At 41.6% G+C, this 144,179-nt stretch overlaps 1 protein-coding gene across 2 annotated transcripts; it reads right to left on the minus strand.

The window, feature by feature from the left end:
* Window positions 1–18,361: 18,361 nt before the first annotated feature.
* LOC130916744 (uncharacterized) lies at window positions 18,362–111,659 on the minus strand. Of its 2 annotated transcripts, XM_057837685.1 has the most exons (9): window positions 111,603–111,659; window positions 104,605–104,644; window positions 102,314–102,347; window positions 94,189–94,225; window positions 93,985–94,105; window positions 70,087–70,174; window positions 69,336–69,558; window positions 39,726–39,889; window positions 18,362–18,598 (listed from the first exon to the last, which is right to left on the minus strand). In XM_057837685.1, the coding sequence occupies exons 4-9, from the start codon at window positions 94,195–94,197 to the stop codon at window positions 18,406–18,408; spliced, it is 798 nt and encodes a 265-aa protein (XP_057693668.1). In that variant the 5' UTR covers window positions 94,198–94,225; window positions 102,314–102,347; window positions 104,605–104,644; window positions 111,603–111,659; the 3' UTR covers window positions 18,362–18,405. The 2 variants fall into 2 exon arrangements, with proteins under 2 accessions (XP_057693668.1, XP_057693669.1); XM_057837686.1 differs by lacking the exon at window positions 111,603–111,659 and having other exon boundaries at window positions 104,605–104,681.
* Window positions 111,660–144,179: the final 32,520 nt, after the last annotated feature.

Genomic DNA, 144,179 nt, shown 5'->3' on the forward strand with positions numbered 1-144,179 from the left:
CATGAAACGACTTGTTGCCTTTGCTATTGATATTACGATGATGATTGTAATTACGAAGTTTAATCATTTTTACAACAACTAGCTTCTGCTACTGCTGCTAGCCGCCTGTTGCTAATCGTGTTTGAATGCACCGCATAAATCCAAGTGTTACAAGTTTTTATTCGTTTGTTTACAGCTGGGAAATGCTGTTATAAAAGAGAAGACAACTTGACTTATACTTTGATGGACATATATCGAACATATATAGTTTGCGTTCCACAATGATGATGACAGCTCGACTCCCGGGAGAGGCCGAGAGAGGCAGGAATTGTGACAGACGGTGGTTCGCCGAGATCGCCGTGATCCAACGACGAACTTGTGAACGGTAGCGTCTTAAAATATATGCTATTGGAGCTGGAATTACCGAGGACGGGGAAAAAAGCACATCTAAATGCTGCCGAGGGCCTCCGTGATGTCGCTATTTGTTCACGAGGCTCCGGAGCTCTGCGGTCTGATATCACATTCTCGTATGCTATTTTTGCAATACTTTTATAAATGTGATTTATTGACCTGTTTTGGAGTGCACCAATCGTTTTAAATAAAACAAGACATTGAATCATGTCTAAATGTTTTATTGCGATCAATGCCTGCAATAAAAAAAAAATGACATACTATTTGTGTTTACATCATATGTACATAACCTTGTAGCATTTCCTTGTAACAAAACAATCCATGTCAGCCCTTCTGCAGTCGGCAAATGTAATATACTGTAACTTGTAATTTCACCACATTTTGGTCACTAATGGCCGTAGTATCAATCCATTCCTCACGTTAACACAGGCTGACCGTTGTTAATAATTTTGTCCACGAATGATCAACGAAGTGACACGAACTGCCATCCAATCTCATCTACGTGTCATCTAGGTTGTGCTGAATCAATTTTTGAAGATTCCATGGGTTTCTCTGGCTTGATTTCGTAGTTTTATCTTCGTCAATACACTGCTAATACACTGCTACTCGACCGGACCCGAAGTGCGAAGCAGACATTTTCCAAGATGGCGGCACCCGTATTTCGCTCAGGAAACTTGTCTATGGACCCCAATCACATGACGTCACAACTCCGCCCCCTGACTGGAGCAGCCATATTGTCCGTCAGCTCGTCGTGTTTACACATTACCGCTACGTACATGCCTCCTATTACGGCGTGTTTTTCTGCTCGTTAACATTAATAATCAAAATGGCGAAGGCGTGTGTGGCGGTTGGTTGCAGTAACAGAGAAGATAGACGGAGAGACTTGAAGTTCTACCGTATTCTGAGAGACCCGAAGAGGAGAGCGAGATGGACTGCTGTAATTCGACAAGAAATCTGGGCACCGAAGGATCCACAGACTATGTAGTAGTCATTTTATATCTGGTAAGATGCATTTAATATATATTTAGAAGATTTTGGGCTGACAACCACAATTAAGATCATTGTGTGACGTTGGTGATTGGGGTCTATATAGTTGCCTCTTTTTCTTTGGGAGTGGAGTTGTTTTGTTGGTGTTGGCGGTAAGCAGAGTAAAAAGGGAGAAAAATACCACTTCCGTGGCTAATTTTTCGCCGCCAAGCAAGCGTTACAATATTAATTAAAAATGAATGAAAACTAAATACTAGTGAATATGTCATCATTATCATTTTAAAAATTTAAGTGACTGGTAAAATCAGATTATGACTGGATTTTTATGACCCTGTCAGTCAAAATGACAGACAACGAAAATGTCTAGCGCAACCTTTGAGGTCCCAACCATCCCACAACCTTGGTGTGTGGTGCATTAAAAACAGGGGGGAGTCGGGCTGGGACTGTAAAGCCCCGTCCCAACTCTCCCCGGAGAAATGTAAGTGCCAGGGTGAAAAATATTTACAGTGCCGAAGTGAGAAGTGCGTGAGTTAAGAGGCAGGCTTCCGCGGGCGTGGCCCCGTCCACCAGAACCACCGGCCCCAGGGCGGAAGAAGCGTCAGGGCCCCGATCAATCCCCGCCCCAGACCACCCACAGCGCCTCCGCGACCGCCCACCCCCCTCCCACCCACCGAGCACCCACCCCGCACCCCGAGCCGGCGCCACATCAAGCGCCGGCGACCAGGGGGCGTCCACCCCACCGGCAAGGGACAACAAGCCTCACCCTAGGCCCCGCGGGCCCCAAGAGGCCCCGCTAACGACCCCGCCGGCCGGGGGGCAGCCGCGGCCCAGGGAGGCGGACAGGGCCGGAAACAGACCAAGGGGAGAGAAGCGCACCCCCCACAACCCACCCCCGGGCCAAGAGGGGCGCGCGGTATGGCACCAAAGGGCACCTCCCCGGCACCCGGTACAGGGAGACGCGGCTCCGGCCGGGCGGACCTGGGAGGGAACCATGGCTGCCGCATACACCCCCCGGCCCCCACCCCAACCCCACCCCGGCCGGCCGGGGAAGGGCCGCGGCCCCGGACCTGCACCCGCACGGCCCCCCCACCCGCCCACGACACCAGCGCGCGCCCGACGGGACCCCCCGCACAGCCAGACGCAACCGGACAAGCCCCGGCCGAAAATCCCGGGGGCCAAGACCGGCGGCGGGACGGCCCAGGGCCGGACGCCAACAAACTCCACCTGTAAAGCTGATAGAAGAAGAGGTTTATCAAACACCATTAGATGTATGCCAAGGACCAGTGAAGTGTATTATTTACGCATAGTTCCTTAATTGTTCCAAGTCTGATAAGTAATATATAGGGTGTTCCAAAAAAAAGTTGCATATGATCCCCAGTAGCTGGAAACCAAATTGTCCATGAGTATCCTTGTAAAATAAGCCCATTGACCGACTAAACTGTGAAGGAAGAAAATTATTTATTACATGCTGTTGGGAGTGTATAAAACAGTTCGGATTTAAACATGTCCAGTTTCCAGCTGCAGAAGGATGCATACAACTTCCCTGGACACCCCGCATACATCCATTTATGTATACATTTTTATTATTTTTGTGGCATTCCTTCGCAGGTGAGAGAGAATCCTTAGTCTATGTTCATCATTCTTGCGACCGTTTCCCACTGTTGTTCGTATTTGTCCATTTTATTTGTCTGTTTGGCAGATATTTTCTCTAATGTTATATATTCAATGATTAGATTTAGCCATTGGTTAATGCTAATGTTTTGTTTGTTTTTCCAATTCAACAATATTGTTTTTTTGGCTATCGTTAGACTTGCTAGTAGTGGACGGGTTTGATGAATAGAGATATTCACTGTATTCAGATCGCCAAGCAGACAAAGAGTTGGAGACAATGGAATCCTGCAGTTCAATAGGAAAGAGAGTTTCTTCGTTACCTGTGCCCAGAAATCTTGTATTGGTTTACATTGCCAAAGAGCATGAAAGTATGTATCTGAAATATCTTCGTTGCAGCTTGTACATTTATCGGATTGGGTGAACCCCATTTTGTGCATTTTAGATTGAGTAATATGCCATCTGTGCAGTATTTTGAACTGTATAAGCTGAAGGTTCCTATTCTTTGTCATTGTAAATGCATTTTTACAGATGTTGGACCAATAGTTATTATCTAATGTTACCGACAGTTCGTTATTCCATTTTTCGATTGGTAGGCAAGTAGAGTGGTTACATGAGAGGGCTTTATATACTTTTGAAAGTATTTTTTTTTGTTGAGGATGTATATTTATTATTTTATTTACGAAAGGTGGTGGGTCTAACGTACCCGTTAGTGATGGAAATTTGCTTCTGATGGCTGCCCTGATTTTATTGTATTGAAGGAAATTGACCCCTTTGATCTGGAAATCTTGTAATATTTTTTCATATGACATGAATGTATTATCTTTAAACAAATGCTGTAACTGGTTTATTCCCGTATCATCCCATGTGCTGAAATAAATAGGAATTTTATTAACTACAAAGTCTGGGTTGTGCCAGATTGGTGAGAATTTACACGGGGCTTGTTGTGATTGCGTAATTTCCATACCTCTCCACCAGGCTTTCAAGGTACATGCTATCATTGGGTTTTTGAAGCAGGTATGGTGCTTAATACTAGAGCTAATAAAGGGGAGGTTTGCCAATTGTATTTGGTTGCAGTCTGTTTGCTCTAATTCTAGCCATGACTGTTGTTCAGTGTTAAGATATAACCACCTAATAAGATATTGTATTTGATTTGCTATACAATAGTGTTGGAAATTAGGGGCCTCTAGACCCCCCTCTGGTTTATTTCTTTGCAATTTGGCAAGGCTAATTCTGTTTTTCTTGTTTTTGAAGTAGAATTTTGTGACGGCTGAGTCTAGGTCTTGAAACCATTTTTGAGTGGGTTTAAAGGGGATCATTGAGAACAAATAGTTTATTTGTGGTAATACTTTCAATTTGACTGTTGCTATCCGGCCCAAAAGTGAGATGGGTAGATTATTCCAGTGTGTCAAATCTTCACATATTTTTGCTAGGAGGGGTGTATGGTTTAGTTTAATTAATTCTGTAAGTTTTGGTGAAATGTTGATTCCAAGATACTTTATATTCCCTATTGGAATATTGTGATTTTGATTTGCAGGATTCCATGAGTTTGTTGATAAGGGCATTATAATTGATTTTGACCAATTTATAGCGTAATCTGGTATTTGTGAAAATGTCTTTATTAGTTCAAAAGTCTCATGTAGGGAGGATTCTGGTTTTTCTAGATATAAAAGTATATCATCTGCGTATAAGTTAATTTTGTGTTCCGATGTGTGCGAGCCGATCCCTTTGATATTAGCGTTTTGTCTTATTGCAATTGCTAATGGTTCAATAAATAGAGCGAATAATAGGGGTGAGAGTGGACAGCCTTGTCGAGTTCCCCTTTGAAGACAGAAACTTTGTGAGATGACCCCGTTTGTGTTTACAGTGGCTTTTGGGGCGTTGTAGAATATTTTTATCCAGCGGATAAATGGCTCACCGAAGCCAAATTTTTCCAAAACTTTGAAGAGAAAAATCCAGTTGACTTTGTCAAATGCTTTTTCTGCGTCCAAAGAGAGGATAATTGCTTTCTGTTTATAATTCTGTGCAATATTAATAAGATTTAACACGCGTCTTATATTGTTTGTAGAGTTACGTCCTTTAATAAAGCCGGTCTGGTCTTTGTGAATTATAGTGGGAAGAGTTTGTTCTAATCTAGTAGCTAAAGCCTTTGCAATAATTTTAATATCTGTATTCATTAAGGATATTGGTCTATAGTTTGCTGGTTGGGTTAGGTCTTTCCCTTCTTTTGGCAGTAGTTTGATTACTGCGGTGTTCATATTGTCTCTAATTTGACCCTTTGCACTGATTTCTTGGACCATTCTGTAGAAAAGTGGTGCCAGCATATTCCAAAAGTGTTTAAAATATGATGTCGAGAACCCGTCGGGCCCCAGTGCGCGACCTGTTGGCATGTCCTTTACGGCATTCCATAATTCAGCGAGGGTAAGTGGGGTATCTAGCAATTGTTGGCTTTCCAAAGTTATTTGGGGGATGTCAAGATTATTAACGAATAGGTCAATGTCTTCATTATGATCAATTGTCACCGAGTATAAGTTTTTGTAGTAGCTATAGAAAGTTTCGTTAATTTTTTCTGGTGATTGTGTTATTACGCCGGCTGAATCTTGTATTGTTGTAATTAATGTTTTTTCTTTGTTACGTTCGAGTTGGTTTGCTAAATATTTCCCGGATTTGTTATTATGCTCAAAGTTGGTATATCGTAGTTGTTGTAACAGAAACTGAGTTTTTTTTAGACAGAATACTATTGAGCCGTTCTTTGGCGCTGAAAAGTTCTTTTGTGGTATTGTCTGTGGGATTATTGGCGAATTCCTCCGTCAGTTGTTTGATTTTTATTTCTAATTCGTTTTCCAACTTCTGTTCTTGTTTTTTTTTTATATGATGAATATGAGATAATCTTGCCTCGAATTACGCATTTTCCTGTTTCCCAAAGCAATGATGGTGAGATGTTTGGGGAATCGTTAAGTTCCATAAAGTCTTTCCATTCTTTCTTAACGAATGTATCAAATGCTGGGCCATCTAATAAGGAATCATTACAGCGCCAGGTTGCGTGGGGTATCGTGCGGGAGTCAATTTTAAGGGCTAAAGAAATTGGTGCATGATCACTGATGATTATTGGATGTATTCTTGGCGAAATATTATTAATAGCGGAATTATTCGCTAGAAAAAAATCAATTCTTGAACACGAACCATGGGCTAGGGATTGAAAGGTATATTCCCTTTTTGTTAAATGTTTTGCTCTCCAGACGTCACTTAAGCCGAAATCGTCCATATATTTCCTAATGGTTCTTGCGGTTTGTGACTGTTTAGTGAGTTTAAAATTGGAGCTATCTATACTTGGATCAAGAGTTGTGTGAAAGTCCCCTCCTATAATAATTGTTGAGTTCTCTGACATGTCACTCAGTTTACCAAAGATATTGTGGAAGAACTGTGTGTCCTCGTTGTTTGGGGCATATATGTTCACTAATGTGAACAGTTTATTACTTATGGTGGCTTGTACTATTATGAATCTACCTTCCGGGTCTGCAATTGCACTATTTAATGTGAACGAGATTCTTTTATTTATTAATATTGATACTCCTCTTTGTCTGCTGTTATAGCTGGCTGAATACATCAAGTTAAAATTTGAGTGTTTAAAATATTTCTCTTCGGATTTGGCTAGATGTGACTCTTGCATAAAGAAGAGGTCTGCCTTTAATTTGGTGATGTATTCCATAATTTTAGTTCTCTTTGCCTGCGATCGGAAGCCATTCACATTAAATGAAACAAAATTTATATACGTCATATGCGGATATTTATAAGTATCTTAAGGAAAGTAATGATCTCAGGATGTGTGTTATAATATTCGGTCCTGAATGTCAACAACCATTCACATTCATTAGAAGCCATACGAGTATGTAATAAATCAAATTCTAATAAAACTGAGTGCAATTTTTTGTAAACCTCTTGGCATAATTCACACAACATTAAGACGTTGTTAGAAGGATTAAATACGTGAGTAGCATCAACACAAAACATTACAATTTTAAAGCGTGTACTTAGTGTGTGTTTGAAAACAGCGGTGTGGAAAAGGCGAGACAAATAACCCAGAAAAAGAAGAAAAGATATGAGCGCCAGTATAGAAATGTGTAGTGTGAGACATGCGTGACTCTTCTAGACTAAGTGATTATCATGCAACCCTGATCGGTACGTGTGCATTGTTGAGATCAAATCTACTTAATACGGCATTGCGTACATATTGGAAGTGTTTAGGAAGTACAGACAAAGTGATTATCATGCAATCCTAATCTACACATGTGCCTTGCTCAAACAAAAAACAACTTAATTCGGCATTATATACGAACTGGAAGTGTTTCGAAGGTACAGACAAAATAGTTATCATGCAGCCCTAATCTACATATGTGCCTTAATCAACCCAAAACAATTTAATTCAGCATTATATGCATACTGGAAGTGTTTAGGAATAGCAGACTAAGTATTAAGCATCCCTAATCTATACATATGTCTTGCTTAAATCAAGACAGCTACATTCAGCATTGTATGCATAATAGAAATATTTAGGCATTACTTATCGGTCAGAATAGCCATGGGGTGAGCACTTTGTCTCGGTATAGTTGACCATCAATGAAAAGTTTGTCGAACGTGATAATTGCACGTTTGCCCTCTGCTCTGGACCGCTTCAGAATTGGATAGAGGATTTTCCGTCTTTCGTTGATCTCGCGCGGGAAATGATCATTCATGCCGAATCTTGTTCCTCGTAATTCTCTTCCTTTGGATTTCACCAGTACTTTCTGCTGGTAGAACTCGAACTTGGCGATTATTGGACGCGGACCGCTTCCTCTTGGCTTCCCAAGACGGTGTACCCTCGCAAACTTGATCGAATCCACCATTTCCTTGGGTAGCTTGAGAGATGTTGCCATAAATGACTTAACGAGGGCTTCTGGTTTGTCTACTGTTTTTTCTTCGATGCCAGAGAAAATTAAATTGTCCCTCATGCTCCTTGATTGAAGGTCCAAAATAGATTCTTTCATTATCTTATTCTCTTTTTTCAGGGATTCTAATAGACCTGTCGTCGACTCGAAGGCGCCTTTAAGGATATCGTTTTGCGACTTGAGATATACTACCTCCTGCTGAGTAAACACGAGGCTTTCTTTTAACTCTTTAATCTCGGCTTGAAGGATTTCTAATGCTATCGATATTTTCTTATCGATTGATCCAATTCCCTCGCTAAGTGACTTTGTGTATTCGGGTGGGCTTGCTAACAACAGATCTTCGGTCGATGTAGCCGAATCAATAGAATCTGCCTTTTTACGCTTCGCCGGGAGATCACTGCGTTGACTGGATGTTGCCATGGCGTTTCCTTGATGTGTGGCGGAGTCGGAGAAAAAAGGTAAATCACGATCGTGTATAATTTTTAGGGAAAAATTAGTTGAAGTCTTCTTGAGCAAAGTTACTTGCTAGCCTAGCCAGTTGATTGCGTCATGCGTCTACGGAGTCTCGCGAGAGTAACGACGTCACAGCATACTGTCTCCCTGTTGCTTCAGTTCAGGCTGGTTTGACTTATGTGCGTGTCATGAATCCAACAACGTCTGACATACAGATGCCGAGCAACACTAAATTAGGTGATTTTTATTCCTTTGGTCCATGACAGCGAAAATGACTATTGCATAGTTCCAACAAATGTCGATGCTGTCACTACACAAGTTGCCTCCACTGAGCAGTTGCTGCCAGATGTCAACATTAATGATTCTGCTCTCACTACTGATCAAAAACATAGTCTTCGGGCCTTACTCTCAGACTATTGTGACGTGTTTAGTGCCCACGAGCAAGATTATGGACGAACTGGCCTAGTTAAACACAACATCAGAACAGGTGACACCCTTCCTATTAAACAACGGGCATACCGAGCTTCCCCAAATGTCCGAGCGGAGATTGACAGACAAGTCCAGCTGCTCCTCGATCAGGATGTCATTGAGGAAAGCTACAGTCTGTGGTCTTCACCAGTTGTTTTGGTAAGGAAAAAGGATGGCACCTTCAGATTCTGTATTGATTACAGGAAGCTCAATGCAGCCATGATTAAAGATTCTTATCCTCTGCCACGCCCAGCAGAAGCACTTGACAGCTTGTCCGGCTCCTGTTGGTTCAGCACCATGGATCTATCCAGTGGATATTGACAGGTAGAACTTGAGCCACATGACAGAGAAAAAAACGGCATTCAACAGTGGGAGTGGTCTTTATCAGTTTAAAGTCATGCCCATGGGTCTGACAAACGCTCCTCCAACATTTCAACGACTCATGGAACTTGTCCTTCATGGCTTGCATTGGAAGGAATGCTTAATTTACTTGGACGATGTGCTCGTCTTTAGTCGGACTTTTGATGACCACATGAGAACTCTCGGTGAAGTTTTTGAACGTTTCCGAACAGCTGGTCTTAAGCTAAAAGCAAGAAAATGTCATTTGGCGCAGACGGAAGTTACATTTCTGGGACATGTTGTCTCCAGCCAAGGACTTCTGCCGGATGAGAAACATCTGGAAAAGGTTCACAAGTGGCCAACGCCCAGGACGGCCACGGAAGTGAGATCTTTTGTTGGATTATGCTCCTACTATAGGGGGTTTGTCAAGAACTTTTCCATCATTTCTGCCCCTTTACACGCACTCACTCACAAAGGTGCTATTTTCAAATGGACAGTTGAGTGTGAAGATGCATTTCAGTCTCTAAAATATTGTCTTGCAAACCCACCAGTTGTGGCACATCCTGTCTTTTCTCAACCTTTCTTGCTATACACTGATGCATCACTAGAGGGCATCGGGTCAGTGTTATCTCAAAAACTGGACAGAAAAGAACATGTTATGGCATATGCAAGCCACAGTTTGAGTGCTACAGAGAAAAAATGGTCTACTTTTGATCGTGGATTGTATGCTGTTGTTTGGCATTTTAAACATTTTCTTTCTGGCAGTTCTTTTGTCTTGATCACTGACCATAAGCCACTTTTGAGTCTAAAGAAACATGCAGTTGACAATGATCCAACAGGCAGAAGAAGTAGATGGATTCTGGAATTGGACATATATGATTTCACCATCATGCATCGGGAAGGTAAACAGCATGCCAATGCTGATGCCTTGTCCAGACATCCAAACACAGAAAAACTTGACCAAGCTATGCCATGCGTTTCAGTTGTTGTCACTGACGTTAATTCTGTTGTAGACGCCATCACTCAGGAAAATTCAAACCAAGACATTGTCAACTCACTATCTTTTGACTTAGAAGAGTTAAAACGACAGCAACAAAATGATGAATGTCTTTGTACAGTTATTTCATGGGTTAGAGACAGTGCCTCTAGGCCCCCTATTGGTCAGCTGAGAAACTCCTCCCCTTCATTTTGTAAGCTATGGCATGAGTTTCCTAACCTTACTATGAGACATGGGATTCTGTGTAGGAAGACAAAAACGAGTCCACACTCACCTATGACTTTTCAAGTTGTTTTGCCAGATGCACTTCTCCCCACAGCCTTAGCTGCATTACATGGTAATCAGTTAAGTGGACATTTGAACACAGAGCGTACACTACAAAGAGCTAGACGCATCTGTTATTGGCCATACATGTCTCGCGATGTGCACACATTTTGCCTCCCGTGTCAAAAACGAGGTTCTCCCGTTCCACAGGAACGTGCACCACTTCAGTCAATTCATGCAGATAGGCCTTTCGAAAAAGTAGTAGATGACATAACTGATCTGGTTATAGCAGACTATTTCCCCCGCTATGCCAATTTCTTCCCATTGAAAGACCAATGTGCAATTACAGTTGCTAAATGTATTTTTGAGGACTATGTTCGGCAACACGGGTTACCTGAGTCAATTCACACTGATCGGGTAGACAGTTTGAATCTGACCTTGTGAAGCATTTGTGCAAGATGTTAGGAATCACAAAAACCCGTACAACTCCAAAACCCGCACAGTCCGATGGCATGGTAGAACTACTGAATAGAACTTTGAAAGACCAACTTGCTAAATATATAGTGCAGTCTGGTGGTGAATGGGACAAGTTCCTCCCCCAAGTTGTACTTGCATACAATTCGAGTGTACATTCTAGTACGGGGTTTTCCCCATTCTTTCTTGTGCACGGCCGGGAACCAAACTTGCCACTTGACTTTGTGTTGAATTGTAGTCCAGCAGTGACCTCACCTACACCGGGTACCCCTGCAGCTTATGCCTCCTATTTGACATCACACTTGTCACATGCTTTCAAAGATGCAGCTTTTAACTCCACTCGGAGTAAATTGCGTCAGAAATCACAATTTGATAAGAAAGTTGTTTTTCACCCACACAATCCAGGGGACTTAGTTCTTCTTGACGATCCAGCTAACAAAATGAACAAATTGGCCCCCAGATGGAAGGGATCGTTTGTTATTTTGAAAAGATTGTCACAGGATGGACATCCAGGTGTTACTTGTGAGATTTCTGATCCGGGCAAAAATTCAAAGACATGGACTGTACACCACAATCGGCTAAAACTTTCAAAGGTGTTTTGCATGATCAGGGTGAGACAAATTCACAGGGAATGGATGCTGCTGCTATGGCGCCTCCTCCCATTTCTGCCTTGTCAGGGGCCCTACCTTTCCGTCCACCTATTCCACCACATGTGCCTCCTCAAAATTGGCCAGTAGAGTCAACACCTGCAGTGGAGATTACTCCTTTAAATTCTCCTTCTCCCCATTCTCCTTCGGGTTCCCCTGTTTCTGGGCATAGTGTTTCCCTTCCAACTTCACCTGTGGCTCAACCTGTTGTGTCTCGGGCAGGCCGCAGGAATCGTCAGCCACAATGGTTGAGGGATTTTGTTTCTTGATGCCATATTTAGGAATAGTTTGGTTATACTGTGTTTTTATTGTTCTTGTTGTACTGTTACTAAAAGTTTACATTGTTTCACTGTTTTAAAAAAATGTGTACACACATATGCTGCATATTTTATTTTCTTGTAAATTGTAATGTAAGTGAAATGAGGGCATTTCTTTTGTAGCAGCGGAAGAGTGTAAGCATGAATTGTGCATTACTAAAATAATGTCATTATTGGTGTTTTGGCTCATTTCTAATTTACCTTATTTATATAGGCTATCATTTATTTTATTATGCATTAATATTTTCGAATGTGATGCTTTATTTATATTTAATATTTTATGTTATATATTTTTTGTTCCTAGTTGAATATTTGTTCCTCCTAGGTTGTGTTGTTAGAGGACGTGTTTAAGTGTAACACGAGGGTTCCTGGCGTCGCGCTGCGAGACTAAAGACGCAGAATTAAGACTGTCCTGCCGTGTCGGTCATTATTATAGTAGAGAAGACGGAGTAAAGGCACCACAACAATTAAAATGTAACCCGATTGACCCACAGCCTCACAGCAACGGAAAGTAAGGGTTACACAAGCAAAAATATTAATTATATGCAGCAGCTCTAGAAAAAAAAGAATTAAACCTGCTAGTGTTATCATAAATAAATAATAAATTATGCTTTACCACTGGTATAACTGGGGGAATAAAAACATGGGATTTTAGACAGACAGGTCAATAATCTTTACTTTAACCTTATACACAGTGGTCATTCACTTATGCCTGTGCTTCCACATTTTTTATTCCTCATCCCTGTCTATGCCTTTTTGAAGGGGAGATTTTTCTTGAGGAAGATCAACTGATCCACACGTTCATGTTTAAATAGACTGCGTTTCGAGGAAACAATATGCTGACCTTTCCACCATTGCAGTGGGTTATTTTTCACGGTTAAAAAGTCACTATCTGTACCGCTTCACACTTCACACTAGCTCTGTCCCATGCGAACAGATCTGGCTACCTTCGTCACTTCAAAGTCCAACTTTTGTTTTTCTGCCTCCGTTGAAAATCAATCGCTGCACGTCGCTGGCGTGGTGCGCAAACTATCCATTGTTTTAGGATGTTGCTTTGTTGCCACCACTAATTTTGTTTTGGGCTGTGAAGAAAACGCTACGGAGCGTGCGTTACAGTGGTTTTGTTAGCTCTCGCGTTGTTATGACACGCCCGTGACGATCGGGTAATGACAGTGACTACTAGCGGTTCTGCCGAAATGCATGGGAAGTTGAGGCAACCGCGACTGTGAGTGGTGCTTGTCCATATCATATCATGCGTGCGGTCACAATCTTAGTGCGCTGTGTGGTAAATAACACAATCGCAGCATGTGAAGTAAAAGCTAAATTATTATCATATTAAGCAATGCATTTGAAGATGATTTTTGTGGTCGTGATAGCCGAATTCTATCTCTACTACAGGTTCATTGAATATTTAATAGCTATTTACTGTCAAATGGTAACTTTACTATCGATACAGCTATATCTCTCACCTGTAAAACCAGTTATCCGGTCGCATCGGTTTGTCGTTCTCAAGCTTAGTACTTACCTCTTTTCGATCCAAAAACTCCATGTAGCATGTATCACAGAGTGTCAAGATATAGCTGTGAATAGCCACAGCCAGATTTTTGGGGGGATTTTATGGATGAAACATAGTGGTATAACATGGGTCACGAGGCAGAAATCGCAGACATCAAGGAGTGGTCTAGATTTTCATTAGCATATATTTACCCTTTTAAATGTTTTTTTTTTTTTTTTTTTTTAATTGTTCTTGTTTGGATGGATTATTTATCATCTAAAATATTGGGGAAAATCGACAGTAATGAAAAAAATACAATGAAGCGATAGTTATGAGGTAGATATCCGTGACTTTTTTACAGACGCCAATTAAAAATTAAAATTAAAAAAAAAACAATTAAAAGGCAAAACCTCAACTGGAAGTCAGACACTTGCCACGTTTACATGAAGCCAAATATTCCAATTACAATCGGTTTAGATGTTCAAACCGAATAAATGTGTTCCATATAAACACCTCATTCGGAATGAACAGGCCCAAACCGAATGGAATTTCATTCCGATTCACAGGGGTGGAATATTCCTTTTCCCAAACCGATTAGAAGTAAAATTATATCATGTAAACAGGGAAGCGGAATGGTGTCTGGTTGCATTCTTTCTGCACATGCTCCGTACTGACGTGGTGACGTCACTTGGTGACGTAAGTAACGTCACTTGCAACATGGCTTCCAAGCACAGCGCACCTAATTGGAGTCCGGCGGAAAGATTTTATTTAATTCAAACTTTAAAAGAATTGAATATAATTGCTCGCTTAGACGGGCGTAAAACGAGGAACAGTGAACTATTTAAAAAAGTTCACGAGAGGTTACACGAAGCCGGAATAGACCGGAGCGTTGACCAGATTAGAAACCGGTGGAAAACACTGACAACCGGCTACTACAAGGCAAAAGAGCAAAACAGCAGAAGCGGATACGACCCCACAAACACAACAAGTGGGTTAACCCTTTAAGGTCTGGGCCTATTTTGTCTGATTTTGCATGCCTTTGAAGTTGCCTTTATATTTCAAAGAAAGAATTGTTTACAATGGCCTGGTTTGGTCCCTTTTTTTGTGACACCTTGAACTTCATGTCCAAACTGTTGTTTCCTTCACTGACCAATTATAAATCATCATTTTGGGCCCAAAAATTCCAAAATCGTTTTGTCAAAATTTTTAATATTGATGTCCAATTGACAACCAAACATGCGTAACGAACCGTTTTGAAACTTTGTAATATTTATTCAACATGTTAGGATGAACATTCAACCAAAAAAATTTAGAATAAATAGTCTTATATTTGACAATTCAACATAAACAACAGGTATAGCCATAGGCGTTTTTTGCCTTTATACATGCTCTAGTCAAAACAGGTTATATACAGCAGACCAAACAGTGAAGAACAGTGAAAAAATATATACCATCTAACACAAAAAGTGTTTAGAGGCCATCTCTTAATGAGTTTAGGTATTGCGGCCCATCACCTGATGAAAACTATGTACACACAATCAAGCTTATTGAACACACATTTATATACACAAATTGAGAAGACTGATTGTGGGAAAAAAAAAAAATATATATATATAACATTGGGAAAAAAAGTATTTTCAAAAATATTTACAATAAACAAGTTAAATTTTTTTCAGGCATGCCACTCCGAAAAGCAGTTTCGTTCTGGAATTATACACAGGGCTACATCATACAGCCCACACTTCCATGGGGTGTCGGTCCTCTTTCCACCCTTCCATTTTCATTTCACTTTACTTTCATTGTCACTATAAATGTACATGAAAAAAAGTCAGTATTTATGAAAATAATAAAGTATAAAATAAAAATATATACAGCAATAAATAATAATGGAAATCTATACTTAAACAGTGGGGAGACCGATCCTTTGCGGTTGCTGGCCCCAGGCTGTGGAACAGCCTTCCCTCCGAAATTCGGTCTTTTTAAGTCTCGGCTAAAAACGCACCTTTTTAGACTCGCCTTTTACAAAGATTAGGATAGCCTGGTTTTATTAGCTTAAGGACTTTTTTTTTTTTTTTTTTAATGTTTTTCGATTTTATTGGTTTTATTGTTTTACTTGCTGGACTTTTATTGTGATGTGCTCTTTGTTTTACTTTATTTTTTAAATGTCATTGTATAATATTTTCCTGCCTTTTATTTATCTTGAGCCATGTTTTGTTGTAAAGCACTTTGAGGGCCTTTCGGGTTTTTGTAAAGGGCTATATAAATAAATTTGATTGATTGATTGACTATATGTATGACAATAGAAAGAATACCATAGCTGAATATGTGCTACATCCCTAATCTTCATATAGAAAGAAGAACACCACAAATGATAAATTCCTGCCTGGGATTCACACAGTGCACGTACGACTTTGATCTGATATGCACATTTTATTATTATATACACAAACACACTTATATTGCATCAAAATTAACTTTGTCATGCAATATCAAAAGAAACTTTCAAAAGAAACTTTTTCAGCATTAAAAAAAAAAAAAGTGAGTTGGTTTACCTCTGCTCGTCGATGGCGTCACCCACGTGTTCAAATCCGTCACTATCTTCACTCGAGGACTCTTCCGAAGAAGACGATGATGACGAATTTGGACCATCCTCTTCCTCAAGTTGATCAAAAAGCACAATTGCTTGCGGTAAATTTAGTTTTCCGTTCATTCTCTAAGTCACACAAAGTCGCTCGCTCGAACCAAACGGCCGTCGCTCGCCACCTCGCTGCTTCAGAACACTCCTCCCTCTCGTTCGGTGGAACCTCGCACGGCAGTTTTATTTATAAAAAAAAAAAAACGCATTTCCACTCTTCCACACTTCCACTGTGACTTCGAAAGGGTTCGTTTGATTTGTGTTTTTTTCATGGATCTTCCGTTTTGAAAAAGGACAAGAAATGATGGAAATATAGACATAAACAAATGATCCATGCAGCGTTTTAATGTTTTTTTGAGAGGACAATAAAACTATAAAACTTAAATGACAATATCTCACATTTTAGTTGGTCGATTGACTTCAAATAATAACGAGAGTAAACCGCAACTTCCGCACTTTAAAACGAGACCAACCAACGGCATGTGGGTGACGTAATTAAAACGTGAGGGCGTTTCAAAGACGACGTGCGCTGAGGACGCGCCGGTGCGTCCTTCGAATCTCAAGGGTTAAAGTTAAAACAGCAGCACTCTGACGATCCATCTCCATGTTTTGCAACGTGACGCTTTGTTTTGATTAATCTGCGCATGTCAGACGGCAGTGGTCAAACGTCCTTTCGGAATAAAGGCAGACACATGTAAACGCTGGATCGGAATAGATGAAGTGACATGTAAACAGCTGATCTGAAATTTTCATTCGGAATGATTTGAATCGGTATGAATTAGGGCTGCAGCTATCGAATATTTTAGTAATCGAGTAATCGACTGAAAATTCTATCGATTAATCGAGTAATCGGATAAAACAAATATATTTTTAGGTGAAGATCAATTATAAATATACATGAGAAAACAAGACATTTCATCTAATCTTGAACCATTTTCAGTCAATCAATGTCTTTATTTTCGATGTATATTGTTGAAAACAGCCAACAATTGCATCTCTGATGTAACTAGAATTTAAAAAAAGACAAATTCACTGCTTTCACTCAAAAAACCTTTTAGATCTTATTAAAATATAAATATATTTATACCTAAAAATGCCATTACGCTTGATAACACACATCACTTAAAAGTTAGATTTTTTCCCCACCTGTTTCAATTCAATTTCTATTTGTGTCAAGCCATTTTTAAGTTCTAGTTAAGTTTTACGCTACTCTAAACTGTAAGTCCAGATAGGATTTTGTGTTTTTGCAGTGTTCAAGATAAATGTATGATACAGGCTGTATTGGAGCACATTAGGGACCAGTGCTACTTGGTGTTTTATCCAGCAATGACTACTAAGCTTAAATTGATAGTTAGCATTATTGAGTTTTTATTTTACACCCTTATCACTCCACAAAGCTATGTTATGTTAAAGCCTGTATGTAAGACACGTTAGCCACGCATCGAAAGTGGTCATAATTAATAGAAACCTAGCCTTCCGCAGGGCTAACGTTGCGTGAGCTAGTGACTCAGACAGTAACGTTAATCTTATTTTTTAGCGCTTAGCGCTCTTTATTAGCGCTTAGCGCTCTACTGCTTTAAGATGGCCGCTGTTTATTACCGCTGCCCAGACGCGGCCGAGTCTATCATATTGCATGTAGTTCAACATACATGTGATCTCTATGAGACTCCTAAGATGCTACCTGCTACCAACTTAACATCACGCGGGCTAGTTTTTTAGCAACGTCGGCGTAGTTTGGAGCGGCTGTCGGCTGCGGAAATGTTTTTTATATTTTTTTTATTGCTTCTTCCTCTACGCACGTGACGTCAGCGCGTTGTCCCGCATTAAAAGTAGTCCGAGCGAAACGTGATGCTTAGAGCTGTCAAAATAAACGATTACTCGAGGTGAATAAATTTACTCGGATCAGTTTTTAAACTCGAGTTACTCGAGTTGCTCGAGTATTCGTTTCAGCTCTAGTATGAATAAAAGTCAGCATGTAAACGTGGCTAATGAGAGAGTATAATTAAAGACGCCAAGATTTTAATGAGATATTATCACATACTTACCTCTTTTCGATCCAAAAACTCCATGTAGCATGTATCACCGAGTATCAAGACATAGCTGTGAATGGCCACAGCCGGATTTTTGGGGGATATTATGACTAATGACTCATTTTCTCCTGATTAGTCAACCTACTAGTTTCACGAATAGTTGACTAATCTTTTTTTTTTTTTTTTTTTACTAATTTAGCAATGAAATTTTTGTTGATGCTTATTAATTCACAAAAAAAAATTCTGGAACACTCAAATTCTTTATTTTTGTATAAAAATTAACAATAACAAAATAACAAGAATACAGTAACATTCCAATAACAATAACCCTTTAAAACAACAACAACAACAACCCTTTATTCTCTTCTTTTTTTCATTAGTAACGCTCGCCTCGACAGAGTGCTCGTACGGAATTCATCAGGGCAGATGCTCCCCTACGATGACCCTCATTGCGACTTTGCTCCCAGAATAGCTGGATGCGGTCTTCAACACATTGGGCAACTGCCTGTACATTTAAGCTGATGTCACGGTTTTCAGTGCAAAGTCTCTGACAAAGTACGTCCAAGTAGCTGCAAAACCCAGAGAAATGTTTGGATCAAAATGAGAGCCAATGACTTTGGTACTAAAATTAATTTATGGTCAGGTTAGCAATTCCTCACTGAAACAATCTATATGCAGTATGGCACACAAAGTAATTTTCAGTGGTTATTAGACTTTCATCACTTCGACTTCAATGTCAAGCACTGTGTGTTTCTGCCCCTCAAAAAATCTTCTTGCTCCTGCCATTTTGCATCTCGCTTCACAATGAATTGTTACAATGAAGCAGCTGCTAGTGTGAGAGCCCAGCAGCTTTACTGTTTTAACAGTTTAACTGACCATACATCTCTATGGAGACAGCCCACCCTGCTCGAGCTACTGTATTGTGCCAGCTGTACCCCAGCCAGGACTTAAGAGGGGGCACAAACGTGCTCAATAACAATATTAAATCCGTATTAGTGACACCTTTGTCGTCTTGTATATATGTAATAATCTGAAATATCATTAATTGGACATTTGCAAAAAGCACATACTGTAGCAAGTTCTCAAGTTTCTACATGACAGCAAGATTCGGATAACCACTGAAAAGAACTGCAATTTCAGGTGAGTTGCAACAGCGGTCTGGTTTGTAAACACAAAAGGACACTAGGCTGTGAAGTATGGCGCTATATTGCTGCCTCTATTCTGAAGTACATTGACGTACCCGCAAGTACACAGGTTGGCATGTTTCTTTGGCCAGCTCTCTGATCGGATTAGAGTGTGCTGAACTGAGTGCACAGAGGAAAAAGAACCGACGAGCACAGTAGTCGAGAAAATGAGCGAGAGAGAGCAGGAGAGCTCAACATCCATTATTACTTGCTCAGAATAGAGGCAGCACAGGTGTGCAGAAACTGAGCTCAGCAGTCATCAGCCCCTCCCCCTGCTAAAGTGGAGTGGAGTTGGGAGGGGCCGAACAGCAGAGCGGAGGGAGGACGGGCCGTTCTCAAACTGAAAGCACGGAAGGAAAGGAAGCGATTGAAGACTGTCTTGAAAAGAAAGTCAACATCCAAAATTTGGAAGTATTTTGGTTAACGACAAGATAACAAGGAACAAAAAACCGCCCTGTCAACAGTGCCTCGCCATGGTTGCCTCAACAAGAAGTAATACATCAAACATGTTCGACCATTTGAAACGCAAGTATCTATGCATTCCTGCTACGAACTCCCCATCAGAGACTTTTTAGTGCAAGTGGGAACATTGTTAAGTGCCAACGTTCTTGTCTCAGGCCTACAATGGTGGATAAACTCGTAATCTTGGCCAAAAACCTATGAGACCCAGTTGAGAATTGCTAAGCGAAGAAGGTGGCCGATATGCAGACAAATACATAACACAGCTGCAGGAATGTCTTCTTTTTATTCCTGTGACAGCTTTCAGAAAGGCAGGAGATTTGTGAGTTAAAATGTTTCTGCTATTCGTCACAGTTAAAGGCTGAGTTATGTTTCCGTGTCACACCTGCGCTGTCAAGGAAGACCCTAATTACTAGAGCTGGGAATCTTTGGGCACCTAACGATTCGATTACGATTCAGATGGTCCGATTCGATTCTAAAACGATTATTGATGCACCCCCCCCCCCTTTTTTTTTTTTTTTTTTTTTTTAATATTTTGTACATTTGTTCCAAAATTGTTCAAAAATACTCTCAGGCTAAACCAAACTACTATTTCAGTATCAAGTTAACATATAGCAGTAAACATATATACAAAAATAACAGTAAATAAAAAACTCCAGTCCCCATTCTGTATCAGCAGCTTTAAACTACATTCAATTAATTTAATGTTGTGAATCAACCGTTAAAGTTGTTAAAATTGCTCCCGTTAATCCATAATTTCCCTTTTGTCAACTTTCGACATGTGAAAGTTTTAAAACTATTTTAAAGATAGATTCAAGTCAATATTTTACCGATTTAGGAGTATTTTAGATAAAAAGTTAATTAGGTTTGCTTGGAAGGTTCGCTACAACAGCCTTGCGGAGAAGTGTACTGCTTTAAGATGGCGGCCGTTTACTACGTCTGCATCTAGCTTTTTGTAGATGTGCTGCAAACGCTACCGCTACCGTAGTGCATCTAGTCTTATATAAATGATATCTACCGTAACATTATGTGGATGACGTACTTTTGTAGCAGCTTCAGGTATGTTGTTGTGTTTTTTTATCTCGTGGCATGAGTTGAGCTAGAGCCGTGAGTTGAGCATTGGCATTACCCGAGGGGCCGGGTAATGAGAAGCATGATGTTTAGCTACTCTCGCTCCGTTGCTCATTGACCGCGCGGCGCGCTGAGTGTGTTGTACTTCCGCTTTACTTGGCATATTTCAATAATCGGAATTTGGATGTTTGTGAATCGTTCTCGAATCTTCCACGGCCGAATCGCGAATAATCTAAGAATCGGAAATTTTGCACACCTCTACTAATTACCTTCCGCAGTAGCCTGACGTGCACCTGCAGAATTTTGTGACTTTGCGTCACATCGACACATATGACGTGGAGGAAATGGACTGAGAATGGTCCGCTCAGAATACAGCTGCACACATTTTTTTTAAATTTAATATTTTTGTTTAAAGATTTTTACAACTTTCTCGCGGTTTTGCAGTTTTATATTTATTGTTATATTTTGTGCAAACAACTCAGGGGACTAATGCACTTGCACTTTTATTTGTCAGATTTAATATTCAAGTACAAATATGTTTACAACCCCCAAAAAATCGCAACAATAGTTTTTTCCAATATCGTTCATGCCTAGTACAAATCCAAAGCTGATCAACCCAATCGAAAGCTACAGGGACTAAATATTTGTTATTTTGCAAGTATCACCATATCTCAGACTGACATGGAGTGGAACAACAAACCCATAAGGTCTAGCAGTTTAGGGGCAGGGGCAGAGGCAGAGATATTGTTGTAATTTGAGCTTCTGCTGTATCACTTGGTGCAGTGTCCAGACCTGTGTTCTTTTGTGTTCAAATTATTAGGACACTAATTTTAAGTCTGCAAAAGTTAAGTTATAATTGAAACTAAAAAATCAATTCAACTGTCACCATTTTTTCCTCACTAATTACATGACCATCTTGTCAAAAGGTATTCAATCATAAAGACACACATATCCATTAATATTGAAACTGCAATAAAAATATTTTTTGGAGATGGTTTGTCCCCGCATAGTTGAAACCGATGATGTATAAAAAAGGAAGAATTCCGGTGGGAGCATATGAGTTAATAGAAAACAGTAGTCGAGACAAGTTGACATTACGGTCCGACAAGTCGGAATGCGAAATTGAAAGTGAGATGTATACATATATATATACAGTGGGGCAAATAAGTATTTAGTCAACCACCAATTGTGCAAGTTCTCCTACTTGAAAAGATTAGAGAGCCCTGTAATTGTCAACATGGGTGAACCTCAACCATGAGAGACAGAATGTGGAAGCAAAAAAAAAAGAAAATAGAAAAGGAAAGAAGATCACATTGCTTGATTTTTAAAGAATTTATTTCCAATTAGTGGAAAATAAGTATTTGGTCACCTACAAACAAGCAAGATTTCTGGCTGTCAAAGAGGTCTAACTTCTTCTAATGAGGTCTAACAAGGTCTAACGAGGCTCCACTCGTTACCTGTATTAATGGCACCAGTTTTAACTCATTATTGGTATAAAAGACACCTGTGCACAATCTCAGTCGGTCACACTCTAAACTCCACTATGACCAAGACCAGAGAGCTGTCGAAGGACACCAGACACAAAATTGTAGACCTGCACCAGGCTGGGAAGACTGAATCTGCAATAGGTAAAACGCTTGGTGTAAAGAAATCAACTGTGGGAGCAATTGTTAGGAAATGGAAGACCACTGATAATCTCCCTTGATCTGGGGCTCCATGCAAGATCTCACCCTGTGGCGTCAAAATGATAACGAGAACAATGAGCAAAAATCCCAGAACCACACGGGGGGACGTAGTGAATGACCTACAGAGAGCTGGGACCACAGTAACAAAGGCTACTATCAGTAACACAATGCGCCACCAGGGATTCAAATCCTGCACTGCCAGACGTGTCCCCCTGCTGAAAAAAGTACACGTCCAGGCCCGTCTGCAGTTTGCTCGAGAGCATTTGGATGATCCAGAAGAGGACTGGGAGAATGTATTATGGTCAGATGAAACCAAAATGGAACTTTTTGGTAGAAACACAGGTTCTCGTATTTGGTGGAGAAAGAATACTGAATTGCATCTGAAGAACACCATACCCACTGTGAATCATGGGGGTGGAAACATCATGCTTTGGGGCTGTTTTTCCAGGACGACTGATCTGTGTAAAGGACAGAATGAATGGGGCCATGTATCGAGAGATTTTGAGTGAAAATCTCCTTCCATCAGCAAGGACATTGAAGATGAGACGTGGCTGAGTCTTTCAGCATGACAGTGATCCCAAACACACAGCCAGGGCAACAAAGGAGTGGCTTCGTAAGAAGCAGTTCAAGGTCCTGGAGTAGCCTAGCCAGTCACCAGTTCTCAACCCCATAGAAAATCTGTGGAGGGAGTTGAATGTCCGTGTTGCCCAACAACGGCCCCAAAACATCACTGCTCTAGAGGAGATCTGCATGGAGGAATGGGCCAAAATACCAGCAACAGTGAGTGAAAAGCTTGTGAAGAGTTACCGAAAACGTTTGGCCTCTGTTATTGCCAACAACGGGTACATAACAAAGTATTGAGATGAACTTTTGGTATTGAACAAATACTTATTTTCCACCATGATTTGCAAATAAATTCTTTAAAAATCAAACAATGTGATTTTCAGTTTTTTTTTCTTCCACATTCTGTCTCTCATGGCTGATGTTGACCCATGTTGACAATTACAGGCCTCGCTAATAAGGGTGTCAACAATAATCGATGCGGCGATGCATCCCAATGCGGGGCATGGACGATTCGATTCAATGCGGGCAACAAGCCGAATCGATTCAGCGCATTTTAAAATATATTAGTACGTTAAAAAATCTTCCCTGCACAATTCCGGTGATGCAACGGATTTGGTTTCCCCATTTTTATTATTATTCTCATGTTTCATTTTTTACACACCACCTAACTCTGGTCAAGTTTCCCACCAACCTCGTAGAAGCCAAAATGTCTCCAGACGTCCGCTTTCAATGTGTTAGGTGCATCAATAATCTTTCTCGCTCCCTCTTTCTCCGCTTCAGCCATTGTTATGTTATGTCCTATCTCTCTGCTCTCTCGATTAGAGCTTAGTTCGGGTCTAAAAAAATCCAGCCCGACTCGACCCGGCCAGTGTGTATTAAAGGCCGAGAGCCCGAAATTTTACATTTTATTTGTAGGCTCGAGCCCGAAACCCCCCCGAAAATTTACATTTCATTTGTAGGCCCGAGCCCGTTTCAGCAGGAGGAGCAAATGCGGGGATGCAATGCGTGGTTGCGTTTTGTGTGATCACAATTGTGACGATGCCTATGTGCATAATGATAAATTAAAACCTGTCCTTTGTCACAAATTCTCCCAGATAAACAAGACTGTAAGATGCATATACAATAAACATTTATATCGTTTATATTTGTGTGTCTGTTCTATCAGGTGGATAGTTTATGCTCATTTACTTGGCATAATGCAGCAACAGACATTTATTTTAATTTATTCGAGTTGGCAGAAAAAAACGTAAGTTTTCTTAATGTTTAAAAAGTCTACATATTTTTATTATCATTATAAATGAGCGTAGACAACGAAATAACGCTGCAAATGTATGTTAAATATATTTCTGTTTCGGATATTGTGCTCACATGCATGGACGCGCCTCTCTGAATGAGGAACAGCTGCATATTCAAAAATAAACTAAAAAACTTTTAAATAACATTCTTTATTTTAATGACTCGCATCAGAACACAAAAGAATAAGCTTCCTTAAGGAGCACTGAAACAAAATAAATAATAACATTTGAAGGAACACCATGCACGAACTCCACGATGTCCTGCTTAGCACGAAGGGGCGCAGCCCTCGAAACAAATGATAATAACGATGTGTGACTAATATCATCTTGTAGGCCAGTACTGTTTTTAAAATGCCTGCTCAGCGTGAAGGTGCCAGTCTTTCTGCTCTCGTACGAGAGCAAAGCGCGCGCCACATTTGTTGCATTCGGCCAGGCTGACACATTTTTCTGTATGCATCTTCCACTATCAATTTAAATCCTTTCCACACACCACTCGTGGATTCTTGCCTTTTCAATCCCCCCGTCTTTAGTTTGCTTTTCGCCTCTTGGTGCTCTATATCGAAATCCGAAAAGGAAATACCAGGATGCAGACTCGCGGAGAGCACGAGAGCGCGAGGGGAAGATTAGCCAGGTCCCCAAATCAAAAAAGGGCTTTAAATAAGAAGGTGTAGGCATTTTTGAGGAAAAGTAATTCAAGTGGTGTTTCTGTATAAGTTTTGGGTGCTGAATCCATTTCTGCCGTATGTCAATCACGAAAAGTTACGGTTTAGCCGTAAACGACAAAACAAATATGGGCGCAGGTGTATTTCTTGTCCGTCCAATAACTTTGAAGTGGATGGATGGATTTGCACCAAATTTTGTGTGCTAATACTCTGTAATAGATAAATGAACTGACACTATTTTGGAAACCAACTCTTTCAAGATGGCTGACTTTTCCTTTTTGCAGTATCTTTGTAATGAGTTGACAGATTTGCAACACCTTTTTTTTTTTTTTTTTTTTTTTTTTTTGAACAATATACGTGACAAAACGTAGTTTTGGACTGTAACCAGCACTGTAGTTTACCATAGTTTGTGGTGTACTTTAACTATTATTCAATAACACTGAACTATACATCCACAGGTTGATAATGAAAATGTATATTCATGATAACTATGGGCATGACAAGAATTGTTACATTATAAACAAATCCCAACATGACTTTTTTGTGTGCCCTGCAATGTATGATGTGGAATCACTTCCAGTCAGTGCATGGAAAGCTGGAAGCAGTTTCTGTGGTTCCATCTTCAGCTGTTTCACAATCGCATGGATTGGGAAGTACTTTCTCTCCTTTGATGTACCTGCTTTTATCCAGAATTTTTTGCATGGCATCATGTGGAAGTGTGCAATTATTAAGATCAATATTTCAGTGTCTCTTGCTGAAACAACAATGGTTGATGCCATGCTTGTTATGCAATGGAGAAGAATTCTGGTGTCGGCTTCCTCATACTTAGCTTCCATGCAACTTGTGTTCAGTATTGCATTGGACGCTTTGACACCCTCTAAAACCACCTGCTGCCACTATGATTTTGTTGACTGGTGCTCTCAGAATCAGCTGTTGTGACAGGAATCGAGCAAGGTCAGCCATGTTGTCCTGATGAGAAATGAAGTTATCCCAACTACGCAGGAAGAGGCAAATATGTGCTTTCAACAGGTCTTCGGATTGCCATCAAGCCTCTTCCACGGCGATTCCGTGTTCCACTTTTGATTGAGTGTGTTTGGTAGCGATCGAACAAGACATCAAACCGTTGGAATTTTGCTCCGCCTTTGAGTACAACCTCTACAAAGACACCGGCAAGGTCTCCAAATGTCTTTGCTCCTTCTGGCTTAGCAATGGCAATAACCAGAGCCTGACCATCAATTATGAGCATTGGGTCCTTGTCTAGGTCTTTGTCATAAAGGTGATCAGGGCATTCGACACCAGCAGTTATGATCGTCGCGAGTATGGCCTTCGATCCTGAACGAAGTTGTCCATTTACCTCTGCAAAAGATAATGGTACAACAAACAGTTCATGTGCCATAATACGCTTCAGATTGACTTGCCGCCCAGCATCATATGCAGAAATGAGCCGCTGAAAGAATGTATATGCTTTGATTGTTTTTGCCTTCCCAGTTTTTGGGTCTGATCGTTTGACATCAAACAGAGAAGAAAAAGTCAAATATTTGTTCTTTTTCAATTTGTCCCTGAAAGTGACTCTTCTCCTTTTAGATGGCAATAGCCTCTCCTCTACGAATGAATCTAACGGACTTTGCCCATTCTGTGGGACGGTCAACAGCTCTTTTTCAATCTCCAGTGTGACTTCATATTTGTTTGCAATGTTCTGCAGTGTCTTGGACAGGGTGGCAGAGAAAAGACCAAACCTCTGCAAGAATGCAAGTAAAGCATCCTCATCGGCATTGTCCTGAGAGTCCAAAGGACCAGAGGCTTGCACGACTCTGGGAGAGATTTTTCTAACCGTTTCCAAAGTCGAGATTTGTGTTTAGCGAATGTCAATTAATCTCACTGATTCAGATGTGGTCCAAATACAGTAGTGATATGAATAATGTTTGATTGGAATGACATTAAGACTCAAGATGTCCTCAGAGATCAAAATGCCAGTCAAAGTTCATTGATGGCACAGACACCTATTTTTTTTTTATTTTTATTTTTTTAAATTCATCCCTCATTTTGAAAAGTTGACCAGGCTCACTGTTTAATCATGAAAAAAAAAACAAGGATCAAATTTAACAAAACAATTTAGGACATGTTTGTGGTTTGTATCAACAAAATTATGTACAAAGTTTTAAGTTTCCATTGATCTTAATCAATTGTTAATTACGCCCAATTATGCCTAATATCCCAATATGTCACCTCATTTGCATATGTACAGTGCCTTGCAAAAGTATTCGGCCCCCTTGAATCTTGCAACCTTTTGCCACATTTCAGGCTTCAAACATAAAGATATGAATTTTTTTTTTTTTGTCAAGAATCAACAACAAGTGGGACACAATCGTGAAGTGGAACAACATTTATTGGATAATTTAAACTTTTTTAACAAATAAAAAACTGAAAAGTGGGGCGTGCAATATTATTTGGCCCCTTTACTTTCAGTGCAGCAAACTCACTCCAGAAGTTCAGTGAGGATCTCTGAATGATCCAATGTTGTTCTAAATGACCGATGATAATAAATAGAATCCACCTGTGTGTAATCAAGTCTCCGTATAAATGCACCTGCTCTGTGATAGTCTCAGGGTTTTGTTTAAAGTGCAGAGAGCATTATGAAAACCAAGGAACACACCAGGCAGGTCCGAGATACTGTTGTGGAGAAGTTTAAAGCCGGATTTGGATACAAAAAGATTTCCCAAGCTTTAAACATCTCAAGGAGCACTGTGCAAGCCATCATATTGAAATGGAAGCAGCATCAGACCACTGCAAATCTACCAAGACCCGGCCGTCCTTCCAAACTTTCTTCTCAAACAAGGAGAAAACTGATCAGAGATGCAGCCAAGAGGCCCATGATCACTCTGGATGAACTGCAGAGATCTACAGCTGAGGCGGGAGAGTCTGTCCATAGGACGACAATCAGTCGTACACTGCACAAATCTGGCCTTTATGGAAGAGTGGCAAGAAGAAAGCCATTTCTCAAAGATATCCATAAAAAGTCTCGTTTAAGGTTTGCCACAAGCCACCTGGGAGACACACCAAACATGTGGAAGAAGGTGCTCTGGTCAGATGAAACCAAAAGTGAACTTTTTGGCCACAATGCAAAACGATATGTTTGGCATAAAGGCAACACAGCTCATCACCCTGAACACACCATCCCCACTGTCAAACATGGTGGTGGCAGCATCATGGTTTGGGCCTGCTTTTCTTCAGCAGGGACAGGGAAGATGGTTAAAATTGACGGGAAGATGGATGCAGCCAAATACAGGAACATTCTGGAAGAAAACCTGTTTGTATCTGCACAAGACCTGAAACTGGGACGGAGATTTATCTTCCAACAGGACAATGATCCAAAACATAAAGCCAAATCTACAATGGAATGGTTCAAAAATAAACGTATCCAGGTGTTAGAATGGCCAAGTCAAAGTCCAGACCTGAATCCAATTGAGAATCTGTGGAAAGAGCTGAAGACTGCTGTTCACAAACACTCTCCATCCAACCTCACTGAGCTCGAGCTGTTTTGCAAGGAAGAATGGGCAAGAATGTCAGTCTCTCGATGTGCAAAACTGATAGAAACATACCCCAAGCGACTTGCAGCTGTAATTGGAGCAAAAGGTGGCGCTACAAAGTATTAACGCAAGGGGGCCGAATAATATTGCACGCCCCACTTTTCAGTTTTTTATTTGTTAAAAAAGTTTAAATTATCCAATAAATTTTGTTCCACTTCACGATTGTGTCCCACTTGTTGTTGATTCTTGACAAAAAATTAAAATTTTATATCTTTATGTTTGCAGCCTGAAATGTGGCGAAAGGTTGCAAGGTTCAAGGGGGCCGAATACTTTTGCAAGGCACTGTAAACATAGTATTTCAGAAAACTTGCAATACAAAAAGTTTTTGTACAAATGTAAGCAAGAAACTGGTAAAGTTTTGTGGTGATATGTAAATGTTTTAAATTTTAGCCCATTGCCATTTATTTCCAGCCTGGGAGAACGACTATTTTTAACCAAGCATTACAAAAAAATGGGAACCTTATGTCATTGACATACAGTGGATTTGTATTAAGAAGACATTGACATTTCTAAAAATGCTGTATGACAACTTTTCCTCAAAAATGCCTACAGGGTTACAGAACTCTGAATATCCGGACCTGGCTAGATTAAAAGGAGGGCGGGGCCACGGCGTTCACGTGCGCAACCAATGCACTGTCTCAACTGTGGCTCATGGTTGGGATTACCAAGGCGCCTTCTCTGTTTTTTTGTTTTTTTTTCAATGTATTTATTTTATAACAAGTATTCCTTATTTTAACTTCCATACATCGTTTAAGTCTGCAAATATATATTTATTTAAAAAAGTTAGCGAGAGAGAAGTCCGGCCTGACCCGACCCGCCCCGCCCATAAATGATTGACTTTTTGCGATAAAGATGCTGCTGCACTACAATATTTTCTTTGTCGTTTTCTTTAATATTTACTTGAATATTTTTATTGATGGGTCGTTGTGACTAAAATACAGTGACTCTTATTACTGATTTTGCACAGGAGTTCAGATGTTGCACTGTGTGAAAGGCTGCTACTGTGTGTAAAAAAAATAGAAAGCTCTGGTCTCATTCAAAGCACTAATTAAATGCTGTGATCTGTTTTGTTTTTTTTTTTTTAATATATATCTGAAAGCATACTATTTTCATTTGACTTCAACCAGGAGTGACACAAGAGTCAATAAAAAGTTGTTTAATGTCTGACCGCTTGTGTTGCCTCATGATTCACGAAAAATATGCTTTGCTTTCGAATTTTAATGCATCCCAGGCTTTAATGCATCGCGATGCCTTGCCGAATCGAACCGAATCGAATCGTGACCCTCTGAATCGAATCGAATCGTGGCCCTCCGAATCGTAATCGAATCGAATCGTGAGGGCAGTGCCGATGCACACCTCTACTCGCTAATACTTTCAAGTGGGAGAACTTGCACAAAAAATATATATACATATATATATATATATATATATAAACTGTATATATAGATATACAGTGGAGAGAACAAGTATTTGATACACGGCCAATGGGTTTTCCCATTGGCAGTGCATCAAATACTTGTTCTCCCTACTGTATATATACAGTATATATATAGATATATATGTGTATTAGGAGTGGGAACCTCAGGGGACCTCACGATACGATACGATTCGCGATACAAGGCTCACGATAACGATTATATCACGATACAGCGATTATCGATATATTGGTCAGAAATTGGATACATGACATTCTACGATACAACTGTTGAAACGATAAAAAAAAAAAACATTTGAAAAAATACTGTTTAAGTCATTTATTAAACAGTGACACCTTTTCTGTGCAACATTGCTGTAAAATATAAATCTACTGCAAATTGTGCCCCTGCACATATAGAGGAAACAAACCACGACCACTGATATCACTTTGAGAGATCATGATGAAGGGCACCCTTAATTTCTTTAAAGTTTTAAATCTTTAAAAAAATAAATAAAATAAAATAAAAAGTGCCGTAGGTGTCAGCAGTTGAGCTTGGAGTGGGGCAATGATAAAATTGGTGGGTCTTTTCTTCGTATATGACCTTTGTTGCTTGGTTTGAGCACTTCCGCCATCTGCTTCAGCATTTAAGATGTCAGACTTGCTCAGTCACAGTCTTCCTCACCTTAAAAACAACAAAATAAAACAAAAACTATTAGCTACTTCATAGTGTTTGAGTTGAAATCCTGATTTTTTTTTTTGTGTTGGAAGTATTGAATTAAAAAAATATATGAATTGAATGTATAGAAATTAAAAATTCAATAAATACCTATTTTTAATATGTAGGCTACATTAATTATCATGCACATCACTTTATATATCTTGGAACCTATTCAAACCATTTTTATAGCTTATTGCAGGGGTCAGCAACCTTTTTGGTGTGGAGTGCCACTTTCAAATTTTCTTGTCAATCAGTGTGCCACACCGAGATTAATGACGCACATCCAATTTTTTATATCCAACAGAGCTGTAATTTTACCCCAAAGAAAACAACATGAACATATATTGAAATCGTATAACTACCATTCTTTTTCAATTAACTAAAAAATAAATGCATATTGTAGAAAATGTCAAAACTTGAAAATAAGTGCAACAGTTCACTAGCTAGTTGTTCACTATCAACTTAAACAGTAAGTTATATGCAGCATTTTAGATATTCTTTTATATTACAAAGATAAAAGATGCCTACCTTAATGTGATCCCTGGCCCTGTTTTCCTTGGCTCAGCTCTGATTTCGGGGTTTTACTTTGTGACTTTTAGCTGCTTATCCCTTTTTTTTGAGTGTCTCTTTGTTAGTCAAGCCATCAACCAAAACCTCTGAGCTTGACAAGATCACCTCTTTGATATATTCGCCATCAGTTTTTCTTTTTTTCATCAGGTTTTCCTTGCTTTGCAATGCAGTGAGCAAAGTGATAGCTTGCTTCGGTGGCGGTGTTTTTAGCAGTGACAAAAGGTTTTCAGGGTGTTTTTGTTTACACTACCTGGACACAGCACGTTTTAATGTCTCTGCCTTGTCAGACTCCTCCTTGAATGAATTTTCATGTTTTGTCTCGTAATGACGTTTGACACTTGTTCTCCCCGGGGAGAGGCACGGGCCCGGGTGGAGCCGCCGCGGCCCCCGGGAGGCTGGCTCTTGCGGTGCGCACGAAAGGCTCGGGCGCGGGCCCGGGTGGAGCCGCGAGGAGCGAGCCTTTCCCCGGGGAGAGAAAGCTTCCCTATCGCGGTGCGCACGGAAGCCTCGGGCGAGAACCCGAGTGGAGCCCCCTCTCGTGGTGCGCATGGAAGCCTCGGGCGCGGGCCCGGGTGGAGCCGCGAGGAGCGAGCCTTTCCCCGGGGAGAGAAAGCTTCCCTATCGCGGTGCGCACGCAAGCCTCGGGCGAGAACCCGAGTGGAGCTGCCTCTCCCCGAGGAGGCTGGCTCTCATGGTGCGCATGGAAGCCGCGGGCGCGGGTGGAGCTCTCGTGGTGCCCAAGGAAGGCGCGGGCGTGTGGGGCTAGAAGACTGATCTAGCCCCATACCAGCCCGGGTGGAGCCGCGGGTGCAGATCTTGGTGGGGGAATAACACTCTTAAATACAGTCTTGATGAGATTGAATTGGCTGCAGTTACGACGTTGGGAACGCTGACTCTGGAATAAAACACGATTTGACCAACCTTGTGACAGCCGATGCCTACCAAAAATGACGTAATGTCAGAGGTTATAAAATCGCGCCAGCGGCCCTTCCCGCACAGAGAGCGCCAGTGGGCAAAACGGGACAAGTCTGTGAAAGCGTCCAACCCGCTCCATTCTCGGGACATCTTTTTATACGTGAAAGCAATGACGTGAGTAAATCCCATGTCTCTTTACACATGAATTCCCTTGGATGTGTGTGTGGCTTAAATAACAGGGCGCGCAACAGAAAATGTCTGAAATTCAGGTAAAAAGGCGTTTTTTTCTTTTTTTTTTTTTTTTTTTTGCCATGCGCTCGCGTGTCACTGGTTAACCCTTCGTGTGCCAATGCTGACACGCGTGTCATAGGTTGCCGACCCCTGGCTTATTGTATCAAAATGACAGTAATAACAGTTTGTGTAGTAAACTAGATGGAAATTGATTCTGAAATAAATCGGTAAATTCATGTGGGCTTGTTCGATATTCATTTTCATCCAGTTTAGGGTCCTGGTTTATTTTATATCATTCAACATCAAATGTCATCAAAATAATACATATAAATTAAAAAGTCAATTACATTGCAAAACTTTCTTACCTCAAGTGATGAAAGCGAAGCTCACAAACTCCGGTGTCCACTACGTCACCAGCTCCCAGTGAAACTTATTTTTCTTAGACAATTCTTGCATACAGCAAAGTCCTTGTTCACCTTACTTCCTTTCTTGTTGGTGTAAAATCTAAAATGTGTCCCCATGTGTGATTTGTAGCAATATTTTTCTCATTTTTTCCTCCACCGTTCTCACGGAGCTTTTTTATTTTTTCAACCCACTTGGAGCTACCTCTCTTCTTCTCTAGACAACTTGTGCGCACTTTACCCTCACCGCCTATCCTGAGCGCCCCTAGTGGACCGCCAAGGAATTGCTCAACAAACATTGAGCAGTTTACAGCATCCACACTCCATTGTATGGCCAATATGTTAAATAAAAGTATCGATACTTGGCGGGAGCATATCGATAACCCATCGAGTTGCAAAATATCGCGATATATCGCTGTATCGAGATATTGTCACACTCTTAATGTGTATATATAAATATATAAGTGTAAGTATATATACCGTATTGGCCCGAATATAAGACAGCCCTGATTATAAGATAACCCCGTTTTTCAAGACTCAAGTTTTAAAAAAGACTTTTGGAAACACCATATTAATTTTTATACAGAAAATAATTACAGTACATCCGCAACAAATGATGATAACAATATATTTGAGAGAGCATGTTATTTTGCCTCATTCAAATCTTAATATCTGAACATTTAAATTTGTAAACTAAAGTGGAATCACATTCGTAAATGAATGGCCTCTGGTTTTTGAAATGTAGATAAACTAATCTATTGTAATAAAACAACAAAATTGCAATAACTGCATTAACCATCAAAGTGAAGTCTAACTGTAACTGTGGTCTTGAAACAAATCTGAATAAAGAAAAACACTGCAATAAAATAATGCAAACTGGTTAATCTTGAGAGGAGCTGGGATCTGTCATGACAGAACATCGCTTCAATGATATCTGCGGCCATCTAGCGCTGTGAATGGGTATAATGTCTAGACCGCGACTATAACACAACCCCCTCTTTTTCAGTCTTATTTCAATGCAAAAAAACACCGTCTTATACTCGCGCCAATGCGGTATATTAGTGCTGTCAAATTTAGCGCGTTAACGGTTGGTAATTAATATTTTAAATTAATCACGTTAAAATATTTGACACAATTAACGCATGCGCGAAATGACCCTCTCATGCGTTGCCTCAAACAGTTTACAATGACGCCGTTTTAACACACAGAGAGCAAAAAGGCAAAAAAATGCGGGTGGACACAGGAGTTCATTGGACCGCACCTTTTATTGGTTTAAGCTTTGGCAACTCTTTTACAACAAATATAAGTATGGTGGAAAATGACGTGGGGCAATGACATGAGACGATCTTTTTCTTAACACGCTCAACGTAACAACGCAGAACATACTGTATACCATTTGCAGCCACCACTGCCAGTCATGGTTGCCCAACTTCCCATCATGCATTTGGGCAGAACAGTTAAAGTCGCTCTCACTTAGTGAAAGCACAACAAAAATAATATTCCTATCTCTCAAAAAAATAATGTATAAAAAGAAAAGCGCTCAATGCAAAGAGAACTGGTATTCCCAATCAAAGTAGCTATGCAAAATACACATAAACCTTACTCAGACTTTGCCTTGGTTAGATCTCTAATTAATTTAAAACTCGCCATTGACACCTTGTGGTGTATTTCAATCACCACAACTAAAAAAAAACTAAACCAAAACTATTAGTTTATTTTTTGATTGAAAATTTCACAATTTTTTAAAAAACGAAAACATTAAGAGGGGTTTTAATATCAAATTACTATACCTTGTACTCAAATTTATCTTTTAAGAACTACAAGTCTTACTATCCGTGGATCCCTTTAACAGAAAGAATGTTAATAATGTTAATGCCAGCTTGTGGATTTATTGTTATAATAAAAAAAATGCAGTACTTGTGTACAGTATGTTGAATGTTTATGTCCGTCTTGTGTCTTATCTTTCCATTTCAATAATAATTTACAGAAAAATATGGCATATTTTAGAGATGGTTTGAATTGCGATTAATTCCAATTAATTAATTTTTAAGCTGTGATTAACTCGATAAAAATTTTAATCGTTTGACAGCCCTAATATGTATGTATGTATGTATGGATGTACAGTATGTATGTATGTATGTATTTATATATATCTGGTCTGAATGAAACCAGTTCTGAGATCAAAAAAGGAAGGAGCTACAATTCCTTTCTTCATTCATTATTGCTCATTCTTGCTCCGGTTTCCTCCAAAAAACATGCATGGTAGGCTGATCAAACACTCTAAATTGTCCCTCGGTATGAGTGTGTGCGCGAATGGTTGTTCGTCTTGTTGTGCCCTGCAATGGGCTGGCAACCAATTTAGGGTGTACTCCGCCTAATCCCCGATTGGCGCTGGCTCTCCGTGACAACAGCTCGGACAATGAATGGTATTCGAAAAAAAATAAAATTGTGATATAGTATATATTGCCAAGGTTCCACACTTACCTTTAGCATTTGCTTTTTTCTTAAAGTGTATGTCAACACCTGGGGAAATGCTAATATTCCATCATTTATCCATAAACGAATGCCTTTTGGATTCATATCATGTCACTTCGTATAATTACACACATCGCAACACCAAGAAAATGAGAGAAACTTGGGTCAATTTCAAGCTAAAAAGACCCGCCCCCGAGATCCCGGAAATCTGGCAGATTGTGTGCGTGACATCAAAGCAAGGAAACAACCGGCTAAGTGCTTTAGTACTGAATGGCGGCGATGATGGCGGACAATTACGTTTCTAGTTGCAGCGACGAATCCGACGTCACGAACATTCTTCAAATGGTGACGAGGAGAGTTATGAACCTTTCTTTGGTGTTTTGGGTTATCAATTTGAGCCCAAACGAAAGCCAATGCAGCCTAAACACCAAATGGTATGTTTTGCATTTCTTTTTGTGAAGCTGATACACCGTGACCGCAAAATAAAGTAATGTATAGAATAATTATCATTTAATATGCTATCATCGGTTTCGCTCTGCCAACCGACACAAATATGATTGGGATTAGAGCAGGTGTCCCCAACCTTTTTTGCACCACGGACCGGTGTGATTTGGGTCTTTTTTTTCCACGGACCGGTGTCCCTCTTTTATATTCAGTTGGACTCTCAATGTTATCCAATGGTGCTAAAAAACTATTTACAATCACAAACATACATGTGCAACACGGAAATGGCGTAAATTAACGCTTAACGACACGGCGAAGTCGTTAAGTGAGAGGGCTACCTGCAGTTGTTGTGTACGCCAAACATGGCAAACGTAAGTTAATATTCCTTTCTTTAAAGAAAGTTTGTAGTGTGTGCTTGGGAATCGCTGCATTCGCGGTCGTTTTTAACGTTATGCGCATGCCAACTTTGTCAGAACACCGGCAATGTGCGGCAGAAAAATACAGCAAATATAAAATAGCATTTGTTTTTAGCCCCATCGTGTTAAGTGCAGGGAAACAATACAACTCACCCGCTGAATCAGTGGGAGGGCTGAGTTTGTTTCGTTGAGACGAGATGGGAGAGTGAGAGAAGCTAGCATCAAGCTAGCGATGTTGGAAATTGTAGCACAGTTTTCAGCGCGCTCCAAGCGACGTCGGGATATTCAGAAATGACTTCGGTAGAGATGTTGTCTCAAATGTACGTTTAAGTCGCCGTGATTTGCGATCTCTACAAGCTGATATTCCTGTTCCACAGAAATGCTCGAATCACTCGATTTATTCACATACGGGTCACGAATTCACTCATTCGCAGTTCGTGGGTCTTTAGTGATTGGGAAGTAGCATAAATTTTGTTTTCTTTGAGGTTGTAAGCACATCTTCTGGCTCGTCAGGTTCCCGTTTCCCTGTAAAATTGCAAAATTAGCCCTCTTAGCACTGACGAACTTTACTCATTGTCTGCGTAGTCCAGCTGTTTTTCTCGCGTTCGGGAGCTCATGGGTACTACATTGCGACAAATGGCTATTTGTAAACCACATAGCATGACAGGTTTGAACCATTTTAGCGATTTTTTGATAAAACACGAACGCAACTCTCTCGTCGATAAACAACGATGGCACCTGCCTCGACTTTTTGTTTCCTTGTTATGACGTCTCCGCCCCATTCGGCTGTTTCCGGAACACTTTCGGAAATGTTCGTCATTTTCGATCTATTTTCGATAATTGCTCATTAATGTGATTGATTTTTTTTTATTAACTTTATCAATATTTGTTATCTTGGCACATAACGGTTCTATTGATGTCTCACACCCCCTTTGCGTTTTCACACCCTTTAAGGTGTACCAGCACAAAATGTAGGGGAACCAACATTTTTCATTGCATCACCTTGAACACCATACTTTTAATCAATTTCCATAACATTCATACAATTCATATCAACTCCCCTCAAATTCACTCACTCTTTGACGCTCACGCTACCAAGAACAGCCTCTTGACAACAAAGATTGACTAAACGATGATTGACACATTTGTGACTTAGATCGTACACTGCAAAGACACGCATCCTTAAAACAAGTTAAATTCCCTTGTTTTCAGGGTAAATCTGAAATTATCTCCCTGTGCTTCAAGTAAATTTTACTCAGATTTATTTAAATAAGAAAAATAGCTGAAAATAGGCCTAACAGACTTACAGTATTTATAAGTCTGTTATTTATTAATTTTATATATAAATTTGTACATTTAATCTTTAAAAAAAGCTTGTTTGTCAGAAATGTTCTTAATTGAAGAATAGATATTGTTCAAAACATTATTTGAAAGCAAATATTTCTTGACTTCGGTGAAAAATGACCAACTTTTGGATGGGCTTTTTTCGGGACAAAAAGTAATATTCATTTTACAGTGTTTCCCTAAGGATTTTTTGAAGCTGTGGGTCATGTCACAGCGAAATTGCATCAGATCATGACAAATGACAATTTTTTTTTTCATGTTTTTTTCCTCAAGAAGGACCATAACGGAGATATATTTGAAATATTTCATTAGTCAGGCTAATGTCGTAGCGCTCTGCTACAGTACATTTACGTAAAATTTGTAGCTGATTACTATGTATAATACGACTTTTTTTCTCGTAGCAATAGTATGACTTACATCTTGTAATCCAGGGGTCTGCAACCCAAAATTGTGAAAGAGCCATATTTGACTGATAAAACAAACCGATAAAGAATGTCTGGAGCGGCAAAAGATTAAAAGCCTTGTATAATCCTTATAATGAAAGCAACACCGGCTGTACAGTATGTATCGATATTAGCTATATTAGCCTACTATCAAAATAACTAAAATGGCTACAAATACATAATTAGCCTTCATGATTAAATGTTTATTTTCCCTGCAGTGGATCCTATAGAGAATGGCGGACCACGTGACTACTCTGTTGTACGGTGCCAAGTTTAACCTCATTACAATATTAATTAATTGAAAGAATTGTTTGTGTCGTATTTGTCCTTCTACAGAAACCATATGAAAACAAAAAATATATATTTCCTTCTCCCATCTTTTTCCATTTTCAAAAATCTTTGAAAAAGCTCCAGGGAGCCACAAAGGCAATGCTAAAGAGCCGCACGTGGCTGGAGAGTGGGTTCCAGACCCCGTCGGAGTGCTTCTTTTTCCTTTTATATGGCCCTAAAACAGGGGCCTCCAAACCGGTCCTCGAGGGCCGCTGTGGGTCCTGGTTTTTGTTCGTACCGATCAAGCAAAGACCTTTTAACCAATGTGGTTTGTACTAAAACAAGCAGCACCTGACTGCAATCAACTGTTTACACTTATAAAACACCAGATTAGTGAAAAGGTGAGGTCTTGTTGGAATGAAATCCTGCACCCACTGCGGCCCTATGTGGAATAGTTTGGAGACCACTGCCCTAAATCATACTACATTACCACAACAATAATAGTCCTTCTGTTAACGGACCCATTTCAAGGAGTAAGGGGAAATTCTAATACCCGTGTAGAGTTTTACCAGTTTCGGTGAGAAAGTTAGGTTTTGTTTTTTTTGTTTGTTTGTTTGGGAACTACATTTCCACATAAACGCACATCGAGGTATCATTAACTTGGCTAGGAGAGGTATGAGAGTCATTTTTCGAGTGTCCAAGATCTCGCGAAACTCGGGGGGGGAAAAAAGCGCATTTTTCAAAGTTTCGTCAACTGCGATTGCATAAATCCATCAGCTGAAACAGCCTGATCGCACAGATATAAGTACGCATGCCACTCTGCTATTGGATGCATTGTTGACGTTATCACGGCGGCAACCCAAACTATTGTGATGTCGCCGTAAGAAAAGGAGTCTGTATTGGCTTCCCACTTTATTGTGGCAACAATAATAAAGACAAACAATAACCAAAAAATAGTAGCTGCCACAGCAAGCGACCGCTATCTCTCGCTATCTTGCCTGTTCTCCCATTCTTCCTACTCATTTCCCGCCTACGTATCAGCTCCTTTGGTGTGATGGGGCAACACTATATTTTCTATTCAGGGGAAATGCTGCTTTAAGTGGAATAACCTGACGCATTAATCTGTTCACTAGTCTTTAACACTCAAAACAAAATGGAGAAAACTATTTGACAAAAAAAATTTTTTTTTTTAATCTAATGACGATGTTATGAATTTGCAGTGTAGAGCTAGAGCCTTTACTCGCCAGATCAAAGCTACAAACCTGTCAATCATCATTAACTTTAAATAGCAAACGCTTGTTGCAGTGCTGACCAAAAAAAGCAGCAAGAGGGGTGTGAGAGGCTGTATGAGCATAAAGAGGAAAAACAAATATATTTTTTCAAATTACAAAAACTCAACCCTTTTCACCCGATTCCAATCCTCTGAGAGATGGCGCAACCGGCCCAATTTCCGATCACGTGATCGGATCGGGACATCCCAAGTCATTGGAATTTGACACAGAAAAGCCTATAGAAAATGGCAACCGTATTGTTGCTTTGTCTTACCTGATTATGCAGTGTTCTTCTCCCTTGGAGAACAATCCTGACACGTCGTAGAAAATTTCTAGCAGAAATTTCTGAGTGTAAAAGATCCCCTCTCGGAAGACATTGTTTGGGTGAGCAATTGTGCAGAGAAACAAGAGCCATTGTTTATCTTCTTCTGCCATGGCCTAGATAGAGATTAGGAAGGTTAACGTGTTATCAATCAGATGTAAACTATTACATTATATTAGTCCTGTCCATGCAACAGATTGTTGCAAAAGAATATGTACTAAAGTATGTGAACCCAAAAATTACACATTTCTTAATATATACAGTAGGCTCTTTGCAAAGGGCGTGGCTTTGGACTCAATATTGGTAGGAACGATGTAACAGGATAACCTGCATGCAGTTTTTGATGGGGACGGGACATTAGTGAGACCAAAAAGACTGGGTGAACGGGGGTCTGGGTTACTACTGCTTTTGTACACAAGCACAGCCGAACTAAACAAAAATGAAAGCTCTATTGCCAAACGTCCTGACGTCACATCCGGTGAGTTAATTGTTTTGTTAGCGCTGATACTAGTCGCTAATCTCCTAGTGCTCCTCAATTTGTTTTATCCCACGGACACATCGGAGAATCGATCCTAGCAGGTTCGGCTCTCCTAGTGCTCCTCAATTTGTTTTATCCCACGATTTAACAGCGTAAACGCCTGCTCGTGGATTAAAACTACTCTACTCTCCTCTTTAGCTCTATCTTGCTAGCCTAGCTTATCCGAGCCATAGCTAGCCCTCTGCCTTCTCCCTCCCGTCTTTTCTGCTCAGTGTGCTGTATGTATAGCGAGCACCCTGGCTCCTTCGTCGAGGACAGTAGTAGCTGTAGGAAGTGTAGCTTAGTCACAGGGCTGGAGACCAGGGTTTCTGAGCTAGCACGGCTCTGCACTCTACAGACGAAAGCTAATCCGAGCTATAGCCAGGTAGTAGCAGGGCCCGCAGGTCGTGCTTGCAGTGCTTGCGCAGTTAGCCCCCCAGCAAGCCCCGTGCAGCCAGGGGAAATTAAGGACGGATTTGTGACTGTACGGGGGAAGCGTAGTGGTAAACGCACAACCTTAGTGCACCAGCAGCTTCACGTCAGCAATAGGTTTGCCCCCCTCAGCGACACACCGGCTGAACCAGACACTCTCGTAATTGGAAGCTCCATAGTTAGAGACGTGAAGCACCCGGCAGTGTCTGTCAGGTGTTACTCAGGGGCCAGAGTCGGTGACATCGAAGGAAACCTCAGGCTCTTAAAGCAGAGTAGGAAGAGGTTCCGCCATATCGTGACCGGACCTGATTTTAACCTACGGTACGGAGATTAGTAATCTTAGTGTCCATCCCCACAACCCCGTACTGTCTGATCATTTTCTAATTACCTTTCAGTTTGTGCTTCAAGATAATCCGTCACTAGTGACCAGAACTCAGATGAAAAGGACATTATGTGATTGCTCCGTTTCAGAGTATAAACAGATAATCCAGCCAATATTTGCCTCCATGTCATCTGATTATGAAGGAATAATGCCCGGCCCTGCTGTTAATGACGAGTTTGTTGATAGTGTTATGTTTACTCTTCGGACTACACTCGATGTTGTCGCTCCCCCCAAATTAAAGTTTGTCAAGCCAAGACGAGCCTCTCCCTGGTACAATGCTGAAACACGCTCTCTTAAACAATCGGCACGTAAATTAGAAAGACTTTGGCGTCGTTCCAACACAGAGCACACTCTCTCTGCCTGGAAACACAGTTTAGTGACCTATAAACAAGCCTTGCGTACCACTAAAACCAGATATAACTCATCCTTAATAGATGAAAACAAAAATAATCCTAGGTTTCTGTTCAGCACTGTAGCAAGGCTGACAAACAGTCACAACTCAATAGAACCTTATATACCAATCACCCTTAGCTGTGATGACTTCCTAAAATTTTTTAACAATAAAATCGCAACTATTAGAAATAAAATAAATGAATTACTTCCAACCATTAGGTCTGATAAAGTGCGGACTAAAAATCCAGAATCTCCTATAAACCCCTCTAAAATATTAAATAACTTTACCACTGTAGACCAAATTGATGCAATTTCATTTATAATGTCCTCCAAACCATCAATGTGCCTCCTAGACCCGATCCCAACCTAACTTTTTAAAGAGACCCTGCCGTTAACTATTGATATTATCTTAAATATAATAAATACCTCATTAGTTACTGGCCACGTGCCGCAGTCCTTTAAATATGCAGTTATTAAACCGATTTTGAAAAAACCTTCTCTTGATCCTGATATTTTGGCCAATTACAGACCTATCTCTAATTTACCATTTCTCTCAAAAGTCCTTGAAAGAGTGGTAATTAAACAGCTCTGTCAGCACCTACAGGACAATAGTTGATTTGAACTAGAGCTGAAACGAGTACTCGAGCAACTCGAGTAACTCGAGTTTAAAAACTGATCCGAGGAATTTTATTCACCTCGAGTAATCGTTTATTTTGACAGCTCTAAGCATCACGTTTTGCTCGGACTACTTTTAATGCGGGACAACGCGCTGTCACGTGCGGAGAGGAAGAAGGAAAAAGAAAAAAACTTAATGCAGCCGACAGCCGCCACAAACGACGCCGACGTTGCTAAATACTAGCCCGCACGATGCTACGTTGGTACAGGTAGCGTCTGAGTCTCATAGAGATCACATGTATGTTGAACTAGATGCGAATTGACAGACTCGGCCGCGTCTGGGCAGCGTTAGTAAACCGCCGCCATCTTAAAGCAGTAGAGCGCTAATAAAGAGCGCTAAGCGCTAATAAATAAAATTAACGTTACCGTCGCTGCTAGCTCACGTAACGTTACCCCTGCGGAGGGCTAGGTTTCAATTAATTATGACCACTGTCGATGCGTGGCTAACGTGTCTTACATTCAGGCTTTAACATAACAGCATTGTGGAGTGATGAGGGTGTAAAATAAAAACTTAATCATGCTAACTATCAATTTTAGCTCAGTAGTCATTGCTGGATAAAACACCAAGTAGCACTGGTCCCTAATGTGCTCCAATACAGCCTGTATCATACATTTATTTTGAACACTGCAAAAACTCCAAATCCTATCAGGACTTACAGTTTAGACTAACTTAAAACTTAACTAGAACTTAAAAATGGCTTGACACAAAGAGAAATTCAATTGAAACACGTGGGAAAAAATCCTAGCTTTTAAGTGATGTGTGTTATCAAGCGTAACGGCATTTTTAGGTAAGATATATATATTTTTAATAAGATCTAAAAGGTTTTTGAGTGAAAGCAGTGAATTAGTCTGTTTTTATTCTAGTTACATCTGAGATGCAATTGTTGACTGTTTTCAACAATATACATCGAAAATAAAGACATTGATTGACTGAAAATGGATCAAGATTAGATGAAATGTCTTGTTTTCTCATGTATATTTATAATTGCTCTTCACCTAAAAATATATTTGTTTAATCCGATTACTCGATTAATCGATAGAATTTTCAGTCGATTACTCGATTACTAAAATATTCGATAGCTGCAGCCCTAATTTGAACATTTCCAGTCTGGCTTTCGAGCTCATCATAGCACTGAAACTGCATTAGTCAAAGTAACTAATAACTTGTTAATAGCCGCTGACGTTGGATTAGTCTCGATCCTGGTTCTGTTGGACCTGAGTGCAGCCTTTGACACAAGTGACCATAATATCTTACTGCAGAGATTAGAATGTGACATAGGCATTCGAGGAGCAACCCTCAGCTGGTTTAAATCATATTTATCTAATAGGTACCAGTTTGTCAATGTAAACCAGCAATCATCACCATACTCTAGAGTTAGTTATGGTGTGCCGCATGGATCGGTCCTCGGGCCCATCTTGTTTACGCTGTATATGCTTCCTCTTGGTAATATCATCAGAAAACATAGCATTAACTTTCATTGTTATGCTGACGACACACAACTGTATTTATCAATTAAACCTGAGCAGATCAGCTAACTGGACAAACTAAGCACCTGCGTCCGAGATATAAGTACCTGGATGAGCACTAACTATCTTCTACTTAATCCTGAAAAGACAGAAGTCCTTATAATAGGCCCGAAAAGTGTGAGAGACTCTTTAGCTGCCCAGATAGTCACTCTGGACAATGTAAGTGTAGCCTCCAGCAGCACAGTTAAAAACCTAGGAGTTTTATTCGACCCTGACTTATCGTTTAAAGCTCTCATTAAACAAACCTGCAGAACGGACTTCTTTCACCTGCGCAACATAGCCAAAATTAGAAATATTTTATCTAAAAGCGATGCAGAAAAATTAATTCACGCGTTCGTTACATCGAGATTGGATTACTGTAACTCCCTACTTGCAGCTTGTCCTAAAAGTTCTCTAAAAGGTCTTCAGCTTGTCCAAAACGCAGCAACAAGACTTTTAACAGGAACCAATAGAAGAGAGCACATCACCCCTGTGCTCCAGGCCCTTCACTGGCTTCCAGTCGAGTTTAGAATTAAATTTAAAATCCTCCTTCTTACATTTAAGACCATTAATGGGTTGGGGCCATCTTATCTCACCGATGCTCTTGTTCCATACCGCCCCAACAGAACACTCCGCTCTCAGAATGCAGGTCTACTGGTAGTTCCCAGGGTTTCTAAAAGTACTGTCGGAGCTAGAGCCTTTAGCCACCAAACTCCTGTTTTATGGAATCAAGCTTCCAGCTAGTATTAAAGAAGGCGAGACAGTCTGCACATTTAAGATTAGATTGAAAACGTTCCTATTCAACAAAGCTTATGGTCAGGCTACTTGAAGTCGGAGTAGACTCGAAGTTTAGTCTAAGCTGCACTAGAAGCTATAAAGCTGGGGGAAGTACAGCCACTGAGTTCTATCTCCTTTTTCTCACTCTTACCTACCACTTATCTTACTTTATTTCTATTTTCCAATGTTAATATCTAGTTGTCTAGTCTCTTCATCACTAGTCACCCGGTGTCCCCTTTCCCCCCTCCCCACTGGGAAGAGGTTATTTTTCAGCTGCAGCCTCCTGACTTTCCGGACCCCACGCTGGATGGACGTCCTCGTTGCTACCCCCGTCTCATCTGGCTAGATGGACCGCTTCTCACTCCTTTACTCCACTGCATCTTTACAGACTGTAACTTCGCCTGCTAATTCCTATTAGCGGTCCTGGGGCTTCCTGTCTATCCGTCCTGGGAGTGGATCTCTCCTGACTGTGGTACTCCCCAAGGTTTCTCATTTTTCTCCCGAAGACTCTGGAGTTTTTTGGGAGTTTTTCCTTGCCGACATGGAGGGTCTAAGGATGGGGGAAACCCAGGACTTGAATTTATTTATTTATCTTTGTTGCTTCATTTACTGTTTCTGATTGTGTATCATATTGCCTCTGTAAAGCCCTTTGAGACATTGTTGTTGTGATCTAGGGCTATACAAATAAAATTGAATTGAATTGAATATTGCAAATTTTTACTCAATATATTTGAGCTAAGTTCAAATAAAGTTAAAATTTTTGCATTGAAAGGTGAGACGTGACCTGTCTTGAGTAGTTTACGAAATTCATGCTTCTTCAAAAATATCCAGACTCCGTCTAAATAATTTGATATTTCTTAAAGGTTGACGTTTCTTCAGAGGTAAGGTCTGAGGTCAGTGTTTTATGGTTGGTTTTAGGATTGTTCCGATCATATTTTTTTGCTCCCGATCCGATCCCGATCGTTTTAGTTTGAATATCTGCTGATCCCGATATTTCCTGTCCGATTGCTTTTTTTTTTTGCTCCCAATTCAATTCCAATCATTCCCAACAATTATTCCCGATCATATACATTTTGGCAATGCATTGAGAAAAAAATGAATAAAACCCGGACGAATATATACATTCAACATACAGTACATAAGTACTGTATTTGTTTATTATGACAATAAATCCTCAAGATGGCATTTACATTATTAACAGTCTTTTTCTTAAAGGATAAATGTGACTTTGTATATTGTGACTAAATATTGTCGTCTAGTGTATTTGTTGAGCTTTCAGTAAATGATCCTGTAGCCATGCCCAAATGCATGACGGGAAGTGCAACCATGACTGTGCGTAGTGCTACCAATTGATATATCTTCTCTGCGTTGGGAAATAACATAGGGTGTGAAGAAAAAGATCAATTACTACCTTTCTTCCCCACATTGCTTCCCACGATATTTCTATTCGTAGGGAGAGGTATTGTAAGGCTTTAGCCAATTAAAAAAAAAGGCTCCAAAGGCTGCCAAAATTCACTCTACTCATTTTACGTTGCCTTTTAGCTCTCTATATAGGTAAAACGGCGCCATTACAGATTTAACGCGACAATGCGTGAGTGGGTCGTGCAGCGCATGCATTAATTGCGTTAAACATTTTAACGTGATACATTTTTTAAAAAATTAATTACCGCCGCTATCGGGATAAATTTGATAACCCTACCTTAAGCCTAAACTAAAGACTCTAGAATAGTGTAACATATTATGTCTGTAACGTTAAATACAATTAGAAAACGATTGATCGGGATGCCGATCGATCGGGACATCTCTAGTTGGTTTTATTTTTAATTCATTAACCTGTGTTTTATTGTTGTTCTCTTTGTGTGGTCATAAGGGTGGACAATAGAGACTCAGAACTATATCATATTTCAGGGAAATTTGCGATGACGATGTGGGAATAAAAATAATCAACATTATGTATGTATCTGCTGCTTCATATTAACACTAACAACTAGTGATGCACGATAATACATTTGTCAACCGATACCGATAATGTCAAGCCGATAATTCTATTAAAATTTTTAAAGTAGACACAAGAGAAAATATTACTGTGCTAAAATATAATTTACTGTTCCTTTTTTTTCGACATCAAATGTGAACAAGTAGTAAATTCCACCATCTAAATAATGACAGATTGTCTGACATTGTGTAATGGTAAACTTTTTGCAACAATTACTTACAGAGTAAATATCTAAGTTGCACAAATATGCCTTTAAAAGTAAGACATTCCTAACATATATAACATTACTTCACTGTAAAAACACACCTCCTTAAAACTAGTCAGCTTTAAGTGTAAATCTATTGGAAATAAGTGAAATTATCTGCCAGCGCTTCAAGTGTATTTCACTCAGATTTCTTGAATTAAAAATAGCTAGCTGAAAATAAGTTTACCAGCCTTATTTTAAGTAATGATCATACTTAATCCTAAAAAACATGTCTGTCAGAAATGTTCTTTATTCAAGATTCGGTATGGTTTAAAACATTATTTGAAAGCAATTTTTTCTTGATTAAGGTGAAAAATTACCTTTTTTTCTTCTTCTTTTTTTTAAGATTTATGGGCTTATTAAGAACAAATGGCAATATTACGTACTTCAAGTAAGTGGAATAATCTGGCGCGTTCATCTGTTAACTAGTCCTTAACACTCAAAACAAGAAGGAGAATATTATTTGACTAGATAGAAGAATATTATATTACATATAATAATATATATAATATATATATTATGTATAATTATATCTATATAATATAATATATATTAATATATGTCTATTAAGACGTCATAAATTTACAGCGTACTGTGTCATGGCAGCGCTTTGTTTACATTTGCGGCATTCACGACACTTGTTTTACGGCAGCTAAGCTGATACACGGCAGTACTAGTAGGCCGTAGTTGGAGCTCGCGTACCTGTGCGCGTTGTATTGTGCCTGAATTTTGCTAAGCCGAAAATAAAGGCACCGTTACAAAGTCATCTGGCCGCTCGTTATTTTACATATTGAATGCATTACTGATCTCCTCCCGCCTGTGCCCTTCATTCCGTCCGGCCGCCAAATTAGCACACCCGCCAGGCCTCTGTCTGGCCGTGCTGCTCGATTAATTAAACTTGAGTGGCAGCGGCACCTACAATCGTACTGGATATACGCCCGCCCCGGCCGGCTCGCCGCAGCATATTCAGGGCCTGGTTTTGCTCCCCGCAGCGTTTCTCCGTCAACACAAGCCCCGTAGTTTAGCTTCGATTATGTGTGTTTACATTAGCAATAGCATTCGCGCTAGCAGCAGCCTCGTGTTCGTTCCAAAAATCTTTGTGATGCAGGTTTAAATGGCTAAACGGGTTTATGTTGAATGAGGACGCTTTTTCCGCCTCGTGCAACTCATGAAGTGCATGTTTTGCAGATGGCGAGAGCGTCATTTTTTTCACATACGGAAAAATGAGCCATGAGCTCCACTCCAACTGCCTCTGTTGTGTAACTCCTCAACCCCTCTTCCCTCAGGCGCTTCAGAGAAGGGAGGGGTTGAGGAGGCAGCGGTGCTGAGTTGGTTGCGGACATTTGGAGGTTGAATCAAGTATATGATTATCGGATTGCATTATCAGTTGAATTTTTTTTAAATCTGCATTATCTGTGTGATGTCATAATTGCCATTATCGGCCGATTCGCTGCTCAGCCTTCAACGCGTACAGACGCACTCTGAGCTCCTGAAGCACTCTCTTATCTTAACCGACAAGCGCTCAGGGCCAGCAAGCTCGACTCCCAGTATGGCTCCGAAGAATCTGAAACGTGGAGACTTGGATGAAACAAAATCCTCCATACAGAATTTGGAGGTCTCCTTGACTGGCTTGATTCAAAACCAGAATCAAGAAATCGTCAGAGAGCTCCAGTTACTTTGCGCTGAAAACGAGAAACTCAAGCAGGCGGTCGAGGAGAGAGATGTTCGCATCAAGAGGCTGGAAATTTTGGCTGACGATCTTGACCAGTGCCGATGCGCAGATGAGCTCATCATTTCTGGATTACAACTGACGCCTAGCCCAGGGGACAGAGTGGCGCAACTGGCAATTGCTAAGCTGAAAGAGTATGGAATAAACATGGAACCGCTGGACATCCATCGCTGCCTTCTGCTCCCATCTGGGGGGAGAGGACCGTCGACGGTGCTCATGAAGCTGGCAGACCACAAGACCAAGACAGCCATGCTTAACCAGCACCGCCACCCGAAAGGGTCGAAGATTTTTTTGAATGACAACTTGACTCGAATGACCCGAAATGCCGAAATTGCAAGAAAAGCAAGAAAGCTGGGAAAATAGCCAACGCCTGGGTCTCGGATTGCAGGATCCTTGTCAAGACGCAAGATATGAAGATAACAGCTATCACGAGTCTTGACCAGCTAACTATAATAGCTGGATCACTGTAAACACCACACAGCGGACCAGTGTAACAACTCGTGGATGTGGACGGTAAGCTGACACCTATCAACGGCAGGAGTCTCTACAAGAATCTCGAACACACTAAGGATTTTCTACTAAAGATAACAAAGGCTCTGACTAGGGCTGGGCGATATGGCCTTAAACATGTATCACGATAAATTGAGCAGATTTATCTCGATAACGATAAATGACGATAAATTCGCCCAAGCGTACTGTTATATAATTTGAAAATCTGAATCAATGCATGAAATACAGATTAACTGTTTCTTGTTGATTTATTTACCAGCATTCAATTTCATATACTGTATTTAACAATTGTACATGCAGTCTAAACATTAAGTTTATAAAAATGTAATGTAAGCAATAAGAATTCAAGTATGAACATTTATAACAGCGTGTATGACTTGAACAATGTACATTATCAAAATCAATATGCCTGTGCAATCATGTCATTGTAACACAAATGACTTGCAGCTTGAACAGTACACTTCAAAAAGACAACTTATTGTTAATGGCTGCTGTGACATAATTATTAAATACAAGTGTTTACATTATGGTTTCAGGGTCCCCCCCAGTGCATTTTTTAATAAATGCACGCACAAATGAACCCCCAAACAAACAGAGAGAGACACACACACATTAAAGCTATATTGATCTTCTTCAAATGAAACGCTTAAGATTTTATGATAGCAATAATTACACAGAAATAAGCACATACAGAAAAATAGCTGGGGCCATTTCTCGGTCATTATAAATTTCGCCGTTGGATTGTACTTTAAGCTGAATGCTTTACCATCACAAAAGCTATCAAAGAATCACACACAGACAGATACAAAATAATGCCACATAGTAATTGCTAGATGCAGTCCGTGCCCAATCCACTCATTAAGTTCAGCCGTTTCGACAAGTTAGAGCCGCTATCCGACTACATCACGTTCATTTGTAGCGTTAGCCGCTAGCTAGCGTTAGCCTGGCTACCAGTAGAAAGCACTGAAAGCACCATCTCCGGAAATCGTGAGAACAGCAGGGAGGACAGCGGGTGAAAGCCCGTCTGGATGCCAACAAGAGTCTACTAAATGTCGGTTAAAAGTTTGGTGAACCTCCCTTAAGCCACACTCCATCACGTTTTGCTTGTAGCGTTAGCTGCTAGCGTTAGCTTACTGGGCTTTGTTTGATTGGCTCCTTGATGATCACGTGACTCCCTACGTAAGCCCATTGACTGTTTCTTAAAGGGGAATGAACATAGACGAACAACACAGAATCAAAGCGGGATGAAAAGACTATGTTTTCTTGTTTTATTAATTTACCGAATTTACCGACATGGTCAAAATTACGTCGGTCATCGTTAAGAATTTCGGTGACGGTAAATTTTCGGTTTACCGCCCTGCTCTAGCTCTGACTTTAATTTGCACGGACATAGCATGACACGAATGGATCGGGCATCTAAGGGGAGAGGGGGTGCTGCAATTATGATTGACAATCTCCTTGAATGTATTACAATTGAGCCCCTAATCCCCAATTGTAAAAACATAATTATCTGCTGTGTCTGCCGAGCTCCTGATTCAAATGTCTAGTATATGGAAAAGATACTGTATAAAACGAATAATGAGCATGTTTTCGTTGTGGAGACATTAATCTTGGGATAAAATATGTACAGCATGTTGTTTGATTTTATGCATACTGATGAAACTGTTACAGTGACCTTTGTGTTGCGCAAATTGTTGCCGCTACTCACACCAGCTGTGATATCACATAATCACTTTTGCCACACACATAGCCACAACAAAATGTTCCACAGCAAACAAATGCAAAAATGTCAGGGAAGCCATAACCTTTTTTAATTATTTTTATTATTATTTTTTTTTAATCAATTGAGCTGCTTGACTGGACGCTAGGTTACTAAACTCAGATTGTTGATTGTGTTATTGTACAGTCTTGATGTATGTTCCATGCCTTAATGTGCGTCTTTAGTTGTATGGGGGACGGGAAACTGATAAGCATATGCTTCATCTCGTCCGCCTTTGTCTTCTTCTTCGGTTCCTTCGGGCAAATCATATCACATTTTGTAATTGTCAATGATTGTCAATGATACCGATGATGATGGCAAAAAAATTCCATTCCAAAATAACTATCGTTAACCGATATTATCGTGTATCTTTACTAACAACAGTAATATCATAGTAACAATATTTAGGCAACCATTGTTTTAACACTGCAATGTAAACAGCCCAAATCTAGTTAAATGGATAACTGACACATATTGAACTGAAAGCAAAAATTGGCCAAGTAGTGTTTCAACCCAGAACTCAAATAAAAAACTAGGTCTGCAAGCAGGACAGAACGGGCCTTCGCAGTTTGGCGCCACTCAGACGTCACGCAAACTCGGACGGCACGCAGGTCAGGGTTGTGGCAGATTGTCCCTCTCTCGTCATTTCATCAGAACCTGACTTGCTCGAAACTCGCCTCTTTTTTGGGGGGGATCAAAAATTCATTCACACACCTAGGAGAAAAAAAACTATTGAAGAGGGTCATACAAAAGAGGATGCGCCACTGAGCTGTGCTGCCATGCCCTTATTAGAAACCACAATATAATCGTTCTGCGTTGAAAAAACCTAATAGGAGAGAACTTTTTGAAAAATTCAACCCATTTTGTTTATTTTTTTTTAATAGGTTGCAAAATTATCTAAATTTATGCCAAGCTATCTATATGGAAATTGTGGTTGGGTTTTGAGCTTGTTAAAGCCTCAAATTCTGCTGCCACTAGTTGGCGCTACAGAGATGATGCAAATGACCCATAAAGAAGCCTTCAGGGTATGACTCAACAAGCACGGGAAGTTTGGTGCAGCTATGTTGTATATCTGCCAAGTTATGACTGTTCAAAATTTGTGTTGAGACAAAACGGTTAGTGTCTTTTCACTTTCCTGTTTGAACCCCTACGCTTCAACGAAACCTCAATATTTTCCTCAATATGTCTTAAGGTTTCCCTGATAAAGGTTTGAGGTCAATAGATTTCTGTCCCTTGGAGGAGGAGCCTGTCTCGTATAGAAAAGCATTTCCTGTTCCCACTAGGCGGCGCCAGGCCTAATGCGTAATATTTCAATGCAGTCGTGTTCAGGCTGGGATATCTCATATACATGCTAGATATGAAAAAGATTGAACATTGTATCACGTAGTTTTTTTAATCATTTTCTGAATTTGGTGTTTTGCCCAAAAAATGGCCGACTTTGGGACCACGCCCAGATCAGACCCTTGGATGAAAAATCACCATTTTGAAAACTTAAGATCTCATATGTCTCCTGAATAGTCTGACCAATTTTGAAGACTATACAACTATTACCCTCGGCGACAAGGTCTCAAATGTAAATCGATAAGATTTCACATTTGATCCAAAATTTCCGACTTCCTGTTCGGTTTGGAATATGGGTGCAACAGACTTTTTGGAGCAGTTTTGCACAAAGTATCTACTCCCCAAATTTCATCGTTCTACGTTGAAAAAACTTAATAGGAGAGGCTTATTTGAAAATTTAAAAGGGGGCGCCACTGACCCATTTTGTTATATTTTTACGTAGATTATCAAAATTTGCGCAAAGTTGCATGTATGTGCAAATTTTCGTGAGTTTTCGTGCATGTTCAAGCCTCCAAATGTAAACTACTGTGAACCCATACAAATTTCACATTCGCTCCACAATACCCGATTTCCTGTTGGATTTGGAATATGGGTGCAAGAGGCTTTTTTGAGCACTTAGGTATAAGGTATCTACTCCCCACATCTAATCGCTCTACATTCAAAACCTGAGAGGAAAGGCCTTGTTGAAAAAAGGGGGCACCACTAGGCCATTTTTTGACATTTTTTTCGTAACGACGCAAGATTATCTAAATTTACGTGAAGCCGCATGTATGTGCAAATTTTGGTGACTTTTCATGCATGTTCAGGCCTCAGGCCTCCAAATTGGCCATTTTCATTTGCCCTGAAAAATGAATAATGACTAGGCCTGCAAGCAGGACTGAACGAGCCCACGCAGTTTGGCGCAACTCGGACGTCACGCAACTTGAACGGTACGCACGTCGGGGTGGTGACACATCACGCCCCCCGAAATTTCATTGCTCTATGTCAGGGGTCAGCAACCTTTTTGGTGTGGAGTGCCACTTTCAAATTTTCTTGTCAATCAGTGTGCCACCCCAAGATTAATGACGCGCATCCGAATTTTTATATCCGGCAGAGCTGTAATTTTACTCCAAATAAAAAAAAAAACATGGACATACATTTAATTTGTATAACTACCATTCGTCTTCATCAATTCACTAAAAACTAATGCATATTGCAGAAAATATCAAAACTTGAAAATAAGTGCAACAGTAATAACAGCTGTACCATTTTATGCGAACATATCACACACACACACACACACACACACACACACACACACCCACACACACACACACACACACACACACACACACACACACACACACACACACACACACACACACACACACCCCAGCACGCAAAGGGGAACAGGTGTGATTCTCAGTGCAGGTCTCTCACAGTACAGAGAGCCTTCAAAGTAGGAACAGCCGACTCTTACATTTTGTCTTGTTCACTAGCAACGTAAACAGTGAATTACAGTATATGCAAAATTTTATATTTCATATTACAGATATAAAAGATGCCCACTTTAATGTGTTCCTTGGCCCTGTTTTCTATGAATTTTCATGTTTTGTCTCGTAGTGGCGTTTGACACTTGTTGTGCGACACACAACACCCTCGAGGCATAATGCACAAAAGAGCTACCGGAAGTAACCAGGCAACCAGTTGTATCCCCAAGGGGCCGCTGTCCCCTACAATATGATCGGCTTACTAGTTAAGCATAGATGAAGAATTGGGCGTCTGTGCGAGAAAAAGAGAGGGAGCAAAGGAAGGTGTTGAGCGAGAGCGGAGAGCGCCGTGAAAAGGAGAGAAGAGGCTGTGTCCCCCGCTGGTTTTTGTTTTGTTTAATAAAAGTCTCCAGTAAAACGCCATCCAGCGCGTCACAGTGTTTTTATACACATTGCCACCTCTCCTAAGTAAGCACCGGACGAATCGACGGCAACGAGCCACGTTAATCGCCGGTCCACTCCATACTACAGTGCAAGCATCGCTTCACCCGCTGCCCTGACCTGACAGCTGGCAATCGGGGTCCAACCGGAGTGTTGCGATGCGCCGGGATAGGGGTGTACAGTCCCGTATCTTAAGCGACCGGCCTCCGCGCCGGGGCGAGTGTGTGACATCGGGATCTAAATTCAAAGTTAAAGCGACGGGGCTCCCGGCGCGGACGCCGGCGATTCGCCGGCTGTCTACTCGCTTACTGGCCCGCCGGCCTCCACGCTGGGGCTTGGAGTAACAGCACCAAAAAGTGCAGATTGGTGACACTGTGTACTTCCGCCAGATCTCTGACTGGTTGGCTTCGTGACACGTTAGTGCTGAATTGAGCGCGCAGAATTGAGCACGCAGAGGGAAAAAAAAAACCGACGAGCGCAGGAATCGAAAAATTGAAGAGCTGGAAGTGTGCTCAAAATCCATAATTGTTCGCAAATAACGCTATAGGCAGAGGGGTCGGGAGGGACGCTCTTGTAAAGCCCTAAATAACAGGGCGTGCAACTAAAAATGTCTTAATTTCAGGTAAAAAAAATAAGAATAATAATTATTTTGCCATGCGCTCGCGTGTCACTGGTTAACCCTTCGCGTGCCAGTGCTGACACGCGTGTCATAGGTTGCCGACCCCTGCTCTATGTTGACAAAACTCAAGAGCTTCTGCAGCTGGGGGTCGGACCGCCAAGGCCCCCGCCTTTGGCTGCCGCCCAACTCCCTACGCACCCGACCCCTTTGGCCCATCCCAGAGGTGGTGAGCCCATGGGAAGGGGAACCCACATTGCCTTTTCGGGCTGTGCCCGGCCGGGCCCCCCAGTGGACCAGCTCTACACCCTCGGCAGGGTCCTCGAGGGTGCATGGGAGTTCGCCCAACCAGTCTACATGTGTTTTGTGGACTTGGAGAAGGCGTTCGACCGTGTGCCTAGGGGAGTCCTGTGGAGGGTGCTCCGGGGCTACGGGGTACTGAGCACCTTGGTAAGGGCTGTTCGGTCTCCGTACGACCGGTGTCAGAGTCTGGTCCGCATTGCCGGCCGTAACTCGAATTCGTTCCCAGTGAGGATTGGACTCCCCAAGGCTGCCCTTTGTCACCGATTCTGTTCATAATTTTTATGGACAGAATTTCTAGGCGCAGCCGAAGCGTTGAGGGTGTCCGGTTTGGTGGCCTCAGCATTGCATCTATGCTTTTTGCAGATGATGTGGTGCTGTTGGCTTCATTAGGCCGTGACCTCCAACTCTCACTGGGGCGGCTCGCAGCCGAGTGTGAAACGGTTGGGATGAAGATCAGCACCTCCAAATCCGAGACCATGGTCCTCAGCCAGAAAAGGGTGGCATGCCCTCTCTGGGTCGGGGATGAGATCCTGCCCCAAGTGGAGGAGTTCAAGTATCTTGGGGTCTTGTTCACGAGTGAGGGTAGGAGGGAGCGGGAGATTGACAGGCGGATCGGTGCAGCGTCTGTAGTGATGCGAACTCTGCACCGGTCCGTTGTGGTGAAGAAAGAGCTGAGCCAAAAGGCGCAGCTCTCGATTTACCGGTCGATCTACGTTCCTACCCTCACCTATGGACACGAGCTGTGGGTCGTGACCGAAAGAACAAGATCCCGGATACAAGCGGTCTTAGAGATAGGGTGAGAAGCCCGGTCATCCGGGAGGGGCTTAGTGTCGAGCCGCTACTCCTACGCGTTGAGAGGAGCCAGTGGAGGTGGCTCGGGCATCTGGTTCGGATGCCTCCTGGACGCCTCCCTGGAGAGGTGTTCCGGGTATGTCCCACCGGCGGGAGGCCCCGGGGTCGACCCAGGAAACGCTGGAGAGACTATGTCGCTCGGCTGGCCTTGGAACGCCTTGGAATCCCGCCGGAAGAGCTGGCTGAAGTGGCTGGGGAAAGGGAAGTCTGGGCTTCCCTGCTAAAGCTGCTGCCCCTGCGACCCGATCCCGGACTAAGCGGAAGATAATGGATGGATGGATGGATGTTGACAAAACCTAACAGGAGAGGAAGTTTTGAAAAATTCAAGGGGGCGCCATTGAGCCCTTTTGTTATTTTTTTTTCGCAACGTTGCAAAATTATCGAAATTTATATGAAGCCATATGTATATGCAAATTCTGGTAAGTTTTCGAGCATGTAAAGGGCACGTATTCTGCTGCCACTAGTTGGCGCTACAGAGTTGATGCAAATGACAGCTACAGGACTCCTCAGGGTAAGACTCTGACCAAGCACAGGAAGTTTGGGGCAGATATCTTGTATATCTGCCAAGTTATGACTGTTCAAATTGTGTGGAGAGACAAAATGTTGGCGGTCATTTTCACTTTCCTGTTGGACCCTTCTACTTCAACCAAACCTCAATATTTTTCATCAGGCACCTGAATCAGGCATGTCTTAAGGGTCCCCTGATGCAGGTTTGAGGTCAATAGAATTTTTTCCCTTGGAGGAGGAGCCTGTCTCGTAAAGAAGGGCATTTCCTGTTCCTACTAGGGGGCGCCAGGCCTAATGGATAATATTTCAATGCGCTCGTGTTCAAGCTGCGATACCTCACATACATGCCAGATATGAAAAAGATTGAACGTTGTATCACAGAGTTTTTAATCATTTACTGAATTTGTCGTTATGCCAAAAAAATGGCCAACTTTGGAACCACGCCCAGGTCAGACCCATTAATGAAAACTCACCATTTTGAAAACTTAAGATCTATGTCTCATGAATAGTCTGACCAATTTTTAAGACGATCCAACCTTTAGCAACAAGGTCTCAAATGTGCACCCTGTAAATCCATAAAAATTTCGCATTCGATCAAAAATACCCAATTTTTTGTTGGGTTTGGAATATGGGTGCAAGAGACTTTTTGGAGCAGTTTTGCACAATGTATCGACTCCCTAAATTTCATCGCTCTATGTTAAGAAAAAACCTCGTAGGAGAGGCCATTTTGAAAATTTCAAGGGGGCGCTACTGAGCCATTTTGTTATATTTCTTCGTATTGTGTTAAGATTATGGAAGTATTCGGAAAGCCACATGTCTGTTTAAATTTTGGTGAGTATTTGTGCATGTTCAGGCCTCCCAATGTAAACTGCATTGTAAACCGATAAAAAATTTTGCATTCAATCAAAAATACCCGACTTCCTGTATGATTTGGAATATGGGTGCAAGAGACTATTTGGAGCAGTTCAGCATGAGGTATCGACTCCCCAAATTTCATTGCTCTACTTTGAAAAAACTTAATAGGAGAGGCCTTTTTTAAAACTCCTTTCTGTCGCCACTAGTTGGCACTGTAGGGTTGATGCAAATGACCCCTACAGGACCCTTCAGGGTATGACTTTCAACAAGCATGGGAAGTTTGGCACAGACATGTTGTATAACATCTGCCAAGTTATGACTGTTCAAATGTTTTGGCGAGACCAAATGTTGACGGTCATTTTCACTTTTTCACTTTCCATTTTGGACCCCCCCGCTTCAACAAAACCTCAATATTTTTCATCAGGCACCTGAACACATGTCTTAAGGCTCCCCTGATGCAGGTTTGAGGTCAACAGATTTTTTTCCCCTTGGAGAAGAGCCTGTCTCGTAAAGAAGGGCATTTCCTGTTCCCACTAAGGGGCGCCAGGCTTAATGGGTAGTATTTCAATGCAGTCGTGTTCAGGCTGGGGTATCTCATATACACGCTAAATATGAAAAAGATCACAGTGTTTTTAGTCATTTTCTGAATTTGGTGTTTTGCCAAAAAATGGCCGACTTTGGCACCCCGCCCAGGTTAGGCCCGTGACTGAAAACTCATCATTTTGAGAACTTAAGATCTCATATGTCTCATGAATAGTCTGACCAATTTTTAAGACGATCCAACCTTTAGCGACAAGGTCTCAAATGTGCACCTTGTAAATCCATAAAAATTTCGCATTCGATCAAAAATACCCAATTTTTTGTTGGGTTTGGAATATGGGTGCAAGAGACTTTTTGGAGCAGTTTTGCACAATGTATCGACTCCCTAAATTTCATCGCTCTATGTTAAGAAAAAACCTCGTAGGAGAGGCCATTTTGAAAATTTCAAGGGGGCGCTACTGAGCCATTTTGTTATATTTCTTCGTATTGTGTTAAGATTATGGAAGTATTCGGAAAGCCACATGTCTGTGTAAATTTTGGTGAGTATTTGTGCATGTTCAGGCCTCCCAATGTAAACTGCATTGTAAACCGATAAAAAATTTCGCATTCAATAAAAAATACCCGACTTCCTGTATGATTTGGAATATGGGTGCAAGAGACTATTTGGAGCAGTTCAGCATGAGGTATCGACTCCCCAAATTTCATTGCTCTACTTTGAAAAAACTTAATAGGAGAGGCCTTTTTTAAAACTCCTTTCTGTCGCCACTAGTTGGCACTGTAGGGTTGATGCAAATGACCCCTACAGGACCCTTCAGGGTATGACTTTCAACAAGCATGGGAAGTTTGGCACAGACATGTTGTATAACATCTGCCAAGTTATGACTGTTCAAATGTTTTGGCGAGACCAAATGTTGACGGTCATTTTCACTTTTTCACTTTCCATTTTGGACCCCCCCGCTTCAACAAAACCTCAATATTTTTCATCAGGCACCTGAACACATGTCTTAAGGCTCCCCTGATGCAGGTTTGAGGTCAACAGATTTTTTTCCCCTTGGAGAAGAGCCTGTCTCGTAAAGAAGGGCATTTCCTGTTCCCACTAAGGGGCGCCAGGCCTAATGGGTAGTATTTCAATGCAGTCGTGTTCAGGCTGGGGTATCTCATATACACGCTAAATATGAAAAAGATCACAGTGTTTTTAGTCATTTTCTGAATTTGGTGTTTTGCCAAAAAATGGCCGACTTTGGCACCCCGCCCAGGTTAGGCCCGTGACTGAAAACTCATCATTTTGAGAACTTAAGATCTCATATGTCTCATGAATAGTCTGACCAATTTTTAAGACGATCCAACCTTTAGCGACAAGGTCTCAAATGTGCACCTTGTAAATCCATAAAAATTTCGCATTCGATCAAAAATACCCAATTTTTTGTTGGGTTTGGAATATGGGTGCAAGAGACTTTTTGGAGCAGTTTTGCACAATGTATCGACTCCCTAAATTTCATCGCTCTATGTTAAGAAAAAACCTCGTAGGAGAGGCCATTTTGAAAATTTCAAGGGGGCGCTACTGAGCCATTTTGTTATATTTCTTCGTATTGTGTTAAGATTATGGAAGTATTCGGAAAGCCACATGTCTGTGTAAATTTTGGTGAGTATTTGTGCATGTTCAGGCCTCCCAATGTAAACTGCATTGTAAACCGATAAAAAATTTCGCATTCAATAAAAAATACCCGACTTCCTGTATGATTTGGAATATGGGTGCAAGAGACTATTTGGAGCAGTTCAGCATGAGGTATCGACTCCCCAAATTTCATTGCTCTACTTTGAAAAAACTTAATAGGAGAGGCCTTTTTTAAAACTCCTTTCTGTCGCCACTAGTTGGCACTGTAGGGTTGATGCAAATGACCCCTACAGGACCCTTCAGGGTATGACTTTCAACAAGCATGGGAAGTTTGGCACAGACATGTTGTATAACATCTGCCAAGTTATGACTGTTCAAATGTTTTGGCGAGACCAAATGTTGACGGTCATTTTCACTTTTTCACTTTCCATTTTGGACCCCCCCGCTTCAACAAAACCTCAATATTTTTCATCAGGCACCTGAACACATGTCTTAAGGCTCCCCTGATGCAGGTTTGAGGTCAACAGATTTTTTTCCCCTTGGAGAAGAGCCTGTCTCGTAAAGAAGGGCATTTCCTGTTCCCACTAAGGGGCGCCAGGCCTAATGGGTAGTATTTCAATGCAGTCGTGTTCAGGCTGGGGTATCTCATATACACGCTAAGTATGAAAAAGATCACAGTGTTTTTAGTCATTTTCTGAATTTGGTGTTTTGCCAAAAAATGGCCGACTTTGGCACCCCGCCCAGGTTAGGCCCGTGACTGAAAACTCATCATTTTGAGAACTTAAGATCTCATATGTCTCATGAACATTCTCACCAATTTTGAGGAGGATTCAACTAAATCCCTAAGTGCCAAGGTCTCAAATGTGCACCCTGTAAATCGATAAAAATTTCACATTCAATCCAAAATACCCGATTTCCTTTTGGGTTTGGAATGTGCGTGCAAGAGACTTTTTGGAGCAGTTTTGCACAACGTATTGACTGCCTGAATTTCATTACTCTATGTTCCAAAAACCTAAATGGAGAGAACTTTTTGAAAAATTCAAGCGGGCGCCACTTTTGTTAGATTTCTTCGTAACGTTACACAATTATCGAAAGTTACGCAAAGCCGCGTGTTAGTGCAAATTTTGGTGAGGTTTCGTGCATGTTCAAGCCTCCAAATTTAAACTCGTACTGTGAACTGATAAAACTTTCACATTCGATCCAAAATACCCGATTTCCTGTTGGATTTAGAATTTGGGTGCAAGAGGCTTTTTGGAGCAGTTCAGCATGAGGTATCGACTCCCCAAATTTCATTGCTCTACTTTGAAAAAACTTAATAGGAGAGGCCTTTTTTAAAACTCCTTTCTGTCGCCACTAGTTGGCACTGTAGGGTTGATGCAAATGACCCCTACAGGACCCTTCAGGGTATGACTTTCAACAAGCACGGGAAGTTTGGCACAGACATGTTGTATAACATCTGCCAAGTTATGACTGTTCAAATGTTTTGGTGAGACCAAATGTTGACGGTCATTTTCACTTTTTCACTTTCCATTTTGGACCCCCCCCCCCCCCCCCGCTTCAACAAAACCCTAAATATTTTTCATCAGGCACCTGAACACATGTCTTAAGGCTCCCCTGATGCAGGTTTGAGGTCAACAGATTTTTTTCCCCTTGGAGAAGAGCCTGTCTCGTAAAGAAGGGCATTTCCTGTTCCCACTAAGGGGAGCCAGGCCTAATGGGTAGTATTTCAATGCAGTCAGTCGTGTTCAGGCTGGGGTATCTCATATACACGCTAAGTATGAAAAAGATCACAGTGTTTTTAGTCATTTTCTGAATTTGGTGTTTTGCCAAAAAATGGCCGACTTTGGCACCCCGCCCAGGTTAGGCCCGTGACTGAAAACTCATCATTTTGAGAACTTAAGATCTCATATGTCTCATGAACATTCTCACCAATTTTGAGGAGGATTCAACTAAATCCCTAAGTGCCAAGGTCTCAAATGTGCACCCTGTAAATCGATAAAAATTTCACATTCAATCCAAAATACCCGATTTCCTGTTGGGTTTGGAATGTGCATGCAAGAGACTTTTTGGAGCAGTTTTGCACAACGTGACTGCCTGAATTTCATTACTCTACGTTCCAAAAACCTAAATTGAGAGGCCTTTTTGAAAAATTCAAGCGGGCGCCACTTTTGTTAGATTTTTTCGTAACGTTACACAATTATCGAAAGTTACGCAAAGCCGCGTGTTAGTGCAAATTTTGGTGAGGTTTCGTGCATGTTCAAGCCTCCAAATGTAAACTCGTACTGTGAACTGATAAAACTTTCACATTCGATCCAAAATACCCGATTTCCTGTTGGATTTAGAATTTGGGTGCAAGAGGCTTTTTGGAGCAGTTAAGCATGAGGTATCGACTCCCCAAATTTCATTGCTCTACGTTGAAAAAACTTAATAGGAGAGGCCTTTTTTAAAACTTCTTTCTGTCGCCACTAGTTGGCACTGTAGGGTTGATGCAAATGACCCCTACAAAACCCTTCAGGATATGACTCACAACAAGCACGGGAAGTTTGGCACAGACATGTTGTATAACATCTGCCAAGTTATGACTGTTCAAATGTTTTGGCGAGACCAAATGTTGACGGTCATTTTCACTTTTTCACTTTCCATTTTGGACCCCCCCCCCCGCTTCAACAAAACCCTAAATATTTTTCATCAGGCACCTGAACACATGTCTTAAGGCTCCCATGATGCAGGTTTGAGGTCAACAGATTTTTTTCCCCTAGGAGAAGAGCCTGTCTCGTAAAGAAGGGCATTTCCTGTTCCCACTAAGGGGCGCCAGGCCTAATGGGTACTATTTCAAGCAGTCGTATTCAGGCTGGGGTATCTCATATACACGCTAAATATGAAAAAGATCACAGTGTTTTTAGTCATTTTCTGAATTTGGTGTTTTGCCAAAAAATGGACGACTTTGGCACCCCGCCCAGGTTAGGCCCGTGACTGAAAACTCATCATTTTGAGAACTTAAGATCTCATATGTCTCATGAACATTCTCACCAATTTTGAGGAGGATTCAACTAAATCCCTAAGTGCCAAGGTCTCAAACGTGCACCCTGTAAATCGATAAAAATTTCACATTCAATCCAAAATACCCGATTTCCTGTTGGGTTTGGAATGTGCGCGCAAGAGACTTTTTGGAGCAGTTTTGCACAACGTATTGACTGCCTGAATTTCATCACTTAACGTTCCAAAAACCTAAATGGAGAGGCCTTTTTGAAAAATTCAAGCAGGCGCCACTTTTAGATTTTTTCGTAACGTTACACGATTATCGAAAGTTACGCAAAGCCGCGTGTTAGTGCAAATTTTGGTGAGGTTTCGTGCATGTTCAAGCCTCCAAATATAAACTCGTACTGTGAACTGATAAAAATTTCACATTCGATCCAAAAGACCCGATTTCCTGTTGGATTTAGAATTTGGGTGCAAGAGGCTTTTTGGAGCAGTTAAGCATGAGGTATCGACTCCCCAAATTTCATTGCTCTATGTTGGAAAAACTTAATAGGAGAGGCCTTTTTTAAAACTCCTTTCTGTCGCCACTAGTTGGCACTGTAGGGTTGATGCAAATGACCCCTACAGGACCCTTCAGGGTATGACTTTCAACAAGCACGGGAAGTTTGGCACAGACATGTTGTATAACATCTGCCGAGTTATGACTGTTCAAAGTTTTTGGCGAGACAAATTGTTGACGGTCATTTTCACTTTCCTGTTTGGACCCCTCCGCTTCAACGAAACCTCAATATTTTTCATCAGGCAGCTGAACACAGGTCTTAAGGCTCCCCTGATGCAGGTTTGAGGTCAATAAATTTTTTTCCCCTGGGGGAGGAGCCTGTTTAGTAAAGAAGGGCATTTCCTGTTCCCACTAGGCGGCGCCAGGCCTAATGCGTAATATTTCAATGCAGTCGTGTTCAGGCTGGGATATCTCATATACATGCTTGATATGAAAAGGATTGAACGTTGTATCAGGTAGTTTTTTTTAATCATTTTCTGAATTTGGTGTTTTGCCCATAAAATGGCCGACTTTGGGACCGCGCCCAGGTCAGACCCTTGAAGGAAAACTCACCATTTTGAAAACTTAAGATCTCATATGTCTCCTAAATAGTCTGACCAATTTTGAAGACGATCAACTATTTCCCTCGGCAACAAGGTCTCAAATGTAAATCGATAAAATTTCACATTTGATCTAAAATTTCCGACTTCCTGTTGGGTTTGGAATATGGGTGCAAGAGACTTTTTGGAGCAGTTTTGCGCAATGTATCGACTCCCCAAATTTCATCATTCTACGTTGGAAAAAGCTAATAGGAGAGGCCTTTTTGAAAATTTCAAGGGGGCGCCACTGAGCCATTTTGTTAAATTTTTTCGTAGATTATCAAAATTTATGCAAAGTTGCATGTATGTGCCAATTTAGGTGAGTTTTCGTGCATGTTTGAGCCTCCAAATCTAAACTCCTACTGTGAACCGATAAAAAGTTCACATTCGATCCAAAATACCCAACTTCCTGTTGGATTTGGAATATGGGTGCAGAGGCTTTTTTGATCACTTAGGCATAAGGTATCTACTCCCCAAATTTCATCCCTCTACGTTGAAAACCTGAAAGGTGAGGCCTTGTTGAAATTTTTAAGGGTCAAGGGGGCGCCACTGAGCCATTGTTTGACATTTTTTCGTAACGACGCAAGATTATCTAAATTTACGCGAAGCCGCATGTATGTGCAAATTTTGGTGACTTTTCGTGCATGTTCAGCCCTCCAAATTGGCCGTTTTCATTTGACCTGAAGAAAAAAAAAAGGCTCTGTAATTATCTCATGAGAACCTTACATGCTCGAAAGCCGCCTCGTTACATTCACACACCTAAAAAACCTTATTGGGGAGAGTGCTACAAAAAAGGAGGCACTACTGAGCTGTGCAGCCAAGCCCTCATTCAAAACCAAAATGAATTTTCTACTAATTCGACCAAGTGTGCCGAATTCTGTGGCTCTATAAGCTGCCTGAGTCTCTGAAAAAAAAAAATTCCTTTTAATGGCGAACAATGGGTCATCACGGTAACAGACGGAGACATGTGGACATGCGCCGTAAAATAAGTATTACAAAAGGCAGGCATGAAAATGGGTCAGGGGTTAAAAAGGTGAGAAGGGTGTGGAGGAAATATGTTCCAGTACACTGTACACCCCAACAAAATATTGAGCTCTGTCAACCCACACTGTGTTTCAGCAGGGCCGTGCAGAGACCGGTGGAGGGGCAGGTGCTCGTAGATCAAAAGGGGCACATGAACAAGTATTTAATACACCTTAAAACAACATAACTTCAATTTTAACCAGCTTTAGATAATAATTGGCTGCGACTGTGACATACTTTAATTGGGACGGGGCAACGGTGAATAGAAATCATAACTGTCATCAACACTTTCTGGCTGTGACTCAGTCAGTCTGCCTCTTTTCTTCCTTCAACCTCTGCACCAAAATTTCCTTCCTCAACTTGTTCATCTGAGAACAAACAAACCACATCAGATGGTCACTGAGCCACCAACAGCACAGTTTTCTCAAAACTATTATCTCATTATTATCCATACTTAACAACTCTAGCACCTAATGATTAATAAAGCAATGACATAAAATCTTATAGAAAAATAACATTGTAATTGCGTTTATAATTGTATTTAATACCTGACTATCCTTGCAAACTTGTTCTTACTAGGTCTGCTATTCACCCAGCTGATGAGGTATCCACTGCCTTTAGCAGCCACATCCAACTCCTTTTTTTATCCCTCAATCTCCTTTCCCTACGAGGCATGTCTATGTAATGAAATATAAATATAAAAAAAAATAAAATAAAATAAAAAAAAAAAGCTTTTAGTTTTAAAGCTTTCTTAATTTCTTTCTCTCAATAACGATGGAGGTAGATTTGTGTTTTTATTATTCAATCAAAAAACAAAGTTACTTCTATCAAAAACAAAGTTGCTTCAATCAAAATACAGTTTATACTTTTAATCCAAAAAAAGTCACTTCAATAAAAAATGTGTTTTTGATTGCAAAAATAAATTTCAGACAAAAAAGCATTTGAAAACTATTTTTCTTGATTGAAACAAATGTTTCCTTTGAAGTAATGTTGTTTTGTGTTTGGGCCACATTTTGGCTAGGACATTTGTGTCTTTATTATTCAATCAAATAAGTTGCTTCAAACAAAAAATATATATATATAAAAAGAAAAACTGCACATGTGTCAATCACCGTTTAACAAAGCCTCAGAGGGTTTGAGTAGACTCACTATGAAGCATTTAATAAAGCCAAGCATTTTCTTACTACTTTATTCTTGTTTAAAAATAATTCAGTGGGGCGGTGACATGTTTAAAACTTATCATAATTCTTACATTTTGAAGTGCTTGAAAACCATTTATAAATGATACTTTGGTGAAAAAAGTGAAAAAACATGTCTTATATACATGTATCTTTTTTCCAATGTAAAATCTGAATAAATACATTGAACACGCACAAAAAAATGGGGGGGGGGGGGGCGCTACTTCGCGGCTTTCACTTATTGCGGCGGGTTCTGGTCCCCATTAACCGCGAAAAACGAGGGATCCCTGTATTTCTGAAAAGCTTTAAGAAGCAAGAGTCATTCCTGCCACTCGTCGGGTTGTGCCGTCAGCTCAAGTCCCAGCCGAAAATAACGCGTCTCAGGCGAACAACGGGAGCGATACGAGGCGCCCCCCTCCATCCGAGAGCAGCCGCTTAATTTGACTCAACAGTGTGTTTCTTCATTTATATTACCGCTAAATACACAAGCTTGACGCCAATTTAACGGGAGGTAATTTTTTTTCATGGGAGATTTGGCTAGCTCTGGCAGTGTTCAACGCAAGCTGCCACGAATGGCAGTAACTTTTTTATATCGCAAAATGTGAAAACGATTGAAACCATTACTCACCAAATTCAATCTGCTGGCAAATACAGGCAAGTGTGTATGCTGCGCTCTGGTCTGCCCTGGTGTGGGTAAGGCCTGCTTTTTGTTTTCGCAGCTTTGCAATCCAACCAAAGGCTCTCCGAGCACTCCATGTACACGTATGGTGTGCGCGCGTTTGGAATAATGGAACGCAGCTTGGGCCGATGATTGGTTCTCGTCAGCGAAGCATCTAGAAGGATTTGCTGACTGTGTTCTTAAGTGCTCAGTTTACGTACTAAGTTAATCACAGGATGATAATAATAATAATAATTAAATAAAACCTCCCGACCCCCCCCCCCCCCTCCCAAAAAGAATTTCTCCTCGGATCTACGCAATTCACGTAGGTCGCCCTTTTTGACTTCAAAACGGCGAATTTCGCCGAAAGGTGAGAGATTTTCATGCCTGAAAGGTCATAAAACTACAATAACCAACCTGAAAAGAACTGGACATATATTTGAAAAATTAGTGACTTTCTATTGCCACCAGTTGGCGCTGTAGGGTTGATGCAAATGACCCCTACAGGACCCTCCAGAGTATGACTCTCAACAAGCACGAGACGTTTGGCGCATATATGTTGTATATCTGCCAAGTTATGACTGTTCAAAACTCGTGGAAAGACAAAATGTCAACAGTCATTTTCACTTTCCTGTCTAGACCCTCTACTTCAACGAAACCTTAATATTTTTCATCAGGTACCTGAACACATGTCTTAAGGCTCCCGTGATGCAGGTTTGAGGTCAATAGATTTTTTCCCTTGGAGGAGGAGCCTGTTTCGTAAAAATAAATAAATAAATAAATGCATTTCCTGTTTCCACTAGGGGGCGCTAGGCCTAATGGGTAATATTTCAATGCACTCGTGTTAAGGGTGGGATACCGCACATACATGCCAGATATGAAAAAGATTGAACGTTGTGTCAATGAGCTATTAGTCATTTACTGAATTTGTCAGTTTGACGAAAAAATGGCCGACTTTGGCACCCCGCCCAGGTAAGACCAATGAATGAAAACCTACCGTTTTGAAAATTTAAGATTTCCTATGTCTCTTGAATAGTCTCACCAATTTTGAAGATGATCCAACCTACTCCCTCTGTGACAAGGTCTCAAATGTGCACACTGTTAATCGATAAAAATGTCACATTCGATCCAAAATACCCGATTTCCTGTTGGGTTTGGAATATGGTTGCAAGAGACTTTTTGGAGCAGTTTTGCATAAGGTATCGACTCCCAAAATTTCATTGCTCTATGTTGAAAAAGATATAATAAGAATTGCCTTGTTGAAAAATTCAAGGGGGCACCACTGAGCCATTTTGTTACATCTTTTCATAACGTTGCAAGATTATCGAAATTTACGTAAAGCCGCATGTATGTGCAAAATTTGGTGAGTTATCGTGCATGTTTAGGCCACCAAATGTAAACTGTACTATCACTAACGTGGGTCGTTTTCCGTATGGTAAACAAATGTCGCTCTTGCAATCTGCAAAACATGCAATGCAGAAGTTCCTCCTCCTCGAGGCGGAAAAAAGTCTTCATTCAATACCACTAACCCAGCAGCCATTTAAAACTGCATCACAAAGATTTTTGGAACAAATACGAGGCTGCTGCTAGCGCGAATGCTACAGCTAAACACACATAAACTAAGCTAAAAAACGGGGCTTGTGGCGATAGATAGATGCTGCGGCCTTCTCGGAGTCGGGTTGTTTAGAAATGCATCCCAAAGCCGGTGGTAAACTCCATTTAAGGCTAAACACCGGCAAGGAGACCGATAGTGGACATGTGGCTGTCTTCCGACGGAGCACGCCGGTCTGGCAGGCCGCCGGCGGGGCAGGCAGGCGGCCCGAGCCCGATTGCCCGACGGCGGGAGCTCCGGTGAACACCCCGGTTTTTCGAGCGTTCCCCCACGGCGTGAGGGACGCGAAGCGCGCGCCCCCGTCCAGAGCAGAGCCTTGCCCCGAATACGCCGAGGCGAGACGGCCGGGGCGGGCTGATATAACACCGCTACGAACCACTCATCTCCGGTTCAACTCATCGTGCACTACGGCGGCCGGACGGACTGAAGGGCACAGGCGGGAGGGGATGCTGGACGAGATGTTTTTTTTGTTTTGTTTTGTTTTTTTTACCGAAGTGACCGGGAGCCCAAGCCCTGGATAAAAAAATAATAGGAGTTTATATGACCACCATTCTTCATGAAAAACATGCCGATTATATGAGTTTCATCATGGACTTTTGGACAAGTGATGTCAAGCAAGCATGCTTCGGCACAGTGGTTTGATGCTAATTGTAACATGCACCAAACCCACTCACAAGAATCAGTAATGCATTAAGTACGCTGTAAATTGATGACAAATATTTTTCCCCATCTTGTTTTGAGTGTTTAAAGACTAATTAACAGATGAATGCTCCAGATTTTTCCACTTCCTTGAAGTAAATATTGCCATTTGTTCTTATAAGCCCATACGTCTAAAAAAAAAAAAACCTATTCTTGAACATTTTTTTAGGATTAAGTATAATAATTTATTGCTTCAAATTAGTCTGTTAAGCTTATTTTCATCTAGATATTTTTCTTCAATAAATCTGAGGGAAATATACTTGAAGTGCTGGCAAATAATTTCACTTATTTTCAAAGGTTTACGGTGAAAACAAGGGAATTTAACTAGTTTTAAGGAGGTGTGTTTTTGAAGTGTAGTAATGTTATATGTTAGGAATGGCTTAGTTTTAAACGCATTTTTGTGCAACTTAGGTATTTACTCTGTAAGTAATTGTTGCCAAAAGTTTACCATTACACAATGTCAGACAATCTGTATTTAGATGTTGGAATTTACTACTTGTTCACATTTGATGTTGAAAAAGAGGAGCAATAAATTATATTTTTGCACAGTAGTAATTTCTCTTGTGTATACTTTAAAATTTTACATACATCTTTTAATAGAATTATCGGCTTGACATTATCGGTTATCGGTTGGAACGAGGAGGAAATTATCGGTTATCTGTATCGGTTGAAAAATGTATTATCGTGCGTCACTAATAAAGACAACATATTTTGGCATGAAAGTACTGATTTTTTATGAGGGGCATTGTCCTATATCACAAATAGGCCCAAAAATATTAGGTTTTGTTGATGTCAAAGTTATTATGTTGTGTGTTACCTCTTCAAACGCCCTTTGGTAACGTTCGCCGCGGACAAGCCGGTGGAAATGATTTCGCTTTTGTTGGTGTGGATTCGGGGCTGGAGGAGCTGGAGGGGTTGGAAGGGCTAGAGTGGCTGGAGGGGTTGGAACACGTCTCGCTCTTCCACCCTGGTCCCTCATTCGGATATCAAGCTCTTCGCGCACAACCCTTCTAATCCGCTCGTCCAAATTATTCGTTACACTGAACAGGAAAAAAAACAGTTTATACATAGGACAGAATAAGCTTTCCTCTACTAGGTGTAAATCAATGATTTGCTTTAATTGAATAACTAAGTGTATACACCTAATTTAAATTCCCCTGCTAACATCACCTGTACAATTTTGTTAAATCTTTAAAAGAGGGGGAAAAGACAGAACAGACATCAAATATCCATAAATCCAAATTCTTCTCTTTTAATTCTGTTGCTCAAGTGCCAGAAAGTACCAAAAAAATCAAAACTATAAAAATACTACCATTAACACAAACACCCGAAATCATTACAACTAATAGGTGTTCAGTTTTGTGTACGACATGACTAAAATGCCACAAGAGTTCTGAAAATATAGTCATCAGAATGACTTGTATTTGCATAGACAAACATGATTTAACATTGTTCAATTAAAAAGGTTTTTAAAGAATGAATATACAGCACTCTACAGGTCGTACTACCTTGGCTTGTCAAACAAAGAGGCTGACACTGAACTAATGATGGATGACTTGGGCACTTACCGCTCGACTTCATCGCGGAACTGATATGTAAACGCTCTTAACCTCCCATCGGTGTAATTTATCATGTCACGTTTCAACTCTTCCATGGCTGCAAAGAAAGTGCAAACAACTCCAATGTCTTTCTCATATAGGCAAATACAAGAAAATACAATGCATACTTGATCTTTAATGTCCATTTATCACGTTTGCAAGAATGTCTTTTTCAAGCTATTTTAGTTTGTTCTTTCTGCCTGCCTCTGCAAAAGTGGAACCTCGCTAATACTTGGCCGACTGGTTCCAATTTAAATATCCAATATATGAATATTAATGTTTCAATCTGATAGGCCATTGGTGTGTCTGTGGGCAATGTTTGTCATAAAAGATCTCCCACGGGTGTACATGTAATAATGGCAATTCCTGCGACAGCGTCCCAGCCACACCTCTCAGGCTTAAAACCTTAGCAGTTTCTTTTGAGGGTTCCGAGCAGTGAAGTTACTTTTGGAGGACCTGGGGTGCAAAATTTGAATAAATAAATACAGGTCGGGACTCCAATCTCGCGTCGCCCCGCAGCGGCTCCTCGGCTCTCTCCTGCCTCCGCCTTCCCCTCTCTTCCCTGACTGGGTATCCGCCCTGCGCTCCGTCACGGGTCGCTGGCTGGGCGCCGGTGTATCGGCTGGATGTTGCCTGCTCGGCGGGGGACCCTGCCCTGCTCTGGGCTTGGTGGGCCGCTGGGGGTCCCGTGGCGTGCCAGCTGGGGGGCTGCGGCTGTAGCTCGTGGGCCTGGTGGGCGGACGGGGGTGGGGTTGGTGGTGCGTCCCCTCTTTCCATCCCTGAAGGCAGGGGACCACCCTGGACCCTGGGGGGGAGGGATGGCCCCTTTCGGGCGGAGGGATGGGCTGCGCTGCCGCCACATGGTGTCAACCGGAAATACATCTAGCTGACGATAGCACCAACATATTAATATTTAGTGTAGGCGTTCTATGTATTTCTTGTTGTTGTTTGTGTTTTTTCTTTCTTCTCCTGTGTTTCTTTTCTTCTGTTCCCCCATAGCCCCTTCCTGTCCCATAGCCCCTTCCTGCTCACTGCTTTGTCATAATAAACGAGGTCTGTTGAATGATCACAATGGAAGTATATAATACTCTCAATGTGAAACATTAAAACAGTTCAGACCAACCGGACACTTAAGCTACATTCACACCGGCCGCGTCATTTGCTTGTGGCGCGTCGGGTTTCCATTGAAAGTCAATGTAAACGCGCCAATAGGCGCGTCAAGCTGCCGTCACGCGTCAGGGCGTCGCGATGACGCCAAATCGACTGACGCATGTCAAATTTAACGCGCCGCAAGGAGATGGTTTGGTTGAACTTTTCTGCGGCAGAGTTCGGCGTCGAGAGGGAATCAGCCAATCAAATACGTTTTCTCATTCACGTGACTTTAGCTGCCCCGGAGCCGGAAACCTGCCACCACATCCGGTGAACACAAGTCCAAACATTTCGAACTACTCAGAAAATGGAAGGCGCTTTGATAATTGCTGTGAGTGACCATAAAGTCCTTTACAACACGACGTTGCCAACATAGAAAGACTGGAACAAGAAGGACGCTGCTTGGAGGGAAATAAGCGATGTTCTCAATGTTTCTGGTAAGTACTTAACGCCGCTGCTAACGCAAGCTAACATAAAAAAGGTAGCAAACGCTAAATTACGGGCTACAGTACTTAAAGCCGACAACTCGGACAAAACGGGAAAACTGCTATGCTTATTTGTTTACAATTATTTAGCGGAGCAGCAGCTGGTTCGGCGCTGTTCTTTTTTTTTTTTTTTTTCGGCACAACACCGGTTGACGTGGAAATGCACAATTTTAATGGCGTTCCTTGATAAATTTGTAGCATCGAGAAAGACCTCTACCAATTTCGGTTCGTTTGTATGTGCATAAAGTTTCAAATGCATGTGCATTTAAGGTTTCTGTGCGATATGGAAGCAATTAATAAGGAACAAAAAACTTTTCATATCTGCTCATAGGAATGCCATGACCCCTATATGACACTGACAAATGCAGCATTGTTACTGTATTTTTGTTGTTGTTGTTTTTTTTTATTTACCTATATCTTTTTTTTTTTTTTTTTAACATGAGCCAAGACGAACATAGGAGTTTGATGGGGGACTCCACTCCTTGCATAGAGCCTATCTGTCCTGCGACTTCACCCTCAATGGACTGGCCTCCTGAAATACCAGCCATGGTTCACATCGCAGAAAGGCCAGCCGTTGAGCTCTGTGCTACTCCCCTTCCACCCACAATTAGCTGAGGACCCCTCCTCTCTCACCCCGGCACTCACACCACAAAGGCCGCCTAGTACGTATAAAGTTTATTAATCGACGTAACCGATGTTTGTGTTGGACATGCTAGGATTGTGTTGTAATGGCATGAACCACCTCTTTTTTTTAATACAGGTAAAAAGCGAAAGACGGGAGACTCCGTGGGAGACCAGAAGAATGAGATTATCCAAGCCATTAAATTCAACGGAAACGATGTACCAACCCACAAAATAAACCACTGTCTTCTGGCAATTCAAGAGCTTATCGACACACTTCCAAAGATGAAGCAGCAGGAGCTTCGATTAAAATTGCATCAGCTTGTGTTTTAGTTTGTGAAGGCACACGAGAGCTCTGAGTAGTTATTTTCTTTTAATGTTTTTTGCTGTGTGAATTTTTTCTTCTCCAACTATTGTACTGAGTGTATTTTTGTTGGAATTGTTGTGCATACAGTTAACATTTATGCTTTCCTTACAGTTAGGTACCAGATAGGATAACCTCTGTCTAGTTAGCCTTTCCTTTGTTCTGGGCCATGTGGCCCCCATGTGATCTACTCAATGTCCCATGATGCCTTCCTGACCCCTCCCATCCTATTGTTTTCCCCTGAATAAATAAGGCTGCTTCACAGCAGCTTGGGGGGAGCAGCAACCAACCTCCACAAAAGCTACATCGACTTCCTGCGTGTTCTTTTTAGCCAAGCTAGGTGTACATAAACCTAGCTTCAACTCTTAACATTTTCCTGGTCCTTTCGAGCCGGGACGCAACATATCTGGACGACGCCAGCCAGCAAGAACTATCACTATCAAGTTTCAACTTTTTACTGAGGTGAGGTGATTTTTCTGGTTTGTTGGCGTCCAAGGATTGACACGTTGCCGAAGTACAGCAAAAGAACAAGCGGGAGGTAGGTTTAGTTTTTGTTGTATGAATGTGTGTGTAAAATAGATTAAATTCCTTCGAGCGGTAACTCGTAAAAGCGTACTAAAATAGGTTTTGCAACGGTTTCCTTCGAGCGGTAACTCGTAAAAATTAGGACGGTTCGTATAATCGTTGAGAGCGGTAACTCTCAGAAATTAGGTTTGGTATTCCTTGAGAAGTTACTCATAAATTACTAGGTTTTATACGCGTGTATAAAAGCCTTTCCGAGGGTCTCATCAGGACTTGGAAGAATACCTAAAGGACTTTTGTCTTATAGGGGGTTTAGTTGGGTTTGGTATTCTATCCTTGAGAAGTTACTCAAAAAAGTACTAGGTTTTATACAAGAGTATAAAGGCCCTTTCAAGATTCTCTCAGAACTTGAATAAATACCCGAACGACGGTTAGTCTAATAGGGGGTGTGAATGAGAACGTGTAGTTTGTTTAAACTGCTTCACAGTGTGTGTGTTGCTGAGCACGTGGTTGCTTCTAACATGTGTTTTTCAAATGTGTTTGGTTGCTAATGTAGCTTGTGTTCCTTTGTGTATTTCGTTAGCTAAAACGTTTGCTAGTATGCTCATTTCTGAGTTAAAACGTGTGTAAAACAGTGTTCGACACCAACTTGTAATTGGAGCTAGTGTGTTAGCGTTACACCAAATCGATAACATGGGGAATAAAACAGCAAAGTTTGAACATAATGATTGCATGTATATGAAGGCACATTACCCAGGTTCAGAAAAGTACTTAAAGGAATGGCGAAAAAAGTTTAACTTTAATGGTGAACTGGACTTTGAAGAGATCGAAGTTATTATAAATTGCATCAAGGCGAAAGCATGTGGCAATAGAGATAGACAGAAAAAATTTAGCTTATGTGAGGCGTATAGGTGGCTTTCTGAAGCAAGGAAACGGACAAAGCCAAATGGTATCTTAGCATACAATAAATTTAAAAGGGACAATGTGACTGTGAGATCTAATCAAACTCCTGCTTCTCCGCAGCAGGAGGGGGAATTTGTAAATGGGGAGGTCTCACCTAATGCACAAGAGGCACCCCTCTGTGCTCACGTCTCTACCCCTGTCTGTCCTCCAATATCCAAACTGTATCCAGAGCTTACAATTCAATGTAACACTATGACGCGTAGCCAAATGCAACACAGTTTACCGGAAATGGGAGGAAATCCAATTGTAAGCGATGCATTTCCGATGATTGAAGTTGCGAATCCAAATTGCATTGATGGACGAAATCCCACAATGTTAGTTTATCGTACATGGACCATTGAAGATGTCAAAAAAGCGGTAGACGGTGTCACAAAACCTCAAATTAATGTAAACCATCGTATTGAGGATTTGCAACACTTAATTGAATCTTACCATTTGGACGGTGTAGAAACTCAACAAGTGTATATGACACTTCTAGGCAAAGATTGGGGACATGTCCGAGGTGATTATATTCCCACACGAGGTGAGAATATTTTAGCTCATGATGACAGAGAGCTCGCAAGGAGAATTACCGAATTAAATCAGCGTTTGAGAACCAAATTCAAACGGAGAGGCGATTATAGTGTAATTGGTCAAACAAAACAAAGAAATGATGAATCATTTGAGGATTTTGTTATTCGTATGACCGAAGTTTTTGAACAGCACAGTGGTTTAATGGAAGATTATGATGATGCTGGTCCGTATAGACAACAATTAAAGAATGCTCTACATGCAAACAGCACTAAGAGAATTCATGATTGGATCACGAAAAATCAGATTGGCTATCCAACTAGTACTCTACAAGAGTATATAACAAATGCAATCCATGCTGATAGAAATTGCAAAAAAGAAAACGCAGGTGTATACCTATTTGCAAAAGAAGGTGGTGTTGAAATGTTTTTTCAAGAAGCACACAAAAGAGGGCATAACTCAAGGGGAAAGAGGTTTCCAGAAAAAGGAGATACACATAAGAGAAATTTTGGCAAAGGTCATAGAAGGGGATTTAACGATGAGTGTTGGTTTTGTGGGCAAAAAGGGCACTGGGCTAGAAATTGCAAAAAGCGCCAGAAGAATAATGCAGGACTAGAGTCAATGGAACTGCGAGTAGCTTCAACGCAACTAGCTTCTGGCAAAGATGAATGTAAATTAATAGAGACTAATCTAGCCGATTCGATGAAACTGCAACTAGTTTCACCGCAACTATTTTCTGACGAAGATGACTTCAAATTGGAAGAAAATAGCCCAGCCGACAAATATTGTGACGATTTGTTTTTAAATGACATGCCAAGTAAGCCAGAAATTACATTATGTGTAAATGGCACCCCGATGACGTTTCTCTGTGATTCAGGTTCTTGCAGGACCACATGCTGTGACCCTATTCCAGGTGTGAAACTGAGTGGGGGGAAAGTGATGGTCAGAGCAGCAAATGGTCTCTCTTCCCCCATCCCTGTCTCAAACCACGTACATATGAAAGACCCGAAAGGCCTTTCATGCTCTCTCAGTGTCTTGCTGTATCCTGAATGTCGAGTTAATTTGCTAGGACGCGATGCATTGACAAAATTACAATTGGCCTTAGTACCCACACCATATGGACAATTGTTGATCAAACGGAGACAACAATTACTAGATGGTGATGTTTTTGTTGATTCTAGTTCATCAAATAGTTTGTGTTCCCTCAAAGTAGAAAACGGTGAATGCGACACCCTAATTGGCGAAATGGGCAAAATCAGAACTGTTGAAGAGGATATGCAAACTAAGTTACATGTGTCTACGACATCGCCAGCAAGACATTTGTCTTGTACAGCAAATGTGGCCTTGGAAAGATGTACGACATTAAATTTTTCCACTGTTCTTCCCACAGAAGGTGACGGAAAATCACACAATTGCCAGGAGGTTGCCGACCAATCCACCGAAGCGCAATTAGACCTGACCAATACAGCTTTGCCAGAAGCAGTGGAGTTGTTTGTCAACGGGTCCTCAAAAACAGATTGCATGGGTAAAACTCGAAAACGGTTTGTGGTCGTAACTTTGGATAAAATTCTGAAAGCTGAGTCGCTTCCCAGTTCCTATTCAGCTCAAGATGCGGAGCTTGTGGCGATAACAGAAGCCAGTAAACTAATGAAAGGTGAAAAAGTCACTATTTATACTAATAGTGAAGACGCTTTTTCCTCTGTTCATACTTTTGCGGAATATTGGGACAATAGAGGCGTGATCACTTCCACTGGCAAACCTGTAACACACAAGGACTTGCTCGTCAATCTACTTGATGCGATCAAATTGCCTCAACAATTGGCTGTATGTAAATGTGACGTGCACACCAACGTCACAGACAAGATTGCGAGAGGGAAGGCATTTGCTGACAAAGTAGCAAAATATAAAGCAATGCAACCAATTGCAGACATGGTAACAGCTAAAAATGTTTTGCCTTCACAGTTTGAGGAAGGATAATTTGGATTTGGTATTTAATGTGCATGTACAAAGGTACATGTGGTTTGCTGCACAATAAAAAAAAAATGGTGCAGAAACAAAGACTTGATTTAGCCCTGTGTTTCTGTAATAGATACACAAGGCTAAAGCGGGGGAAAAGTAGATTTATAGTTAATGATAACTTTCCTGTATGAATTTTGTTTGTTTATTTGTTTGTTTGTTAAACAACTTTAAGGGAAATTTTGGGAGTTAAATTCCAAATGCATGTGATTTTAACTTTTGCAAATGGGGTTTATTTATAATTTTGCAAGTATGAATAAAGACAAAACATGCAGATGTGATTGTAATGCAAAGGTTTAGATCTATGCAGAGACAGTTCCTGAATTAGCAGCTAGCATCGGCTAGGGAAGTTTGAAATGGACAGGAATCGAGGCACTGAAATCCAGACAGGAGTTCATCAATGAAAGCAGAAGGAAGCGTTGACCCACATTCTTTGCCGGACCACCTGCTTCAAACTTTTGGTCAGTACGAACACTGGTACCGCAAAAATACTGCTCATCCCCACAGACAATGACATCCACCAGCGCGACCTGAGAGAGCCCTGCCTCGGAGAAGGATGTGGGCCGGCATCACGGCAACAGTTGCTACGGCAGCCATGACGGCACCCATCATCCAACCTGTACTGCCGTGGTGGAGCTGGCAGGATTCACCTGTGGCTAGCGGAGCTGATTGGTGGCCAGTGAGATGGAGAAACATCGTCTATGTGGTTCCTGGGTGGACCATGACGAACTTTATACAAGAACTGACCAACAGCTGCCAAACAAAGATGGGTCTAGGGCTGCAGCTATCGAATATTTTAGTAATCGAGTAATCGACTGAAAATTCTATCAATTAATCGAGTAATCGGATAAAACAAATATATTTTTAGGTGAAGAGCAATTATAAATATACATGAGAAAACAAGACATTTCATCTACTCTTGAACCATTTTCAGTCAATCAATGTCTTTATTTTCGATGTATATTGTTGAAAACCGCCAACAATTGCATCTCAGATGTAACTAGAATTAAAAGACAAATTCACTGCTTTCACTCAAAAAACCTTTAGATCTTATAAAAAAAAATATATATATTTATACCTAAAAATGCCATTACGCTTGATAACACACATCACTTAAAAGTTAGGATTTTTTCCCACCTGTTTCAATTGAATTTCTATTTGTGTCAAGCCATTTTTAAGTTCTAGTTAAGTTTTACGCTACTCTAAACTGTAAGTCCTGATAGGATTTTGTGTTTTTGCAGTGTTCAAGATAAATGTATGATACAGGCTGTATTGGAGCACATTAGGGACCAGTGCTACTTGGTGTTTTATCCAGCAATGACTACTAAGCTAAAACTGATAGTTAGCATTATTGAGTTTTTATTTTACACCCTTATCACTCCACAAAGCTATGTTATGTTAAAGCCTTAATGTAAGACACGTTAGCCACGCATCGAAAGTGGTCTTAATTTATAGAAACCTAGCCCTCCGCAGGGCTAACGTTACGTGAGCTAGTGACTCAGACAGTAACGTTAATCTTTATTTTTTAGCGCTTAGCGCTCTTTATTAGCGCTTAGCGCGCTACTGCTTTAAGATGGCCACTGTTTATTAACGCTGCCCAGACGCGGCAGAGTCTATCACATTGCATCTAGTTCAACATACATGTGATCTCTATGAGACTCCTCAGATGCTACCTGCTACCAACTTAACATCATGCGGGCTAGTTTTTAGCAACGTCGGCGTAGTTTGGAGCGGGTGTCGGCTGCGGAAATGTTTTTTATATTTTTTAATTGCTTCTTCCTCTACGCACGTGACGTCAGCGCGTTGTCCGGCATTAAAAGTAGTCCGAGCGAAATGTGATGCTTAGAGCTGTCAAAATAAACGATTACTCGAGGTGAATAAAATTACTCGGATCAGTTTTTAAACTCGAGTTACTCGAGTTGCTCGAGTATTCGTTTCCGCTCTAGATGGGTCCACTCAAGAGAAGAAAGATGGTATTTTCCTTGGTTTCTTGATGAAGGTCCTGGTCGATTTCGTTTGCCTCCTTGATTCCTTCCATTTCAAAATAAAGTACAGCAAGATTAAACATATATACGTTAATTTTACAGTCCTCTCAACTTGCAACCAAAGCGAAGGGTATATGTGTTGATGTTGCTGATTTATATAATGATTTTGAATTAGATGTTAACTCATGCTTAAGTGTTCCAAGAGTCTCCCAACTGTTTTGTGCTAAATGCTTACTTATGACTGTGTAGTATTAAATTCAGAATAAGTTACTATACATGATGTCTTACGCATTAAATGTTAAACCGGGGGGAAATGTTGGAATTGTTGTGCATAGAGTTAACATTTATGCTTTCCTTATAGTTAGGTACCAGATAGGATAACCTCTGTCTAGTTAGCCTTTCCTTTGTTCTGGGCCATGTGGCCCCCATGTGATCTACTCAATGTCCCATGATGCCTTCCTGACCCCTCCCATCCTATTGTTTTCCCCTGAATAAATAAGGCTGCTTCACAGCAGCTTGGGGGGAGCAACAACCAACCTCCACAAAAGCTACATCGACTTCCTGCGTGTTCTTTTTAGCCAAGCTAGGTGTACATAAACCTAGCTTCAACTCTAACAATTTTGCAGTGGGGAATTATAGTTTAATTTGTACCGAATTCATCTCTTCCAGTCTGGTCTATTATGTATGGTGTAACAAAGGAGTCAAATTACAATCAGACTTAAATGATTTGCAGTGTAGTTCAAAAAAGGGCTTACATAGGTTTTTGCATTCTTCTATGTATATAGGTTTGTTAAAAAAAACATTTCTTTTCAAAATTGTATTCATTCCTACTTCATTTGTTACCTAGTTAGGTATTGTACAGCTACACTCATATTTAGTTACAAGTTGGGTTTTCATTTATTATACCATAAATTCTATTTCCATTTATATGAACATTATAACATCAGGCATTAACTAAAAAATAGTAGTTATTTTCTTTTAATTTTTTTACTGTGTGATTTTTTTAATTCTACAACTATTGTACTGTGTGTATTTTGCAGTGGAGAATTATAGTTTAATTAGTACCGAATTGATCTCTTGCAGTCTGCTCTATTATGTATGGTGTATCAAAGGAGTCTAATTACACTCAGACTTAAATGATTTGCAGTGGAGTTGAAAAATGGCTTACATAGGTTTTTGCATTCTTCTATGTACATAGGTTTGTTAAAAAAAACATTTCTTTTCAAATTATATTCATTCTTACTTCATTTGTTACCTAGTTGGGTATTGTACAGCTGCACTCATAGTTAGTTACAACTTGGGTTTTCATTTATTATACCATAAATTATATTTCCATTTACAGTGCCTTGCAAAAGTATTCGGCCCCCTTGAATCTTGCAACCTTTCGCCACATTTCAGGCTTCAAACATAAAGATATTAAATTTAATTTTTTTGTCAAGAATCAACAACAAGTGGGACACAATCGTGAAGTGGAACAACATTTATTGGATAATTTAAACTTTTTTAACAAATAAAAAACTGAAAAGTGGGGCGAGCAATATTATTCGGCCCCTTTACTTTCAGTGCAGCAAACTCACTCCAGAAGTTCAGTGAGGATCTCTGAATGATCCAATGTTCTCCTAAATGACCGATGATGATAAATAGAATCTGCCTGTGTGTAATCAAGTCTCCGTATAAATGCATAGTCTCAGGCAGGGGTCGCGTTAACCGAATATTTTCCGTCGTTGACCGGTTTTTTAAAACGGTGACGGAAAAAACTGAAGTCCGTCCGTCATTTTGACAGGATGAAATTCACACCCAAGACCACAGGGTGGCATATTAACTCATTCACTCCCAGCCATTTTCACCGGAGCAAGGCCCTTCGCTCCCGGCCATTTTACTGGATTTTGACTGATTTTGCACGGCCCACAAAAAATTCTGTTCTATTGCTATATAAACATGGAACCCACCAAAAGAAAGATTAGACTCTCTTTTTTCAGCAGAAAAAAAAAGTAAGTTCATACGTTATTTCATTCTTTAGAAATCAGCATTAGAAAATAGCTTAGTTTGAGCATTTTTCCAATTTCTGATGAAAAAACGGAGAAAATGAGCTTTTTGTAAACGCAAAAATTTCAAACATAATTTTGACTTTAACACGGCTATTTTTTGCTTCAGTGTCATCCCAAACATTTGAATAATGTTTTCCTTTTACAAAATAACATGAACAACCAGCCAAATAGAGCTTTTCATAGCAAAGTAACAATTTATTCACACTTACCTAAATGAGAGATGACGTTTGGTGGCTGCGACAGCGGTTAAACTTTTCCCTCATTGCCGACTGTCTCGTAAAGATGGATTTTTTTTACAGTCTTTTTTTGTGGTGACCACTGTCTCGTTCACCAGGGGAACTTATGTTCCTGGGGGGGAACTGGTTTGGCCGTGCGCGTTTCCGTGCAGGACCCTCGAGCGTGCGGTGGACATGAGCAGCAAGCTGCGGAGGGGCTCTGCTAGCTTCCCTAATAAAGTTGTACTGTTTGAATTGAGTTGTGGGCTCTTAACAAATGCGCTACTGCCCTCCAGTGGCCAGTTTTATTGCTTTAAAATGAGTTTTGAGGCTTGTTTTTTGTTTTGGCGATAGATCGAAAGCTCTAGATGCTTCTTGTACAAAAAAACGCAAAAGAAGTATGTTAGAAAGGTTCCTGTTTATCAGTTCGTTCCTGTGGTAACCGCCGCTTCCTGTTTTTTGTACTACGTCACGCGCGCGGTGCATTGTGGGATTGAGAGTAGCGTAGTGGCGCGAGTAGCACCAGGTGCAGTTCGGAAGAGTGCAGCCACCTGTAAAGACGTGTGCGAGGGAAAGTCATTCCGTGTGCGTCATTGAATGAACAACCACACACAAACACCTATATATATATATATATGCCTAGTCAAGTTCCCTCCCCGCACACATACTGTATTGGATCCACAACACACCCAAACTCCTCACACACCTATATCCTCACACGCAGCTAATTACACACACTCAGCTAGTCTTCTTCCTCCTATCAAGTGCCTATTTGTAAATAGTTCTGCCTGTTGCCACCCTGCTGCCTGTATATAGTTGCCAATCTGTTGTCAAGTTGGATTAAAGATGAAAGGACCAACTCCGCTCTCAGCTCTTGTGTTCTGACCGACACCCCGGGGCGAACGGACCATAACCCAAATTGAACCAGAAACCTATACAGTCCACAATCTGCCTCTCCAACACATTTTGGTCCTTCGAGCCGGATTGGTCCGTTTACCTTGGAAAAGATGGAGTTCGAAGCCAGTGGAGCACGGCCCAAGCGGTGGACACGCCCACCAACCCACCTAGATGACTACGAGGTCAATTATACATGGCACAGGCAGCGAGACAGGCAGACACATGAGCTAGTGTGGCCAGCTCAAGAGGAACGATCAGACGAGATGATCCCCCACCGTTCCAGCCCTCCTCACCACGACAAGTACCACCGGCGGGATGCTGATTTCCACGAGGCGGACCTGTACAACCCAGAAGGGCAGCGTTACAGTCCGGAAACACAGCTAGCCCACCCAAGGCATCTTTCGAGAGCGTCCAGGGCCAGCGGTCGAGAGCCACCTACACCTCATCCTGTTTCGTCAAGCACCATGATAAGAGAAGAACTTCAGAGCGGCTTGCTACACCAATCACAGCACGCTGTACAAGTTGACGTAGCTGCACTCAACTCGCTTCAAGAAGAAATGCGCAAGTTAGCCCAGGCCGTGTCAAGTCTCCAGCGAGCTTCACAGCACTCGGCCCCAAACCAGAGGGAAACCACTCCTCCTCAAGTTGAAGATGAAGAGGACTGGCCGGAACCTCCACCATGGCCCGACCAAGCGGACAGAGAAGAACAGTCGGCTCAGCCCACAACCGAGCGATTAGACCAGCTAATCGTACAACTCCAGCAGCTAAAGAGTCGCGCCATGGCAGACAACAACGCTGAAGCATCGTCACAAGAGGTCGGGCCACCTCCCCACTTCAAAACCCAGCAATCTAGCAGCAACCTCCGGATCTCCAGTTCGCCAGCAGCGCGGTCTTACCAGTCTGTGAAGCAACCACCTCTCCAGCAAAGGTACCAACCTACACCAGTTCGAGCTACGCCCTACGCCGCGCCCTATACACCCGGACCGCTGCCGAATATACATCAGCCTGTGTATGCACAACAGCTGCCTTCGATCTCACCCTCCTACGCAGCCAGTTATGTTCCATCAGGGCCAAACCAAACAGCAGTTCCGCCGCAGCAGCCACCGTGGAGGTATGGACAGAGCCAGCAAGCCCCGGTACCACTTCATTCCGGCATGGTAGCCAGAACAGAACAGACCTACAGGGGGCCACACCCATCCATACCCTACTTCAGCCATCGCGACCCATGCGAGTTTGCACGCTTAAAGATCGCGCTGGAGAACCTACTGCCAACGGACGGAACCGAGCTGTTCAAGTACCAGATACTTGTTGACCACCTAAAGCTTGAAGAGGCAAAGTTGATAGCGGACTCCTATCTCAACTCACCTACCCCCTACAGTGACACGATGTTGGCGCTAAATGAGAAATTTGGTCAACCTCACAAAATAGCCCTAAGTAAGATAGCGAGCGTCCTCGACTCACCAGACGTTCGCCGTGGTGACATTGCAGCGTTCGAGCGGTTCGCCCTCCATGTTCAATCCTTGGTCGGTCTCCTGAAGACACTGGGCGCTGACGGAGAAGCAGAACTTCGCTGTGGGTCTCATGTGGCAAGACTGCTTGGCAAGCTTCCTCCAGAACAACGAGCAGACTTCCGGCGAAGCACCCTCCGACAGCCAGGTACTGTGCCCACTCTCCTTGAACTAGCTAATTGGCTGAAACATGAAGCGTGGTGTCAAGATTTCGATGAGCCACCTACAGGGCAAAGGGAGAGACATGCAGTCAAGTCTGACAGTCGCCAACGACCAAGAACTGTTACCGTCCTCCATGGATCCAAGGGCCCCGAAGACGACAACGTCAGAACCGAGGCCGCCAAGAGGAACAAAGGAAGAAACAAGCATTACTGCCCCTTCTGTGACAACGACGAGCACTTCCTCAGTCAGTGCCCAGAAGTCACCAAGCTGAGCAAAGAAAGACTCACAGAATGGATTAAGGCAAATAACAGGTGCTGGCGCTGTGCTAGGCCTCACCAAGCTGCACAGTGTGACCTGAAGAAGCCTTGTGGTCTGTGTCAAGGTAAGCACCTACAGGTCCTTCATGAAGTCAACGACCGCCGATCGCAACCCTCAAGCAGTGAAGATGGCTGTCAAAGGACCCCGGCCACTGAGGTACTGTACGTCGATCGCCATCTGCAAGATCACAGAGTCTTATTGAAGTGTGTCCAAGTGCTCCTACGTCATGGCAAACGTACCATAGCCACGTACGCAATCTTGGACGACGGGTCCGAAAGAACAATGCTCCTGTCAGCAGCTGCAAGAGAGCTCGGTCTACGAGGCACCCGAGAGGACCTTCCCCTGAGGACAATCAGGCAAGACGTCCAAACTCTCTCTGGCTCCTCCGTGTCTTTCCATATCTCTCCAGTTGCCAACCCCAAGACCAGCTTCAGAGTCTCCAAAGCTTTCACCGCATCTCGCCTTGGTCTGGCCGAACAGTCGTATCCGATGGACAGGCTGCAGAAGAGGTACCCACATCTGGCTGGTATACCAATCACATCCTTCCAGAACGCAAACCCGCTGGTCCTGATCGGGTCCGATCATCCGCACCTGATCACCGCCATCGAACCAGTCCGACTTGGTCGACCAGGTGGGCCTGCTGCAATTCGCACCAGACTGGGCTGGGCACTCCAAGGCCCAGCAAAGTTTGTCCAGCAGTCCTTGCATCCACAGCAGTGTCTACTGACATCAGTGTCGCCACTCGACGCAGAACTGTATAAGCACGTCGAAAGGCTGTGGCAGCTAGACACACTCCCTTTCAGAAGCGAGAAAGTCGTAACCAGGTCTAAGCAAGATGAAGCGGCAGTGGCGCTGTTGGAGGAAAAGACCATCCGTTTGGAGGTGGCAGGGATCCTTCGATATGCCACACCCCTTCTGAGAAAAAAAGACATGCCTGTGCTTTATGCCCCCAAAGAAGCCGTTCTGCCAAGTCTCCGAAGTACAGAACGACGGCTGGCTAAAGACCCAGAGTTCGCTCGGGCATACAGTGCGGAAATTCAGAAGTTGGTGGACGCGGGCTCAGTCGCCAAGCTTCGTCCTGACCAAGTTAACCAAGGGGGAGAAGAGTGGTACATCCCGCACCACATGGTGAGTCATCACGGTAAGAACCGAATCGTCTACAACTGCTCATATCGGTTCAGAGGCCAGAGCCTGAATGACTCACTGCTGCCGGGGCCAACCCTTGGCTCCTCACTCCTGGGAGTGCTGCTGCGCTTCCGCGAGCACACCGTCGCCCTTAGTGCCGACATCAAGGGGATGTTTCATCAAGTTCGACTCCTCCCTGAAGACTGTCCACTGCTCCGGTTTGTCTGGCGTGATGTGACCAAAGACGGGCCCCTAGAGGTGCTGGAGTGGCAAGTCCTACCATTTGGCACCACCTGCAGTCCGTGCTGCGCCACCTTCGCCCTACAACGACACGTTTTCGCAAACAGTCAGCAGCAAGATGACGTGAAGTTTTCCGTCAAAAGGTGCTTCTACGTGGACAACCTGCTGCAGAGCCTTCCTACCCCGGCGGAGGCCAAAGACCTGGTAGACAAACTTCGAGACCTTCTAGCAACAGGTGGATTCAACCTACGCCAGTGGGCAAGTAACGTGCCAAGCGTCGTTGAACATCTACCTCCAGAAGCCAGGTCAGAGAGTTTTGAGCTCTGGCTCGCCCAGGATCGAGCAGACTCCACTGAATCCACACTTGGACTCAGTTGGAATTGTCAAAGAGACCTTCTGAGCTACAAGCACCGACCCATCGAGTACGGCGTCCCAACAATGAGGAACATCTACAGAGTCTTGGCCAGTCAGTATGACCCTCTGGGATTCCTCCTCCCGTACACGACTCGAGCCAAGATGCTGGTCCGACGCCTTTGGGAGAAGCACAGAGATTGGGATGACCCACTTCTCCCTCAAGACCTCCTGCAGGCATGGAACAGCTGGGAGCAAGAGTTGCACCTTCTCCCCCAAGTCAGCCTACCACGAGCATATCTACCAGCCGAAGTAGATGAGTCGAGCGTCGTCAGAGAGGTCCATGTTTTCTCTGACGCTTCAGAGCAAGCTTACGGTGCGGTGGCATACTTGAGGACAATCGACAAGCAAGGTCAGGTACATCTTTCCTTCCTACTTGCTCGCTCTAAAGTTGCACCCAAGCGTCTGCTTTCCATGCCCAGGTTGGAGCTGTGTGGAGCTGTTGCAGGAGCACAGCTGGCTTAGCTCCTTGAAAGAGAACTCACGCTCAAGGTTGCCAAGACAGTCCTCTGGACAGACTCCACTACCGTGTTGGCATGGCTGCAGTCCGAGTCTTGTCGCTTCAAGGTCTTCGTCGGCACCAGAGTGGCCGAAATCCAAGAACTCACTAGCCCCCAGTCCTGGCGCTACGTAGATTCTGAGAGAAACCCTGCTGATGACATCACAAGGGGCAAGAGTCTACAAGAGCTGGTGAAGCCAAACAGATGGAGTCAAGGTCCTCCATTCCTCCTTCAACCACCAGAAAAATGGCCAGTCCTGTCAAGTGGAGTCCAGAACAAGGATGTCTCAGAACTGAGGAAGTCGACCTTCTGTGGTACCATCGCAACCAAAGCCAGCGCCGTATGGGCCGAGCAGCACGACACTTGGCAGGTACTGCTAGAAGCTACAGTGCAGGAGCTTCATGGGGCGGCAGATCAGAGCAGCAATCCCACCGCTGAAGATTACCGCAAAGCAGAGGGGCTCATCCTCCAGCGAGCCCAACAAGAGAGTTTTCCAGATGAGGTGAGACTCCTAAAAGTCGGCAAACCTGTCTCATCCTGCAGCAGACTGATCACCTTATCGCCGGAGATGGACAGCGAAAGACAGCTCATCTGTGTCGGAGGACGGTTACGCCGCGCCGAGAGCTTGGAACCATCAGCTGTTCATCCAGTCGTGCTGGACGCAAGCCACCCTTCTACCAGACTGCTCATTCAGGACTACGACAGTCGTCTGCATCATCCTGGACCAGAGAGAGTCTTCGCAGAAATACGACGTTCCTACTGGATCCTGAGAGGTCGGGAAGCCGTACGTCGCTACCAGCACTCCTGTCCGGAATGTCGCCGCTGGAAGGCCAAACCTGCGATTCCCAAAATGGCTGACCTACCACCGGCGCGACTGCGACTCTTCAAACCAGCCTTCTTCTCGACAGGAATGGACTGCTTTGGGCCCTTCCAAGTTAAAGTGGGAAGACGCACCGAGAAGAGGTGGGGTATTATATTCAAGTGTCTCACAACCAGGGGTGTGCACTTGGATCTCCTGAACACACTCGACGTCGACTCGTTCCTGATGGCCCTCAGAAGGTTCATCGCACGTCGAGGAACGCCAGCAGAGTTATATTCCGACCAGGGAACCAACTTCCGTGGCGGAGAAAGAGAGCTCCGACAATCATTCGCTGCCATGTCTCCAGACCTTCAAGAGCAGCTAGCCAAGCAGAAGATCAGCTTCCACTTCAACCCTCCTGCAGCGCCACACTTCGGGGGAGTGTGGGAAAGGGAAATTCGGTCGGTGAAAGCTGCCCTCTATCCCACAGTGGGAGCCCAACCAGTCCCAGAGGAAGTGCTACGAACCGTGCTTCTCGAAGTGGAAGGGATCCTCAATTCAAAGCCACTGGGACTGTGTATCCAGAGACTGCCCTCCTGAGCCGCCGTCGTTGGAAGCACTCACAAATCCTGGCGAACCACTTCTGGTCAAGCTTCCTGAGGAACTACCTCCCCAGCCTGCAAATTCGTCAGAAGTGGCAGTCAACGCGAGCCATCATCACCGAGGGAGCTGTCGTGATGCTGGTAGACCCGCAGTCACCTCGAGCGACGTGGCCAGTGGGACGCGTCACCAGTGTCAACCCAAGCGCCGATGGACAGGTACGCTCTGCTGTCGTGAGGGTCGGCGACAAGGAGTACACCCGACCAGTGGCCAGGTTAGTCACACTTCCAGCTGTCTCAGCCGACAACGAGGAGGACAATGCAGCCGACAAGAATTCAGCGTAAGACTGTAAAGACCTGGTCACCTTTCTTAAGAGCGAATGTACTTCATACATTCGGGGGCGGCTGTTAGAAAGGTTCCTGTTTATCAGTTCGTTCCTGTGGTAACCGCCGCTTCCTGTTTTTTGTACTACGTCACGCGCGCGGTGCATTGTGGGATTGAGAGTAGCGTAGTGGCGCGAGTAGCACCAGGTGCAGTTCGGAAGAGTGCAGCCACCTGTAAAGACGTGTGCGAGGGAAAGTCATTCCGTGTGCGTCATTGAATGAACAACCACACACAAACACCTATATATATATATATGCCTAGTCAAGTTCCCTCCCCGCACACATACTGTATTGGATCCACAACACACCCAAACTCCTCACACACCTATATCCTCACACGCAGCTAATTACACACACTCAGCTAGTCTTCTTCCTCCTATCAAGTGCCTATTTGTAAATAGTTCTGCCTGTTGCCACCCTGCTGCCTGTATATAGTTGCCAATCTGTTGTCAAGTTGGATTAAAGATGAAAGGACCAACTCCGCTCTCAGCTCTTGTGTTCTGACCGACACCCCGGGGCGAACGGACCATAACCCAAATTGAACCAGAAACCTATACAGTCCACAATCTGCCTCTCCAACAACGTATAAATACGTAATCGGGATACTGAAGCATTTGGAAATAGAACGTATTTATACGGTTCCGGGAGCAAATGAGTTAATTAGCTATTGTCTCTCTTAATGCATGACGTCGTTGGCTATTCTGTCAGAATATTGTAGCGTCACCGTGGTCTGGCGGCAGCACCGTGATTGACACATCAACGCGAGGTTCTTATTGGTGCACCCGGTGTGCCAGCGCGTCATCCAATTGGTGGACTAGATTGTCGCCTGTGTATAGACAAGTTTCCGAGGTACTTCCGGTTTACTTCCTTATGTCTTCCTTCCCCTTCCGTTTCCGCCTGTTTACCGTTGAAGTCAATGGTGGTGGAATCGAAGTTGGGAGGTCTTTGTACAAGATCCCGGGAATGTTATTTTGATGTAGGCGGGTGGAGAACCAAGCCAAGGCCTCCATGCTTCGTACCATGTCGATTTCCAAACCATGGGTGCTCGTACTCATCATACAGGTGGGAGGGAAGGAGATGGACAAAACTGACAGCTCCTGCAGTCATGCCCCCGCTGTTATGGAAGGTAATGTGCTCTAAAAATACGAAACCTAAAATCTGGCGCATGAAACGACTTGTTGCCTTTGCTATTGATATTACGACGATGATTGTAATTACGAAGTTTAATCATTTTTACAACAACTAGCTTCTGCTACTGCTGCTAGCCGCCTGTTGCTAATCGTGTTTGAATGCACTGCTACTCGACCGGACCGGAAGTGCGAAGCAGACATTTTCCAAGATGGCGGCGCCCGTATTTCGCTCAGGAAACTTGTCTATAGACCCCAATCACATGGCGTCACAACTCCGCCCCCTGACTGGTGCAGCCATATTGTCCGTCAGCTCGTCGTGTTTACACATTACCGCTACGTACATGCCTCCTATTACGGCGTGTTTTTCTGCTCGTTAACATTAATAATCAAAATGGCGAAGGCGTGTGTGGCGGTTGGTTGCAGTAACAGAGAAGATAGACGGAGAGACATGAAGTTCTACTGTATTCTGAGAGACTCGAAGAGGAGAGCGAGATGGACTGCTGTAATTCGACAAGAAATCTGGGCACCAAACGATCCACAGACTATGTAGTAGTCATTTTATATCTGGTAAGATGCATTTAATATATATTTAGAAGATTTTGGGCTGACAACCACAATTAAGATCATTGTGTGACGTTGGTGATTGGGGTCTATATAGTTGCCTCTTTTTCTTTGGGAGTGGAGTTGTTTTGTTGGTGTTGTTGGCGGTAAGCAGAGTAAAAAGAGGGAGAAAAATACAACTTCCGTGTCTAATTTTTCGCCGCCAAGCAAGCGTTACAATATTAATTTAAAATGAATGAAAACTAAATACTATTGAATATGTCATCATTATCATTTTACAAATTTAAGTGACTGGTAAAAATAGATTATGACTGGATTTTTATGACCCTGTCAGTCAAAATGACAGACAACGAAAATGTCTAGCGCAACCTCTGGTCTCAGGGTCACAGGTCTCACCTGTGTGTAATCAAGTCTCCGTAAAAATGCACCTGCTCTGTGATAGTCTCAGGGTTCTGTTTAAAGTGCATAGAGCATTATGAAAACCAAGGAACACACCAGGCAGGTCCGAGATACTGTTTAAAGCCAGATTTGGATACAAAAATATTTCTCAAGCTTTAAACATCTCAAGGAGCACTGTGCAAGCCATCATATTGAAATGGAAGCAGCATCAGACCACTGCAAATCTACCAAGATCCGGCCGTCCTTCCAAACATTCTTCTCAAACAAGGAGAAAACTGATCAGAGATGCAGCCAAGAGGCCCATGATCACTCTGGATGAACTGCAGAGATCTACAGCTGAGGTGGGAGAGTCTTTCCATAGGACAACAATCCACACTGCACAAATCTGGCCTTTATGGAAGAGTGGCAAGAAGAAAGTCATTTCTCAAAGATATCCATAGAAAGTCTCGTTTAAAGTTTGCCACAAGCCACCTGGGAGACACACCAAACATGTGGAAGAAGGTGCTCTGGTCAGATGAAACCAAAATTGAACTTTTTGGCCACAATGCAAAACGATATGTTTGGCGTAAAAGCAACACAGCTCATCACCCTGAACACACCATCCCCACTGTCAAACATGGTGGTGGCAGCATCATGGTTTGGGCCTGCTTTTCTTCAGCAGGGACAGGGAAGATGGTTAAAATTGACGGGAAGATGGATGCAGCCAAATACAGGAACATTCTGGAAGAAAACCTGTTGGTATCTGCACAAGACCTGAGACTGGGACGGAGATTTATCTTCCAACAGGACAATGATCCAAAACATAAAGCCAAATCTACAATGGAATGGTTCAAAAATAAACGTATCCAGGTGTTAGAATGGCCAAGTCAAAGTCCAGACCTGAATCCAATCGAGAATCTGTGGAAAGAGCTGAAGACTGCTGTTCACAAACACTCTCCATCCAACCTCACTGAGCTCGAGCTGTTTTGCAAGGAAGAATGGGCAAAAATGTCAGTCTCTCGATGTGCAAAACTGATAGAAACATACCCCAAGCGACTTGCAGCTGTAATTGGAGCAAAAGGTGGCGCTACAAAGTATTAACGCAAGGGGGCCGAATAATATTGCACACCCCACTTTTCAGTTTTTTATTTGTTAAAAAAGTTTAAATTATCCAATAAATTTTTTTCCACTTCACGATTTTGTCCCACTTGTTGTTGATTCTTGACAAAAAATTAAAATTTCATATCTTTATGTTTGAAGCCTGACATGTGGCGAAAGGTTGCAAGGTTGAAGGGGGCCGAATACTTTTGCAAGGCACTGTATATGCACATTAAAACATCAGGCATCAACTAAAAAATGGATAAAGGAGTAGTATGAAATGTAAACTTTGAAAATCCAACCCCCCTACACCAACAAATTAGCTGACAACTGTCATAAGTACATAAATACTTGATTACAAATATTATTTATCCACACAAACACTTTTATGTAACTAACCTCAGTGTTTCCCACAGGATTTTAGGAGACTGTGGTGGGAGGGTCTCTGACCATAGGATTTTTTGAAACTGTGGTGGTGGGCTGCATCGGAGTCAGACAGCCAGACCATGTCGTGCCACGGCGAATTTTTTTTTTTTTTTCATTATTTTTTTCCCCCAAGAAGAACCATAACAAAGATATATTTGAAATATTTAATTAGCTAGGCTAATGTTATAGCTCTCAGCTACGGTACATGTATGTAAAATGCGTTGCTGATTACAGCTACGTTACCCTATGTAATAATGCGACTTTTTTTCTCGTAGCAATAGTACGACTTACATCTCATAGTGACTCAGGGTTGGCAACCCAAACTGTTGAAAGAGCCATATTTCACCCCCCCCCCCCCCCCCCCCCCCCAAAAAAAACAAAAAAACAAAAACTGATACAGTATGTCTGGAGCAGCAAAAAATTTTTTACAAGCCTTATAATTATCAATACTAGCTATATTAGCCTACTATAAAAATGACTAAGTTGGCTAGAAATACATAATTAGCCTTCATGATTAAATGTTTATTTTCCCTGCAGTGGATCCTATAGCGCACCACGTGACTACTCTGTTGTACGATGACGCCACAAGTTTAACTTCATTACAATATTAATGAATTGAAAGAATGTTTGTATCATGTTTGTCCTCCTAGAAATCCTATTAAAACAAAAAATATATTTCCCTCCCCCATCTTTTTCCATTAAAAAAAAAAAAAAAAAGCTCCGAAGCAGCACTAAAGAGCCGTATGCGGCCCAAGAGCCGCAGGTTTCAGACCGCCGTCGTAGCCCTCCTTTTTCCTTTTTATTTGACCCTCATAAGTACTACATTACCACAACAATAACAGTCCTTCCGTCAACTGACCCATTTACAGAACTGGGGGAATTCTAATGGCCGTGTAAAGATTTTTTCTTGATTCGGTGAGAAGGTAAATGGTTTTTTCCCCGTTGTTCGTGAACTAAATTTCCACACAAACGCACATCGAGGTACCATTAACTTAGCAAGGAGAGGTATGACAGTAATTTTTCGAGTGTCCCAGGGCTCGCGAAATGGGGGGGGGGGGGGGGGGGGGCGCATTTATCCAACTTTCGTCAGCCGTAATTGTCTGAAGTTGGCGCGTCGGTGTTGTGCCGAAAAATAGCCACTCCACGCGAAATGTCCCCCCGACGGGAGCGCACACACGTCACTCGTACAAACAGCCTTTTCTTACCAATCGATGGACACGGAAACGACGTTCTTGTACCGTGAATATGTATCATTTTACTCTGCCTGAACTAATAAAGACCTTACTTTGACCAACGCTCTGAAAATAGAGCAAAGCTTTATTTTGGGCCCCGCCTCTCCGCGCAAGTTCAATCAAAGTTTGCTTTCCGTCCAAGACGGCCGTCCACCGCTCACTTTCGCCGAAAAGTCTGATCCAAACTATTGTAATGCCCCGGATATGGGGAAGAAGGAGAGAAGTCTGTATTTGCTTACCCACTTGATTGTGGTAACAATAATAAAGAAAAACAATAACAAAATAACAGCGGGCTGCTATGACATGCGATCGCTATCTCTCGCCACCTCGCTTGTTCTCCCATTCTTCCTACTCGTTCCCCTTGCGTCTCTTAAATAAATAAATAAATAAAATACTACTCTAAAATGCTGCTCTCGCTCGCGCGGGTAGTAGAGTGGAGTGGGCTACAGCTGTGTAATCGGCTGACTGACGCGTCTGATTAGTATCTTTTTTTTTTTCGGCGTGGGGGGCGGGGACAACGAGACTGTGGCGGCCCGTCTACGCTTGTCCACAGTCTACAGTTGCACGCTCCGAGCTCCGACTCCTGCGATCGTGTACTCACACAGCATAACTTTGGTACAACTTGGCAATGGCAACCAGCTAAATCTCCACAAAACTGGATTACTATGATTTGGTTTTGAAAGTTCACGCAAATACTCTTCGGGCCTTTTTGATTGGCTGCTGCAATGCCGTTCACCTGCGCTAGTGCTAGTTGTTGTTTTTTTCTTAACATGCTTTTCATGTAGACTCGAGCTGATACGATGTTCTTTACAGCATTCCTTCCAGACAGCCTAAATTGAGCTGAGACAGTGAAGCACCAAAAGTCAGACTTGCAAACATAATAAACAAATTGTAAACCCACCACCCCATCCCAAAAGGACTGTTTGCTCCTAATTCCAATTTTATAAGCTGTGCTACCTACACTGCTGTTAATGGAAAAACTTTCAGAAAATGGAAACAAAATGCACGTGTTTTTCAAGACTAATAATAAGAGGGCTATTTTGAGGTTCAAGAACTTCAAAATAATTATCATAATAATGAATAAATAAAAATAGATATGTTATAATGATGTTGTAATGGACGATTGGACGATGGACTTTCACAACTTTAAAAACTGATGAAAATATGATGGCTTGCAGTTCATAATTTTGTGACCCATGTTATGGAGTAAAAATAGCATTACCAGATTCCATTTCTTCCAATGTCACCATCCTCCTCCGATTAACTTCGTAAGTCGGCCCAGGAGGTCCAGGACATAAATTTATATCCGGGAGCCAGTTGTGGAATCTCTCATCCTGGCCTCTCTATATCAGAAATGTGCTTTTACTCAATTATTTGCAGGATGTCAAACGAAAGGAGCAGTAGCAGTGATGAAAGTCAAACTTACCCTCGCCATCTGGCTTCTTCAGTTATTGTTTTACAACCTGCAAATTAACTTTAGTTCACTCTCAGTGCTCTCATTAACCACATTTCAAGATGCAACAAGCAATGAAAACATACGGGTAAGTGCTCTCCCTAGTGGATTATCCACCATTTTACCGGGACAACGGACAAAATACAGTATGCCAACATACGCACACGAGGATTACAGTCTGCATCCATCCATTTTTTTATACCACCTTTCCTATTTGGGATCCTGGTGCCTACCACATTTAAACTAAGGTAAGAGGTGGGGTGTAGCTTTAATTTGTCAAGAGTTTATTACATTGATATTGGGAATTTATTACTTATGTCCAAGCAACATTCCATTCACAACTATTGACAAGAGCCTAGAGAGCAGTGTTGTTTTTGGCAGCCCTTTTAATTTTAGTCTTAGTCTTTTGGACAAAAATACTTGTTGGTCTAAGTCATATTTTAGGCGATTTGAAATGTGTTAGTTTTGGTCTAGTTTTAGTCGACGAAAACAACAGTTTTAGTTGACGAAAACAAAAATATTTTTGTATAGTATTAGTTGACGGATACACAAGGTTTAATTAAACAAAACAAAAAAAAACTCCAACAATTTGAAATAAACTGACACATGAGTCAACACTTAGTTTCACAACACTGGCTTTATTTCACAGAAATTTGCAGATTTGCAGTAAAAAAAATCCTGATGTGCAGGGAGGTAGGAGACATAAGAAGTTTGGAACTTAAATAATAATAAATAGGGCAAAGCCAAACTCTGATAACTGTACAAAGTGTACAACAATACAAAGCAATGCAACAATGACAATATATTAATAATAACAAAAAGGCCAAAGCCAAACTCTGACAACTGTACAAACTTAGTGTACAATACAAAACAATGCAACAATAATGCTACGTTAGTAATACTCCTGGCCCTCTCAGAAGTCCAAATTGCACTGCAATAACAGTCTGTGCATTAACAACCACCGACTGTCAGCTAAAAGATCTTAACGAACTTTATTCAGTTTGAGGAAGGCACTTCTCTTTAAAATTATACGAGCTCTGTTTCGATGGCCTCGACTAAGATCACCTGTTATACTAAAGACTCTCTCAGCAAATGCTTGTGAGGCTGGCATGGACGGGGGATCTAAGGCAATGGGTTTTAGGTTTGGATAAATAGAATCTGATTGAGTAGCCCAAAATTGAAGTCCGGTTTCTTGGTTTGTTTCCTCCTATGAAAACTGATCCTTGAATTTTTTTATTTCCTCCCTGACACTTGGATTTGTACGAATAAACTTTGATCTTGGTCTTGATTTTGATAAGTATTTAAACCTGGACCACTTTCCCTGTGGTTACGGTTTGGGATCATCGACCTCCTCAAGCTCGCTATCTTCAGCTTCCTCCTCCTCTCGTACTGGTGTATCAACTGAATGAGGAAATCTTCCGCTTTTCCCAGAAGCACCTGAATCGGCTCATCATCATTTTCAAGAAGCGCTTCAGGTGCAACAGTCGGGGTCAAGGAGGCATGCAGCTGTGCCGAATGGAGAAAACGTAGAGTTTGTGGGATCAAGGAAATAGCTGAAACAATTGTTGATGTTTGCCTTCATTTTTTTTGCAAGGCATGCTAGGTCCTTAAAGTTAGATCCTTGGGCATAGGGGAACACAGACAAGTGAACCTGGAGGTCCAGGAGTGCAGGCAACACCAAGGATACAGACTGTGTGTAATTCTGTAGCATTTTAGTATGCTCAGCAAAGGGAAGGAACAATTCACTCACTTGCCATGAGATGGTTCCAGTTCAATCCATCTGCAACCTGAACAACTGATTCTTTGATTTGGAGAAGGCGCGTGATCATGTGATATGTGCTAGACCCTCTAGCAGGGCAGTCTTTGACCAGAGTATGTTGACAGGATTGTAGCAGTCTTTCAGTTGCGACGGATGACTTGCAAAAGAGCTTGACAAGCTGCCGAGCTTTGCTTAGAAGTCTCTTTATGCTTGGCTCTTTGTGAACCATGTTCACCACAAGTTGGAGTGTGTGCACAACGCAGGGGATCCTACTAATATCTGTGGCTCCAAACCTGAAGAGAGGACAAAAAAACAGGCACAATTTTAAATATTTACAGTGCCTTGCAAAAGTATTCGGCCCCCTTGAATCTTGCAACCTTTCGCCACATTTCAGGCTTCAAACATAAAGATATGAAATTTAATTTTTTTGTCAAGAATCAACAACAAGTGGGACACAATCGTGAAGTGGAACAACATTTATTGGATAATTTAAACTTTTTTAACAAATAAAAAACTGAAAAGTGGGGCGTGCAATATTATTCGGCCCCTTTACTTTCAGTGCAGCAAACTCACTCCAGAAGTTCAGTGAGGATCTCTGAATGATCCGATGTTGTCCTAAATGACCGATGATGATAAATAGAATCCACCTGTGTGTAATCAAGTCTCCGTAAAAATGCACCTGCTCTGTGATAGTCTCAGGGTTCTGTTTAAAGTGCAGAGAGCATTATGAAAACCAAGGAACACACCAGGCAGGATACTGTTGTGGAGAAGTTTAAAGCCGCATTTGGATACAAAAAGATTTCCCAAGCTTTAAACATCTCAAGGAGCACTGTGCATGCCATCATATTGAAATGGAAGGAGCATCAGACCACTGCAAATCTACCAAGACCCGGCCGTCCTTCCAAACTTTCTTCTCAAACAAGGAGAAAACTGATCAGAGATGCAGCCAAGAGGCCCATGATCACTCTGGATGAACTGCAAAGATCTACACCTGAGGTGTATGAGTCTGTCCATAGGACAACAATCAGTCGTACACTGCACAAATCTGGCCTTTATGGAAGAGTGGCAAGAAGAAAGCCATTTCTCAAAGATATCCATAAAAAGTCTCGTTTAAAGTTTGCCACAAGCCACCTGGGAGACACACCAAACATGTGGAAGAAGGTGCTCTGGTCAGATGAAACCAAAATTGAACTTTTTGGCCACAATGCAAAACGATATGTTTGGCGTAAAAGCAACACAGCTCATCACCCTGAACACACCATCCCCACTGTCAAACATGGTGGTGGCAGCATCATGGTTTGGGCCTGCTTTTCTTCAGCAGGGACAGGGAAGATGGTTAAAATTGACGGGAAGATGGATGCAGCCAAATACAGGAACATTCTGGAAGAAAACCTGTTGGTATCTGCACAAGACCTGAGACTGGGACGGAGATTTATCTTCCAACAGGACAATGATCCAAAACATAAAGCCAAATCTACGATGGAATGGTTAAAAAAATAAACGTATCCAGGTGTTAGAATGGCCAAGTCAAAGTCCAGACCTGAATCCAATCGAGAATCTGTGGAAAGAGCTGAAGACTGCTGTTCACAAACACTCTCTATCCAACCTCACTGAGCTCGAGCTGTTTTGCGAGGAAGAATGGGCAAGAATGTCAGTCTCTCGATGTGCAAAACTGATAGAAACCTACCCCAAGCGACTTGCAGCTGTAATTGGAGCAAAAGGTGGCGCTACAAAGTATTAACGCAAGGGGGCCGAATAATATTGCACGCCCCACTTTTCAGTTTTTTATTTGTTAAAAAAGTTTAAATTATCCAATAAATTTTGTTCCACTTCACGATTGTGTCCGACTTGTTGTTGATTCTTGACAAAAAATTAAAATTTTATATCTTTATGTTTGAAGCCTGAAATGTGGCGAAAGTTTGCAAGGTTCAAGGGGGCCGAATACTTTTGCAAGGCACTGTAAATGGTCTTTATTACAGAATTCTTTAAAAAAAATACAATTTCTGTTGAATAAAAGGACTATAATGTACTGAAATTACCGTATTTTTCACACTATAAGGCACACCTTCAATGAATGGCCTATTTAAAAACCGTTTAAAACTTGTAGTGGTGGTCGGGTTGCGTTACACATCCACTAGATCAGGGGTCAGCAACCCAAAATATTGAAAGAGCCATATTGAACAAAAATAACAAAATACAAATATGTCTGGACCCGCAAAAAATTAAAAAAGGCTTATATATGCCTTATAATGAAGGAAAGACATGCTATATGGATCTATATTAGCCCACTATAAAAATGACTTAAGGTGGCTACAAATACATAATGAGCCTTCATGAATAAATGTTTTGTTTTCCTTGCAGTGCATCCGATAGAGAACTCTGTTGTATGATGCCTCCTAAAGTTTAACTTCATTACAATATTAATGAATTAGAATGTTTGTATCATGTTTGTCTTCCTGGTATAGAAACCATATTAAAACAAAAAATACATTTCCCTCCCCGATCTTTTTCCATTTTCAAACAGTTTTTAAAAAGCTCCGGGGAGCCACTAGGGCAGCCCTAAAGAGTCGCATGCGGCTCTCGAGCCGCAGGTTGCTGAACCCTGCACTAGATGGAGCTTCGTTAAGGGAATGTCATGTCATGATTAGCCAATATTGATTTATATAAGGTGCGCCTTTTATTGTGGAAAATATGGTAATTGCAATCTGAAATTATTTACCCATGATGGTCTTCTCCAGAGACTTCAGCCACCTCACTATCTTCAGAGTCACTCGTCTCAGAAGATTCATCAGAGGTCGTAGAGTCAGTTTGTTCATTAACTTTGAACGCTGCAATCATGTTGGTTCCATTACCAGTGATGACTGTCAGAATTTTGTGTTTTGGTATTCCTCAAATTTCTGTGCATCGATCAACCCAGGTTTTTATGCACTCTACTGTGTGCGGATGTGCAATTTGCTGAAGTCTCAACAACATGTGTTGTGCTTTATTTTCCACAGTGCAAAAATAACATGCACTAATGGCCAAAAAGGTTGCTGACAGTCCATTTTTGGTCCATATGTCCAATCCAATAGTTACCAATCCTTAGTTGTCAACTAAGGTGTTTATTTTTGTTATTTTGGGTATGATTAGTCGCTTATCAAAAGCCTCTATCATGAGGATGAAATCTTTATCCTCAACTGTGGAAGCCGGTAGCCCAGTATGCCCAATCCAAACAGCAAGTGCATTTTCTCTGGCACTTTGTTCCAAAGAGTCTGTCTTATATTCGCACACAGTGGCAAAGGCAATTTAATTTTTGCTTGTTAGCAAAAAAAAAAAATATATATATATATATAATTGTAATTTTTTTTACAGAGCATTAAATGTATTGAATCGGATCGAAAATCGTGTTCCCCGTATCAAAAATCGTACCGAACCGTGACTTAACTGTATCGTTACATCCCTATGCAACAACTTTGCAGAAGCTATGACAGGAAAAGTTTTCATTTGCCTAAATCAGACATGTCCAAAGTCCGGCCCGGGGGTCAAATGCGGCCCTTGGTCAGATTTCATCAGGCCCCCAGCCTCTGTCATAAAATCAATAACGTCTGGCAATGTCGGCCCCCCACATTTTTACCACACCAAATCTGGCCCCCTTTGCAAAAAGTTTGGACACCCCTGGCCTAAATGCTTAAGTTATTAAGTGCAATTTTTTATTATTTTTTTTAAACACATTTTATTTATTCTGTGTTTCTGTGCGATATCAATATTGTTGTTTTTTTTACTTAAGAGGCATGGTCTATTGTTTTTAGTTGTGATTTCTTAAAAAGTATTTTTGAATTTAAGAGTAAATATTTATCGCGTTTAAATAAGTGCACTTGATCTATTAATACTGTATATACAGTAAAACCTCCGCTGACGAACGCTTAAGCTCACGAACTTTTCGCCTCAAGAACATTAAATTCGCGAGCATATAGTCTCTGCTGATGAACTAGTTTTCGGCGGACGAACCAAACCACGCGGTCGAACAGCGCCACGAGAAGCTGACGCACGCTCACGGCGTCCCAGTTCGTCCCCTCGCTTTCGTTGAGTGCGGACGTGGTTTGTGTTTGATAGACATTTTGAACCATATTGAGTGTACTTTTGCTATTATGGGACCGAAAAAGAGTTACCTACAGTCCTTATGGAAGGTGACTCTCCTTCCAAACAGTAACTCCCTCCCTCCCTCCCTTCCTCCTCCTCCCACTCCATTCCATCAAGCCATCAACTACCATCACAAAGGTAAATAAAACGACTTTATTATACAGTACAGTTTATTTCTTTAATTACAATACAATAGCACATTTATCATACATAAAATAAGGTATGTTTGTGTAGTTTTAAGGCTTATTTAGTAGAAAATTATGTTTTATGGGGACCTGGGAACGGATTATTCTCATTTTAATGGTTTCTTATGGAAAATAAATGTTCAGAAGACGAACTTTTCGCCTTACACACACTTTCTGGGAACCAATTATGTTCGTGAGCTGAGGTATCACTGTACTGTATTCTCACTGTGTTATTGTAAATTGGTTAAAAAAAATGGGGGGGGGGGGGGGTGCAATAATATCGCATATCGCAATAATTTATGAGAATAATTATCGCACACTAAAATTATACGCCTCCGTTCCGAACCGAGCACCACGTACCGAAAGGGTTCAATACAAATAAATGTACCGTTACACCCTTACTGTATATATATGGTAGAAAGCACAGATAAGACTGAAAAAGCAGTTTCTGCTCTTGCACCCCTCTTTAAAATAAACTGTTTATTGTAATCAAAACAACTGTTGTGTTTGATAAAACAATATGTCTATATGCTGTCATAGCAGATTCATGGCCCATTAAGCCCCCGAACTATTTCTAATTAGTCTGCTTTACCCTGGAAACCCCTGTTTACAGACGTCGCGCAACCGTTTTTGTTTCAACCCAGCTATCAAACAAAGGTAATCAATTATATTCATTATTCAAAATGTCTATCATTTTTATCTTAGAATCATTAGTTGATGTATAATATTTCGATTAAAAAAAAAACACTTTATAAAATCATTCATATTTTCGCAGATTTTAAACTTAAACAAATTACGTCACAATGAAAAAAAATGGTGTCTGTAAAAAAGTCACGGATATCTACCTCATAACTATCGCTTAATTGTATTTTTTTTGGTTACAGTCGCATTTTCTCCGATATGTTAGATGACAAATAATCGATCCAAACAAAGAAAAATTGGAAAAAAAAAAAAAAAAAAAACATTTAGAAGAGTAAATATATGAAAAACAAAATCTCAACCACTCCTTGATATCTGCATCGCGACCCTTGTTATATTACAATGTTTCACCCGAAAAAATCCCCCCAAAATCCAGCTGTGGCCATTCACATATGTGTCTTGACACTCAATGATACATGCTAAATGGAGTTTTTGGATCGAAACATAGTAAGTACGTGATAATATCTCGTTAAAATCATGGCGTCTTTAATTATGTTCTCGCGTGCTCTCACCTCCAGTAACGGTTTTGCTGTTAAAAAAAAAACATTTTATTTTTTAAAAATGCCCTCCTGTTCAAAATTTTTCTTCCCCCAGAAAATTGAGATTTTAAGCTTTCCAATGATGTATCATACATGCATATCGGATAATTTTGAAATTTGGCCAAATTGGGGGTGTCAGAGTTTAACTTCAAGTCACCTGAGTGTTTTCCGCCATATATATGTACTAGAGATGCACGATAATATCGGTCACCGATAATTATCGGCCGATAATGTCAATTATGACGTCACAAAGATAATCCAGATAAAACGAAATTCAAGCGATAACGCAATTCGATAATTATATACTTGATTTAGCCTACAAATGTGCGCAATCAACAGTTTTCTCCAATTCTGCTAGTTTTAAGGAGGTGTTTTTGCAGTGTAGTAATGTGATATATGTTAGGGATGGCTTACTTTTAAAGGCATTTTTGTGCAACTTGGGTGTTTACTCTCTTAAGTAATTGTTGCCAAAAGCTTTCCATTACACAACGTCAGTGCCATTGTTTAGTTGTTGGAATTTACTACTTGTTCACATTTGATGTGGAAAAAAATAGCACTAAATCACATTTTTGCACAGTAACATTTGATCTTTGTATACTTTAAAATTTTACATACATATTTGAATAGAATTATCGGCGTGACATTATCGGTTATCGGGTGGAAGGGGCAGGAAATTATCGGTTATCGATATCGGTTAAAAATGTATTATCGTGCAACACTAATATGTACTGTAACGAATCTGGTTATTATATAGCAGGGGTATTTGCATGCGTTCCTGAATTCACCGCGTGACTTACCGGGGTGAGGAAGGTGCGGGAGAGCGTTGTCTTCCTGCAGCAAATAGTGGTCATATTTTCAATAAGTTTCCAAAATAAAGAAATACAAATATACTGGATATTATAATAATAAATAAAAATAAAACCAATAATAAATTTATATATAATATATTATTATATTATTATAATTATTTAATACAATAATAATAAAATGATATATCAAAAAAAAAACAAATACTGGGTATTGTAGCATTTAACACCAAAACATAAAGAAAGCTGCAGCCCAGCAACACCCCCAGCATATGTATGTATGCATGAATCTATATATGGCGGAAAACACAGACAAGACTGAAAAAGCAGTTTCTGCTCTTGCACTCCCCTTTAAAAGAAACTGCTGTATTTTAAGCCAAAACTGTTGTGTTTGATAGAACAATATGTCTATATGCTGCCATAGCAGATTCATGGTGCATTAAGCCCCCAAACTGTTTCTAATTTGTCTCCTTTACCCTGGAAACCCCTGTTTACAGACGTCGCGCAACCGCTTTTGTTTCAACCCAGCCATCAAAGGTAATCAATTATATTTATAATTCAAAATGTCTGCCATTTTTATCTTAGAATCATTCATTGATTTATTAAAAAAAAAAAAAAAAAAAAAAAAAAAAGACTTTATAAAATTTGTATATTTTTAACTTAAATAAATTACGTCACAATGAAAAAAAAATGGTGTCTGTAAAAAAGTCATGGATGTCATGGATGTTTGTTACTGTCGCATTTTCTCCGATATGTTAGATGACGAATAATCGACCCAAACAAAATTGGAGAAAAAAAAACATTTAAAGGGGTAAATATATGAAAAAGAAAATCTCGACCACTCCTTGATGTCTGTGATTTTTGCATTGCGACCCTTGTTATATTACCATGTTTCACCAAAAAAATCCCCCCCCAAATCCAGCTGTGGCCATTCACATCTGTGTTTCGACACCCGTTGATACATGCTAAATTGAGTTTTTGGATCGAAAAAAGGTAAGTACGCGATAATATCTCGTTAAAATCATGGCGTCTTTAATTATGTTCTCGCGTGCTCTCACCTCCATTTAGGGTTTTGCTGTTTATTTAAAAAACAATTTTTTTTTTAATAAAAATGCCCTCCTGTTCAAAATTTTTCTTCCACCAGAAAATTGAGATTTTAAGCTTTCCAATGATGTATCACATATGCACATAGGACAATTTTGAAATTTGGCACAATTGGGGGTATCAGAGCAGAACTTCAAGTCACCTGAGTGTTTTCCGCCATATTCATATGTACTGTAACGAATCAGGTTATAATCAGTGTTGTTAATAACGGCGTTAGAATATAACGGCGTTATTTTTTTCAGTAGTGAGTAATCTAATTAATTATTTTTCTCATCTTGGCAACGCCATTACCGTTGCTGAGGATGGAAAGGCGTGCGCTACTATGCGTTGCTATATTGGTTGAATGGCGCGATAAAAGTCTGAGGGAGACGGACTCACCGAGACGACAGAGCAGAGCAGGAGTGGGGAGGAGGCAAAAAAGTTGTGACGCCGAGCAAACGCGATGCTAGATGGCTCCAATAATACCTGACTGTAGCCGATAGCCTACAAACTACGCACACATCATATGGTAGATATGGTAGACATGGTAGATATCACATACAGTCCCCACTGTATATATAGAACTACATGCAAAATGACAGACACGGGGGCGTTAGCAACATGTACAGTATAGGAACTAGATGCGTTAGTAAACAGCCGTCATCTTAAAGCAGTAGACTTCTTAGGAAGGCTCTGTTGTAGAGAACCTTCCTAGCAAACCTAAGTAACTTTATTTCTAAAATACTCCTAAATCTGCAAAGTCTTGACTTGAATCTAATGAAACAGTTTTAAAACTTCCACATGTCAAAAGTAGACAGTAGGGAACTAATGCAACAATGGGAGCAATTTTAACAACTTTTAACGGTTGATTCAGGGTAAAGGGTAAATTAGTGTAAAGAATTGGGCTAGGGCCAATTGTCCCAAACACCTTTTACACTTCACATAGTGTGACCTACGTTTTTTGTTTTTTTTTTTGAGGAAAAAACAAACAAACAAAAAAACATGAAAATTATCACCAGTTACTTAGCCAAGTAACTAATTACTCTTACATTCAGATAACTGAGTTACTAACGCAATTACTTTTTGGGAGAAGTAATTTGTAACTATAATTAATTACTTTTTTAAAGCAAGATTAACAACACTGGTTATAATATAGCAGGGGTATTTGCATGCGTTCCTGAATGCACCGCATGACTTACCGGGGTGAGGAAGGTGCGAGAGAGTGTTGTCTTCCTGCAGCTGACAGCAGTCGTATTTTCAATGATAAGTTTCCAAAATAAAGAAATACAAATATACAGTATATTATAATAATAAATAAAAATAAAACCAATAATAATATATATGATAAAATATTATATTATTATAATTATTTGATATAATAATAATAAAATATTTAAAACAAACAAAAAAAAAAGGGTATTGTAGCATTTAAATTGGGTATTGTTGCATTTAACACCAAAATATAAAGCAAGCTGCAGCCAGCAACACCCCCAGCCTATGTATATATGCATGAATCTATATATGGCGGAAAACAGACAAGACTGAAAAAGCAGTTTCTGCTCTTGCACTCCTCTTTAAAAGAAACTGCTGTATTTTAAGCCAAAAGAACTGTTGTGTTTGAAAGAACAATATGTCTATATGCTGCCATAGCAGATTCATGGCACGTTAGGCCCCCGATCTATTGTTAATTTGCCCGTTTTACCCTCAAAAGCCCCGTTTACAGATGTCGCGCAACCGTTGTTTCAACCCAGCTATGAAAACAAGGTAACTACCGTAATTATATTTATGATTCTAAATGTCTGTCATTTTTAGCTTAGAATCATTAATTGATCTCTAACATTTTGTTTAAAAAAAAAATAACTTTAAAAAATTATTCACTCGCATATTTTAAACTTTATTACGTCACAATGAAAAAAAAAAGGCATCTGTAAAAAAGTTACGGATATCTACCGCATATCTATCGCAAAAAAAAAATTTTTTTTTTGTTAATAATAATAAAATTGTATATTTAAGAAAAACAAATATTGGGTATTGCAGTTAACGGCTTTTATGCAACTCATCCAATGAGTTTACAGCGTCTGAAAGCACCAGGGCTTCCATAATTTGCATGTGAATCTACTTTTAGAAACTACGATCATTGACTATAGGGAATGGGACGTACTACGTCATTGTTTGGACGCGCCTCCATGCTGGCAATATGATTCACTTCCGGGCCGGCAGAGTCAATGCGGATTGTAACGTGTGGTAGTGCTAAGCTAACTCTTTCGGTGTTTTAGAAAGAAAATATGGGTGCTTATTGTTGCGTTACCGGGTGCAACAGCGTCTCCTACGACAAAAAAAGGGGTTAGGAAAAATGGACCCACTTTTCACCGTTTTCCTGCATGGAGGACCAAATATCAGATCACGAAGGTACGACGGATGGCTGGATTGCAGTGGTTCGTCGGAAAAGCATTTCTTATGATCATATTTCTGCTGGAATGAGAGTGTATTCGCCTCATCTCTACTCTTGTAAGTTGAACGATTTATCCGTTTTGGTTTCAATACGTTTTTTTTGTGTGTTTTTTTTACTGTTGTGTAAATCTGCCTCGGTAGCAATGCTAACCTACTCCTCCTCCTCACCTAACTTTTGTGTTACTAGGAAAACCTGCATATGAAATGCTGACAACACATCCCGATTGGTCACCATATCTCTTCTTGGGTAATTCTGAGGTCAAGCGCACCACATCGGAGCGTTATGAGAGGTTGGAAAGGCGAAGAGTGCACGCTGAAACTTCAGTTTGCTCTGCTCTTACAAACACGATCCCAAGTGTTGTTGTGAAAAGTCAATAAAATATGAATACCAAAACATGACTTGAACAACTTCTTGACAAACTGTAACTGCTTGTTGTTTACTTCAGGTCTTCATAATAAACAGGTGTAATAATTACAAAGTCAGGTGACTTAATTTTGTTTTTCTATTTGGAATATGCATTGACAATTTTTGGACAATGTTGTAGACGAGAACTGGGACTGATAAGTTGCAATAGATTTATTTCAAGTAATGCAATTTCTCCAATACGATATTTGAATTGACAGTTTAAAATTATTATTATTTAAAATAATTAATTAAAATTAGTGCAAACAAGGCCCACCCTCTGACGGTGGCAGCAAATATTATATAATTATAAGTAATACACAAATACAAGATCACAATAAACGTGTCTTTGTCAAAGCAGTTTAAAACACTATTTACTGGCCTTGGGTAAATTGCCAGACAGGATAAATATGTGATTTAAAGTTCTTGCATTTCCATTTTAAGTATTGCAAGTACTAGTCCCCAACACAGTATTTGAACTGACAGTTTAAAATCCTTTTAGTACAAAATGGCCCACACTCTGGCAGGGGGCAGCAAATATTATAATACATAATACATTATAAAAAGCTATATACTATATAAATACAAGATCACAACAAAACCTGTATTTTTCAAAGCAGTTAAAAAACATCCAGTGGCCTTAGGTAAATAAAGGTGTATAAATATGTACTTTACAGTTCTTGCATTTCTATTTTAGGTATTGCAACTTTTCCAACACTATTTGAATTGACAGTCTTAAGTCTACATTAGTGCAAATAAGAATATCATAAATTAAAAATAATAATAGAATATATAAATTCAACATTACAATGAAACGCGTCTTTGTCAAAATGGTTAAAAAAAAATAAAAAAATAAAATAAAAGTCACTGGCCATAGTTAAATAGCCAGGCAGAATAAATATGTGCATTAAAGTTCTTGCATTTTCACAAGTTAAAAGCCCGCAGTTCATCGACGAGAAGGGCAGACCCAGATGGCGTCTGCTGCAGGGGCTTGTTTGAGTCCGACACAGGACAAATGGAACCACTCCATTGAACAAATTTTCTTTGTCAAATGATCCAAGAAGAGAGAAGGTGACCAATCGGGATGTGTTGTCAGCAGGTTTACGTAGGAACACAACAGGTAGGTGAGTCGTAGTAGGCGAGCATTGCTACCGAGGCAGATTTACACAACGGTGTAAAAAAACAAAAACGTATTGAAACCAAAAGTGGATAAATCGTTCAACTTACAAGAGTAGAGATGGCAGGAACACACTCTCATTCCAGCAGAAATATGATCATAAGAAATGCTTTTCCGACGAACCGCTGCAATCCAGCCATCCGTCGTACCTTCGTGATCTGATATTTGGTCCTCCATGCAGGAAAACGGTGAAAAGTGAGTCCATTTTTCCTAACCCCTTTTTTTGTCGTAGGAGACGCTGTTGCACCCGGTAACGCAACAATAAGCACCCATATTTTCTTTCTAAAACACCGAAAGAGTTAGCTTAGCACTACCACACGTTACAATCCGCATTGACTCTGCCGGCCCGGAAGTGAATTATATTGCCAGCATGGAGGTGCGTCCAAACAATGACGTAGTACGTCCCATTCCCTATATGGACACAAAATGACGGACAATATGGCGGCACAATACAGCGATCACGTGATTGTGTGACGTTGGTGATTGGGGTCTATAGGTAATAGTGTTGTATCGGTCGCGAACGATTCGTTCTTTTTGAATGAATTGTTTGGGTAAATGAGACCGAACTAATCACCATCTGCACTGATTCGTTCTGTGAGGTTGGTGCTTGTTCGCAGCGTGGGAGGGCGTTGAGCAAGTGACAGCGTCTTCTGACATCGCACACGACCAATCAGACGCCAGCCTCATCGCGGGCAGGGGAGGGAGCGGAAACAGAATCAGGCCGTCTGTCACTCACTTCCACGTGTAGCCAATAAGCAGCCAGCGTGCAGGCAGGAGGGCAAGACTGAGTTATGTCACTTCCCGTTCAGTGACTCGGTCCTCCGGAGGCTCCGGTTCCTGACCTAGCTTGCTGCTAACTTGACTTTGCAGTAATGCGGTGAACGAGTCAAAAAATGAAAGGAAATGACTTTGTCACATATTTGTTGATGTGGAGCCTATCAAATGCTGCTCAAACAGACAAAAACACCACACAAACCTAGCGAGCATGGTTTAGTGTACTACTTTTCTCTACAGACTCGGGACTACATATAATGACATACTATCAAATTTACAGTAGTTTAAAAGACTTTCGCGGGTAGCTACGAGGCAAGCAAAAGCTGAGCTGCGGTCGCGTGACGGCAGTGCGGGGGGAGAAAACTGTCATTGTATGGAAGCTTCATGGCAGCGATATTTACCTCATATGTGCACAGAAAAAATATTTAGTATGATCACCATAATACTGATTTGCAATGAAACTGTATATACACGTCAATTTTTCCCGACTGTTTTTATTTTCTTTCGTGTCAGAGCGTGTCGGGTGTTAGTTAGTTTGACAAATTATGTCCATCCGTCCATCATGTGCTACTCAAGCGCCCAAAAACAATGCACGCTGACACGGGAGATGTCGCAATAAGTCTACATTTTTCTTAACAGACTAATGAGAGTAGAAAGGCAACTTCGTAAAGAGCAAACAATTATTACTCGTCAGCATTTGACGATCTGAGATGAGGGGACGACAGGGGAACTGACCGGATTATTTTATTTGTTAATACCAGTGCAAAAATTCAATACGATCATCTTAATACTGATTTGCAATTAAACTGTCAAATATCAAAATGTAGTATTTTTATTTCAGAGCAGCAACATTTGACAACTAGCTATTTACACTTTAGTTTTAACAATAGTGACCAAAAATAATAGTGATGAGCATAAAAACTAAAATACAACAGAGCGAGAGGTAAATATGATGTGTTGGTTGGTTGTTAAACTTTCGATATTATTATTTTTCGATTATATTTTTATTTTCGTGACAGCAAGCATGCCACGTTGGCTGGTAGCTGCATTGTATAGACCCTACTCACGTGGCGTCACAGCCACGCCCCCGCGCCATGTTGTCCGGATACTAGTCATGTTAATGCATTAGCGCTTCGTAAATTCCTCCTATTATGGCGTGTTTTTCTGCTCGTTAACATTAATAATCAAAATGGTGAAGTCGTGTGTGGCGGTCGGTTGCAAAAACAGAGAAGATAGACGGAGAGACTTGAATTTTTACCGTATTCCGAGAGAGCCGAAGAGGAGACCGAGATTGACTGCTGCAATTCGACGAGAAAACTGGGCTCCAAACGACTACCACAGATTATGTAGTAGTCATTTTATATCTGGTAAGATGCATTTAATATATATTTAGAGGGTTTTGGGCTGACAACCACAATTAAGATCATTGCTAGGCTAATCGCCGACAACATACACTCAGACGTTGTGAATGAACTACCTGAAAATATATAATTATAAGAGGATAATCAGACAGTTGTCATACAATTAATTTACAATTTCACTATTGAGGTCAAAAGCCAAAAACTAAATTCAACTAGGGACAATTTGGAGTAGTGCTATCGCACTTCATATTTATTACGTATTATATATGTATATAGTGAGAGTGCTATCGCTAAACCATATAAACATTAAAAGCCCTAGCTCCATTGACAAATGATATGAAATACATTAGAATTGACAGTGGATGTTAGCAAGAACAAAAGATTTTGAATTGAAAATTTCGTAACTCACCTTCCAAGCACAAGATTCCTGCCGAATTTTCGTGTACGAGGACCTGTTTCACCCAACCAGCAACGTAGCATTTATAAGCCTCCAAGCTCTTAAAGTTTTTCAAACTTTCGTGAGAATAGGCTGATTTTGTGTGGACAAGATAGTTGTAAATATCAGGATATCAGATGTCAGGCGAAGCCAGCGGGTCGAAAAACCTCGATTTAGGCATCAAATACGGATCTGGCGAATGGATAAACTGAAGCTTTTCCACGTAACGCCTTTTATGCAACGGATCCAATGAGTTTACAGCGTCAGATAACACCGGGGCTTCCATGAATTGCTCTATAACTTGCGGGACTAATTGAAAACAATGAGAATAGGTCTAAAAAAGAGGTACAATATGGCGGCCGGAAACAGCGACACGCCCATTTTGTGACGTAGGTGAGTAGGGTCTATATGTGATCAAGATCATTCTAAAGAAAGTCCATGCGCCCCCGACCCCAAACCTCCACTCCCCCCACAAAAGGAAAATGTTTAACCGTGTCCTAAATCGAAATGCAAGCACGAGCCATGACTTTAATCCCATTGAAGCTTTTGCAGCAGCGGGAGGGAGACGAGGCTGTTTGTGAAAGCAGAATGATATCGCCTGTCACTCATTTCTGAAACTACGACGAGTGGTCAATGTGTGCAAGAGAGGGAGGGACCAAGCAATGTCACTTCCCGTTCAGTTATACTGCGAAGCGGTCTTTGATGATTCGTTCGGCAACGTCACTTCCCGTTCACTAACCGAACGATTCATTTGGGCGGGGAGGGATATGAGGGGGGCGAACGATTCGTTGAACGGTTTGTTTGAACGAATCTTTTTACTGAACGAACCGGAATGGATTCGTTTACTCATGTGAACGACAGATTCCGTCACTAATAGGTAACGATGTGGGGGAAAAGCGCTGAGGATGGGAACACAGGGGAGGTGACGCACCGTTCAAAATAGTACATTCACTAACCGTTTGAGCATGCGCACATCGTTGAACCGCCAAATTCAAAAAATAACAACAAAAAAGAAGAGCAGGATGTCGAACAATTTTGTACAGCGACAGAAAAATAAGACCCACATGTGTCCAATAACAGTAAACCACACCCGAGACAGAGTTTAATTGGAATTGTGAACTACTATTTGCTGAAAATCTAAATTAGTTAATTATTTCACGTTGAATTGAAATTTAACAGAGACTTTCTACGAACAGCAAAATACAATTGTTCTTCTTTTAATATACTATTGTAACTGGTCAGAAATGTAGTTGCTTTGCGGGTTGTCCCCGCTAACGGGTCGGCACACGCATCCGCTCTGCAACGCAGCAGGAGAGCGTGGGAACAACTAAATTAAATTAAACTACTCCTACTATCCATCCATCCATTTTCTCCCGCTTATCTGAAGGCCAAGGTAAAAAGGCCTGCTAACATCGCTAGTCGCTAGCATGCTATCTTGAAGCATGTTACAGTCCATGTCACAAATAAGTATGGACAACCAGTATTACAAATGTTCGAAATCCTTTTTTCCAAGAACTAAAATGTAAATGTAAAGTTGTATAAATATAAATAGTACAAACTATTAAAAAAAAAAAAATGAAACGAAAATTACCTACCTTTCTTTCACTTGTTCCAGTTTGAAACTCAAATGCCAATGCAATGTAATATATGGTTCTAGAGCAATTTTATTGGTAAATTGACCATGACTGCATCCCGTTGAATTTTATAAAATAATACCCCCTCCGATACAACCACCTGCTGGGTCAGCAAGCGCAGGTGCTTTTATTTTGAAATCTATCCCATCCTGTCATTTCTCAGTATGTTTTACTTTTTTCTTCTTCTTTTCAACACAATGTTATTAACGTGATGCCAATGTGTAAACCACAAAACCGTTAAATGAAAGAATAACTTTAAATATTCTATAGTAAAACAAATTATTTGATTTTGTGAAGACAAGGGGAGCAGATGTGTGACTTTAAACGGATCACTTGAATCCGTGAGCCTGCGCGTGTACACGCAACTGAGCAAAGGGGCTATTTATTGACAAAATAAAAATTGGAGGGACAACAGATATTTTATTTTGGACGACTAATCCGAGCAAAACGACGGAAAGTACCCCGTCCGCCATCGTTGACTTGTGCCGCCCGCAGCACTCGGCGGCTCCCGTTACGTTAACGCCTACGGAAATCGTCAACCGAATTAGACCCGTTTTTGATCACTGCAAACAAACTTTAAATTTCCAGATGTCGAGTGGACATACATGGTCCATTAACAACAACATTAACAACTGTGCCAACAATTGCGTGAAAAGCCTACAATGTAAGAAAGATAATCTGTGAAAGCCTCCACTGCATCAAGACTGCTCGTGTATGTTGCCATACAGCAGGGCTTCCCAAACTACGGCCCGCGGGCCGAATACGGCCCGCCTCCAGATTTGGTCCGGTGTTCTGTCAAAATTTGCTCCCTTATAAAATTTTGCTCCCAAAGCTTTTGTGGCGCGGAAAAAGCTCTCTTTTACATTCAGTTGGACTGTCAATGTTATCCAAAGGTGCTAACTAAACTAGATACATCATAAACATACATGTGCAACACGAAAATGGCGTAAATTAATACTTAACGACACGGCGAAGTCGTTTACAGTGAGAGCGCGGGGTGCAGTTGCTGTGTGCAGCTAACATGGTAGGATGTGTCTGAGAACTTTTGAACATGTCTTTACATGATCAAACTTAAGTAAATATTCCTTTCTTTAAAAAAAGTTTGTAGTGTTTACTTTGGAATCGCAGCATTCGCGGCCATTTTTAACCTTACGTGCATGCGCAAAACCGCAAGGTAGCAATTTTTGATGGGTTGCAAAATTTGTCAGAACACCAGCGCCCTGAACAATACCAGAGAGCATTTTTATTTTTTATTTCATTTTTTTCTCAATAGTGTTATTTATTTCCTGGCCTTTTCTGTGAAGAACTCAGAGAGGGTTATTTGGTTATCATCTATTTAATTAATAGGGTTTATATTATATTATATTATATTATATTATATTATATTATATTATATTATATTATATCATATCATATCATATCATATCATATCATATCATATCATATCATATCATATCATATCATATCATATCATATCATATCATATCATATCATATCATATCATATCATATTTACTTTTGTTCCATGAAGAATCCAGGAAGGGTTATTTGATTGTGGCTGTCTGAAGAACAATACATTTTTACATTTTTTTTTTTTTTTGGTAAACTTTGTTTATTGAACCAATATAGCACAAGCAAATTAAGTAACAACATTTGAGCATTCTTTTTTTTTTTCATATTGAAACTAAATAAGAAACAAACAAACAAACAAAACAAAAAAAAAAACAACAACAAAAAACCCTCACCCACCCAATACCCACGGCACATATCCTCAGAAAGCAATGTATTGTTAATATAGTTGTTTCCCTTTAAAGGGGAAAAGAGCACAGACCAAGAAACGGAAAGAAAAAAAACAAAACAACAAAACAAAACAAAAAACACATATATAGATATATATACATCTTTATATTGGTATAATTTTCCAGGCATAGTTCAAGAATCCACACAGAGATGGCAATTTATGCTTCTGACATATGCAAAAAACGACTTCCAAGCGTTCTCAAAGGACGCAACTGATCCACAGAGCGTCAGTCTTATCCTTTCCAATTTGAGAAAAAAAAACATCTCCTTGATCCAATATGATTGCGTAGGTGGAACTGAAGATTTCCACCTCAAAAGAATTAGCCTTCTGGCCAGCAAGGTTGCGAATGCTATGAGGTCCCCCTTCTGAGGAGGGAGACCATGTGCAGCAGGAACCACACCAAACAGAGCAGTCAAGGCATTGGGAGCAATATCTATCTCTGTAATCTTTGATAGAGCAGTAAAAATATCAGACCAATATGAAGTTAAAGACGTACAAAACCAGAACATGTGTGCATAATCGGCCGAGGCCTGCTTACAGCGATCGCACATGGAGGAGACTGTATGAAATATTTTGGCTAGCTTAGCTTTGGTATAGTGAGCTCTGTGTAGAATCCTACACTGAGTGAAACTGTGTCTGGCGCAGATTGAAGATTTGTGTGTCCTACATAAAATTTCTCTCCAGACCTCTTCAGATATACTCATTCCCAAATTCGATTCCCAGACTGCCTTAAGGGCATTTACAGTGCTATCTCAGCTGATTTTATAAATATTAGAATAAACTGTAGTTATTGCACCCTTTGACGATAATAAGGGTTTTAAAAAGATATCTAAGGTAGAGGCAGCAGGGAGTGTTGGGAAACTTGGCCAAATAGAGCGAGCATAACTGCGAATTTGGAGATACCTGAAAAAATGACAATTGGGCAATGAAAACTTTTCAGCTAGCTGTTGAAAGGAGGCAAAAGTTGAGTTCAGATATAAATCCTCAAATGTTTCTATGCCCAGCCTAGACCATATTGTGAATGTGTTATCCAATAGAGAAGGGGGGAAGGCATGATTTAGCGAAATTGGAGCTCGAACGGAAGGCGCCTGTAAACCAAAGTATCTCTTAAATTGGTTCCAAATCCTAATACAAGATAATACCACAAAGTTTTTTGAGTACGAGGATGTAGCTGACATAAGCGGTGAAAACAATAAGGATTTCAATGTCACCGGTTTAATAGAGTTGGCTTCAGCAACAAGCCACAATGGGGTGGTATCAGTACTCTCACCACGGAGCCAGTATGACAAGTTCTTAATGTTTGCTGCCCAATAATAGAACAAAATGTTTGGAAGAGCCATTCCACCTAATTCTTTGGGTCTCTGCAGTGCCTGATAGCGCAGTCTGGGTTTCTTTTTGTTCCATATAAAATCAGTAATAAGGCTGTCCACCGATTTGAAAAAAGAAAGCGGGAGAAATATTGGAATGCATTGAAATAAATAAAGAAAGCGGGGGAGAATGTTCATTTTAACCGAATTTATCCGAGCCGGGACGGAGAGATTAAGCAAAGACCATCTTTCGAAGTCTTGTTTGAGCTGCACAAGCAGTGAGTTAAAATTCATCTTACGTAGGTTGTTTAGTGTGTCTGCCACATAAACCCCCAGGTATACAAACCCTGATTTAGATACTGTAAATGGAAAGTTCTCCAATGGATAAACCTTGGCTAACTGATTTACAGGAAATATTTCACTCTTCCCCAAATTCAGTTTGTACCCTGAAATTTTACTAAAATCATTTAAAACGGTGAGTGCTGCAGGAATGGAGCGAGATAAATCAGACAAAAATAACAGAAGGTCGTCCGCATAAAGTCCAACTTTCAGCTCCACTCCATGTCGCACTATACCACTTAGGTCAGGGCAACACTTCAGTGCAGCCGAAAGAGGTTCCATAGCCATTGCAAACAGCAGCGGTCTCAAAGGGCAGCCCTGCCTGGTGGATCGGGATAGGTGGAAATATTCAGAATTAGTATTATTAGTTCTAACTGACGCTTGCGGGGACGAGTACAGCAGTCTGACCCAAGACACAAATTTGGTTCCAAACCCAAATGTTCCCAAACAGTAAAATAAATAATCCCATTCCACTCGGTCGAAAGCCTTTTCAGCATCCAGGGACACCAAGGCCTCCGACCGAGCTTTTGATGAACGGTTGTATACAACATTAAAAACCCTTCTAAGATTAGAAAAAGAGTGTCTATCACGAATAAAACCAGTTTGGTCTAGCGAAATAATCAATGGTAGGACTCGCTCTAAGCGAAGAGCCAGCAACTTAGACAGAAGTTTAAAATCCACGTTCAGCAAACTGAGAGGGCGATATGAGCTACACTGTAATGGGTCTTTACCCTTCTTGAGAATCAGAGATATACATGCCTGATTTAATGTTTGGGGGAGCTGACCAAGTTCAAAAGCCTCTGTAAACACCTCCAACAGATGCGGAGCCAATGGCTTCCAAAATGTTTTATAGAACTCAGACGGAATTCCATCCAAACCTGGGCTCTTCCCGCTTTGTAAGGATTTGACTGCCTTTTCCAGTTCAAGTCCTGTAATAGGACGTTCCAGCTCCTCTCTCAATGTTTGATTCAAGACAGGGAGCGTTATTTTGCCAAAAAATGGCTCAAATTGTTCAGGACCAAAGGAGTGGTCCGATGTATACAATAGTTTATAGAACTCTAAAAATGTTTTGTTTATTTCTAATGGGTCTGACGTAATACCTGAGTCGGTACGCACACGTGAAATTAGCTGAGAGGATGACCTTTGACGTAGTTGGTGAGCGAGGAGCTTATTGGCTTTATCTCCCTGCTCACAGAATCTTGACCTTGATAGGAGTAAGAGCCTTGTAGTATGTTGAGAAGTGATGAAATCATACTCTGCCTGGAGAGACATCCGCTCCTTATAAGTTTCTGATAATTTAGAGATGGCATATTGAGAATCCAGCACAGCTATATTGTGAGATAATTTGGCCAATTTTGATCTCATTGTCCTCTTTTGATGTACTTCATATGAACTAATTTCCCACCTCATAAATGCCTTCATGGATTCCCATAGCACCGCAGCCGAAATACCTGGAGTTCTGTTAACTTGAAAGTAAAAATTCAATCGCTCTGTCATATGTTCAACAAAGTCTTTGTCCAGTAAGAGTTGGGTATTAAGGCGCCACGGTGGGCGAGTGTTTATAAATTTGCGAAAATATATCTTCATAGAAACTAAGGTGTGGTCGGATAGAATAATAGAGTCATATTTACAGCCAGAGCAAGCCGTAAGTAAAGAGTTATCTAATAAGAAGAAATCAATTCGAGTGAAAGTTCGATGTACATGCGAGAAAAAAGAGTATTCCTTTTTATCCGGATTAAAAAAGCGCCAAGGATCAGAAACATCAAACTCATCCATAAAGGCTCTAATTGTTCTAGCTGATTTTGACTGTGGCACTGAGTTTAAAGAGGAGCGATCTAATGAGGGATCTAACCAACAATTAAAATCACCACCCAGAATTAATTTATATTGTGCCAAGTCCGGTAACATTGAAAAAATCTGTTTAAAGAAACCCATATCATCCCAATTTGGCGCGTATATATTCGCAAGGATAACCTTGACCTCATAAATGTGGCCAATGACAATAATGAACCTGCCATTAGAATCGGAAATGGTTTTGGTATGGGCAAATGGAATGTTTTTGTGCAAAAGTATAGCCACCCCTCTTGCTCTACTGGTAAAGGAGGAAAGAAATGTCTGGCCAACCCAGCTCCGCTTCAGTCTGAAGGCATCTGTATTTTGAAGATGAGTCTCCTGTAGATAGACAACATGAGCATTAAGTTGATGAATATGATACAGGACCTTACTCCGTTTAATAGGATTGTTTAGACCTTTGCAATTCCAGCTCACAAACTTGACATCTCCACCTAGTCTAGCATTGGCCATTGCAAAGGAAAGGAAATATTGGAAAAGAATTTATCTGAAACGGTCTGTGACTCATAAACTTGACCATATGCATACAAAAAGAGATATGTGCCTCCCTCCCCATGTTGAAAACCCAGCGCACCCTGGGTCTCCACTCCCATATCAAACATAAAAAAAAAAAATAAAAAAAACCTACAACAACAAAGGAGATGAAAACGAAAGAAAAAACACTCTCTTAGCAGAAGCATCCCAAAAGGGGAGCATGCTACCTTACCTAATGACAAGCTAATTGCAGTCATAGCTTAACTAACTACCGTTCATTCTAACGGCCTGGGGAATGCTAGTATGAACTGTCTAACAACGTTAAGATATTAATATTAAACACACACTACTCGGAATGAGGAACTAAAACTTCACTGTATTAGGACCGTGCAAGTAACTATGCCCCAGGTAACTCATAGTCGCACAGATGATGAACGATGACCAGGGTTCAACGGGTTCAAAATGCACACAGAGAAAGCAAAACAATGAAAAAAAAAAGTATGTGCCCATTCCCGACCGTAATATAAACTTGGTATATTGTACATACAAACATGGTCGGGGCAAAAAATGATGATCCCCTTTAGTATTCTCATACCGGGACAACATACCTTGTAGGCACGGAAGAAATAGACTTTACTTATCTCGAGTCTGAGGTCCGTCCGCAGCACCATCCAGATGAGAAGATAAAAAAAAGACAGGAAAGGAAAGGAAAAAAAATGTAGCAGGTGGGAAAAGCCGGGCTCTTCCAAGATGATCAACATCTGGGCAGGAGAAAAAAGGAGGCAGATGAAAAAACACAGAAAAAGTCAGGTTCCCTCTTGATCCTGGGGCTTCAAGAGAACTTTGTTGACGAACTCCAAAGCTTTATCCGGATCTTCGAACCGATGAGTTGAACCACTAGGCAACGTGATGTGTAGCGTAGCCGGGTATCTGAGACCGAACCTCACATTAGCACACGAGTGAAGCTCCCGCTTCACCCTTGTAAAGGCTGCCCTCTGTTTAGCCACGGTAGGAGTGAAATCTTGAAAGATGTGGAGCCTTTTTCCATTGTGCAGCAACGGCGCAGCTTCTCCAGCCCGACGCAGGATTGTATTCTTCTCCTGAAACATGTGGATTCTGATGACCATGGGTCGCGGAGGTTCGCCAATCTTCGGTTTAACACGCAGCGTGCGGTGGGCCCAATCCAGCTCAGGTTCGTTCTCGAGACGCAACATATCGCTCAAGAGTTTAGCAACAAACTTGGTTGGTTCGGGACCCTCGGCGCCTTCAGGTAAGCCCACAAGTCTGATATTATTTCGCCGTGAGCGGGCTTCCAGTTCCTCACATTTTGTGCTAAGGGACGCCACCGTTTCCGATAGCTTGGCCACATTAGCCTGTAAACCAACTAGCTGGGCTTCGTGTGCATTAGCCGCGCTTTCAAGGTCCGAAATCGTTTCTCGCTGGGCGTCAACTTTCGCCTCTATGGGCTTCAGAGCTCGGGCCACTTCAGTTTTAACAGTCTCGGAGATTATCGCCTCGAATTTGGTGACAATTTCGGTTCGAAGCTCATCCATCATATCCTTGATGCTGCGTAGCATGTCTTCGTTAGCCACGGGCTGCGGAGGGGAATCAGACGTTGTAGGTAATTGCTGCTTACCGCGGCCACTTTTCGATGAATCTGTTCTTTGTCGAAGGCTCGCCATTTCCCCCCCAAAAAAGGCTGTTCTCAAAATGCGTCGTAACTCAGTGTGTCTTAAATCTAGTCGGTTGACAGTTTTACGAGTTCATATAACAGAATAACAGAATGAGATATCGCATTCCCGCGGAGCGCCGGCTACACACGTCCTACATGGCTGACCCCGCAAGCCCTCAATACATTTTTACATTTAGGCACTCCTGCAATCGTCACACTTTTTCTGTTACAAACTGACCCTGGACCCTCATCAGAGAAGGGAAAAGTTATGTGGCCCTCACAGGAAAAAGTTTGAGGACCCCTGCCATACAGTTTCATCGGTTTCCTGGACACGCAGAGGATCATCTAGATTGATACCTATTCACGTCCATGCCATTGACGGCCATATACGATTTATTGTTACATTAACTCCAAAACCTTTGGTAAAGTGCAGTGGACATGTAGATCATCTGTATGTTAAACAACAACATACAGTACGAGAAATGGGTTAAATATTGTATATATTTTTTTATTGTACTTAAATTAAGAATTGGAGAAAAATAAACAGGACAAATGAGTTAATTTTGAAGCATTTCTGTCAGTCATGTCAATTAACTGAACATTATCAGAGCAAGGATATTTAATACCCATGTGAAAGTAACATTCAGAGGGAATGGTAGTTGAAGAAATATTTCCAGTTTTATTGTAACATTTGTAAACATTGGTTTATAAAAATTGAAAATCAAATGACATTAAATGTTCTATGAAATAATCGGAATTCATTTCACATTGGCTACAACGTTTACATGCAATCAATATCTTACATAATGGGATTGTTGGAAATCACATGATTCTGCCAAGTCATCTAAACCCAAAAAACAAATCCTAACAAAAACCAAACCCAAAAATACGACTATTTCTTAAAAAAAAAAAAAAAAAACTGAATAAACCCTATCCTTAACCAAATATCATTGTAACCTGACTGTTACTACAGTCTGTGCGTTACGACATTGTTGTGCAGTTGACTTTAAAAAGAAATATGCAGATTTTTTTTTTTTACAGTGCTGTAAGAATATGCAAACATATAAATCCTAAAAACGTATGTATATATATATGTATATATATGTATATATATATATATATATATATATATATATATATATATATATATATACATATATATATCAGGGGTCGCGTTAACCGAATATTTTCCGTCGTTGACCGATTTATTAAAACGGTGACGGAAAAAACTGAAGTCCATCTGTCATTTTGACAGGTTGCAATTCACACCCCAGACCACAGGGTGGCGACTGAGCATATTAATTAGCTATTGTCTCTCTTGATGCATGACGTCGTTGGCCTTACTCGGAAAAATGTCAAGGTAACTGAGTGTCCGAAGTTTCTTCAAAAAGCCCCAAAACGACGATGGTGTTGATAAAAGAGGTGAAAAAAACAGGGACTGCACAAGCGGGCACGCAATTCAAGTCCATGCGCACCAGGAGGAAGGTGTAAGACTCCGTTCAGGCCACAGCAGGTGAACTGTTAATTTCATTGTTCCTTAATGTAGCATACCTACTGGGGTCACAGTCAGCTGTTTTTGTCACTGCCGGGAAAAATTTACATATTCATCTGCTTGATGTGTGATGGCACGGTGTGGATTCTCTGTTAAGCTTGTTCGAACAGAATATTCATTTAAAATGAATGAAAACTAAATACAATTGAATATTTTGAAGCGGTATGCAATGTTAAGAGTCTTGTTAGCTCGAATTTCTGTGTCCAGCCGCTGTAGCTCTGCTGCTCTCTGTGAACTCTCTATAGACCCTACCCACCGACGTCACAAAACCACGTGCTCGCTGTATGGTTCCGCCCACTTGTCCGTCATTTTGTCTCTGTATTAGCATTGGTTTCAATTGATCGAGGAATTTAAAATGCATTTCATGGAAGACCCGGTGCTTTCTGATGCCGTAAACTCACTGGATGTGTTGCATAAAAGGCGTTATGTGGAAAAGCTTCGTTCTATACAGTCGCCAGATCCATATTTGATGCCCAAATCGATGTTTTTCGACCCACTGTCTTCGCCCTGTCTGCCTGACATCTGCTACGCTGATATTTACAATTATCTTGTCCACACATAATCAGCCTATTCTCATGAAAATTTGAAAAACTTCAAGAGCTTGGAGGCTTATAAATACTTTGTTGCTGGTTGGGTGAAACAGGTCCTCGTCCACGAAAATTCGGCAGGAATCTATCTTGTGCTTGGAAAGGTGAGTTACGAAATTTTCAATTCAAAATCTTTTGTTATTGCTAACATCCGCTGTCAAGTCTAATGTATTTCTTGTCGTTTGTCAATGGAGTTAAGGCTTTCAATGTTTATATGGTTTAGCGATAGCACTCTCACTACATACATATGTGTATGTTGTCGACCGATTAGCCTCGCAATGATCTTAATTGTGGTTATTTGTCAGCCCAAAACCCTCTAAGTATATCTTAAATGCATCTTACCGGATATAAAATGACTACTACATAGTCTGTGGTGATTTTTTGATGCCCAGTTTTCACGTCGAATTGCAGCCGTCCATTTCGCTCTCCTCTTTGGATCCCTCGGAATACGGTAAAACTTCAAGTCTCTCCTTCCATCTTCTCTGTTAGTGCAACCAACAGCCACACACGCCTTCACCAGTTTGGTTATTAATGTTAAGGAGCAGAAAAACACGCCGTAAATAGGAGGAATGTACGTAGCCGTAACAGGTTAACACTATGTTTTGACGGACAATTGGGCGGTACCATTCAGGAGAGCGGAGTTGTGACGTCACGTGGGTAGGGTCTATAGACCCTACTCACTTGACGTCACAGCCAAGCCCCCGCGCCATGTTGTCCGTATACTCGTCATGTTAATGCATTAGCGCTTCGTAAATTCCTCCTATTATGGCGTGTTTTTCTGCTCATTAACATTAATAATCAAAATGGTGAAGTCGTGTGTGGCGGTCGGTTGCAAAAACAGAGAAGATAGACGGAAAGACTTGAAGTTTTACCGTATTCCGAGAGACCCGGAGAGGAGAGCGAGATTGACTGCTGCAATTCGACGAGAAAACTGGGCTCCAAACGACTACCACAGATTATGTAGTAGTCATTTTATATCTGGTAAGATGCATTTAATATATATTTAGAGGGTTTTGGGCTGACAACCAGTGACGGGATCTGTCGTTCAATTGAGTAAACGAATCCATTCTGGTTCATTCAGTAAAAAGATTCGTTCAAACGAATCGTTCAACGAATCGTTCGCCCCCCTCATCTCCCTCCCCGCCCAAATGAATCGTTCGGTTAGTGAACGGGAAGTGACGTTGCCGAACGAATCACCAAAGACCGCTTCACAGTATAACTGAACGGGAAGTGACATTACTTGGTCCCTCCCTCTCTTGCACATTGACCACTCGTCGTAGTTTCAGAAATGAGTGACAGGCGATATCATTCTGCTTTCACAGACAGCCTCGTCTCCCTCCCGCTGCTGCAAAAGCGAGGGAGAACTTCCGCGTCGTCTGTCCTAGTTCTATGGGCTCAAAGTCATGGCTCGTGCTTGCATTTCGATTTAGGACACGGTTAAACATTTTCCTTTTGAGGGGGAAGTGGGGGTTTGGGGTCGGGGGCGCACGGACTTTCTTTAGCATGATCTTGCTCACATATACAATGCTGCTGCTACCAGCCAACGCGGCATGCTTGCTGTCACGAAAATAAAAATAAATCGAAAGTTTAATTTCTAAATATGGAACGACCAACACATCATATTTACCTCTCGCTCTGTTGTATTTTTGTTTTTTTATTATTAAGATGATCGTATTGAATTTTTGCACTGGTATTAATAAATAAAATAATCCGGTCAGCTCCCCTGTCGTCCCCGCATCTCAGATCGTCAAATGCTGACGAGAAATAATTGTTTGCTCTTTATGATGTCGCCTTTCTACTCTCATTAGTCTGTTAAAAAAAAATGTAGACATATTGCGACATCTCCCGTGTCCGCGCGCTTTGTTTTTGGGTGCATGAGCAGCACATGATGGACGGATTGACATAATTTGTCAAACCAACCGACACCCTCTGACACGAAAAAAAAAATAAAACACTCGGAAAAAATTGACATGTATATACAGTTTCATTGCAAATCAGTATTATGGTGATCATACTAAATATTCTTTTTTTTTCTGTGCACATATGAGATAAATATCGCTGCCATGAAGCCTCCATATAGTGACAGTTCTCTGCCCGCTTCACTGCCGTCACGCGACCGCAGCTCAGCTTTTGCTTGCCTCGTAGCTACGCGTGTTTTAAATGACTGTAAATTTGATAGTATATCGTCATAGGTACAGTCCCGAGTGTGTTGAGAAAAGTAGAACACTAAACCATGCTCGCTAGATTTGTGTGGTGTTTTTGTCTGTTTGAGCAGCATTTGATAGGCTCCACGTTAACAAATATGTGACAAAGTCATTTCCTTTCATTTTATGACTCGTTCACCGCATAGTCATTACTGGAAAGTCAAGTTAGCAGCAAGCTAGGTCAGGAACCGGAGGACCGAATCACTGAACGGGAAGTGACAAAACTCAAGTCTTTCCCCCCTGCCTGCATGCTGGCTGCTTATTGGCCACACGTGGAAATGAGTGACAGACGCCTTGATTCTGTTTCCGCTCCCTCCCCTGCCCGCGATGAGGCTGGCGTCTGATTGGTCGTGTGCGATGTCAGAAGACGCTGCCGCTTGCTCAACGCCCTCCCACGTAGCGAACAAGTGCCACCAACTTCATAGAACGAATCACTGCAGATGGTGATTAGTTCGATCTCGTTCACCCAAACAATTCGTTCAAAAAGAACGAATCGTTCGCGACCGATACAACACTACTGACAACCACAATTAAGATCATTGCTAGGCTAATCGCCGACAACATACACTCAGACGTTGTGAATGAACTACCTGAAAATATATAATTATAAGGGGATAATAAGACAGTTGTCGTACAATTAATTTACAATTTCACTATTGAGGTCAAAAGCCAAAAAATAAATTCAACTAGGGACAATCTGGAGTAGTGCTATCGTACTTCATATTTATTACATATTATATATGTATGTAGTGAGAGTGCTATCGCTAAACCTTATAAACATTAAAAGCCCTTGCTCCATTGACAAATGACATGAAATACGTTAGACTTGACAGTGGATGTTAGCAATCACAAAAGATTTTGAATTGAAAATTCTGTAACTCACCTTCCCGAGCACAAGATAGATTCCTGCCGAATTTTCGTGTACGAGGACCTGTTTCACCCAACCAGCAACGAAGTATTTATAAGCCTCCAAGCTCTTAAAATTTTTCAAACTTTCGTGAGAATAGGCTGATTTTGTGTGGACAAGACAGTTGTAAATATCAGTGTAGCAGATGTCAGGCAAAGACGGCGAAGACAGTGGGTCGAAAAACATCGATTTAGGCATCAAATATGGATCTGACGAAAGGAAAAACTGAAGCTTTTCCACATAACGCCTTTTATGCAACGCATCCAATGAGTTTACTGCGTCAGATAACACCGGGGCTTCCATGAATTGCTCTATAACTTGCACGACTAATTGAAAACAATGAGAATAGGTCTAAAAAATACAGACAATATGGCGGCCGGATACAGCGACACGTCATTTTGTGACGTAGGTGAGTAGGGTCTATTCAAGCCGGAACGCGCGCGGCTCTTAAGTGTCTCTGTCACGTGACTGTGTCGTAGCCGGTAACGCGCTCGGCCAAATGGACACACAAGTACGGAAGGTGAATTATGCCAAACAAAGGTTCACCACAATGTCATTATCATCATTTTAAAATTTTAAGTGAGGGGTAAAAATAGATTATGACCGGATTTTTATGACCCTGTCAGTCAAAATGACAGACAACGAAAAAGTCTAGCGCAACCTTTGATCTGCTGGGTCAAAAATATACATACAGCAGCGCTTCTTTGACCACTCCTCTTGACAGAATTGGTGCAGTTCAGTTAAATTTGATGGCTTTCTGACATGGACTTGTTTCTTCAGCATTGTCCACAAGTTCTTAATGGGGTTTAAGTCAGGACTTTGGGAACCTTAATTCTAGCCTGATTTAGCCATTCCATTACCACTTTTGATGTGTGTTTGGGGTCATTGTCCTGTTGGAACACCCAACTGTCCCCAAGACCCAATCTTCGGGCTGACAACGTTAGGTTATCTTGAAGAATTTGAAGGTAATCCTCCTTCTTCATTATCCCATTTACTCTCTGTAAAACACCAGTTCCATTGGCAGCACAACAGCCCCACAGCATAATACTACCACCACCGTGCTTGACGGTAGTCATGGTGTACTTGGGGTTAAAGGCCTCACCTTTTCTCCTCCAAACATATTGCTGGGGATTGTGGCCACACAGCTCGATTTTTGTTTAGTCTGACCACAGAACTTTCCTCCAGAAGGTCTTATCTTTGTTCATGTGATCAGTAGCAAACTTCAGTCGAGCCTTAAGGTGCCGCTTTTGGAGCAAGGGCTTCCTTCTTGCACGGCAGCCTCTCAGTCCATGGAGGTGCAAAACACGCTTGACTGTGGACACTGACACCTATGTTCCAGCAGCTTCTAATTCTTGGCAGATTTGCTTTTTGGTGATTCTCGGTTGAATCTTCACCCTCCTGACCAATTTTCTCTCAGCAGCAGGTGATAGCTTGCATTTTCTTCCTGATCGTGGCAGTGACAAAACAGTGCCATGCACTTTATACTTACAAACAATTGTTTGCACTGTTGCTCTTGGGACCTGCAGCTGCTTTGAAATGGCTCCAAGTGACTTTTCTGACTTGTTCAAGTCAATGATTGTTCAAGTCAATAATCACTCACAAGAAATTGCTAATTCGTGTTGCTGTATGTATATTTTTGACCCAGCAGATTTGACCACTTTTTCTGTTAACCCATAATAAAGTCCTAAAAGAACCAAACTTCATGAATGTTTTTTGTGACAAAGAAGTATCTGTTTCAATCACTTTATCGGAGAAAAATCAGAGTTATAGAAATAACTGGAAACTCAAGAGAGCCATGACATTATCTTCTTCACAAGTCTATGTAAACTTTTGACCACAACTGTCAAACCAGTTCCACAAAAGGCCTACGTTTGGTGCAATTTCCAACATGTAAAGCAGACAGTATAACGAATGAGGTTTCTCCTCAAACAATCACTTGTATGACACAAGGTTGATGTAAAGGTGTCCTCTTGTTTGATTAGAATGAAAACCTGCATCCAACTTACACTTTCTGAAATTGGTTTGAGACCCCTACCTAAATGATGGCTCATTTTCAACATAGAAAATCTGAGAACTATATTTAAAAAAACACGTTCAAGTATTGGATAAGCAACATTTTGTTACAAATGCAAACATACATTGATTGAAAAATGACCACAAAGTAGAAAGAAAGAAAGAAAGAAAGAAAGAAAGAAAGAAAGAAAGAAAGAAAGAAAGAAAGAAAGAAAGAAAGAAAGAAAGAAAGAAAGAAAGAAAGAAAGAAAGAAAGAAAGAAAGAAAGAAAGAAAAAGAAAGAAAGAAAGAAAAACCTTAATGGGTTTCTTGAAATACACAGCTGGTCAAGAATTTGTAAACACCTCACCATTCAGTATGATGAGAAAATGTCTCCAAAGCTTTGATCAGTAGTGTACAATACATGGATGGTAAACTAAAAATCTAGATATTAAAAGTGAGGAAACCGAGGCATATTAAAAACGAGATTATTTAAAACTTGAGTCAAATAATTCTTTGGTTGTCTGTATTGTTGTCTTTGGTTGCTATTTTGTTAAAATGCGAGCTCACTTTAGATACAGTATGTTTTTAGCATAGATCAATTATGAAGATGGTTATGTGGCCCAGTCCACGATTTGTTACTAAAATACAGTACTAATATTTTGTGTAATTTAATTATTTAAAACTGATCTTACAGTCGTAAATCCATTACTGTAACGCGTCCATGAAAACATTTGATGTTTTCACGTCAACAAAGCGTTATAAATAAGCGCTTCCGGCAGGGGGACATTTCACGCGGGGCAGGTATTTTTTCAGCACACACTGGCCAGTTGTCGATCAAGTTTCATTTTACAACCGTGACAACGGTGACGCTTAGCTGACCAAATGTCGGTTTATATTGCCGATTTTGGGTACCCAACTCCTCATCGTGACATAAACTGAAGTATGATTGGAAATTTTGTGGTCTCAGGACGAGCTCTGACGCACGGGACGGGACCGGACGGGAGGAAACATCAGTTTGGGCATCAAATATGGATCTGGCGGCTGGATCGACCGAAGCTTTTCCAAATAACGGCTTTTATGCAACTCATCCAATGAGTTTACAGCGTCTGAAAGCACCGGGGCTTCCATAATTTGCAAGTGAATCCACCTTTAGAAACCACTACCATTGACAATATGGACACACAATGACGGACAATATGGCGGCACAATACAGCGATCACGTGATTGTGTGACGTTGGTGATTGGGGTCTATAGGCAAATTGTGTTCGGCAACAAATTGTCAGAATAAAATCTCTGCTTTCGTCACTTTTCATTCTGCAGACTGCATCTTTATAACCAGTGTTTTTAATCTTACTTAAAAAAAAGTAATTAATTACAATTAGTAATTACTTCTCCCAAAAAGTAATTGAGTTAGTAACTCAGTTACCTGAATGTAAGAGTAATTATTACTTGGCAAAGTAACTGGTGTTACCTTTCATGTTTGTTTGTTTGTTTTTTTACTTTTCATTTTTTCAAAAAACAAAAACATAGTAACCTTTGCTATGTTTGGAAGTCATTTAATGTTGTGAATCAACCGTTAAAGTTGTTAAAATTTCTCCTGTTTTTGCATTAGTTCCCTTCTGTCTACTTTCGACATGTGAAAGTTTTAAAACTGTTTCATCATTTAAAGATAGTTTCAAGATTTGGCGATTCAGGAGTAATTTAGATAAAGAGTTACTTAGGTTCGCTAGGAAGGTTCACTACAACAGAGCCTTTCTGAGATAATATTGGAGCCAACTATCCTAGCATCGCGTTTGCAACAGCGTCACAACACTCTTTCCTCCTTCCCACTCCCGCTCTTCACTCTCCGTGTCTCATGACTTTTCTCGCGTCATTCAACCAACGTAGTAACGCTTATTAACGCACATTGTTTCGTTGCCGAAACAGTGACAAAATCTGAACGGAGAAAAAAAAACGTGATACACAAAAAACTTACAAATTTTGAATGTACAGCGTACACATTTAAAAATCAGTGCTCACTTGTATAAATTACGCGGAAACCGTACAACTTGACAGGTATGTTTTAACAAACTAGTATATACTTATGTATTGTTTTAGGTCCCGCAGTTCATGTAAACCTTTATTTTCTGGATTAATCCTAGTATGGACATCATGGACATTTTTTTGTTCCTAAGGATACATGGTGTAATTTTTTATTTCGTACCGTACTTCTTTCCACTGGGTCGTACAAATGTTCCAACTCTGATCACCACACAAGGTAGATTCTGCCGGCAGAAATGGTCGTGACGTTGACATGACAATTAAATTTGAGTTATCCAATGAAGGTTTTAGTTAAGTATTCCCTTAATTGTATTTGTATTCCCAGTATATAACCTCCAATTTACATTTTTAGTCACCTCAATTCGTATTAAGGTCCCCAAAGACCGAAAGTAATGACGCATATACTATATCGAGATAATAAAGTAAGGATTGATCCCCATTATATATCCAATTTCCCCAAGTCTTTGTGTTTAAAATTACCATACATGATAAGTACAAATTGGTTTTGGTCGAGGTCCTTCATGTCTGAGGCCTACACCACATTAGTTAGGTTAGGGCCTACTTTCCAATTAGTCTTTCCTCGCCCACCATCAATAGTCATGTGAGAGACCGAATTAAGTTCCGACCTGATAGTCCAAAGTATCAGTGTGTCATTCAACCGAACTTCGATGATGTGTCTCAGGAACAAGTATGTGATCTGCTGTGGGAGAATCGACTTATTTAATAATTTCGTCGAGGAGGCCCAAGTAACGACGTCGTAGGCGGAGCAGTATACAGTGCCTTGCAAAAGTATTCCGCCCCCTTGAATCTTGCAACCTTTCGCCACATTTCAGGCTTCAAACATAAAGATATGAAATTTAATTTTTTGTCAAGAATCAACAACAAGTGGGACACAATCGTAAAGTGGAACAACATTTATTGGATAATTTAAACTTTTTTAACAAATAAAAAACTGAAAAGTGGGGCGTGCAATATTATTCGGCCCCTTTACTTTCATTGCAGCAAAGTCACTCCAGAAGTTCAGTGAGGATCTCTGAATGATCCAATGTTGTCCTAAATGACCGATGATGACAAATAGAATCCACCTGTGTGTAATCAAGTCTATGTATAAATGCAGCTGCTCTGTGATAGTCTCAGGGTTCTGTTGAAAGTGCAGAGAGCATTATGAAAACCAAGGAGCACACCAGGCAGGTCCGAGATACTGTTGTGGAGAAGTTTAAAGCCGGATTTGGATACAAAAAGATTTCCCAAGCTTTAAACATCTCAAGGAGCACTGTGCAAGCCATCATATTGAAATGGAAGGAGCATCAGACCACTGCAAATCTACCAAGACCCCGCCGTCCTTCCAAACTTTCTTCTCAAACAAGGAGAAAACTGATCAGAGATGCAGCCAAGAGGCCCACGATCACTCTGGATGAACTGCAGAGATCTACAGCTGAGGTGGGAGAGTCTGTCCATAGGACAACAATCAGTCGTACACTGCACAAATCTGGCCTTTATGGAAGAGTGGCAAGAAGAAAGCCATTTCTCAAAGATATCCATAAAAAGTCTCGTTTAAAGTTTGCCACAAGCCACCTGGGAGACACGCCAAACATGTGGAAGAAGGTGCTCTGGTCAGATGAAACCAAAATTGAACTTTTTGGCCACAATGCAAAACGATATTGTTAGGTTTTGTGTTTGGTTTCTCCTTGTGTGACTTGTCCCTGTGATTGCCCATTGATTTCACCTGATGTGCCTTCTTCTAGACTATCCTCCTGTGCTCACCTGTTCCTTGTTGTCTCGTTATCCCTTGTCTGCTTGTGTGTATATAAGCTCCCATTTTCTGTTCACTCCTTGCTGCGTCATTGTCAATGTCTATGTCAATGTCAGTGTCTGCGTCCAAGTTGAAGTCCTTTCCAAGCCCTCGTGTATTAGTCCCTCCGGTAAAGTAAGTTTTGTTTGAACCTTGCCTTTTTGATCCACAGTCCTTTTGTTTGTACTTGGTGCCTTTGGTTAGTTATAATTAAAACGTTTTTTGAGTTCACTGCCACCTGCCTCGCTGCCTTTTTCGTTTTCCCTGCATTTGGGTCCATAACAACCTGCCTGCCTGCCCGTTCATTCCCTGACAGAATGACGCAGCCACTAGTGGACCCAGCGGGAAACAACCGGCACCGGCATGCTCGCCGACGGCTTTCTGCCCGTTCCCCCGATTTTGTGTTCCCTCGGCATATATTTTTGGACTCTGATTCTGACTCCGACCTGGATTTTGATTTCACGCCCTCTGTTTCCCCTGGTAATTTTTCTTTCCACCCGTCGCACTTGGTGTCCCGTTCTGAAATCTTGGCCAAAGACTCCTACCTGGGATCCCGTTGGGCCATCTATCGGGGACCCCCCCGGGGTGGTCTGCGGGGACGCCCAGGCTCACTGCGGCCTAATGGGGCTATTCTGCCGCCCCTGCCACCTGAAGGCACTCAGCAAAAGCCTCGGCGTGGCCGTCAACGCCGACGGCGCGCGGCAGTGCTGACGTCGTGGGTTCCCGAAGCTTCCGCGCCGGCTCCCCGCAGTCAAGTTCCTCCCGCGCCGGCTCCCCGCAGTCAAGTTCCTCCCGCGCCGGCTCCCCGCAGTCAAGTTCCTCCCGCGCCGGCTCCCCGCAGTCAAGTTCCTCCCGCGCCGGCTCCCCGCAGTCAAGTTCCTCCCGCGCCGGCTCCCCGCAGTCAAGTTCCTCCCGCGCCGGCTCCCCGCAGTCAAGTGGCTCCCGCGCCGGCTCCCCGCAGTCAAGTGGCTCCCGCGCCGGCTCCCCGCAGTCAAGTGGCTCCCGCGCCGGCTCCCCGCAGTCAAGTGGCTCCCGCGCCGGCTCCCCGCAGTCAAGTGGCTCCCGCGCCGACTCCCCGCAGTCAAGTGGCTCCCGCGCCGACTCCCCGCAGTCAAGTGGCTCCCGCGCCGACTCCCCGCAGTCAAGTGGCTCCCGCGCCGACTCCCCGCAGTCAAGTGGCTCCCGCGCCGACTCCCCGCAGTCAAGTGGCTCCCGCGCCGACTCCCCGCAGTCTTGTTCTCCCGCCAGCAGTCTCCTGCGACTCCGCTGCTGTTCCGCCAGCAGTCTCCTGCGACTCCGCTGCTGTTCCGCCAGCAGTCTCCTGCGACGCCGCTGCTGTTCCGCCAGCAGTCTCCTGCGACGCCGCTGCTGTTCCGCCAGCAGTCTCCTGCGACGCCGCTGCTGTTCCGCCAGCAGTCTCCTGCGATGCCGCTGCTGTTCCGCCAGCAGCCTCCTGCGACGCCGCTGCTGCTCCGCCAGCAGTCTCCTGCGACTCCGCTGCTGCCCCGCCAGCAGTCTCCTGCGACTCCGCTGCTGTCCCGCCAGCAGTCTCCTGCGACTCCGCTGCTGTCCCGCCAGCAGACGACTCCGCTGCTGTCCCGCCAGCAGACGACACCGCTGCTGTCCCGCCAGCAGACGACACCGCTGCTGTCCCGCCAGCAGACGACACCGCTGCTGTCCCGCCAGCAGACGACGACGACGACGACTCCGACTCCGACTCTGTTCCTGGTCCGCACGACGACTCCGACTCCGACTCTGTTCCTGGTCCGCACGACGACTCCGACTCCGACTCTGTTCCTGGTCCGCACGACGACTCCGACTCCGACTCTGTTCCTGGTCCGCACGACGACTCCGACTCCGACTCTGTTCCTGGTCCGCACGACGACTCCGACTCTGTTCCTGGTCCGCACGACGACTCCGACTCCGACTCTGTTCCTGGTCCGCACGACGACTCCGACTCCGACTCTGTTCCTGGTCCGCACGACGACTCCGACTCTGTTCCTGGTCCGCACGACGACTCCGACTCTGTTCCTGGTCCGCACGACGACTCCGACTCCGACTCTGTTCCTGGTCCGCACGACGACTCCGACTCCGTTCCTGGTCCGCACGACGACTCCGACTCCGTTCCTGGTCCGCACGACGACTCCGACTCCGTTCCTGGGCCGCACGACGACTCCGACTCCGTTCCTGGGCCGCACGACGACTCCGACTCCGTTCCTGGGCCGCACGACGACTCCGACTCCGTTCCTGGGCCGCACGACGACTCCGACTCCGTTCCTGGGCCGCACGACGACTCCGACTCTGTTCCTGACCCTCGCCCCGATGATGCTGCTCCCCGTTTCCTGCCAAAACGTGGCGGTATGGACAACCGAGCACTACCTCGTCGGGGACGCCCGCCTGATCTGCCTGTGCGGTCGCCCAATGTCTGGCGCCCCGGGCGCCCTCCCGATCGACCCGTGCGATCGGCCCACGTCTGGCGTCCTGGACGCCCGCCTGACTGGCCGTGACGGGCTGGTGTTGCTCCCTCCTCCGAGCAACCTTCTGACTTTTTGTTTCCTCGGGACGTCTGGGATCCGTCCCTTGAGGGGGGGGTACTGTTAGGTTTTGTGTTTGGTTTCTCCTTGTGTGACTTGTCCCTGTGATTGCCCATTGATTTCACCTGATGTGCCTTCTTCTAGACTATCCTCCTGTGCTCACCTGTTCCTTGTTGTCTCGTTATCCCTTGTCTGCTTGTGTGTATATAAGCTCCCATTTTCTGTTCACTCCTTGCTGCGTCATTGTCAATGTCTATGTCAATGTCAGTGTCTGCGTCCAAGTTGAAGTCCTTTCCAAGCCCTCGTGTATTAGTCCCTCCGGTAAAGTAAGTTTTGTTTGAACCTTGCCTTTTTGATCCACAGTCCTTTTGTTTGTACTTGGTGCCTTTGGTTAGTTATAATTAAAACGTTTTTTGAGTTCACTGCCACCTGCCTCGCTGCCTTTTTCGTTTTCCCTGCATTTGGGTCCATAACAACCTGCCTGCCTGCCCGTTCATTCCTGACAGATATGTTTGGCGTAAAAGCAACACAGCTCATCACCCTGAACACACCATCCCCACTGTCAAACATGGTGGTGGCCATGGTTTGGGCCTGCTTTTCTTCAGCAGGGACAGGGACGATGGTTAAAATTGACGGGAAGATGGATGCAGCCAAATACAGGAACATTCTGGAAGAAAACCTGTTGGTATCTGCACAAGACCTGGGACTGGGACGGAGATTTATCTTCCAACAGGACAATGATCCAAAACAAAGCTAAATCTACAGTGGAATGGTTCAAAAATAAACGTATCCAGGTGTTAGAATGGCCAAGTCAAAGTCCAGACCTGAATCCAATCGAGAATCTGTGGCAAGAGCTGAAGACTGCTGTTCACAAACACTCTCCATCCAACCTCACTGAGCTCGAGCTGTTTTGCAAGGAAGAATGGGCAAGAATGTCAGTCTCTCGATGTGCAAAACTGATAGAAACATACCCCAAGCGACTTGCAGCTGTAATTGGAGCAAAAGGTGGTGCTACAAAGTATTAACGCAAGGGGGCCGAATAATATTGCACGCCCCACTTTTCAGTTTTTTATTTGTTAAAAAAGTTAAAATTATCCAATACATTTTGTTCCACTTCACGATTGTGTCCCACTTGTCGTTGATTCTTGACAAAAAATTAAAATTTTATATCTTTATGTTTGAAGCCTGAAATGTGGCGAAAGGTTGCAAGATTCAAGGAGGCGGAATACTTTTGCAAGGCACTGTATATATATTCAGGAGGTAGCTGACATGGGAAAAACATACCAGTGGCTGGAAAAGGCCGGACTGAAAGACAACACGGAGGCACTGATCACGGCAGCACAAGAACAGGCCCTTAACACAAGAGCAATAGAGGCTGGGGTCTATCACACATGACAGGACCCCAGGTGCAGGCTATGCAAAGAGGCACCTGAGACAGTCCAGCACGTCACAGCAGGGTGTAAGATGCTGGCAGGCAAGGCATACATGGCACAACATAACCAGGTAGCAGGCATAGTGTACAGGAACATCTGTGCAGAGTACAGACTGGAGACCCCAGAGTCAAGGTGGGCGACACCTCCGAAGGTGGTCGAGAACAACCGAGCCAAGATCCTGTGGGACTTCCAGATCCAGACAGACAAACTGGTGATGGCCAACCAGCCTGACATAGTGGTGGTGGATAAACATCAGAAGACAGTAGTAGTGATAGATGTAGCAATCTCGAGCGATAGCAACATCAGGAAAAAAGAACATGAAAAGCTGGAGAAATATCAAGGGTTGAAGGAAGAGTTGGAGAAAATGTGGGGAGTGAAGGCAAGAGTGGTGCCAGTAGTGATCGGGACACTAGGGGCAGTAACCCCCAAGCTGGGTGCATGGCTCCAACAGATACCAGGAACAACGTCCGACGTCTTCATTCAGAAGAGCGCAATCCTAGGGACCGCTAAGATCCTGCTCAGGCCCCTCAAGCTCCCAGGCCTCTGGTAGAGGACCCGAGCTTGAATACCGGTATTTATGTGGCGGAAAACACAGACAAGACTGAAAAAGCAGTTTCTGCTCTTGCACTGCTCTTTAAAATAAACTGCTGTATTTTAAGCCAAAAGAACTGTTGCATTTGATAGAACAATATGTCCATATGATGCCATAGCAAATTCATGGCGCATTAAGCCCCCGAACTATTTTTAATTTGTCCGTTTTACCCTGGAAACCCCCTGTTTACATACGTCGTGCAACCGCTTTAGTTTCAAACCAGCCATCAAACGAAGGTCATCAATTATATTTATTATTCAAAATGTCTGTCATTTTTAGCTTGGAATCATTAATTGATGTCTAATATTTCATTTAAAAAAAAAAAAAAAAACAGCTTTAAAAATGATTCACTCGCATATTTTAAACTTTTAAACAAATTACATCTAAATGAAAAAATGGTGTCTGTAAATACACCACGGATATTTACCTCATAACTATCGCTTAATTGTATTTTTTTTTTGTTACTGTCACATTTTCCCTGATATTTTAGATGATAAATATTCGATCCAAAGAAAAATTGGGGGAAAAAAACGTTTAAAAGGGGAAATATATGAAAAAGAAAATCACTCTTTGATGTCTGCGATTTCGGCATCGCGACCCCTGTTATATTACCATGTTTCACCCATAAAATCCCCCCAAAATCCGGCTCTGACCATTCACAGCTGTGTCTTGACACTCGGTAATACTTGCTACATGGAGTTTTTGGATCGAAACAAGGTAAGTACGCAATAATATCTCGTTAAAATCATGGTGTCTTTAATTATGCTCTTGCGTGCTCTCACCTCCAGTTGGGGTTTTGCTGTTTAAAAAAAAAAATATTTATTTTTTTCAAAAAAGCCCTTTTGTTCAAAAATTTTCTTCCCCCAGAAAATTTAGATTTTAAGCTTTCCAATGATGTATCAAGCGTGCATATGGGCTAATTTTGAAATTTGGCCAAATTGGGGGTCTCAGAGCGGAACTTCAAGTCACCTTAGTGTTTTCCGCCTTATACATATGTATATATACACATGTCATGATGCACGAATGGATGATTGAGATTATAATGCAATAGAATAATATAAAAATAACAAAATAAATTAATCAATACAATTAAAGTTCCAGAACGGATTATACTGACGAAGAATGGTAATATCTCTAGATATTATGGAACCTAATATAAGATACTGAGCAACTAAAATAAAACAAAATAGTATAAAAGAAAAAGCATTTTTTCTAGTAACATTGAATAACCTTTAAGCACACACTAGGGATTGATCAACGCTGGCTGGGCCTCCCATGGGTGAGGACTTATTGGGTCCAGGCCCGTCTGCGGTTCGCTAGAGAGCATTTGGACGATCCAGAAGAGGACTGGGAGAATGTGTTATGGCCTGGACGTGTACTTTCTTCAGCAGGTGGACACGTCCGGCAGTGCAGGATTTGAGTCCCTGGTGGCTCCCAGCTCTCTGTAGATCATTCAATAGGTCCCCCCGTGTGGTTCTGGGATTTTTACTCACCATTCTTGTTATCATTTTGACGCCACGGGGTGAGGAGGGAGTTGAAAGTCTGTATTGCCCAACGACAGCCCCAAAACATCACTGCTCTAGAGGAGATCTGCATGGAGGAATGGACCAAAATACCAGCAACAGTGTGTGAAAAGCTGTGAAAAGAAGAGTTACAAAAAACGTTTGGCCTCCGTTATTGCCAACAAAGGGTACATAAAAAAGTACTGAGATGAACTTTTGGTATTGATCAAATACTTATTGTAAAAATCAAACAATGTGATTTTCTGGGCTTTTTTCTCCACACGCTGTCTCTCATGGTTGAGGTTTACACATGTTGACAATTACAGGTCTCTCTAATATTTTCAGGTGGGAGAACTTGCACAATTAGTGGTTGACGAAATATTTATTTGCCCCACTGTATATTTTCATTGATATTACCAGGGGAGTGTAGGATTTGTAGTCAAGTATGACATCCATTAAAGCCATCTTCTGAAGCAAATACATTCATTCATTCATCTTCCATGCCGCTTATTCCTCACGAGGGTCGCGGAGGTGCCGGAGCCTATCCCAGCTAACTACGGGCAGTAGGCAGGGGACACCCTGAACTGGTTGCCAGCCAATCGCAGGGCACAAGGAGACATACAACCATTCACGCACACACTCATACCTACGGACAATTTAGAGTGTTCAATCAGCCTACCATGCATGTTTTTGGGATGTGGGAGGAAACCGGAGTTCCCGGAGGAAACCCACGCAGGCACGGGGAGAACATGCAAACTCCACACAGGAAGGCCGAAGCCCGGGATTGAACCCTTGATCTCAGAACTGTGAGGCAGACGTGCTAACCACTCAGCCACCGTGCCGCCCCGAAGCAGATACCATCCAAATCAAATAGGTGTCAAGGGAGGCACAGATATTATCCATGGACATACAGTACCTTTACTCCCCAGACTTTGAGGCTAATTAAAAGTGAGGAAAATGGGTGTGAAGGAAAGTTGCCTCTTGTTATGGCATGTCAAACTGTGATATCAAAAGCCCAATAGCATGCTTTGCCTTGTTCTAAAGATTAGATCGGAAGTTATGCTATTAAAGTAACCGTAAACTGTTAAAACAAAATCTTTATACGTTTCATGTTTATCATAAAAAAATGTGTGTTTCGAGAAGCCCCAACCCATTTTGCTTTAAATTAGCCATTTAAAACAAGGTTTTGTGTTCATTACGCATATTGATATCTCTATATTCCAATGATCTGAGCAATTAGAATAATGTCTAAAACCTCTGGTTATTAAAACTTTCTGGAGGAAGAATAATGCAGCTAGAAGATGTAATGTGTTACCAAATTATTGGTAATACGAAATACCAAAAGACAAAACCATACAGTTAACTACACAAGCCAAATTGACACACTGCAGGTCAATGACTTTCATCTCCGTTTATTTCACAGGCCTTAAGCCAGCGGGTCGTCTCGTCTCATCTGCGGTTGGAGCCGAGGCCAAGCGGGAAAGGTGCGGATCGCGCGCGCAGTCTTCGCGAGGTGGGAGAGCTACCAGCAGTCTCGCGACAACCCCAGCAAAAGCTCCCTTTGGACTGAGAAAGACACTTTTTTCTCTCTGAGACGGCGTTCAGATCGGGGGTTAGAACGCCGGCCTCACATGCGAGCGACGCGGAGACATTGACCCCCCATCACCTTGGCCGACGGTCGTTAAACCTAATTAAAGGATATGCTAAATAAACAATGCAAAATAAATCTGTATTGATTTATACTTACTTTCACACTGAAAATGTATAACGTCTTAATCTGCTAATTGTATTTAAATCTAGTTGAATATTTTTTTTCCATCTTGTTTTGAGTGTTAAAGACTAGTCGACAGATCAATGGGTCAAATTATTCCATTTACTTTAAACACTGTTCTATTCTAGACTGTATCACTAGAATAAGGCCGAAGGAGTACACGAGACGAGCGTCTTCTCTTAACATCCACACTTCTCCATTTTTATTCAACTCAGCCCAACTCAACACCTTCACCCTCGCAACCCAAGTACAGTCACATACTGGCGCCCACTGGCGGCGTGGTGGCATTGCAAATCAATAGTGTAATAATTCCAATGCACAACAAATACATATTACGATTTATATACCTAAAAATGTGTCATTTTTCACCTAAATCAGGAAAGAATTGCTTTCAAATACTTTTCTGAACAATTAACAACATTTCAGATTTTTTTTATCTACAATTTTTTTGCTTAAAATAAACGTTTTAAGATTATTTTCAGATAGCTATTTTTCTTATTTCAAGAATTCTAATTAAAATTTGCTTGAAGCACTGGCAGATCATTTTTCTTATTTCTAGTAGATTTACACTTAAAAGAGGGAATTTATCTCGTTTTAAGGAGTTGTGTTTTTGCAGTGCATATGAATTCAGGTGATACACCGTTGGATTCAAACCTTTGTTTTCAAAAGCTACTAAAGAAACATTTTGGAACTTTCAAGAATAAATGTCTGGATTTTTTTAGCCAATTTAAATTGCAATATTTGAACATAAATTATTTAAACATTCCCAAGAAATACAAACCATGTTAATGATCTCTTAACTATCCAGGAATGCAAAAACATAACATGTTTTAAGACCAATCAAAATTGTCTGTCCAAACAAACTGAATATCACCCAAAAAATTGTTGGTCAGGGAATAACAAAATAAAAATGGAGCCTTCCTTCAGGTAAAACACTATTGCTTTTGTACACAAGCACAGCCCAACTATACAAAAAAAAAAAAAAAAAAAAGAAAGCTCTATTCCAAATTTTTAGTCAATATATTTGAGCTAAGTTCCAATAAAGTTAAAATTTGTGCATTCAAAGGTGAGACGTGACCTGTCTTGAGTAGTTTACGAAATACATGCTTATTCAAAAATATCCAGACTGCATCATGATACTTTGATATTTTGTAAAGGTTGACGTTTCTGCAGTGGTAAGTTCAGAGGTCAATGTTTTTTGGTTGTTGTCGTTTTTAATTAGTTAACTTGTTTTTTATTGTTGTACTCTCTGTGTGGTCATAAGGGTGGACAATTTAGCCTCAAAATTATATCATATTTCAGGGAAATTTGCGATGACGATATGGGAATGAAAATAATCAACATCATGTATGTATCTGCTGCTTCATATTAACAGTAGCAAAAGTAATATCATAGTAACAATGTCAGGGAAGTTCAATTTGAGCTCCGAGAAAAATATCAAACGATAGCTCAAAATGAGAAAAGAATCAAGCCAAACAAGGATTGTCTGCTTCGAAGACTTTTATGTAGAACAAGATATATCAAGGGTACATAAGATCATCCAGCCAGTCGCTGTGACCATGCAAAAGTACAACATGGATACACAAAACAAGAGTCTTTATGCTCGTTGAAAGGGCGTCTCTTATTGTGTAACGACACCTTTTTCGGAAACACAAGTGAATACCTTTTACCGAAACAAGTGATGATTCCTTTCACAGAAACGTAAGTGAAAGTTATTTTTATCCAACTCTGGTGGTCCTACACGAAAACATTGTCTGCCCTTGAAAAGTTTGTCCTTGAGACAGCCTGTTTCTCGGACGAGACGAGAGGGAAACAAACCAGAAAAGGAATCATTCAGAACTTCAAAAAATAGGAACATAGCACAGCATATTTGGGCATATTGTAATACCGTCTACAGTCGTCAAGGCCATAAGAAAGCACACTCTTAAATGTTACAGTGGTTGTGTTTTATAAGTATGAGTAGATATTCTTTCACAATAGTTTATGTGTTTCATAAGCATGAATAAATATTCTTTCACAATTCCCTCCTGTTTTTCATGATTAAAAACACAGCATATGACATAACGCTCGTTGCTTGAGTAGGAAAAAAAACATCAAAAAAAACTTTTCGCGAAGGAAAAAGATGGAAACCTTTCCCAAGCAAGAAGCAAAGGGAAAGAAACAAAAACAACACAAAAGAAAACTAGCATTATATGCTGTTTATGGTCTCATAATGTATGTGCACAGCAACAGATTTATAACGTAAGCATCTCGCTCAACCTCTGACAATGCTTTTCAGTTAACCTTTCATAAACCGTTATCTTATCTGATAGCAATTACACAGAAGTTTCTTCATCATTACTAACAGGACATTCAAAATCGCTGTCTGTATAAACAGGTTGGTATTCAGACAACATAACAGTAACCATCGAATTGACATGTGTGTTTGCAGAATCAAAAAGTTTTGAAACTAACATCTTACCAAGAGGCACACCGCAACACATGCAGAATACAATCAAAAGGAAAATACCAATAAATGTGGTTACAGCCGAAACAATCACATTTTTCCAGCTTCCAAAAGTTTGTTGAAGCCAACTCTGAAAAGGGTGGGGCTGAGTTCCCTCATATGCATGATGCCTTTCTTTAAACTGATCAAACCATTTCATAAGCATTGTAATCGAACCGTTTTCGGCAGTATATAATGGATTCAAAGTACAACATTCTCCTATTTTCTTGATGTAAGCACAAGCACCTCCCTTTTCGGCCAGGAGCATGTCCAAAGCCTCACGATTTTGGATGGCAATAACCGAAACAGCATGCAATCGGTTGTTGACACCTACGTCATCACGACCACCTGAGCCGCCATCTTTCGTGTATCTCAGTGACCTGCACTATATCCGCCGCAGTCACGTTTGTTCTGTTGACAGTTTTTCGGGGAAGCAGCCACGCGAATGTCACATCAAAATGGAAAAAAAAGACAGAAGAACGACAAGACTCCTTATGTGGAGAAGCTTGAAAAGGAAGCGAGAGATCGGTATTTGTCAGTTATGGTGCCTCTGCCGTGGTCTGGAGACCAAAGATGACATGGTTGCGCGTGATAATGAGAACTGCCCCATTATTATTTAACCTGTGTTGGTTTACACAGCATGACACAACTAAAGACATATGTTGGTTCTGCTCTCTGTGCTCCACTTGTTAGTGGTGATTGGTAGTTTGTGATTTGTTTTAACTGACAATTTGGCAACATTAAAAGTACCTGGCCAAAGTAGTAAACTGCCGTCCTTTGTATAAACATTATTATGCGTGTGTCAGTGTGTGTGTTTATATATATATACACATTAAATACAGTATTGACACAAATGCTTTACTTACAAAGAATAGGATTCAAGATGACTTAATATGTTTTATTAAGTACAATCAAGTCACAACAAAATACAAAAAATCAATAACAGCTACATTTGAAAGGCTGAAACTGTTAGCATACTAAATGGTACCTTTCACGTATAACAGTACAAACTACACAACAGTTGGGCAAAGGTTTGTAAGGGCACCACATACATGAACAATCTTACCCAACAATGTGCAATCTTCGCCGTCACATGGCAGAACCACGTTAATAGGTATAGTTCCTGTTAGGATCTTATACTTCTGGCAAAGATTACCAATTACCCGTTCAACATGGATCCTCAAATGTGCTATCTTCCTAGTCTCCTCCACATCTCTACCAGCTGACAGCGACCTTTTGTGAACGCAGGGAGTTTGACCTCTGCACATAACATACCCACGTGTTCTTGAATATCAAAACCTCTGTCAGCCAAGACAATGTCCCCAAGCAAAAGGTTATTAAGAAAAGCACTGTTCAAGGTGATATGTTTGTCACTTGTGCAACCACCCCAACCTTCTGACATGAAACAAATTCCCCCCTTTGGTGTGATTCCAATTAGGTATTTCATGGTGTAGTTATGCTTGTAACTAGAAAACATTTGCGCACGGGCCTTAAGATTTTATGGTTTCTCTGTAAAAATTTCAAAAAAGTCAATAATCACTGCAACTCTGCGTCTGAAGGACTCAACAAACTCGTGAGGCATTGTTTCTCTGTTGTGCCAAACAATTGCTCACCTCAAGTTAGCATGGAAAAAGAGCACCATGTCATTGAACACTCAGTACACAGTCTTACGGGAAACATGTAATATGTGTGCAATGTGCAGTGCAGCCAGGTCCTGACGCAGGTGCATGAAGGTCAGAAGGAGCATCTGAAGGGCGCTGAAGGCTCCTCCTGTAGCTCACTAACGTCTTCCTCCATCCTCAATTTCTCACGCCCACTTCGTCTAGAAGAGCGGTCCACGTTGGTGGGTTGAACACATGTGTGTCCCAGGCGTAAGGATGGTGCCCAGTCAGGGTCTGCCTCATTTATTTCATATGCTGGGTTTCCTGCAATTACAAAAGTCGTATCAGTCATACAACAGGTTAACATTAGTTACTTAAAATGGATTTTAAAGCTTTGTAGTGTGTCTAAACTGGTGGGAACTGCCTTCATATGGCACTGATGTGTAGGCAACAGATTTTTTGATTTTTTTTTTTAAGTTTAACTGATCATTAGGCATGACAAACAAGCAGAAGATTCTTCTGGTGATTTAGTAGATCTGTAATCTCCTCCACAGAGTGTTTGGTCAAGCATATCAGTAGCCTAAGCGGGAGGTAAATGTAGCATTTCTTTCTCACACATCTCCCATTCATATAATCATTCATGGTGTGCTGTTATATCTTCATTACTACCCTTACTTTGTTACCTTTGAACTGTTTTTTGTGTACTAGTATCATACGGTGAACGCCTGTGGCTTATGCAGTTAGCCAGTAGGGCTACAGTTAGCCTCTCTAAGACACTAGCGTGGTTAGCCAAAGTAAACAACACAACCACACGCCGTAAGCGTTTAAATCCAGTCAGTATCAGCGTCCGAAGAACATTAACACTTCCAGTTACTTACCTTTATGGAAATGTAGGGAACGTACCGACACGTTTTCAGGTGATGAATGAAAAGCGATGGCCTTTCTTCTCACCGCTGCAACCATTCGAAGCCTCTTGGTCAACTCATCGGAGTTCCATATTTTCTCTTCCTGGCGGGAATGCTAAAAACGTATCCCATCCTTTTTGCATTAGTTTCTATCATGGGCACGAGAATGGCAGTCTTTCACACAACACGAGTGTACCATTTTCAACGATTACCACGCAGAATGGATGCCTAGCAAAGTATCACGTCGCGGGCTTGTTGTTGTGCAATACACGAAAACCCACAATGCATTGCGCCAAAAACGTCACGAGACAAGAACCGAGTGTTCTGCTATTTGGGATTGTAACAGACCAGTGTAATTATAAAGAACCTGTACTTTGTAATTTAAATAGTTTATCATTTCGGTGTGTTTATAGGTTATTACAGGAAAAATAGAACCTATTAACGGTAGTTGGGAGAAGGCTGCACTTGCCTCATTTAGCAACTTAGTTTTATCAGGAACATTTCATGGTTGTCCAATAGCATCAAACTCCATTATCCTCATCAGTAGGGAGACTAGTTAAGATAACTGTTGGAATTGTTGTGCATAGAGTTAACATTTATGCTTTCCTTATAGTTAGGTACCAGATAGGATAACCTCTGTCTAGTTAGCCTTTCCTTTGTTCTGGGCCATGTGGCCCTCATGTGATCTACTCAATGTCCCATGATGCCTTCCTGACCCCTCCCATCCTATTGTTTTCCCCTGAATAAATAAGGCTGCTTCACAGCAGCTTGGGGGGAGCAGCAACCAACCTCCACAAAAGCTACATCGACTTCCTGCGTGTTCTTGTTAGCCAAGCTAGGTGTACATAAACCTAGCTTCAACTCTAACATTTTCTTGGTCCTTTCGAGCCGGGACGCAACATATCTGGACAACGCCAGCCAACAAGAACGTTCACTACCAAGTTCCAACTTTTTACTGAGGTGAGGTGATTTTTCTGGTTTGTTGGCGTCCAAGGATTGACGCGTTGCCGAAGTACAGCAAAAGAACAAGTTTTTGTTGTATGAATGTGTGTGTAAAATAGGTTAAATTCCTTCGAGCGGTAACTCGTAAAAGCGTACTAAAATAGGTTTTGCAACGGTTTCCTTCGAGTGGTAACTCGTAAAAATTAGGACAGTTCGTGTAATCGTTGAGAGCGGTAACTCTCAGAAACTAGGC

The sequence above is a fragment of the Corythoichthys intestinalis genome, chromosome 5 (genome assembly GCF_030265065.1).
Source record: "Corythoichthys intestinalis isolate RoL2023-P3 chromosome 5, ASM3026506v1, whole genome shotgun sequence".
Classification (NCBI taxonomy): domain Eukaryota; kingdom Metazoa; phylum Chordata; class Actinopteri; order Syngnathiformes; family Syngnathidae; genus Corythoichthys; species Corythoichthys intestinalis.

Coding starts and splice junctions, on each gene's coding strand:
- LOC130916744 (XM_057837685.1), bottom strand. Junction 39,890..69,335: donor ACCAAAGGGCGTTTGAAGAG/GTAACACACAAC, acceptor ATCTCTATCTAG/GCCATGGCAGAAGAAGATAA. Junction 18,599..39,725: donor GAAGAACACTGCATAATCAG/GTAAGACAAAGC, acceptor TGGGTTTTGCAG/CTACTTGGACGTACTTTGTC.